Source organism: Bufo gargarizans, chromosome 5, assembly GCF_014858855.1.
Source record: "Bufo gargarizans isolate SCDJY-AF-19 chromosome 5, ASM1485885v1, whole genome shotgun sequence".
In the NCBI taxonomy this organism is placed as follows: Eukaryota; Metazoa; Chordata; class Amphibia; order Anura; family Bufonidae; genus Bufo; species Bufo gargarizans.
Window position 1 is genome coordinate 340123601 of NC_058084.1, and position 144179 is coordinate 340267779.

At 44.3% G+C, this 144179-nt stretch overlaps 1 protein-coding gene across 2 annotated transcripts; it reads left to right on the top strand.

Moving 5' to 3' along the window:
• The first annotated feature begins 263 nt into the window (after positions 1-263).
• CTDP1 (CTD phosphatase subunit 1) lies at positions 264-111131 on the top strand. Of its 2 annotated transcripts, none has more exons than XM_044293363.1 (13): positions 264-386; positions 21793-21876; positions 25008-25101; positions 27468-27596; positions 34580-34730; positions 44853-44943; positions 45335-45501; positions 46698-47753; positions 50899-51040; positions 59362-59586; positions 61997-62165; positions 81052-81221; positions 110054-111131. In XM_044293363.1, the coding sequence occupies exons 1-13, from the start codon at positions 319-321 to the stop codon at positions 110097-110099; spliced, it is 2592 nt and encodes an 863-aa protein (XP_044149298.1). In that variant the 5' UTR covers positions 264-318; the 3' UTR covers positions 110100-111131. The 2 variants fall into 2 exon arrangements, with proteins under 2 accessions (XP_044149298.1, XP_044149297.1); XM_044293362.1 differs by lacking the exon at positions 264-386 and adding an exon at positions 5191-5923.
• Positions 111132-144179: the final 33048 nt, after the last annotated feature.

Below are 144179 nucleotides of genomic sequence, written 5' to 3' on the forward strand. Positions count from 1 at the left end.
GTACAAGCGTCATAGACGCCTGTTCAGGCTGTTTTACTCTCTGAAAAAAGTCTAAGGCGTACCAATACACCTTAGACTTTTCACCTACATTCAGCAGCACAGGGCGCGCAGTGATGCTGCTTGTGCCTCAAATAACTAATAGCAAAGCTCCATACAGTAAGGAGCTTTGCTATTTGTTAGTTTGGGCGGGCGCCAGAGCGATTAAGCGCCCTGCAGCAGGGGAAGCCGACGGGAGCTGAAAGGAGGAGGGGCCAGCTCCTGAGTCCCGAAGTATGAGGAGAGCAGGGGCAGCACTGTGCCAGCAAACCTGGCGTGGTAATGAAGACAAATGGAGTGCTGGACAACTGCAGGGGAGCCCGGACATCCAGTCTGACCGGCACCACAAGGTGACAGTGCAGCAATGTATCCATGTGTGTAATGTATGTAGTGCAGCAATATATCCATGTGTGTAATGTATGTAGTGCAGCAATATATCCATGTGTGTAATGTATGTAGCGCAGGGTGAGATCTACACACATCACGTACATCTCACACTCATGTATGTAGTGGGGGGTGTGATGTATGTGCTGCAGGGTGTAGTAAGTGCACAGCAGGCTATTATAGCCAAGTGATAAAGTACAGGGAAGATCCACCATATTGGACTGGACTTTATCACTTCGCCATAATTGCTTCATGTTATTTAGACCAGTAATGGCTCCCTGCATCATGGCTGGCGCTTTAATATAGGCAAGGGGGGCAATTGCCCCAGGGCCCCATTTCACCTTGAACCGGCCCGGCCCTGCCCTGCATACCCCTCTCAGGCCCGTCCACACCACCACTATTTATTTCTGTTGTTCTGCTCTGTTAGATAAGCAGAACAATGAAAATAATGGAAGGGTTGGATTTTTGTCATAATGTTTAACGTATAAAAAACAAAAACAAAAAAAAAACTGTATGTTAACGGATCCCTCAGACAGATGCCATCCATCACCATGGAGTTCCATTGTAAAAAACATAATGTATACGTATTTTTGCAGAATGGGAAATCGTAGTGTACCACGTTTTTCCATCCTGCAAAGTCTAGAGAAAAAAAAAAAAAATTATACATTTTTTTCTACAATGGAACTCTATGGTGACAGCTGCCACAGTATGGCATCTGTCTAAGGCGTCCGTTATAGTACAAGTTTTTTCATGTACCTTAAACATATGACTGAAACATGATGTGAACCCGGCCGAACTAACAGGAACAGAGCTGAACCGACTCCAAGGACCATGATGGGATCCATTCAGTTTCTGTTTGGGATCCTCTCTTTTTACCAGACAAAAAAAAACTGCTGATAACAGGAGAAAGATATATTTTTTCTGATAAAAATATATTACAAAGTTTCTTAGGGTTGCTTGTACTGTTGATTTATGCAAAGTTATGTGAAAAGTTAATGACCGTTTAAAGGAAATGTGTCAATTTTTTTTTTTCCTGTCAGTTAAAACCAGATAGATAAAAACATATCCTATTTGGTAAGTCTACTTTCACATCAGCGTTTTGGCATTCCTTTTTGAGACCCAGCAAAATCGGGCTAAACTTTTTCGTTTAGGGCCATTGTATTGTGAATGGGGTATGCTCCGTTCGGGATGCATCAGTATGAATTCCGTTCCGGTAGCATTCCGTTTTGTGACTGGACACAAAACAGCTGCGGTTTAGTGTCTAGTCATCGAAATGGAACAAACGGATCCATTACTAAAAACAATGTACTGTAAGTCAATGGTGCTGCATCCCTTTTTTCTGATCTGTCACCCACTGACTTACAGTACATTGTTTTTAGTGACTGATCCGGATTGTTTCATTTCGATTTAGCACAACCGCATCCTAATGGAACGGATGCATCCTGATGTGTTAAATCAAACGGAACAGCTTTGGTCCAATTTTGAGATCCTCTGCCGGATCTCAAAAACGGAAACCAAGGCAGATGTGAAAGTAGCCTAATCCGTTTTTATTTTCTGACTGCAGATTTTTTTTAAATTCTATTTCCTTGATTACAGGGGCGGCCATTTTGCCTAATCTGTTATTAACAGCATTTACAAAGCATTTAAAAAATTGCTTTATGGCCGCCCCATGGGCCATAGACACAATAGTTAGAGGGGACCTCATTGACTTCTATGGGAGAGTTTTCTAGGCATGATCTGTGACCTGCGCAGAGGTCATTGTACAAGGAAGAATACATAAGGCTCGACAATCACCTATTGTGAATGGTGGGTCTCGTCTTATCTATACATAAAGGTGATATATGCCATTATAAAAATAACCACTCAAAATTATTTAAAAATGTTTAAATGGGTTCTCATCTCACCTTTACCAACGCGAGACGAGACACAGTCCCAACCACCAGTCTGTCGGGAAAAAGCGGAGTGCGCCGATGTTTACTGAATAGGTCTTCAGTAGGGTTTCCAGTCTAGCACAAAACGGTCAGCATATTTGCACACAGAGAACCAAATTGCCCTCCAAATCTGTGTTCAAATATGGTGACGGTTTTGTGCTAGAGTGAAGAATTCAAATATTGTGAAAAAAGCAGCGCGGTCCTACACCGAAGACGCATTGACTGTTTGTGTGAACATTGCTTACTTCACATTTAGGACCAGCGACGCTGACAATACAGGCTACGTACCAAAGTGTTTCTTTTATTTATATAGTAGGGTTTCCAGGATTTTTATACTGATGGCCTTCCAGACAGGCCATGAAGATCAATCGGTAGGGTCTGACACAAAACACTAGTCAATCGGTTGCTTTAAGGTAGCTGCAGCGCCAGAACAACACCGTGTAGTGGACGGGTCTGCTTACGTTCACTTCGGGAGCAGTTCTGCAGTAACCAGCTCTAAGCACTACACAGCCGATGGTTCAGTGCACTACAGGCACCAGAGCTACACTGAAACACTCAACAGACGATCACCCCGCCGTAATCACACAGTGATCGCTAACCTCCGACACTCCAGTTGTGGTGAAACTACGACTCCCAGCACGCTCCATTCATTTCTACGGAGTGTACATCTTGGGAGCTGTAGTTTTACCACAGCTGTAGCACCGGAGGTTTGCCATCACAGGCCTATCCTGAAAATTTCATGCCCAAAACTGACATGTCACAGGTTTAAAAAACAAAACCAAACAGCACAGTATTTTATTTTGTGCATGGAACATGTATGCGTCACGTAGACGAGATTGGTTCTCACTCGCTTTGCCGGTGTTCTGCCAGAATGCTATACCCGGAAGTGATGTGGCTGCACCGAAAGTAACGCAGCCTCATCAAAATCGGCTGGAGGAGGGTGTGTGCGGCGCTGCGCATGCACACATCCACTAGTAAAAATTACAGCACCGCAGCGAGAGAAGCGTGCCCACGCAAAACTGGCCGGGACACACTGCGCGCATTCTGCTAAGGTATAGTATTCTGGCAGGCCATATTTCTGAAGGGCTCAGACCCTTCAGAAATGTGGCCTGCCAGAATACTATACCTTAGCAGAATGCGCGCAGTGTGTCCCGGCTGGTTTGGCGCACGCTTCTCCCGCTGTGGTGCTGTAATTTTTATTTACCAGTGGATGTGCGCTTGCGCAGCGCCGCACACACCCTCCTCCAGCCGATTCCGATGCGGCTGCGTTACTTTCGGTGCAGCCACATCACTTCCGGGTATAGCATTCTGGCAGAACACATCCGGACAGAAAATTCACATGACTTCCGATTCACTTTGTGGGCAAGCCCTTAGAGGCGACATGCAGATTTCCGGTCAGGAGGTGTAAAAACTGGCCTGCCGTGCAGATGTAGAGGGAGTCTTTCACCTAAACTGACCATTATAGAACACCAACCCCATGATCTGCATTATAGTCCCCATATTGGAATGCTACTTGCCGTATAGCTGTCCGTCACTTATTTATGCTAAAAACACTTTTACTCAATATGCTAATTAGCTCTGAAGGAGCCCAGGGGCGGCGTTCAAGTGGCCGGTGCCCAGTCTCCTCATCGCTTTTCATATGAAACCCTTCCCCTTTCACCGTTTTGGCCCACCCTAGGTTCTTCAGAAATCCAGTGCCGTTCACGAGATTCGCCGCGCCTATGCGCTTCATTCCCCATTCCGGCACATGAGCATTAAACGCTCTAGTGCATCTGCCCATAACGGGGAATAAAGTGCGCAGGTGCAGCGAATCTTGTGAACTGCGCTGGATTTCTGAAGAACCTAAAGCGGGCCACAGGGGTGAAAGGGGAGGGGTTTCATATGAAAAGCGACAAGGGGCCTGGGCACCGGCCGCTTGAACGCCGCCCCTGGGCACCTTCAGAGCTAATTAACATATTGAGTAAAAGTGTTTTTTGTTTTAAGCAAAAATAAGCGACGGACAGCTATACGGCAAGTAGCATGCCAATATGGGGACTATAATGCAGATCATGGTGTTAGTGTCCTATAATGGTCAGTTTAGGTGAAAGACTCCCTTTCAGATACAGAGCCCGACAACTCCTGCTGGGTATTTTCTATGTGGATTTCACTCTTTGCAACAAATCGTAGGCAAATGGTGAACAGTGGAGGTCAACATTTCTTCGAAGAATCGGTTGGGGTGCCCCCACACTCCATTCAATACAGAGGCTATAATTCAAGTACACCCAAGCCCCCTGTCTCAGCGAATAGCATTGCACTCCAGAGCACTGACAGCCCTGTCTCAGCGAATAGCATTGCACCCCAGTGCAGCCAATGCACAGAATTGCGTACCTGGGCACCGTGATTCCCTGGTGAATGCAGAGCATGGCAGCACCAGACATTGCAGCCCAATGCACCCACAGTCAATGTAGAGAATTGCTGCGCACCGAACGCCCGGTCAGAGCACGGCACTGCCCCCAAGCAAGCCCAAAGTCTGACTGAGGCAGAGCATAGCACCCTACAAATGATAGCACCTTCAAAGCAATACAGCTTAGGGCACCTACAGTCCAGTCAATGCACTGAACCCTAGCATTCCCACAGTCCATAGTCTAAGCATAGCATTGCACCCCAGCTGCGGCCCACTACTAACGACATTCAGCCGCTAATGAGAAACTCTGGCAAACTACTGACTTCCTAATCAAACTCCAAAACTGCTCCTCCCACAAAAAAAGTCGTCACGTGGCCATGACGTCATCAGAGGTCCTTTCTCCCACTAGGAAACAAGCGTCTACTAAACGCCTCTACCAACATGGCGTCCTGAGCGCAGACAAGCATCGTATTTACGTTCTACACGCTGACTGACGTCACGCCGTCATGCGTCCCCTCCTCTAAACGCAATGCTAATTTCAGCAAAGCGGGAAGACGGTGAACTGTGTCCTTAGGAGCGTAGCCCCGCCCACATCACTACAGCGTGCCTGCACCGACCGCGAGCTAGAGGGCGGGGCCTAAGCGCTGCGCCGGACTCCTCCCCTCTCTGGCACGGCCTGGCTGTTTACATGGGTGCCGCTCCCCCTCAGCTCTAGAGTCCGCTCGGCTTGTCCTGTCAAATCCCGAACCGTGGCCGCGCGGGGCGCTTCAGCGGCTCCTCCTCATCCTACGTCATTGCGGCTCCGCGCCTGGGCGCTTCTGTTGCCATAGAGACCGTGGCCTGAGAGCGAAGGGCCCAGCCTGGCTAGGGGCCGGGACATGCTGAGCATGCAGCGGAGAGCGCAGGAGGACGGGGAAGTGTCCAAAGCGAGTCCATGCAACGACGTCCGTTTCCCGGGGCCCCGACCCATGCGACTGGTGGAATGGAAGGTGTCCACTGGGATGTCGGTGCAGATCGGCTCCGTGCTGGCCCTCGGAGTCCCCATCCAGGGGGCTGACCCCAAGGAGCAGCGAGGCTCCCAGGACGAGGCCGGGAGGCCTCACAGACTCCCCGAGAGGAAAATCAAGTCGGACCGGGCCGGAGTGGTGCTGGAGCTGTGTCTGAAGCCGGGCCAGGTGGTCTCTGCAGGGTAAGCGCAGCGTTTCCCTCCACGCGCCTGTCGCTGAGACCTCCGCGTGGTGGAGTTGTTTACATGTGCGGCTTGTCGGGCCCGGGACCGCGCCGAGCCTTAACCCCTTCGCTGCCCGTCTCATCGGAGGAGCACGCCTCCCTACTGTTTGGCTGGTCCGAGGGGACACTTTTGCTTCGTGGTGTGGAGGGTCCGTTTTTCCTGCTGCACTTCAGTAGTTTTCTTTCATGCTATAGCAGAAAAATGATCTGAATATAGAAATTTCTAAAAATCCAAAAGGCATCAAATAATGAAATAACGTACAAGGTGGGGGCTCTAATGTACACACGGGAACCAGGCGAACGCTTTCCGGATCAATATTGTAAATGTAATAATGCAAATCTGTACCGCAGATCAAAAAGGGGGACGTTTAGGGATAACGGTGGGACTTGGGTCAAAAGTAGGGACAGTCCCTCCAAACGAGGGACACTTGGGAGGTCTTCTCTAGTCCGGTGGGCACATGCAGAAAATACATCCCTGGGACTTAGGCTAAATGCACGCGAACGTTGTTTGTCTCCGTGTCCGTTCCATTTGTTAGTTTTTTGGCGGATAGGATGCGGACAGTGCATGTCCTATTATTTTTTTCTAGTTTGCGGGCAAGGATAGGCGGCATTAGAATGGATCCGCAAAAAAACGGATGCCATATGGAACGTCATCCGTTTTCTTTGCGGACCACAAAACATACCGTCGTGTGCATGTAGCCTTGTTTTGGTGCTGTCACACTTGCGTTAAACTTTTCCGGTATTGAGTTCCGTCCTAGTTTAATCCTAATGCATTCTGAATGGAGAGAAATCCGTTCAGGATGCATCAGGATGTCTTCAGTTCAGGCACTGTACGGTTTTTAGACTGAGAAAATGGATCCGGTTTTGCCGTCTGCGCATACCTTCAAAAATGTGAAAAAAGATAAATACCGGATCCGTTTTTTTCGGATGACAACTGGAGAGACGGATCCGGTATTGCAATGCATTTGTGAGCCGGATCCGTCTACAAATGGTATCCGTTTGCACACAGATTGCTGGAATCCAACAACGCAAGTGTTAAAGTACCCTTAGTAGTGATCTGAGAGGGGTGTAATCCCAAAACGCCACGCCCCACTTCCGCAGGTGTATGGCTTGTTAAAGGAAATCTGTCCGTAAATCTGACTATGTGTAACCCAGTCCAGGGCTACACACTGCTGCCTGACACAATGCAAAACATACCTGTCTTAGTATTCTGGGAATTTCCAAAGTGCAGAAAATTAAGGCGTCTTTCACACGGGCGTTGCGGGAACATGCACGATTTTTCCACTCAAGTGCAAAACATTGTATTGCGTTTTGCACGCACGTGAGAAAAACCGGCATGTTTGGTACCCGAACTTCTTCACAGAAGTTCGGGTCTGGGATCGGTGTTCTGTAGATTGTATTATTTTCCATTATAACATGGTTATAAGTGAAAATATTGGCATTCTGAATACAGAATGCATAGTACAATAGTGCTGGAGGGGTTAAAAAAAAGAAATAATTTAACTCGCCTTAATCCACTTGCTAGTGTTGCCCGGCTTCTCTTCTGTCGTCTTATTTGCTGTGTGCAGGAAAAGGACCTGTGGTGATGTCACTCCGGTCATCACATGGTCCGTCACATGATCTTTTACCATGGTGATGGTTCATGTGATGACCGCAGTGACGTCACCACAGGTCCTGTTCCTGCACACAGCTAAGATGAAGACAGAAGAGAAGCCAAGCTACGCGATCAAGTGGATTAAGGTGAGTTAAATTTTTTTCAATTTTTTTTTAACCCCTCCAGCGCTATTGTACTATGCATTCTGTATTCAGAATGCTATTATTTTCCCTTATCACCACGTTATAAGGGAAAATAATAATGATCGGGTCTCCATTCCGATCGTCTCCTAGCAACCGTGCGTGAAAATCGCACCACATCCGCACTTGCTTGTGGATGCTTGCGATTTTCACGCAGCCCCATTCACTTCTATGGGGCCTGCGTTGCGTGAAAAACGCACAAAATAGAGCTTGCTGCGATTTTCATGCAACGCACAAGTGATGCGTGAAAATCACCGCTCATGTGCACAGCCCCATAGAAATGAATGGGTCCTGATTCAGTGCGGGTGCAATGCGTTCAACTCACGCATTGCACCCGCGCGGAAAACTCGCCCGTGTGAAAGGGGCCTAACGTTTATTCATATGCAAATGTGGTCTCAATGTGCCCAGCGGGGCGTGCATAATTGTATAGGCGCCCGTGCCCTCCTCTGCAACGCCACGACCCTCCTTCAGCTCCGGCCGGCATGCGCACTAAATGTGAGGCTGATGCCCACCGCAGGGCATTCAGTGCGCAAGCACCGACCGTTGACAATGCTCACCAGCCGGCCGGAGCTGAAGGAGGATTGTGACGTTGCAGTGGAGGGGGCGGGCTGGATGGAGCAAGGGGAGGTACTGGGAACAAGTGAAGAGGAGGGCTTGGGCTCCTTCAGAAGGCGTGCCTGGGCTCCTATACAGTTATGCACGCCCTGCTGGGCACATTAAGACCACATTTGCATATGAATAAAAGTCAATTTTCTGCACTTTGGAAATCCCCAGAATACTAAGACAGGTATGATTTACATTGTGTCAGGCAGCAGTATGTAGCCCTGGACTGGGTTACATATAGTCAGATTTACTGACAGATTTCTGCTGAAGGGCTTCTCCGAGTGTAGGGCTTGCTGAAGGGCTTCTCCGAGTGTAGGGCTTGCTGAAGGGCTTCTCCGAGTGTAGGGCTTGCTGAAGGGCTTCTCCAGTTTAAAAAAGAATCAGCTTCTTTATCAAAACTGTGGATTGTGTAAAAGCAAACTCACCTTTGTTACCCATAGCAACCAGTCACAGACATAGGTGGCATATCACTAGGCTATCCATCCCTAGAGCGGGGTCCCAGAGTGAAGGAGAGCACACTGTGCAAGCACTGCCACCTCACCATTGACTGACTGCTATGGAAGTTTCGAAAATACTGAGCACTGGCAGCCCACATAGTGGTGAATGGTGATGTGGGTGCGCTTGGACACCTTGCTCCCTGTTCACTGCAATGGGACTTGGACACATGGCTGCTCTCCCTTCATGTCAGGGCCCTCTTTTGGAGATAGGATGGCACCCGCATCTATCTGACATTGATCGCATATCCTAGCGATACACCATTAACGTGCCAGATGGGAATACCTCTCTAAGGATACATCCACACTGATCTGAAACGTGGCAGATTTTGTATGCAGAAAATCCTTAAAGTGTAACCGTCACAAAATCAATTTTGGCATATTTTACCACAGCAGCAGCATTATGCATAAAGCAATGTTTAGTTTCTTCACATACCAGTGTTTTCATTGAGTTTTCCCGTAGTTATGGCTGTTTAAACATTAACAATATGAGGACCTTCTCAAGATGGCTCCTCTGCCAGTTCTCTGAGGCCAAAACTGCTTTTCCTCAGGTCACACATACACACTTGCTGTAGCCAGCAGCTACCTGCCAGCCAATCAGATTGGATTGCTGAGACACGCCTCCTCACTCTGATGAGCCTAATGCAGGCATGCGGTGTGAAGGACCGCCCCTCCGTCTTCTTAGCCAGAGACAGACAAGCCTTAGCAACTGTCTTTTAGGGAAGCAGTGGGAAGGGACAGGGGACATTAATGAAAGCTGTTATTATAAGGTAATTACAGATCTCTTGACAATCATTGACAGACTAACTCAGGTATACATGCCTAGCTCTAATAAACTAGAAATAAAAAAAATATATAACAGTTACACTTTAACGTTTTACAGTAATTTAAAGAAATTTCTCAGCGTAAATTGACCTGCGGTGCGCCTTTTCTATTTACAGCATGGCCATTTATGTTGCAGATTTTCACAGCGGATTTCACTCTTGACAAGCACGGGATGAAATTCGGCAGCAGATCTGTAGGTAACTCATGCAGATTTTGCCACAGACTTTTAATTTTAGTTTTTTTTTGCAGCAAATTGTGTTTGGTGTGGATGTGTCCTAAAGGGGTTATCCTCCTCCTCTGCTACTCCTGTCCAACGTAGCTTGGCTCCCAGGTGCAATCTCCTTCCTGCTTTTGTCTTGACATACTGGAAATGCTTGCTCAGCAAATCCTAAACCTGTGCCCCGCTGTATGTGAGGACAGGATCGGAAGGTGGCGACCCGTGGGGTGCAGCAAGGCATAGGGAGGCGAGTGGCCCCCATACATAGAGTGTTGTCAGCCAATCCTGCAGAGAGCGGAGGGTTCAGCCGACAATCTAATGTGTGTGTGTAAAGCTCTTCCCTGACAGAGGAGAGAAGGATCAGTGATCCAGCACCTCATCCCCTTTATTTTTTTTTATTTTTATTTTTTTTATCCCCCTTCTTCCAGGAGATAAGTTTCCACGACAAGTGTTGGCCAGTGGCTTTCTTCTCTCTTCCCATTGACAATGCATACATGCTGGCCCCAACAGAGAGTGCATGGATATGGGGGAGTCATGAGACAGATGTATGGCCACCTTTTGAAAGGAATTGTCCAGTTTTCATCAACCCCTTTCATTTAAAGAGGACCTTTCATGTGTGTTTTTTTTTTTGGGGTTTTTGTTGTTGTTTTATACCTTTCCTTCCGGGGTACCCCCTGCTGAAGCTGCCACTCTGCCTGTGGCTGTCAAGTATCTCTCCTACGCTCCTCTGTGCCCACCTGCAGTTTTCCCACTCAGTATGTTAAAGAGGAGCTGTCACCGCTCCTGACATTCCTGTTGTAATAGGTAATAGCTTCATGCATTCCCCATGTAATAACAGTTCTGGAACATCTATTCTTATGGCGCCATGTTGTGCTATTTCTTTATTATTTCTACTAGAAGTTATGAATGAATGGTAAGCAGTCTGCAGTAAGGGTACAGAGGGGAGGTAACCAGTTGGGGGTGTGTCCCTGCACAGACTCACTCTATCCAATCAGTGCTGCCATTTTTAGACTGTGCAGGTACACCTCCCAACTGGTTACCTCCCCTCTGTACCCTTACTGCAGACTGCTTATCATGGTGTAGCGTCCTGGCTGCCGTGGTAACCGATCGAAGCCCCAGGATTACACGGCTGGTGCTCCGATCAGAAGCTGCTACTGCCACCAATGAGGAGGAGGGGAGGGGACCCTGTGACCACTGCCGCCAATGATTTGGAGCTGTTTCTGGTTAGCGAGAGGTCTGTGAGGGGCGGGACTTATTGGGAGAGAGGCGGGGCTTCGTGCGTGCCAGAACTGGCAGCTTCTGATACAGCGCTCCTGACTAGAAAAAGACCAGACGCATACGTAAAAATACCCATGAGTCTTTTTCTAGGGAGTAAAATGGCTTGTACAGGCGTTATTGCGACCTCTGCTTGTTACCATACAAAAGGGAGGATTGCTGCATGTAAATGCCTCTGAACAAGTGAGCAATGATCGGGACCGGTTGGTTCATTGCTCTGTATATCGGCCCGTGTGAACGCGTCCTGATGAGCGCTGTGCATAGAGTGCAGGATGTGGTAGTTGTTCTTCCTGTATTTTACAAGACTGATCACACGGGTCCCTGTATCTAGACTGAGATCAGCTCTGACGGTGAGAAGTGTCACATAAACAATCCCTTCCCCGGGATGTTAATAAATAACTAGAGCATGACTCGTAACTAAAAAGGCCCAAAAATCTAGCAAAAGTGTGCAGTATATTAAAGGGTCACTGAGCGTTGATAAATCTTTTGATATGTTATACAGACATATCAAAAGTTTTGCCTGGTGGAGGTCTCAGCGTTCAGACCCCCTTTGCGTATCCTGCTCAGAAGAAAGTGTGTGGAGCTGGTTCCATCTTCTGTAGTAAGGGGGCAGCTGGACGGGCACGCTCTTCTCTCCTCGTTCTAGTGATCGGTGGGGGTCTCAAGTTTCTACATTGGGCTGGACTTGTCTTACTGGTAAAATATAAATACAGTGATCCCCGACATGTGATGGCCTCTCGTACAGCAATAGCTCCATTCACCCACCATCACCGGTGCATCAGTACATTGGCATGTGTAGCCAATCAGCTTGCCTGTTTTCCAAACAGCGTACGTGCTATTATCTGATTAAAGGCAACAATCTGTGCTTTTATATCGCTGTCTCCTTCATCACTGTTTCTGGTGGCAATGCCAAGAGGCTGAATACGGATTAGTGGTGCTGATGGACTGCACCCTATGAAGTAGAGCGGGAGTCATAATGCATCTGCAGCCCTTCAGATCTCTTTATTACTGTGATAATATACAGTGCGAGCTAACGCCCTCCATTACAGTGTCAGTAACAGTGCCCCCATAACAGTGCCAACCAATATCCTCCATTACAATGTGAGTAATGATGCCCCCATAAAAGTGCCAGCCACAACAAAACCTGATTGTAGTGCGAGTCACAGATGCTCCTATCCTTGTAGAAAGGGATTAACCCAGGCATGCTCAACCTGCGGCCCTCCAGCTGTTGAAAAACTACAACTCCCAGCATTCTCGGACAGCCTACAGCTATCAACCTACAGCAGGGCATTGTGGGAGTTGTAGTTTTCCAACAGCTAGAGGGCCTCAGGTTGAGTATCCCTGGATTAACCAGTTTCCAGTTGCCATTTTTTCACATAAAATGGTCGTCCTGAACCAATTAATATTGTAGGTTGGTGGATCACTTAGACTGTATGGGGACCCCCCCCAGTTGTCAAAGGGGTTCCAATCAGTGATGTGTAGGGACACACCGCTTTGACAAGGCAAGAGGTTAAACCCTGTTGTCAATGTATTCATGTATTTCTAGGAGGAATAACATAAGAATAAGACTATGCAATACAAAAAAAAAAATGCTCCAGGTTGTAACTGAATGGACTCCATTGTAGACAGTTATGGCGGCCCAGGTCAGTTACGGTGATGTGAACCCGGCCTTAGCTAAAAGCAACATTTGCAGGGTAGCTACATTCTCCAGGCCGCCCTGAGGGCACCCCGGCTTTAGGCAATATGGACTCCCATAGCTGGCTTCTCCTTATTATCACGGAGCTACCATTCACATTTGTGGAGGAGACGTCTCCTGTGATCCTGATAACCCTAGTGACAGTAGGAAAGGGGTCCAATGACCTCCAGATCAGACCTCGCAGGGTATGTTCACACCATTAAAATATCCCTTGTTTATGGGGATGAACAGTCGTTATTGCGATCATTCCTCCCCATACAGTGTTGGGGGCACATATTTGACTACTCGGGACAATGTGCTGCCGACCAATTAGGTGCCACGTGATAGGTGTGACCACCCGACAAGCGGGACCTTAACATGGGGCATTTATGGGGATCAAGTGTTTGTGGGATTGCCCCAGTCCTTAGAGGTCCTCTCCGAGCCCTGTGACCTGTATAAGAGCGTTGTGGTGTATATACAGGGCAGTGGGGGCACAGCACCCCTGGTTTGGTGCAGGCTGGCACTCATTAGGTGCTGGGTCCCTCCGCCATGCGTCTGTGTGGATGCGGGGCCGGAGCACTGTTTATCCAGCAAGCAGCTTGCTATACTCCATCCAGAGCACATCTGCTGGCGTTCCCATCTGTGTAGCTGCGCTCTCTGGAGAGATGGGGGAAAGGGCCTTTTTTTGTTTTCCATGACTGCCTTTGAGGCTAGCTGGTAAACAATGGTTTCTGTAAGGACGGGGGTGTGCCCACAGCTGAACGTGTGCCATGTGCTGCTCCAGGGAGCAGGTGGAGGGAGGGTGGCAGACACAAACCAGAACCTTCCAGTTTTATCTCTGATTTGCTGAAGAAGTTGCTTTGGTATCTTAGAGCCTGAAGAGTTACCAGTCAAATGAGATGCTAAAAGTTTAAATTAAAGCTTTCTTTTTTTTTTGCACTGGTGTTGAAAATGTTAACCCTTAGGTCCCTTTTGCTCAAGCAAGTTCCACACTTTGGGCTCGCAGCGTGTGTCAGTAATAGCACCTGTCCTGACCTCCCTAGCACTGAGGGGGTGCATAGCATTATGGTGATTTATGATGCTATGTAAGGTAACCCTTACAGTACTGGAATGTATTGTATAACACTGACAGCATTATGCCAGTGTAAAGCCTCATTGACATGTCAGTGTTCCACGGACGCGTGCAGTACGTGTTCTCCACTAACAGCACACGGGCATTCACACATCAGGGTTTTAGCACGGTCCGTGGGTCTGTGTTTTGTCCATGTTCACGGATCTATCACGCCTATTATACTCTGGGTCTGTGAAAAGCCCATCCGTGTTTCACAGATCATCAGGAAGAGATGCTTTAAAAAAAAAAATTTCAGCGGTTTAGTTTCAGTAAAACACTAACACACGGATCCATCACAGACATCTTCATGGATGCATCACTGACCTCCTTCTCACGGATTTGAGCACAGACATGGACGTGTGAATGACGCCTAACTGATGGAAATAACTGACCAAATAACTGAAATGTGAACTTGGCCCAAATAAGGGCTCATGCACATGAATGTGGGACGCCAACACTTGAATGGGTCTGCAACCTGGAAGGCATGGAAGCACTACGGAGCGCTTTTGTGGCATTTCAGTCCGTGCCTCCGCTTTTTTTTGTTTGCAGTGCGGATGGATCTTGTACCCATTCAAGTTAAACGGCTCTGCATCCGTCAGCCCCGGCCATTGGGGACCGACTGTGGTCCCCAGTGCGTGGCACGGGTTCGTGTTAATCAGCCCTAAGACGCACCTACATAAATAGGTCGGAAAGTAGGCGCAAAAGTTAGAAAATTTCTGAAGTCATGCACACGACCGTTGTTTTGGTCTGCATCTGAGTCGCAGTGTTTGCGGCTCAGATGCGGACCTGTTCACTTTAATGGGGCCACAAAAGATGTGGAAATGTAATGGATGTAATTTCTTTATAGTACATAGATGTATAAATCAACTGGGGGGGAAAAAATAGTGCCTTGTATCATCAGACGCCACATAGCGGTGTTTCTAGGGAGTATATCTATAGATAATATGGGAGTGCCAGGGGAACACTGTACACTATGTGTAGATGTGGGAAAGGTTATTTGGAGAGAAATGCTTTGGAATACAGTAAGGCCTTCTTAGGCCTCTTTCAGACGAGCGTATTGAGATCCGTCAGTATTCTGGCTCAGGATCCTGATGATATACCATCAGTATGGTCATCAGGCCTTAGGGTACTTTCACACTTGCGTTTTTCTTTTCCGGCATAGAGTTCCGTCACAGGGGCTCTATACCGGAAAATAACTGATCAGGCATATCCCCATGCATTCTGAATGGAGAGTAATCCGTTCAGTTTGCATCAGGATGTCTTCAGTTCAGTTGTTTTGACTGATCAGGCAAAAGAGAAAACCGTAGCATGCTACGGTTTTATCTCCGGCGAAAAAAACTGAAGACTTGCCTGAATGCCTGATCTGGCATTTTTTTCCATAGGAATGCATTAGTGCCGGATCAGGCATTCAAAATACCGGAATGCCGGATCCGTCATTCTGGTCTGCGCATGCGCAGACCTTTAAAAATGAAAAAAAAAAAAAAAAAAACGGATCCGTTTTGCCTGATGACACCGGAAAAACGGATCCGGTATTGCAATGCATTTTTCTGACTGATCAGGCATTTTTCTGACTGATCAGGATCCTGATCAGTCAGAAAAATGCCTGATCAGTCAGAAAAAATGACATCCGTTTGCATACAGTTTGCCTGATCAGGCAGTCAGTTCAGGCAACGGAACTGCCTGCCGGAATCAAACAACCCAAGTGTGAAAGTACCCTTACATGCGTATTTCTTCCTTGTAATGTGCGTATTTGGAAACAAACTCGGACATGCTGCGGATTTCAAATGCTGACAGAAATTATACGCCCATGTGAATAGCTCCATTCATTAACATTAGCAGCGGATTCCGAAACACAAAATCCGGACCGTATACGCATTGCAAATACGCCCGTCTGAAAGTGGCCTTAGGCTAGGTTTGCACATTGAGGGTCATTTACTAAGAGTACCATGTGATTATTTGGCGTAAAACAAGTCACAAAACCCTGTTTTGCAAGTTTATTAACGCCAGTGTGACAATATTTTGTTGCAGAAGTATTTCTGCGCCATCCTCGCCACGTGGGACTTTGGCACCGACTAATTTACCATCTTTTACCCTAGAGTCCCAGAGGAGCCATAACAGTGTTTTTTTTTTTTTTTTGTTTGGTCCGGTGTAAGTCAGAGGCTGGAGTAGTTTTCTGACCAGAAGCACGGACTGTCAGAGGTTTGCCCTCAATGTTAGACCCCCATCAGACCTTATATCAGCCCTGAATGTCAGACCCCCCCCCAATCAGAGTTTGGGCAGGATCGCACATTAGGCCTCATGCACACACTTAGTTTCTGTCCACATCTGAACTTCAATGGGGCAGCAAAAGATGTGGACAGCACAGCAAAAAAATAGTCCTATTCTTGTCCGTTTTGCTGACGAGAATTGACATTTGAAAAATACTGCGGGGCCTGCAGACGGAAAAATGCACACGACTGGTATCCATGTTTTGAAGACCACAAAACCAAATATGCCCATGTGCTTAAAGGGAACCTGTCACCAGGATTTTGTGTATAGAGCTGAGGACATGGGTTGCTAGATGGCCGCTAGCACATCCGCAATACCCAGTCCCCATAGCTCTGTGTGCTTTATTGTGCAAAAATAACGATTTGATACGTATGCAAATTAACCTGAGATGTGTCCAGTGTGAAGGAGCCCAGCACCGCCCTGCATCCTCCGAATCACCTCCTTGCTCCCCGATGGCAGAAATTTAGAGCGCTGTAATCTCGCAATGCGCAAGTTAGCGCATGCGCAGTGTCTTCATACTGTTCCCTCCCTGTGCTGGCATCAGCCTCAGGGAAGGAACTGCGCATGCGCTAGCTCGCGCGTCGCGAGATTACGGCGCTCTGACTTTCTGACGTCGGAGCAAGGAGGAGATTCGGAGGATGCGGGGCGGTGCTGGGCTCCTTCACAGTGGACTCATCTCGGGGACAGGACTCATCTCAGGTTAATTTGCATTTGTATCAAATCGTTTTTTTTTTACACAATAAAAGCACACAGAGCTATGAGGACTGGGTATTGCGGATGTGCTAGTGGCCATCTAGCAACCCACGTCCTCAGCTCTATACACAAAATCCTGGTGACAGGTTCCCTTTAAGGCCTTATGAGGATGTATAATGCTGTGTGACCCTGAGAGTCCTGGAATCTACTGACATAATGCTGTCGGTGTAATACAATAGATTTCAGGACTTTCAAGGTCACAGCATTATAAATCAGTATAAAGCCTCATGCACACAACCGTTCCGTTTTTTTGCGGTTCGCAAATTGCGGATTCGCAAAACACGGAAACCGCCTGTGTACTACCGCAATTTGAGGAGCGGAACAGGCGGACCATTGTAGAAATGCCTATTGTTTTTCGCAAAACAGACAAGAATAGGACATGTCTTATATTTTGCGGTGCAGAGGCACGGACCCAAAAGCCCACGGAAGCGTATTGTAGTGCATCTTTTTTTTTTTGAGCTTCCGATCCGTTCCTCCGCAGAGTGCCATTGCGGACCCAGTTGCGTATGCAGGTCCGCAATACTGGCACGGGCAGGCCTACGGTTATGTGAATAAGCCCTAAGGCAGCGGATGCTGCACAAGCCTGTTTTATGAATCAATACAAGAAATGCCCATAGATGTCCCCATTGCCAAAACTTAGTGTATCAATAAATATTGTGGCTAATAAAAGGGTCCAACTAATCAGATACCCCGGTACAAGCTCCTAAGTATACAAGACAACAAAAACAAAAAATGGAGCTCACAAAGTACCCATATAAAACATTGTATTTAATCAATTAATAAATATACCATTAAAAAGGTAGAAGTGACAGAACAGACACCATCCCGGCAATACACACACCACAAAAATGGTGTCATAAATGGATAAAAGTCAATATTCCATACGTATAAATGGATATTAGAAACAATAGACATTAGGATGAGTCAGTGATGGCAAAAGTCACAAAAAATACATAGAATGAAGATATTGGCAAGCTGAATGTATAAATGCGGACCGCCAAGAACTCCAAAAGGACAATAGCATAAACAGGACTCGCCCACAAGCAGTGTGTGTATACCAGAATGGCGCTACCTACGCCCGGACGAAAGCCACGCCGAAACGCGCTGTGGGCGAGTCCTCTTTATGCTATTGTCCTTTTAGAGTTCTTGGCGGTCTGCATTTATACATTCAGCTTGCCAATATCTTCATTCTATGTATTTTTTATGACTTTTGCCATCACTGACTCACCCTAATGTCTATTGTTACTAATTTCCATTTATACGTATGGAATATTGACTTTTATCCATTTATGACACCATTTCTGTGGTGTGTGTATTGCCGGGATGGTGTCTGTTCTGTCACTTCTACCTTTTTAATGGTATATTTTATGACTTAATAAAATACAACGTTTTATATGGGTACTATGTGAGCTCCGTTTTTAGTTTTATGGTATATTCAGACACACACAGCCTCTTGATGGACTACATGAAGTTGCCCAATGAAGAGCATTGCAGTTGAATGAAGTCTGATTCTCGTTTTTGAGTCGCTTGCCTTCCTCCCCCTCTGAACAGTGTGAACGATCGGAGAAAGTCAGACGATGCTGTTTGACGTGCTAAAAGACTGGAAGTAGAATCCACGAAGTGACTTAAAAAAGATTAATACTTTAAAAAATCTGTAACAACACTGAATACCACTGCAAAAATGCATGTGTGTTTTTTTTTGTTTGTTTGTTTTTTAATGCATTTTGGTACAGTTTTAATTGCACTTCCACTGCTGTGTGTGGCTGCACCCTAACAGCCAGACACAGGATTGTAAAGGGGTGAGGGGGACATGAAAGATCGGACAAAATAAAGGCGATTACTGCAGAACCGCTGGAATTAAAAAATTTATTTTTTTCAATCCATTTTCGGTGTTTAGTGTGTCTTTAAAACTGAATGTATTAGTGTATTTACATGCTTCCTTGGTGCTTATGGGAAAAGGTATGGAAGGCACCATGGCAGCCTGGAATATCTGTGGAGAGATCTATAGTCGTCGCCCGCTCTCCGGCACTCTCTGTCACTGCTTGGGAACATGTGAAAGCTGAGGCCACTCACTGGCTGCCCATCTGTCCTCGTGGTAGCGGTCCGATGGGGACCCAGAACTGAGCAGGCAGGTCGCATAAAGAGTTCTTTTTATCTGCAAATGAGAATAATTCAGTTACTTATGTAAACACTCGGTGGGACCAGTATGGCCAGTTCTGGTCACCCTGTACATCTTTTTTTCAAGGGAGGTTTGTTTCCTTTTGGTGGCAGCATGGATGGTCATCCCTTACCATTAGTGGACCACAACTCCTCCCTCTCTGGCGCAGTGGGCCATCGCTTCTATGCGTCTGGTCCACTGCTCTCTGGACTTTAGCCACATATTTACAACCTCTCCTGGTATTTTCTTCCACTTCCTGCCTTTGACCTTCCCTTCTTTTTCTTTTCTCATACATTATTCGAGATGTCTTGGTAGTTTTCCTTTTAGCCTATAGTTACGCTCATGTTACGTGCGCTAGCAGCTCGATTTTCAGAGAACTTTTCTTGTGCTGATGTCCATTTCAGAGTACTTTATTATTTTTTAACTTGTTCAAAGTCAATGAAAACTTGAGTAAACCAAACCATTTTAATTTGTAATAGAATTTGGCCCCACCTCTCTGTTCACTTCTATGGGACTGACTGAGATAGCTAAGAACAGTACTCGGTATTCTCATAGACAGTGATTGGAGTGAGGGTCACCATGTGCACTACCAGTCCACGGATGCAGAGGACTCCAGGACCCCTGTTCTTATGATAGGTGGGGATCCTAGCTGTCGATTGGTGATAAGTGTTGTTTGTGGGGTAACGCCTTTAAAAAGGAACCTTTCATGGTAACCAAACTGCTGTCAGCATGTTGTAGTCTACTCAAAAGCATTTTGGTATTTATGAGTGCCAGGTTCGGGGTGTGCCCTGGGTGGCTCCCTCTGGCTTCTCCCTGCTCTGCTGGGCTTGATTGCACAAATAGAAAAGCCCCCAAACCTCTTAAGGGCCGTTTCAAATGAACAGGTGCATTGTGGGAATTGCACTTTGTGTATGACCATGATCCACATCGCATGGCATTATCATGATTTATAATGCTGTGTGTCTCTGCTTGACCTTACTTCTACAGGATCATAGTGACCTAAAGCTGTCAGTATGCTCCTGTAGCAGTAAGGTCAAGCAGAGGCACACAGCATTATAAATCATGATAATGCCGTGCGCTCCTGCAAGTCCAGAAAGGAGAATCACTCTGCGTCCATTGCGTGATTCATGCAATGGACTCGCTCGTGTGAAACGGCCCTAAAGAGGGCCCTTACACACCTGAATATAGTGCTAGTGTTTGTTTTTTTGTTTGTTTTAAAGGAGGGAGACTTTATTTTTTTATTTTATTTTTTTGCACATGATGGTGGAGATTTATCAAAACTGGCGGTGTAAAGGATAGCAGAATCAGATTGATTCTTTCATTTACCACAGGAGCTCTGAAAAATCAAAGTTGGAATCTGATTGTCTTCTAAGGGCAACTAAGCCAGTTTTCCTGTGCGTCAGTTTTGATTAATCTCTCCCATAGGCCTGTATTACATGTGAAGATAGCTAACAAGCGTTCATTGGAATGCTAGTTAGCGATGATTTGCCAATGTAAAAGTGCCGCCGATTACCCAATGAACGAGCAAACATTCGTTCATCAGGCAGTGTCAATTTTTTAGGCACGCTGTTTGCTTGCTGCAAATTTTGCCGTCCAATCGCGGTCTGCTGCCAGCAAGCAATGATTCTGTACGGGGACAAGCGATGGCATTATCAATTACTCCTCACCATACTGTGGAGGAGATCACTGCATGTAAATACAGTGGTCTCCTCCACTGATGAGCAGGTGATTGCCGGGAAGGGACGCTTCCTTCCTGACAATTGTCAGCCTAATCTGCTGTTCCAATACCAGTCTAAGGGTCCATTCAGATGTCTGTAGGTGTTTTGCGTTCTGCAAATCACGGACACCGGCAATGTGCGTTCCGCATTTCACGGACCGCACATTGCCAGCACTATAATAGAAAATGCCTTTTCTTGTCCGCAGTTGCGGACAATTGGACATGTTCTATTTTTTTCAGGAACAGAAATGCGAAACCGGAAATGCGGATAGCACATAGTGTGCTGTCTGCATCTGTTCCAGCCCCGGAAGGACAAAGAACACCATCTAATTATCAAAAACACTGGTAGCAAAATAAAATGTTTTGTGTTCCCCTCGGGCCCAGACCTAAAGCTAACATCTGGAGCTGGTATTTTTACTGCAAAAAATACAGGTATAACAAAGCATGTAAAAGCACCCAAAGGGGTTTTCCTGGGATTTGTTTTGTAAAAACCAGAACAGAGAATGTTAAGTAAAAAAGCATTACTCCCCTCCACAGTTCCGCCGTTAATCAATGCTGTACTCCATGTCCCAGCTCATACAGTGGAAATGCCAAGAAAATCCTGCTCAGTCTGCTATTTCTGGCATGTTTAGTTGGGATAGGAAGTGGAGAGCAGTATGGACCACAACAGTGGCATGGGATTGATGGAGGTGAGTAATGCTTCCCTTTTTTTTTTTTTTTTTTTTTTATATATCTTCTGGACTGTTTTTGAACAAATCTTAAAAACAAACAAACCTAAAATGTTTTTAAATTGTGTTGTCTTGCTCTATGTATAAGATTACTAAAAATTACAGCATATGTTTTTATTTTTTAAGTCTGAAAAAAAGATTTGTGTTTACACCTCCGGTCTGACCGATTCTAAATGTCCATTTTTTTTCTTTTCTGTGCTTTCAATGCAGTGGTGTTTTGGTAAGGCTATCGAGTTGTAACCATCCAGTGGTTATGAAGGGATTGTGTGCAGAATGTGGCCAAGACTTAACGCAGTAAGTAAAATGTTGTTGACTTGGTAAGACTGAACAAACGGCAAAAATACAGAGCAATGATTATTAAAGAGCCGAGGGAATCGTCACCATGAAAATGCAGTGTAATCTGCAGGCAGCAGGAGGAGTTGAGCAAATTGTTATTTTGTTTTATGGGAAAAGATTCAGTAAAACCTGTCTCTTATTCACTTACATCACTGGTGTTTCTATGCTTAAAGGGCTTCTGTCACCCCACTAAAGTCTTTATATATTTTTTTGGGCTAGTTACATTCCTTATAGTGCGAATATGAGAATATAATGGTGTTACTTACTTTCATTCGGCTAATGCTAATTAATCCTGAAGGTTCCCAGAGGGGCGTTATGTTCCACTTTGTCTGCCCAGTAACGCCCCCCTGCAGTGCCCAAAACGCCTTCCTCCTGAATCCCTAACCGCCCACAGTGTCTCATTCCTCTCCTCCCCCTCCCTGACGGCCGAGCGAAGTCTCGCGCAGGTGCAGTACCCACTGAGGGCTGCGCCAGTGCGATTTGCTGGAGACTGAGGGAAGAGCGAGCATCGGACATCGCTGGGATCGGCGCATGCCCAGTGACGACGATGAAGCTCCTGCCCTCAGTCTCTAGCAAATCGCACTGGCGCAGCCCTCAGTGGGTACTGCGTCTGCGCGAGACTCCACTCGGCCGTCAGGGAGGGGGAGGAGAGGGATGAGACGCTGTGGGCCGTTAGGGATTCAGGAGGAAGGCGTTTTGGGCACTGCAGGGGGGGCGTTACTGGGCAGACAAAGTGGAACATAACGCCCCTCTGGGCACCTTCAGGATTAATTAGCATAATTATAAAAGTCGTTTTTCAGCAAAACTACTGGACGGATTACAGTATAGAACAGAAAAGTCGATTCAAGGTAATCTGTGGAGCATGACTGGTTTAAAATCTGAATTTGAGAGGTGACAGAATCCCTTTAAATTAACTCCTTCATACTCCCTCATCTCCTCAGACTAATATATTATCTAAGCTCACTGGTATTGTGCTGTTACTCCACAGAATATTTTACAACTGTGGGTGACAGTAGGGAGGCTCGTCCCCATCGCGGCCCGCTATTGGCTGGCCATCCCCCCTTCTCCGGATGTTTTCATCCGCACGACTGGGAGATGCAGCGGTGGCTGCGTGGGCATGGGGAGCGGGGTACGTATAACCTGTATGAGGTGCCGTGGCATTCCCTTTAATTGTATTTCTAGCTTATGTGCTTACAAATACAAATTTAATTTCCTATTTTCCCACATGTTTCTTCTGATCTCTCTTATTATCCTTCTAGGATACCCGTTTTACCAATTTCTTCCTTATCTTCTCTTTATTTTCCTCAAGAAATTCCAATGAACTAGAAATCCTTGATTTTTGAGTATATGTGGGGCATGATTAGGGCTGAAATGATTAATCGATTTAATCGATGCAAAAAATACTCCATGTACTTTCCCTGCATCGAGGATTTGTTTAAATAACGTGACCACGGAGCATGAGTGAAGTGAAGCTTCTCACTCACCTTTCCGTGGCCTTCCGACTCTGCACCACGCTGCACTGGCCAGGGCCTTGCGTGCACACATCGTCGGTACACTGACTGACGCTGTGTGTGACGTCAGGTCCCTCTGAGTGCATGCTGGGATGAAGACGCGTCTCCTGCGGACTCCATGTGTCAGTGCATGCCGCACCGCCAGGAAAGTTAAGTATATAGTTGGCATCGGGGGGGGGGGGGGGGGGGCACTTGTGATTTGGCATGGAGGGGCTGATCTGATGGGAGTGGGATACATGGTGGATGGCATGGAGGCACTGGGGAAGCGTGACATCATGGCAATCTGGATGGCATGGAGGGGCTGGTGGCAGTGCCTCATGGGGGCACTGGGGGACATGGCATGGAGGGGCTGATCTGATGGTACTGGGGGAGTGGGGGACATGGCAATGGATGGCATTGGGGTCTGGCTCTGATTGCAGCAAGGAGGGTCTGATCATGGTGGCATGGGGGTCTGATTGCGGGCTTGCCGCATGGGGGGACTGATTTGAGGTCAAGGCAGACTGACTTGGGAGGGGTCTTATCAAAATGCCATGTCACTGTACAGCATTTTTTGTCCGGATCCCCATTACAGTCAATGGGCATCCAGCTATGACAGATGCAGCCAGTCAACTCCGGCAGTCTGATCCTCCACCGAAACAAAGTGCCGGAGATCACAACATAACCTTAGATACACATTGTGGCAGAAGAACAGCCTGCTGGAGAATACCGTATCGGTTATAGCCAGATACAACCAGCTGTATGTTATCATTGTCTATAATGTGGTCCAAGGCCATCTGGCCATGTTCCGGCATACATGCTGGGTATCGTCCAAAGCTTATTTTATTTTATTTTTTGTCCGGCCAAAACCCAGCCTGAATGCTGTAACAAGGCCGGACCCCATTACGGTCAATGGCTGCAGCAGCCGGCAGATAATCCAGCTATACCCGATATGGTACATTCCGGCTGTTCTTCTGACAGAATGTATATTGCAGCTGTGAAAGCAGCCTTATGTGTGTGAAATTATGTGCTATACCACTGTAACAAATAAAAATATTGTTTTTATAAAGAAATACGTTAGATTAAGGTTTTTCTTATTAGAGTACTCGATTAATCGTAAAAATAATCGATAGAGTATTCTATTACTAAAATAATCGTTTACTGCAGCCCTAGGCATGATGGAAAAAAAAATCTTCATTTTTCTAGTTATGTTTTTCTATCTGTACTTTTAACAAAAAAAATTGTATTACCATTTCTCCTTATTATTCTAACATCCAAAAAGGACCCCCATTCTTGTTAACAGTGAGGTCACAGCAGGAGGCCCCCAGTGATCAGATATTCATCCATATATCTTGGGGATAGCTGATCAATGCTGTTTCTAAAGAGCTAAAACTTCTAGCACACTTTTATGGCTGACTAGCGCTGATCTCTCCTACCATAATTATCATTTCTGTTCAGCTGTTTCTTACTTATCTTGACTCCTTGTGGGTTTTCTGTACCTGAATGGCAAATCTGCCCAGTGATGCAGGGATAAATCTTCATCTGTGATGATTAGTGGCATTTGCACAATGTTGTTGATGTGACATTGCTATCCTTCTTCAGGCTCCAAAGCAAGAATGGAAAGCAGCAGGTGCCATTATCAACAGCTACTGTTTCCATGGTCCACAGCGTTCCAGAACTTATGGTTAGCTCAGAGGTAAGCTGTTCCCTCCAGTTTTCTATGAAAGTGGTCTTCTCATTGCAGGAAGGATAGCATTTTCTAGGTAATGCGATCATCTGATGATCATTGGTCAACACTTATCTTAAATATAGAGGGGTTACATTTCTTGGGATCAATACACTAAAGGAAACGGGGTCTCTTATTCGAAGTACACTGTATAACAATGGAAATACACGAACGTCAATAAAAAAATAATATGGTAACCACAATCACGAATAGTGTATGTGACATCCTCAATGCTCCTAAACCCGAGCCCCATTTTAATATTATTTTTTTTTAAACTACCTGTCTGAGATTCTGCCATGCCTGCGCTGCTGCCCCATTGTCAACCAGTTCCGGTTCTCACAGGACCAGGAAGTGGCTTGGCCTTTTGACAGTGAATTGAATAGTACATGACAGTGAATTTTTTTTTTTATGGGGCACAATTTAGCAGCATTGGGTTGTTGACTCCTAGGCTGGACAACCCTTTAACGCAATACGCCGTACATGTACGGTGGGGGAAGCTGTGCCAGAACGCATTCCGGCAGGCTGATCAGGAGCTGTGTCTGCCTGATCACTGTAGGGGCCTGGTGCTGTGCAGAGGCTGCCCAATGCCTTGCATGTCATTGGGACCTGCCTTCTATTGGGGCCGAGGAGATTTGAGTAATACACTAACAGGCAATGCATTACAATACAGATGTATTTTAATGCATTGCAGAGGGGATCAGACCCCCAAAAGTTGAAGTCCCAGAGTGGGACAGAAATAAAGTAAAAAAAAATAAAATAAAGGTTCAAGTTTTAAGTAAAAAGAAATATGAAAAAAAACACCCCTTTCCCCAGAAAAAACACACATATTAGGTATTGCCGCATCCATAACGACCAACTCTATAAATATATCACATGATCCTCCCTGTCCGATAAACACCATAAAAAAATTATAAAAACGATGTAAAAAAAAAGCCATTTTTGTCACCTTACTTTACAAAAAGTGCAACACCAAGTGATCAAAAAGGCGTATGTCCCACAAAATGGTACCAATAAAAGTCACCTCATCCCACAAAAAATGAGCCCCTACCTAAGAAAATTGCTCAAAAAATAAAAATAAAATATAGCTCTCAGAACATGGAGACATTAATAGTTTTGAAACAAAAAAATATTTTTATTGTGTTAAAGTGAAATAAATTAAAAACAAGTAGACATATTAGGTATCGCCGTATCTGTAACAACCAGCTCTATAAAAATATTACATCGCCTAACCCCTCAGGTGAACATAGTAAAAACAAGAAAAGATTTAAACGGTGCCAAAAAAATTATTTATTTTGTCACCTAACATCACATAAAGTGCAACACCAAGCGATCAAAAAGGCGTATGCCCCCCAAAATAGTACCAAACAGTCACCTCATCCCGCAAAAAATTAGATCCTAACTAAGACAATCAGTCAAAAAATAAAAAAAAAGCTATGGCTCTGACTATGGAGACACTAAAACATCATTTTTTTTTTTTGGTTTCAAAAATGCTATTATTGTGTAAAACTTAAATAAGAAAAAGTATACATATTAGGTATTGCGAAGTTTAATTTAGAAATTTCATCTCCATTTTCCTTTAATTCTTGTGGAACACCTAAAGGGTTAACAAAGCTTGTAAAATCCATTTTGAGTAACTTAAGGGGTGTAGTTTCAACAATGGGGTCATTTATGGGGGGGGGGGGGGTTCTATTATGTAAGCCCCACAAAGTGACTTCAGAACTGAACCTTAAAAAGTAGGTTTTGGAAATTTTCTTAGAAATTTTAAGAATTGCTTCTAAAATTCTAAGCCTTCTAACTTTTCAAAAAAAAATAAAATGACCTTTACAAAATGATGCCAACATAAAGTAGACATATGGGGAATCTTAAGTAATAAAGTAATTTTATGAAGTACCACTTTGTTTTAAAAGCAGAGAAAAAAAGAATTTTTCAAATTTTTTTTTCTGTAAATTTGGGATTTTTTCATAAATAAAGGTGAAATATATTGACTCAAATTTATGACTATCATGAAGTACAATGTGTCACGAGAAAACAATATCTGAATGCCTTGGATAAGTAAAAGCGTTCCAAAGTTATTACCACATAAAGTGACATATGTCAGATTTGCAAAAATCAGTCTGGTCCTTAAGGTGAAAAATGGCCCAAGGGCCTTAAGGGGTTAAAGGCCCGTCCCTGTCTTCCAAGAGACTTCACTTTTTTATTTTTCTGCTCCCATGGCTGTATGAAATCTTATTTTTTTTTTTTTTTTTTTTGTGGGGCAGCTTTGTGCCACTTGAGGTCTGTTTATTGTGCTTTTGTCTTTTTCTTTTCCTGAAACAAAAGTGTTTTCCTTCTTACAGCAAGCTGAACAACTCGGTCGCGAGGACCAACATAGATTACATCGAAACAAGAAGCTTGTCCTGATGGTTGATTTAGATCAGACGTTAATCCATACTACGGAGCAGCACTTCCAGCATATGTCTAGAAAGGTATTTTCCCGCTGCCTGTTTGCAGTTCAGATTTGGATAAAAGTACTTTACTTTTCAATGGATTTGTATCTCCTGACTGTATTTACTAGTTTGTAGAAAGGAAGAGGGAATTGGCTAAATTATTGGCCGTTCGCTTGAAAAGGGCATGCCACCATCTTATTAAAGGGGTTCTGCAGTTTGTTTAAACTGATGATCTATCCTCTGGATAGATCATCAGCATCTGATCGGCGGGGGTCCGACACCTGGAACCCCCGCCGATCAGCTGTTTTAGAAGGCAGTGGCGCTCCAGGAGCGCCGCAGCCTTCTCACTGTTTACTGCAGGCCCAGTGACGTCACGACTAGTATCAATGGCCTGGCCGCGGCTAAGCTCTGTTCACTTGAATGGCGTTTAGCCGCGCCCAGGCCATTGATACTAGTCATGACGTCACTGTGCCTGCAGTAAACAGTGAGAAGGCCAAAATCGCAGCATGCTCTATTTTGTGCGTTTTCCACGCAACGCAGGCCCCATAGAAATGAATGGGGTTGCCTGAAAATCGCAAACATCCGCAACAAGTGCAGATGCGGTGCGATTTTCACGCACGGTTGCTAGGAGACGATCGGAATGGAGACCCGATCATTATTATTTTCCCTTTTGTCTTCTTTCTTTGCTGTGTGCAGGAACAGGACCTGTGGTGACATCACTCCGGTCATCACATGATCCATCACATGATCTTTTACCATGGGGATGGATCATGTGATGACCGGAGTGACGTCGCCACAGGTCCTGTTCCTGCACACGGCATAGACAGAAGAGATGCCGGCTGCGCAATCAAGTGGATTAAGGTGAGTTAAAAAAAATATTATTTTATTTTTTTTAACCCCTCCAGCGCTACTGTACTATGCATTCTGTATTCAGAATGCTATTATTTTCCCTTATAACCATGTTTTAAGGGAAAATAATACAGTCTACAGAACACCGATCCCAAGCATGAAGAAGTTCGGGTTTGGGTACCAAACATACCGATTTTTGTCACGCGCGTGCAAAACGCATTACAATGTTTTGCACTTGCGCGGAAAAATCGTGCATGTTCCTGCAACGCACCCGCACCTTTTCCCGCAACGCCCGTCTAAAAGAGGCCTAAGGCATACCAATATGCCTCAGACTTTTCCCCCACATTCATCACCACAGTGAGCGCTGTGAACGTTAGGCAGCGCAACGTTGCTGCCTGTGCCTGAAATAACCCATAGCAAAGCTCCATACAGTAAGGAGCTTTGTTATTGGTTGGTATAGGCGTGCCCCAGAGCGATACTGGCGGGAGCTGGAAGGAGGAGGGGCCGGCTCCAGGGGTGGCTGTTGTAAGGAGAGCAGGACGCGCTGCCCGAGTACCTTGGGAAAAATGACAGGGCCGCTGGAGAGGTAAGGAGCCGTGGACTCATGTGACTGGTTCCCGGTGACCCTGCTCCCTCCTCCTCCTGTCACCCCACTAGTGACCCTGCTTCTCCCTCCTCATGTCACCTAACTAGTGACCCTGCTCCCTCCTCCTCCTGTCACCTCACTAGTGACCCTGCTCCCCCTCTCCTCCTGTCACTCCACTAGTGACCCTGCTCCCCTCATCCTTCCGTCACCCCACTAGTGACCCTGCTCCCGTCACCCCACTAGTGACCCTGCTCCCGTCACCCCACTAGTGACCCTGCTCCCGTCACCCCACTAGTGACCCTGCTCCCGTCACCCCACTAGTGACCCTGCTCCCGTCACCCCACTAGTGACCCTGCTCCCGTCACCCCACTAGTGACCCTGCTCCCGTCACCCCACTAGTGACCCTGCTCCCGTCACCCCACTAGTGACCCTGCTCCCGTCACCCCACTAGTGACCCTGCTCCCGTCACCCCACTAGTGACCCTGCTCCCGTCACCCCACAGGGAAGAAGCTGAACAGACTCCACCGACTATGATGGGATCCTGTCTTTTTACTGGACACAAAAGTTCTGCATACAAGGCTTTTTTGTTTGGTCTTTCCACAGAATCTGCAACAGAGGCTCCAAACGCAGATTTGAAGGCCTACGTATTATGTATTTTAGTAATACTCACACGTGCCCCCTCCTCACAGTGATTGCATTTCTTTCTGGCAAAGCTACCTTCTGGCCCGCAAAATTGATACCTTGTCTAGTGCGGCCCTCAGACGAAAAATGGTTGGGCACCACTGATATACACTATAGCTTCACCACACTGAGATCTGCTCAGAAAGCTAATCTGCATATTATTGCTTTATTCACAGGCACAATATATAGCTATATAGACACCAGAAATGCTTTAGCTTGGTAGTTAAGTGGTTGGTTTTATATGTAGAGATCCTTGGTTAGAATTTTGGGAGAGACATCAATTTTTTTTCTTACACATTTATCCCATAATGTCCTTATTATAATGAGGAGAATGTTAATAAATATTACTGTTTTCTTTATAATCCTATATTGTAATAGGTTTTAGTAAAAAAAAAAAAAAACACTTCTCAATATAGTAAGGCCTTATTATTATCTGGTTATATATTATTTATTATAGTTTAGCCTTTTAATATGCTTTTGGAAAAAAAAAGAAAATGTATCTCTCTTCTGGGATTTGAACCTGGGATGTCTACATACAGGGTAAACCACTATACCACTAAGCATTACTTCATAGAGGTACATGGTGTTTCTATGCGTATAGGCTGACAATTATCACTGGTGTCTATATAATTATAAATTTTGCTTGTAAATAAAGCAGAAATATGTAGATTAGCTTTCTGAGCTATAAAGTGTATATGATATGTTGATGTTAGGACACCGCTCAGGGGTGTGGAAATAAAAAATAAAAAAAACTACTTGTCGAAGGACTAAAGTGGGGGCTCAATCTACTTGTCCCTCATGACCATCTACTTGTCCTGAACTTATACTAACGTTATACTATATGGGGCGGGGGCCACAAGGAGACGTTATGCTGTATGGGGCGGGGGCCACAAGGAGACATTATGCTGTATGGGGCGGGGGCCACAAGGAGACATTATGCTGTATGGGGCGGGGCCACAAGGAGACGTTATGCTGTATGGGGGCAGGGCCACAAGGAGATGTTATGCTGTATGGGGGCAGGGCCACAAGGAGACGTTATGCTGTATGGGGGCAGGGCCACAAGGAGACGTTATGCTGTATGGGGGCAGGGCCACAAGGAGACGTTATGCTGTATGGGGGCAGGGCCACAAGGAGACGTTATGCTGTATGGGGGCAGGGCCACAAGGAGACGTTATGCTGTATGGGGGCAGGGCCACAAGGAGACGTTATGCTGTATGGGGGCAGGGCCACAAGGAGACGTTATGCTGTATGGGGGCAGGGCCACAAGGAGACGTTATGCTGTATGGGGGCAGGGCCACAAGGAGACGTTATGCTGTATGGGGGCAGGGCCACAAGGAGACGTTATGCTGTATGGGGGCAGGGCCACAAGGAGACGTTATGCTGTATGGGGGCAGGGCCACAAGGAGACGTTATGCTGTATGGGGGCAGGGCCACAAGGAGACGTTATGCTGTATGGGGGCAGGGCCACAAGGAGACGTTATGCTGTATGGGGGCAGGGCCACAAGGAGACGTTATGCTGTATGGGGGCAGGGCCACAAGGAGACGTTATGCTGTATGGGGGCAGGGCCACAAGGAGACGTTATGCTGTATGGGGCAGGGCCACAAGGAGACGTTATGCTGTATGGGGGCAGGGCCACAAGGAGACGTTATGCTGTATGGGGGCAGGGCCACAAGGAGACGTTATGCTGTATGGGGGCAGGGCCACAAGGAGACGTTGTGCTGTATGGGGGCGGGGGCCACAGGGTGACGTTGTGCTCTATGGGGGCGGGGGCCACAGGGTGACGTTATACTGTATGGGGGTGGGGGCCACAGGGTGACGTTATACTGTATGGGGCACTAGGGCAGCCCCAAGGTGACGTTATACTGTATGGGGGCCACAAGGAGACATTATAGTTTATCAAGTGCCACGTGCAGTGCAGATTGCAGGCAGGGCCAGAGCCTCAGACGACAGACAGCACAACCTTTATTTCTGACACCCCTGCAGATGAGCGTTCCTCCCGGAGCCTGTCCACATCGCAGCTCCCGGCCTGACCTGCAAGCGCTGACTGGGGTCACATAGCATTATACTGATTTATGATGCTATGTAACCCTTACAGTTCTTGAATGTGTTGGATAACACTGACATAATGCTGTCCGTGTTATCCAACACATTCCAGAACTGTAAGGGTTACATAGCATCATAAATCAGTATAATGCTATGTGACCCCAGTCAGCGCTTGCAGGTCAGGCCGGGAGCTGCGATGTGGACAGGCTCCGGGAGGAACGCTCATCTGCAAGGGGCCGTGGGGTCTCTCACTCCTCTTCTCCCATCTTGGCCTGCAATTACTCAGTCTCTTAAGACGGTGTGCTGACTTACTGTGCGCTCCTGTGCTGGCAGGTGGGCGGAGACTTCGATACAGGAGCCGGGAGGAGCGGGGGCCGCCTGCAGGAAGTGATATGTACGGTACTCATATGCACGATGCAGGGGCAGGCTGACATAGATGTAGGAGCGGTCAGCACTGCCCAACCTACATGTCCCTGCTACTTGCCCGCACAGGGCTAAACAACTGTTCAAACTACTTGCCCGGCGCCCGGAACTGCATGTCCCGGGCGTCTGGCGATAGGAATTCCACTCCCCTGCTGCCGCTCTTAGACACAGCTCAGCCTGATGTCTAGCCCTGTCAATCAATGGGAGGGGGGGGTGTGCAGAGCACAGGGGGTGTTACAGAGCGGTGCTCGGAATATTCAGCCCCGCCTAGTGCTCCATGTCTGGTTTAATAGGGTCGAGCCTCTTTAATGCATAGTGCACACACACAGCTATGTCTACAAGGTGCTCCCCAAACCTCTGTCATAAGCAGCTTAGGAGAGATCTTGCAAACAAAGCATTTTGAGGAGCATTCGATAAGGCATTTATGCTACTATTGTGATGTTAATTTTTTTTTTTTAAGGTGCACAGCATATTTGCACCATAATTGGTGACTTTTTAGGCTTCTTGCCACTTTTCAGGACTTAGCGAGAGGGGCCGGGTTTCACACAGCTTGATGGATTTAATATAACATACTCCACAAACTGGATGGATCAAGATGTTTGGGACCACCACTCTTGATAATTGGCCCCCTCTTTGTCTTTCCCCTAGTCCTTTCCCATCTTTGGCTACAGAGCAGTTGGGTGAACAAGCCTGATGTCATCACACACACTGTACAGGAGGATCAGTCCCTGCACTTGGTCCCCACAGCCACTTCCACTCCCGCTCCCCTGAGATCTATCATCTACCACCCTGACTTACTCACTTTTCTTTTTTTAGCCAATTTCATTTCACCCCATTTGCCCACCAAGACAAGTGTGAAGGACCTGAGTGATGTCACAATGTGGGCAGAGCTCCTCTTTCCTATTATGTCCCTCTCCCTGTCCACTGATGCCCCATAATAACAAGCAGGTCATGTTGGGAGTTGTAGTTCTGTCCTCTTTTTTTAAAAAAGACCACACATTCAGACTCCATCTCCAGCAGTGCCTGACAACAGTTAATTTTTCTATCAGCTTAAGTGTATACCACAGTATGACATCTGTCTGAAGCAGCCGTTTAACGTATGCGTTGTGTATAGATTAAACGTAGGACAAAAACATGAGATGAACACAGCCTTGTGTGCTTGAGTAATAATGACTATCACTGGAGAGCAAGATCTCGTAGATTTCTGACCGGTGGGAAGGTGTCCATCAGAATACACATTTTCTCTCAATGTCACTACAAACTATTCTCTTTTACAGATCCGAATGGTTGAAACTCCGCTTTTCCAGGATCCTGAAAAAGCAAATCTGCCTAGCTATGGCACTATTTAGGAATAGAGAATGAAATTTATCTTGGTAGATTTAGTATTCTAGAGTATTACAGCTCCAGATAGTGGTAATCCACCTTTCACAGGAACCTACCATTTTATGGCACTATTTAGGAGTGAGGAGGGTTTTTCTTCTTCTTAGATTTGGTATTCTGTAGTCCACTACAGCTCTACAGTGTAACCAAATCTATACTGTACAATTGGAAACTAGCCGATTCTTTCCAACAAAATGGCCACACTTGCTGTGTAGACAAAATATATCCTAAATTCAGCCCACTCCTCCAATACTTCCTGACTTAAAGGGCATCTGTCAGCTTATTTGTACCTATGAAACTCGCTAATCTGTTACATGTGCGCTTGGCAGCTGAAGGCATCTGTGTTGGTCCTGTGTTCATATGCATTGCTGAGAAAAAAAGAACTTTTAATATATGCAAATGAGCCTCTAGGAGCAACGGGGGCATTGCCATTGCAGAGAGAGCAGAGTTCCTCCTAGAGGCTCATTTGCATATATTAAAACTTCATTTTTTCCAGAAATGCAGACGCATATGAACATGGGACCAACACAGATGCCTTCAGCTGCATCGCAGTGCGCATGCCCCGGCCAAGGAAGTCATCGCGCAGGCACGGGCTCTTGCTGAGGGGGAGAGAAATCAGATGGGCGGGCAGAGGAAGAGGCTGGGTGGGGACAAGAGCCGAAGAGGCAGAGCTGCCTGGGCACCAACGCGGTGGACGCCGTCCTGGGCACTTGCGAGCCCTCATTTACATATGCATCAAAGTTCGTTTTTGGCAGTTTTACAAGTCCACAAAAGCATATAAAGGTACCGTTTTAATCATCTGTGTTGCGGCTACAGCGCTATGGGAACTGTTAAAAAGGGGCAAATGTGCTGACAGACTCCCTTTAAGTACACAAGCATGAGAAGGGGGAGTAAACATGGCTGCAGCCTGAGAGATCAATGCTCTGCTTTTCCAGTTTATTTTCATGGTCTGTTATTGTGATATCTGAGCAAAGAGCAGATAACAAAGACGCATAAGGAGAGTGTTGTGTTTGGATTCTGGATTTTGTTCCCTTTTAACTCTAATTTCTTTTTTTGCAGGGCATATTCCACTTCCAGTTAGGCAGAGGAGAGCCGATGTTACATACTCGTTTGCGCCCGCATTGTAAAGAATTCTTAGAGAAAATTGCCAAACTTTTTGAGCTGCATGTTTTTACCTTTGGAAGCAGACTTTATGCACATACGATTGCTGGTCAGTATCTGATAGGAGTCCTGCTGAATGCTTTTTTTTTTTATATGTAAGGAGAATAACAACTTCAAGTGTTTTTTATAAAAGCTCCTTCAAGGAGTTTTGCCCTCTGGACAAGGCTTCTTACAATAAGGCTGTGCTTGCTGATCAGCTGTAATTGTCAGGAAAAACTCTATAGAGATATTTATATGCTTCAAATGAATGGGGAATCAAAACTGTGCCTTAGGCCGCTTTCAGACGAGCGTATTGAAATCCGTCAGTATTCTGGCTCAGGATCCTGGAGATATACCATCAGTATGGTCATCAGGCCTTACATGGGTATTTCTTCCTTCCTTCACTATTTATGCACTGCACAGACTGTAATGTGCGGATTTGGAAACAAACTCTGACATGCTGCGGATTTCAAATGCTGACAGAAATTATACGCCCACGTGAATAGCTCCATTCATTAACATTAGCAGCGGATTCCGTTACATTAAATGCAGACCATATACACATTGCAAATACGCTCGTCTGAAAGCGGCATAACCAACCCAGCACAAGGTTGCCCCTTTTTCAGTGCCATCAATGTGTCATTTGAACGATATTTTTTTGTACTGACTAAATTCATAATATGTCTTTTATAGTGGTAGGAGCCCTGCACTACGCTATCTCCAGCTGTCCCAAAGAGAGTGAATGGAACGGTAGCATGTAAGCTCCGTCTGCCACTCTAATCATACGGGGACCATGGGACCCCCCCCCTTTCTCATGGTTCGTGGGAGTCCCAGCTAGGGGCTGGTATAGACCTCAGCTATAACTTCCCTTTTTATCACCACTTTAGAAAAGTGGTGTGCGGCTTTTTTTACTCCACAATAGTGACGTAAATGCCCCTGAATAAAGCAGCTCCTGTCCATTGTTTCTATGGCCCATGCAGCTGATGCCAAAATTTAGGAGGGGATATTTATCAAACTGGTGTAAATTAGAATTGGCTTAGTTGCCCATAGCAACCGGATTCCACCTTTTTATTTCTTTACAGCTCCTTTTTGAAAATGAAAGATGGCATCTGATTGGTTGCTATGGGCAACTAAGCCAGTTCTACTTTACACCAGTTTGATAAATCTCCCCCAGGAAGTGTGAAAATGCAGGGTTATATACAGTTTTAATAATATAGATGGTGACAAAGAAAAACTCACCAAAAATTCTAAAAAAGTTTAACATGAAAAAGTGATTTTGAATAATGTCATTTTCTGATGACTCATTGCCTTTTATAATGAACATCCACCCGTGAATAACATATGTACGTAATCTAAAATTGTGTGATTCTGCACAGCAGTCTCTTTACAAGTCAGGTCAGAGCTCTAAATCCCCTGCATAGATATGTTTGAACGATATTGTGCTGGCTGCCTGCAGCGGCCACTAGAGGGAGCCTACTGCCCACTATTGAACTTGAAGGGGTTGTCTCATCATGGACAATGGGGGCATATCGCTAGGATATGCCCCCGTTGTCTTATAAGTGCGGTCCCACCATTGAGACCCGCACCTATATCGAGAACGGAGACCCACAAATGAAGGAGGGCGCATGCACTGCCGCCCTCCATTCATTTTCTATGGGTTCGGCGAAAATAGCCGAGCGCTGGCTCGGCTATTTCCATCAGCCCCATAGAAATGAATGGGAGCAGTGGCCGTGCATGCGCGGTACGCTCCTATTCACTTCTATGGGGAGCTGGCTTGGTGGCGGCTGGACCGGAGTCCTCCAGCCACCACCTTGCAGGGCTCCGTTCTCGATATAGGTGCGGGTCCTAGCGATATGCCCCCATTGTCTATGATGAGACAACTCCTTTAAGAATAACAATATGTAGTAAACCTACTCGCCAGCACGGTCTACAGGGAACAATATGCATCTCAGTATCAGAAAAAACGCGTTTTGGCCAACAATTACCCAACACACCTTAAGTGACCTGAAAATGTATCTCTGTTTGACACCATTTGTAAAGCTTTGAGTTCATTGTTAGTTCCTCTAGACGTGTGCTTCCGGCAGATTATTCTTATGAACAAAGCAAAGCAAATATATAATGTCCAGGTCCAAAGGGTTACTAAAAGTATGGACATTTGTCTATTAACCTTGTTCACACACACCAGTCTATACATTTTTGAGGAGGGCTCTCACCCTTTTCTTGGTCGAGGGGTGGCACCTGCAGTATACTGTTGTTTCTGCAGGGATATGGCCACCTGTACTGGTACATGGTAAGTAGAAATGTCAAACAAGCAGTTTTGCCATAAAGCCTATTGAGATGTTGTCTTATCAGGAAAACAGGGGTTATCTAAGTGGTATCAATGGGAAGGTGGCAGGTCTCGTCATTGAGCTCTTTGGGAGTTACAGAAGAGGCAGAGAGCCGCTTACTCGTCTTTCGGTGGATCCCATTAGGCATGGCGTTTCTCTTCCATTATATCACCCATTTTTGCAAAAGTAGTAAATGGAAATGTAGCCTTGTTGGGTTTTAACCTTTGAATTCTCTTCCAATAAAGTGATGGTTTTACCATCAGTTTTCAAGAATTCAAAAGTGACAATCGTCACTTTATTGAAGAGTAGGGCTGCAACGATTAATCGATTTATTTTACCTTTTTACAATGACGCTCCCGCTCCTGTAACAGCCAGGCAGAGCGGACGGCGGCGTAACGTCACTCACTCACGTGACACGCCTGCTCCGCCTCCTTCATTCATGAAGTGGGCGGAGCGGGCGCGTCACGTGATTGAGTGACGTTACGCCGCCGTCCGCTCTGCCTGGCTGTTACAGGAGCGGGAGCGTCATTGTAAAAAGGTAAAATAAAGATGCAAGCATCGGGGCCGGGGCTGTTAGGGGGTAGGGGGAAGGGGGGATCTGTCTATGGCACTGCTATGGGAAGGGGGGTCTGTGTATAGCACTGCTATGGGGAGGGGGGAGGATCTGTGTATAGCACTGCTATGGGGAGGGGGGAGGATCTGTCTATGGCACTGCTATGGGGAGGGGGGTCTGTGTATAGCACTGCTATGGGGAGGAGGGGAGGTCTGTGTATGGCACTGCTATGGGAAGGGGGATCTGTGCACTGTTATGCCCATAACAGTGCACATATCCCCCTCTCCATAACTACGCCGTCCACAGATCCCCCTCTCCATAACTACGCCGTCCACAGATCCCCCTCTCCATAACTGCGCTACCCACAGATCCCCCTCTCCATAACTGCGCCACCCACAGATCCCCCTCTCCATTACTGCGCCACCCACAGATCCCCCTCTCCATAACTGCGCCACCCACAGATCCCCCTCTCCATAACTGCGCCACCCACAGATCCCCCTCTCCATAACTGCGCCACCCACAGATCCCCCTCTCCATAACTACGCCGTCCACAGATCCCCCATAATAGTGTGGTCCACAGATCCCCCATAATAGTGTGGCCCACAGATCCCCCATAATAGTGTCGCCCACAGATCCCCCATAATAGTGTCGCCCACAGATCCCCCATAATAGTGTCGCCCACAGATCCCCCATAATAGTGTCGCCCACAGATCCCCCATAATAGTGTCGCCCACAGATCCCCCATAAGTGTCGCCCACAGATCCCCCATAAGTGTCGCCCACAGATCCCCCATAAGTGTCGCCCACAGATCCCCCATAAGTGTCGCCCACAGATCCCCCATAAGTGTCGCCCACAGATCCCCCATAAGTGTCGCCCACAGATCCCCCATAAGTGTCGCCCACAGATCCCCCATAAGTGTCGCCCACAGATCCCCCATAAGTGTCGCCCACAGATCCCCCATAAGTGTCGCCCACAGATCCCCCATAAGTGTCGCCCACAGATCCCCCATAAGTGTCGCCCACAGATCCCCCATAAGTGTCGCCCACAGATCCCCCATAATAGTGTCGCCCACAGATCCCCCATAATAGTGTCGCCCACAATTTGTTTTAATATGGCCTTTGAACATAATTTTTCAAGTAAGATCATATAAACCTCTGTTTTGTAATTTTGTCGTTTTTCCCGATTAATCGATTAATCGAAGAAATTAATCGGCAACTAATCGATTATTCAAATAATCGTTAGCTGCAGCCCTATTGAAGAGACAATTCAAGGTTAAAACCAGCATGGCTGCACTTTCTGTATGACACTTGCAAAAATGGCTGCCATCATTGAACAGGAAAACACCAGATCAGTGGAAGTAATTCTTTTACAAACTTGGACTATTGCCTGAACTTGGGTGCTAATATAGATGTAGGATAGGGCATGCATGGTTCAACAAAAAGTACATGAATCTATAAAACAACAAAGGCAGTAGGACCTAGAAACTGTACTTTTTTTTTTTCTTCAGCATCAATAGTTGCAGATCAGTTTGAGGTAGATTTCCAGTAGATTTGGTGGTTTTGAGTGATTTAAACCCTAACGCTGGGTTCACACCTGAGCGTTCACGATGGAGTGCTCTGTATGCGCGATTGTACGGGCATTTGCAATCGCGCATACAGAGACAAGCGAACGCCCATTGTCGCGCATTCCCGGAAGTCTATTTACGGGAACGCGCGACAAGACGCCCCAAAGAAGCTCATGTACTTCTTGGGGTGTCGGGCGTTTTACAGCGCGTAGGAAAGCGCTGTAAAACGCTCAGGTGTGAACCCAGCCTTAAGGACTCAGCCGTATTTCACCTTAAGGACCAGGCCATTTTTTGCAAATCTGACCAGTGTCACTTTAAGTGCTGATAACTTTAAAACGCTTTGACTTATCCTGCCATTCTGAGATGGTTCTTTCGCCACATATTGTATGACACTGGTAAAATGAAGTAAAAAAAAATAAAAAATATCATTTTTATTTATAAAAAAAAAATACCGTGGGAGTTTCAATTTCTCTACTTCTATAATGCAGAGTAATACCTCCAAAAATATTTATTACTTTACATTCCCCATATGTCTACTTCATGTTTGGATCATTTTGGGAATTATATTTTTTTGGGGGGATGTTACAAGGCTTAGAAGTTTAGAAGCAAATCTTGAAATTTTTCTGAAATTTTCAAAAACCCAATTTTTAGGGACCAGTTCAGGTCTGAAGTCACTTTGCAAGGCTTACATAATAGAAACCACCCAAAAATGACCCCATTCTATAAACTACACACCTCAAGGTATTCAAAACTGATTTTGCTAACTTTGTTAACCCTTCAGGTATTCCACAAGAATTAATGGAAAATAGGGATACAATTTCAAAATCTCACTTTTTTGTCAGATTTTCCATTTTAATAATTTTTTCCAGTTACAAAGCAAGGGTTAACAGCCAAACCAAACTCTATATTTATGGCCCTGATTCTGTAGTTTACAGAAACACCCCATATGTGGTCGTAAACCGCTGTACGTCACACGGCAGGGCGCAGAAGGAAAGGAATGCCATATGGTTTTTGGAAGGCAGGTTTTGCTGGACTGTTTTTTTTTTTTTTTTTTTTTTTTATTTGGACACCATGTCCCATTTGAAGCCCCCCTGATGCACCCCTAGAGTAGAAACTCAAAAAAAGTGCCCCCATTTTAGAAACTATGGGATAGGGTGGCAGTATTGTTGGTACTAGTTTAGGGTACATATGATTTTTAGTTGCTCTATATTACACTTTTTGTGAGGCAAGATAACAAGAAATAGCTGTTTTGGCACAGTTTTTATTTTTTGTGATTTACCACATTCATCTGACAGGTTAGATCATGTGATATTTTTTTAGACCAGGTTATCACGGATGTGGCGATACCTAATATGTATACTTTTTTTTATTTTTATTTATGTAAGTTTTACACTGATTTCATTTTTAAAACAAAAACATGCAGTAGTTTTTTCAGTTTTTTGTGATTATCTCAGGTAGGGGCTTATAAGGGAAAATAATAGCATTCTGAATACAGAATGCATAGTAAAACAGCGCTAGAGGGGGTAAAAAATAAATAAATAATAATTTAACTCACCTTAGTCCACTTGATCGCGAAGCCGGCATCTCCTTGTGTCTCCTCTGCACTGAACAGGACCTGTGGTGAGCTGCTGCATTAAATACCGGTTAAGGACCTTTGATGACATCACTCCGGTCATCACATGGTCTTTTACCATGGTGAATCACCATGGTAAAAGATCATGTGACGTACCATGTGATGACCGGAGTGACGTCATCGAAGGTCCTTAACCGGTATTTAATGGAGCAGCTCACCCCAGGTCCTGTTCAGCGCAGAGGAGACACAAGGAGATGCCGGCTTCGCGATCAAGTGGACCAAGGTGAGTTACATTTATTTTTATTTTATTTTTAACCCCTCTAGCGCTGTTTTACTATGCATTCTGTATTCAGAATGCTATTATTTTCCAAATAATACAATCTTCAGAACATCAATCCCAAGCCCGAACTTCTGTGAAGAAGTTCGGGTTTGGGTACCAAACATGCGCGATTTTTATCACGCGAGTGCAACGCATGACAATGTTTTGCACTCGCGCGGGAAAATCGCGCATTTTCCCGCAACGCACCCGGCTCTTATCCGGGCAAAAAAACTGACTCCCGTGTGAAAGAGGCCTTAGATTGGTACTCACTGGACCATCCCACGCATTTAGCCGAGGTGCCTGCTCAATTATTTGAGCAGGCACCTTGTTCCGGGCGATGGTGATCGGAACAACACATGACGTACCGGTACGTCCTTAAGGACTCGGGAAACATGCCGTACCGGTACGTGATGTGTCCGTAAGGGGTTAAAGGGGTTGTACAGCGTTGGTGTATTGATGACCTATCCTCTGGATAGGTCCTCAATGTCAGATCGGCTGAGGTCTGACTTCCTGCACCCCGCCAATCAGCCGATCTGACATTGATGACCTATCCCAAGCACATAGGGTCGTGATCACCTCCTATAAGATATTAGGCTCATTTTTAAACCAGCAGACAAGGGGGGGAGCACTTGTCATTCTTGATAAAATGTATTATGTGGAGGAAATCGGGATACAGTTAGCAGATGCCATTACAGATCGGGTAGGGCAGATTAAGAGGATGTTAGACAGTGGTGGAGGAATATAAGGAGAGTGGAACAGTTGGCACCAAGTTGGGCGACATAAAGTGCATAAACCGATCACAAATCCCCCAGACCGCCCAATTGTGTCAATTGATTTCATCCTCTCTCCTTCAGCACTTCTTTGGGAAAAAGTTCTGACTCATTAACTAAGCAAGCACCATCATTTTCTTGATCAGATCAAACAGATCGACTTAGCCGAAAACTGCATACTAGTCAATTTGATGCAGTTTTTTATGCGTCAATAGATAGAACATGAGAAAGGAATCAGGGCAGGATAATGCCTGTTAAGTCAGAGTACCTACAGCGAAGAGGCAAAACAATTTTTCCTGTCCCTCCTTCCATAGTTCTTGACCAAAATTACTTTTTTTTCCTGGACACATTTTGCCAACCACGCTGTGGGACTGTGATGGGTTCAGATGTTGCACCTCCATGCGCAATCTGCTATGTCATGGTTTGCTAAGGAACCCTTCTAGATTTCTCTCTGGCAGGAACTTCAGCTCACTTTACATTCTGATAATGGCAAGATGAATTTCTTGGAGATGTGGGTAATAAAAGAGAATAGGGGAAACACACGCACTGATTAGGGGTGAGCGAATCGAGCTTTGGATCCAAAATCCAAAGTCAGTTCGTTCCAAAACTTCCTTTAAATACTGTACAGAGAGCTGTGTCTGTGTGCGCTTCAGCGAGGCAGAATTGGTTAAGTCTGAAGTCGTGCCAGATTTTGATGAACTTCAGCCTTCGATTCTGCAATTTTAAAAACAGAAAGAATAAATCAAAAATAAAACTGCAGCACTCGCCGGTCCTCAATTCATGCTGGTTTATTCACTAAAAATTGCGACGTTTCGACCTCTCTCTGTCTTTCTCAAGCAAGGCTTTCTTCAGAAAGACCGAGAGGTCGAAACGTCGCAATTTTTGGTGAATAAACCAGCATGAATTGAAGACCGGCGAGTGCTGCAGTTTTATTTTTGATTTTATTCTGGGTGATTTGGGGATGCTACAGACTGGTATCCAGCACTGCGGGCACCACCTCCATAGAGACTTTTTGTTATAGATTCGTAAGTGCTGCTACTTTTTTTTTTCTTGTTTTAAAAACAGGAATCCGAAGTCTGCTTCGGTACTGAAGTACCAGCCGATACTGAAGCAGACTGCGGATTCCTGTTTTAAAATCGAAGGCCGAAGTTCTTCACCGATAGGTCTCTGCACAGCATTAAAACAAAGTAAGTACTGATCTACAATCTGTAAGTACTGATCTAAAAGCACAGATCGCAGTAGTTTATTGCCATGCAACAGGAACCATCCACTGGCTGTGAAAAAGTCCCTCCCTTATTCCCAATATCAGAGAGTAAGAGGCATCGTCACCGCACCAGAGGAGTGTAAGATCAAACTAAATGAAATGACAGCTAAATTTAGAGAGAGGGGAATAGCCCAACAGATTGCAGAACTGCGTACATTACAACATAATGAAACTAGAAAGAAACTTACCATTTGTAGTTAAATATCACAGTGGATTAACAAAATAAGAGCAATGATAAATAGACACTGGGATGTGGTATCCAAATCTATCCAAATTGTATCCTGAGGCTAGGTCATCAATATTAAAATTCTTTTAATAATAGTCTTTATTGTAAAAAAAATATTGGAATATTAGCTGGCAGACAGTGTGTGCCAGTGTATGTGCATAGCTCTTCTTTTAACACAAGAGGGCAGTATAGGGCTGCAGGAATGTAAAATGTTGTATTCGTAATAAAGTAGATTATTTTTCAGAGCAATTTTAAAAACCAAATTGCTTCTCAAACTGTACGGTAGACTAGTGAGATGCTCCCTAGTTGTCAGGAGAGTTTCCTAAGGTGCTTTCTGTAGCTGTACTCCTCTCGTTAGTTAGGAGTCAGGTCTGGCTGGTGAGCCCCAGGTAGAAATAGCTTGAGACGTTAGTCTTATTTTTGTTTTTTCTTCTTTGTAGTTTAGCAATATGTTTTTGTTTTTGTTTTTTGTGCAATTTTACTTTTTATGTATGTTTCAAAAAGTTACACAGCCTTTTATGTAAAAGGTGAAGTATGTTTGTGTTCAGTCCCACATTTTTGTCATTCAAAAAACCTATTTGAAGAATTTGTTTTTCAACAATTTGAGAAATTCACTTGTTTCTGTCATCAGAAAAATCGTTATGTAGCTGGTTGACATTAGTGATGTGCTAATGGCAGAAGATAACGTTATGCCATTCGCACTAAATAACGACTCGTATAATATGCATATGAGCCTCTAGGTGCTAGTGGGGCGTTGCTGCAGCACCTGGAGGCTCTGTCCTCTCACCATTTGGCACACCTTTGTAAAGGTGATTGACATCCTCTGTCTCCTCCTCCCCCCGCAAATTCCGCGCCTGCGCCGTCCATTTTAGTGTTAGGCGCAGTGAGTGAAGGACGCTCGCCTGCTGCTGTACTAAATAATAATGTTAAAATGGACGGCGCAAGCGAGGGATTTGTGGGGGACGGAGGAGGCCGAGGATGTCAATCACCTTTTACAAGGGTGTGCCAAACGGTGAGAGGACAGAGCCTCTAGGACCGGTGCTGCAGCAACGCCCCACTAGCACCTAGAGGCTCATATGCATATTAGAAGAGTCATTATTTAGTGCAAACTGCGGCAGGCAGGGAGATATAAGTCATACACTTATGTTCTGCTTATATTAGGACATCACTAATGTCAGCCAGCTACATAACGATTTTTCTGATGACAGAAATCCTTTAATAAAAATGAATAGTCTACAACATATACCAGAGACGGAATGGAACAATGATTGGACAAATTGACAGTAGGATATCTTACATAAGAATCACGTTACACTTGAGGGTCTCCATTTTTTGTGTGTGTCTCAATCCTACACTTGTTCCATTAAAGGGGTTTTCTGAGACTTTACCATGTCTTCTTCGGATTGACCATCAGTGTTTGGACTGTAAAGGTTGGAACTCCTTGACCCATATGAAACACTGGTTTTGTGTCTGCTGCTTGATGTGACCAAAGAAACAAGATCACCCAGTTACACTGGCGTGAGAGGGGTAAAGCGAGGAAAATGGGATTTTACAATGTGTCTAATGCACAGAAATGTTTGTCTTTTTCTTTTATAGGGTTTTTAGATCCTGAGAAGAAGCTTTTCTCACATCGAATCCTGTCTAGGGATGAATGTATAGATCCATTTTCCAAGACTGGAAACCTTAGGTTTGTCTTTCGAGCATGTTTTTTTATTCTCGTCCACCGTGCCTCCTGCCTGCTTTCCTAGGTGCAGTTCTGCACAGAAGGTTGTCTGAGGGGACTTGTGTGAGCTGGATAGAGGAACGTGGTTCCCATGGTAGCTGCAGGATGGTGATATGAGAATACAAAGTTTGTGTCATCGGTGCGAATCCTTATATAAGAGACTAATATAAAGTTGTTTGTGTTTAACTGGTTGGAGTGCAGTCAACCATCGTGCTTGGAATAGGAGATAAATAATTTAGTGTGTGGATGTGTACCAGTGAGCTACAAGCCTGCTGTCTATTATGTTATGTATTTTGTGCACAATGTTCTTAAAGTGATTCTTTAAGATTTTTATCGTCTGTTTTCCAATTTTAAGGAATTTGTTTCCATGTGGGGACTCTATGGTCTGCATCATTGATGATCGAGAAGATGTTTGGAAGTTTGCTCCCAATTTGATTACAGTTAAAAAGTATGTCTACTTTCAAGGTACGGGTGATATCAATGCACCTCCTTGTTCCAGAGAAGCACAGATGAGGAGCAGAGGTTAGTGATTAAGAAGCGTTCAATCGTTATTTTTTGGATTTTGCAGACATTAAAGGATATGTCCTCATGTGAACAAGGATCAGGGATGGCCAATCTGCGGCTCTCCAGCTGTTGAAAAACTACAACTCCCAGGCTGCCTACAGCAGGGCATGGTGGGAATTGTAGTTTTACAACACCTGGAAAGCCACAGGTTGGCCATCCCTGATCTATATAATGTTATTTAAAGAGGACCTGTCACCACAAAATTGCAAAGCAGTCTGCGGGCATCATGGTATAGAGGAGCAGGAGGAGATGAGCAGATCGATATTTAGTGGTAAAAGATTTGGTAAAACTTGTCATTTTTAAATTTATATCTTGTCTATTTCCAACTTAATTAAGACTTCCTCTGCGAACAGCTCTCAGTACATGGGGGATGTGTCATCAGTGACTGACAGCGATCTGTGTATACTCACTTATACAGAAAAAGCTACCCATATACTGTCGGCTGTTCACTGGGGAAGTCTTCAGTTAGAAATAGTAGAGATCTAAAGGACAAGTTTTACTGAATCTTTTCGCACAAAACTATATATTAGTCTGCTCCTCCTGCTGTAGGACATGCTGCCTGCAGGTTGTACTGTATTTTGTGGGGATGGGTCCTCTAAGTCAGTGTTTCCCAACCAGTGTGCCTCCAGCTGTTGCAAAACTAAAACTCCCAGCATGCATGGACAGCCTTTGGCTGTGCGGGCATGCTGGGAGTTGTAGTTTTGCAACAGCTGGAGGCTGACTGGTTGGGAAACACTGCTCTAAGTAACCTTGTTAATACATTGCATTGCTTGTTTTGTAAATCACATTACTATGCAATGCCTACAGATATGCAATCTTCACAACCAGCAGGCAGAGCTTGCTGGTGGAATTCAGCTCAGAATCCTGTAGGCTTGTGATTGTATCTTTGTGATTATCTCACAGATTTAGATAGGTAATGAGAGAGAGAGGGATATGCACACACTTTTCTATAATATTCATAAAGGGGTTGTCTCACTTCAGCATATGGCATTTATCATGTACAGAAAGTCTAGCCAGCAAAGGAGGCAATATGGACAATCACAATATATTAGTTGTTATATTTTCATGTCAAGTATGTCAGTAAAAGTAATACACATTATTTTCTGGAATGACTAATATTGTTTTTATTTCTATGATTTTTCCCCCCTTTGCAGTAAGCAGCTCTAAAGTGTCGGGGACAGCTCAACAGTCGGAGACCCTTACACAGGATCCTGATCAGTCAAAGAGCCTTCCTGTAGAGGAGCAGAGTAATGGGCTTGGGAAAAGCACGAAGGAGGTTAATGGCAGCCCATCAGGCACTGAACCATTAGAAAAGGATTCTAGTGCTAATGATGGAGTAGTGGAGCAGGACCCTGCCACAAGTCGCCGTTCTTCTGTCGATGATGGTAAAAATGTGACACTGTCAGAAGCCGAGCCATCTGTAGAACCAGAGGATAGGACTTCGGCGGCCAAATCTCAAGCAAAGACTGGTGCCGCAAAAGATCTAGATTTTGACCTCTCTAGTGATAGTGACAGTGAGACTGATGTGAAGAAATCACCATCCCCTTCTTCTTCCGGGAGTGAAAGTGAATGTAAAAGAAGTTGGAGGAAATCCAAAAAGGCAGAGCAGGTGTCTCAGGAATCTTCTGCGGAGTCTGTACCTGGCAAACAGTGGACTGAAAATCACAGTAGTGACAAAAGACTATTATCTGAAACGAAAGATAAACTATTATTGCAGGAGGAGGTGATGGAGGTTCAGGGAGCAGAACAGGACACTCTTATTGACTTGGGAAATGGTTGCACTGATAAGAAGGAGGTAGAAACGGAGTCCCAGAACAGTGAGCAGTCTGGAATAACAGTAGGAGAATCTCTAGATCAGAGCATGGAAGAAGAAGATGATGACAGTGATGACCTAGATGAAGATGATCACTTGATATACCTAGAGGAAATACTTGTCAGGGTACATACAGATTACTATGCAAAGTATGAGAAATACCTCAAGAAGGAGTTAGATGAAGTTCCAGATATTCGTACAATTGTGCCAGAGCTGAAGAGTAAAGTTTTGGAAAACACTGTTATTGCCTTCAGTGGCCTTCATCCCACAAACTTTCCTGTCGAGAGGACGCGGGAATATTACCATGCAAGATCTTTGGGTGCAATAATCTGCAAAAACCTGGTTTTAAATGATGATGACCCTGGCAAGGTGACTCATCTTATTGCAGCACGGGCAGGTAGGCAAACCTGTATCGCACGAAATTCATCACAATGTGTTGACCCTAATACAGTTATGTATAAGAACAGTAACCAGATATGCCCAAATGATCCTAAGACTAGAGGATTCATGCATGCACCTTATAAATTCTTCACTCTATGCATGTACACTTCTGCATGCTTGAGATTCGTAGAATTTCCATAACATTCAGGGTAGTAGCCTGAACTGAAGACCAATTCGTATACACTATTATGGAATTCTGAGTTAATAGACCATATCCTCATCCCGGAGCTAGGGCGGAGAGCAGTTACAAAAAGCATCTCTTGTTCTGGAAAACTTGTCCTGTCCAGTGTTAAACAGATAAGGCCTGTTTCACACCTGTGTTTTGCAGATCAGGCCGGACGCGGCCCCATTCATTATAATAGGGACTGACGGAGATCCTTCCGCAACCTGTCAAATATGCAGAGAATTGGCTGGAGGAAAACTGCTGTTGCGCAGCTTATTTCATCCAGCCAATTCTCGGCATGTTTGTCAGGTTGCGGCCGAATCTCCGCCGTCATTATAGCGAATGGCAACAGCATGTGTCGGCTAGCATCTGGAACCGGAACAGCCGGTCAGAGGTGCCCAGCGTTTGTCTAAAACTAGCCTAAGCCACTGGTTTGAACATAATGTCTGGCAAAAATGCAGGTGATATGATGAAATGAGTAAAACCTGGAAAATGGTCCACCAGTTCAGCACTACCACTCTGGTGCTCCTGCCAGTCGGATGCTGTCATGCAGTGATCATAGGGTGGCTACCCACATGTGACTGCTGCAGCCAGTCATTTAGGCTCTACAGTTTAATGGCATAACTTTTGGGCAAAAAGATAATTGGTGTCAATGATATTTAAAGCTATTAATATTGTAAATGTTTTGTGTCAACCCTATTAAACTAGTCATACTGTGTGGTAGGGTTGATCCCGCTTATTAAAAGGATACCGGTTTTGTAGGGCTGCGAGATTTTACAAAAAAATAATAATAAAAAAATTCTAGATTATTATCAATTTTAAGGGTTCTGTTTCTGTTCCGCATTTTGCGTAACGGAATTGCGGACCCATTTATTTCTATGGGGCTGCACGATGTGCTGCCCGGGTCCGGAAATTCGGACCCGCACTTCCGGGTCCGCATTTCCATTCCCGAAAAAAAAAATAGAACATGTCCTATTCTTATCCAATTGCGGACAAGGTTAGGCATATTCTATTATAGTGCCGACGATGTGCGGTCCGCAAAATGCGGAACGCGCATTGCCGGTGTCCGTGTTTTGCGGATCCATGGATCTGCAAAACACGGATGTGTGAATGGACCCTAAGGACGATTAGGCTAGTTTCACATGTGCGGCACAGCTGGCTGATCCAGCAGAGAATGCTGGGTATCGGCCAGACAAAAACTGTTGCGTGCTGACATTTTTGTCCGGCCGAATCCCAGCATATTGCCATGCCAGATCTGGAGAACTACGGCAGGCTGTTCTGTCGCAGATGTGAAGCTAGTGCTTTTTTTGTTTTTAATTTTTTTTGTGCGAAAAATTGTAGTTGTTGGTGATATCATTTAGAGAAGATATAATTTTATCAACTTATTTTTTTGACATGTAATGGAAAAAAACAAGCTATTCAGCTATTGTATTTTCTTTTATGGGTCAGTACGATTATGTTGATACCAAATATGTATAGTTTAGTTTTTTTTTTGTTTTTTTTTTACTAATTGCACAATAGCAGCACGTGTCATGAAGAAACAATAGTCTAGATCAGGCATGCTCAACCTGTGGCCCTCCAGCTGTTGCAAAACTAAAACTCCCATCATTCCCGGACAGCTTACAGCTATCAGCCTACAGAAGGGCATGGTGGGAGTTGTAGTTTTACAACCGCTGGATGGCCGCAGGTTGCGCATGCCTGGTCTATATCACTACATTCCAAGAACCAGAACGGTACCATTTTGGGGTACATAGACTTCTTGATCAACATTTATCAGTAATTCTTTTTTGGGGATTTGGATAGGGGGGAAAAAAACTATTCTTTTATTTGGTGCATTTTTGTACATTGGTCATGGGGCAGTATACTATGTTATCTTTATTATACGCTTTGTGGTGAACTTGGCAATACCAAATATGGGGGGGGGGGGGGTTTACCATTTTTACAAAATGAAACCACTTTTTTTATGGAAAAGTATATTTATTTTTTTGCTCTCACTAGGGAAAATCACTTTCAGAATGTATTAGTGTACAGTACCTTGTATACCGATGCATCATAGCCTATTAGGTTGTTTCTGCGGCACAGTCTAAAAGCTCATTCACATGACCGTAAGGGCTCCATGCCCGTGTTGCCGACCACAAACGGTGGGTCCGCAATATACAGGCACTGGCCGCATGCACTCGATCCTCGAGGTACAGCAAACGGTAGGACATGTCCTATCTTTTGCGGTGTGGAGGCAAGGATCGGAAGCCCACGGAAACACTCCGAAGTGTGATTGGTGCCTGTGCATTGTGGACCTCTATCTGAGGTCCGCAGTACGGGCTGGGAGCCCTTACGGTTGTGTGAATGAGCCCTAATAGACATATAGTCATGGCTGGCGTGTGGGCCTTTGTTAGGTCCTGGGCTGCCATGGCAACGTGTCGGCACTCTGCAGTTGTCTTTACGTGAGACTGGTGGTGTTAGGGAGTCTATGTGTAATTGCCTAGTCTTGATTGGAGATGCCTCTGATCCAACTGTTACAGTGGAAGCCAGACTACAGTCAGTGCTGGGCTCCTGTGGTGTCACCACGTCCTATGGTAAGGACGGAAATAGCACTCCAGAAGAAAAAATTAAAAATGATGACTTCTAAAAAAACTAATTGTCACACACGAAAATGGTAAATTAATCAAATCTCTTTCTTATGAAAATCTGACTTATTCTTGATGCAAATGATGATGTCAGAGCACCGAGAGGTGTGGCCAGCCTTAGGCCCTTGCCCCTCCGTGCACTGAAGCCCTAATTTGCATAAAGAATGAAAGTGGTTTTCCTTCACAACTATTTTTTTTACAAGACGGGTATCATTTTAATAAGCAGGATCAACCTTACCAGACAATATAAATAGTTTACTGGGGTTGACCCTGCTGACAGATGTTCTTTAGTTTATCTTGCTTTTCATTTCCAGGTACTGAGAAAGTCAGGCAAGCACAGAACAGCAAACGCCTTCATGTTGTCAACCCTGATTGGCTTTGGAGCTGTCTGGAAAGATGGGAAAGGGTAGAAGAACAACTGTTTCCGCTGAAGGAAGATTATTTGAAATCTCAGAGGTTGGTGCAATCCGTTCCCTTCTTATGATTGATCCGTGTAATGTAAAACATCGACCTATATAGCTGTAGTCTACATAACGGATGAGGTATCTCTGAATACACCGTGTTACATGTCTGGGTCCTGAGGGTAATGCTGGATCATTTTTCTTACAACTCTGTTTTGGGCTATTCCTTTTATTCCTACTAGAAATTTAAAGTATAAAACAGTTGACAACTGAATGTTTTAAGTTGGGCATACGGCTCTGTATATTCTGACACTGTCCAGTAGGGATCGATCAATATTTTTTTTATTTTTTTTTTTATAGAGCAGATACCGATAATCTCTGAATTTTCAGGCTGATAGCCGATAATTTATACCGATATTTTATATCTTATAATATATATTATATTAGTTTATAGTCACTGAGGTGGTGGACATTTGCATTTGGCACTAGTAAATTATAAATGTAAATTATAAATTAATAAAGCCCTTAGTTGGTAGTCAATTTATAATTTACATTTATAATATACTAGTGCCGAATGCCAATTTCCACACCATCCCCTCCTCACTGACTTTATTAACCCCTATTAGACCTCAGATCAAACCATTATTAACCCCTATCAGACCTCAGATGAATAAAATAAAAAACTCCTCACCTCTCCTGCGCCGCAGCTCCTCTTCATCTCCGGGTCCGGCGTCTCTCGCTCCCCTGTGTTCTCCAGCCCACGCTGCACTGTCACCTCACAAAGTGCAGCATCAGGTCATAGTGCGCGCACTACGTCCTGACGCTGTATGGGGTCAGGACAGTGCAGCTCAGGCCCCATCAAAGAAGACCAGGGAGGGTGAGTATCGGAAGCGCTTGCTGCTCTTCTTCCCCGCTCCCGACGCCCGATGCATACTAGTGCACACTAGTATTCGCTTTATACGCATTATCGGTATATCGGCAATGTTAGATGCCGATATCGATAATTTACAAAATCCTGAATATCTGCCGATTTAAATATTGGTACTTCCGATAATCGGTCGATCCCCACTATCCAGTCAGTTGACAGTATCAGGCTGTGCATGGATGCATGCTCTTGGTAACATCTAGTTGTTAATGTATTTTTAAATTTCTAGAGGGATTAATAGAGGAATAGCACAAAGCATAGTTGTGATAAAAGATGATTCTGATTTGTTTAATTGGGAATACAATTTTCTCGCCCATTTTCCTTGGGGGACACAGACCTTGGGTATAGCTCAGCTCCCTAGGAGGCGTGACACTAAGTAAAACTGTTAAGCCCCTCCTCTATCAGTTATACCCTCAGCCTGGAGATAGAGGCTACCAGTTTTAGCTTAGTGTCCAAGGAGGCAAGACACTCCCTGCTACTGCAGGGCTGTTTTCTCCTTGTTATTTTTACTTTTTCTCGCCCGCACGCCAAGCCCCTCTTCCAGCTTCCTGCCACTGCGGTGCCAGTGGCTGAAGGGGCGACCCTGCTGGAAAGGACTGAGGGTGAAGACGTCGGACGGTGAGATGGCTATTCCAGCCCATACCCCGTCCCTATCTGCAGCATCTACCCCGCTGGGTAAGGGGGGCACCCGTGGTCGCTCATTCTGAGCAGGACAATGCAGCACAGCAGCATCCTCAGCCCCCCCACGCTGCTATCTTTCGCCCCCCCCCCCCCCCCCCTCATTCGGGGCTGACTCCATTTTTCTCTTCTCTCTCTCCCCCTTCCCGCCGAGAACGGGGGGCGGGGCTTAGCGGTCCCGGCAGGGGGCGGGGCTTACGCGCGCGTCATTTTGGGGGCGGAGCTACGTTCTCCTTCACAGGAGACATTTCAAGCGCTGGAGGGGGCGGAGCTTGTTCCCCGCGCTTTCTGCTGAGGTTTCCCGCGCTTCCTCACTCCTGACAGGAAGCTGGGACACGGTGGGGGACTCTAACCTCCTGTGTACATCGCTCGGCTTCTGTGGGCGCTCTCTGCTGCTCTCTGCTGCTCACTGCTGTTCACTGCTTCTCTGCTGCTGCTGATCTGGGCCATCTCCTGACGTTCTTCTGAGGCACTGGTAGGACAGTTAACCCTCTCCTAACCCTCCTGGTCATAGCTGCTATAACCCTTTGTGGTCTCTATATTAGAGTACAACCACACTTCAGCATGTCAGATCCCACAGGTGCCCCCAAACCCTGGTACCATGCCTGTACCGCCTGTAAGGAACTTTTTCCGCGTGGGCAATCTGAGCCGCATTGCCTTGCATGTCAGGCCCCGGTGCAGGGCCCGCTTCCCGCTGCGCCCCCCGGTGCCTCTGAACCCCCTGACTGGGCTAGGTCTCTGTCTCAGGCGGTGGAAAGCCTTACACACGTAGTGGGCCGTCTCGTGGATAGACCGCCTCTCCCGCAGGCTGCCACAATCCCTGTCGCACCCGCTGGGACTACCGTTTCTGCCGCCCCCACTGGTTCCCTGCCTCCCAGCGAATCTTCCAGGGCCCGGCATACTCAGAAACGTTCAAGGGTTGAGCGCACATCTTCTCCAGATGCTTCGCTCTCTCCGCCATGCGTGCGAGCTCAGTCAAGTCTATCCTCTCAAAGGGATACGCTTTCTGAGGGAGAACTGGCGGATTCGGACGTGGACATGGACTCAGAGCTTCCGTCCAAATTAGCGTCCGCGGTGGGGCATCTTGTCACTAGCATCCGTGATACCTTTCAGCTACACGATGACCCCCCCAGCTCTGAACAGGCCGGCGTGTCCTTTCTCCGCCCCAAACAGGCCTCCAAGGTTTTTCCCATACACGCTGATTTTTCTTCTGTGGTATCCAAGGCTTGGACTCGGCCTAACGTCCGCTTTATTACACCCAAAAAGCTGGACATTTGTTATCCCTTTCCAGCGGATTCTGTGACCACGTGGACATCCCCGCCTAAGGTTGATCCTCCCGTGGCTCGCCTGTCCAAAAGCACTACTATTCCTGTACAGGACGGATCTTCCCTCCAGTCTGTTGAGGACCGTCGTACGGAATCCCTCTCCAGGGCCATATTTACTGCCTCTGGTTCGGCCCTTAGACCGGTCTTTGCCTCCGCCTGGGTTGGCAAAGCGGTCTCTGAATGGGGTTTGCAACTGGAACGGGAGTTGGGGTCGGACGTCCCTGTTCAGGACCTCCGTTCCTTAGCCCAACTAATTGTTCAGGCCGGAAAATTCGTCTGTGAGGCCTCCCTTGATGCGGGTGCCCTCATTGCCCGTTCCTCTGCCCTGGCAGTTTCTGTCAGGAGGGAACTCTGGCTGAAGGTTTGGGCGGCGGACGCCACTTCCAAACGCTCTTTGGCCGGCCTACCATTCACGGGTTCCCGCCTGTTCGGAACCCGTCTGGACGAACTTATATCAGAGGCCACGGGTGGGAAGAGTACTCACCTCCCCCAGTCCAGGCCAATGGGCGCCCCCCGTGGTCGCGCTGGTTCATCCCGTTTTCGGTCCTTTCGCAAGCCCACCGGGTCTAGACCCGCGGCCAGTTCTTCTTCCTCTGGCCCAGCCCAGGATAGACGCAAGAAGCCGTTTTTTCGGACGCAACCTACCTGGCGCAAGTCCCAGCCTGCACGGGCTCCCACAGGCCAGCAGCCCTCTGCCTGAAGGTGCGCCCCCACCCACCCGGGTGGGGGGCCGCCTTCTCCTATTCAGGAACGTATGGCGGGCCCACATCTCAGACGCATGGGCGCTCGAGATTGTATCTTGCGGATACAAAATCGAATTTGCGTCCATTCCGCCAGACCGTTTCTTCCGATCCCGTCCTCCGCGAGATCCCGTACGAGTGGCCGCCTTCTTCGCGGCCATTCACTCTCTAATGGACAAGGGTGTCGTCGCCCCCGTGCCTCCGACGGAAAGGTTCAGGGGGTTCTACTCGAACCTCTTTGTGGTTCCCAAGAAGGAAGGCTCAGTGCGTCCGATCTTGGACCTAAAACGCCTGAACCGTTTTCTCCGACTGCAGAGATTCCGGATGGAGTCTCTCAGGTCCGCAGTGGCCTCCCTGGAAAGAGGGGATTTCATGGCCTCAATCGACATTCAGGATGCATACCTCCACGTTCCGGTTGCTCCATGTCATCACCGCTTCCTGCGCTTCGCGGTGGGGGACGATCACTTCCAATTCGTCGCCCTTCCCTTTGGTCTGGCGACGGCTCCTCGAGTGTTCACCAAGGTCCTGGCCCCTGTCTTGGCCCTTCTACGTTCAAGAAGTGTTTTTCTTCTCCCATACTTGGACGACATCCTGGTCAAGGCACCCTCCTTCTCTCAGACATCCCGCAGTGTGGAACTCACTCTGGAGACCCTGACGCGGTTCGGTTGGATTATCAACCACCCCAAATCTTCCCTTACCCCCTCCAGACGGCTGATCTTCCTGGGGATGCTCCTGGATACAGAGTTGGCGGAGGTCCGCCTTCCGTCGGACAAGCGTCTGGCCCTTCGCGGGTCGGTTCGCAGTCTCCTCCGTCATCACCGCCCTTCCCTCAGATCCAGCATGCGGTTGTTGGGAAAGATGGTTGCCTGTTTCGAAGCGGTGCCGTTCGCACAATTCCGATCCCGCACCTTTCAGAGGGCAATTCTGTCGGCCTGGGACAAATCACCGAGGAGTCTGGACAGGACCTTTCTTCTGCCTCCCCTGGCTCGGGCTTCCCTCGGCTGGTGGTTGCATATCCCTCTAAGGGGGAAGTCCTTCCTTCCACTGAACTGGCTGGTGATTACCACAGATGCCAGCTTACGGGGGTGGGGGGGGGGGGGGGGGTTTCCCTCCCCGGTCCGTCCAGGGCGTTTGGTCTCTATCGGAGTCCAGACTTCCAATCAATATTCTGGAACTGAGGGCGATTCTTCTGTCCCTCAGACACTGGACCCATCTGCTGAGGGGCCACCCTGTTCGGATCCAATCGGACAATGCCACGGCTGTGGCATACATAAACCATCAGGGAGGCACTCGCAGCGCTGCAGCGATGCAAGAGGTGACCCTCATTCTCCTCTGGGCGGAGACGCACGTGCCGGCCTTATCTGCGATTTACATCCCGGGGGTGGACAACTGGGCGGCGGATTTCCTCAGCCGGTCCACCATCGACCCGGGAGAATGGTCCCTGCACCCAGAGGTGTTCGAAGCCCTTTGTCTTCGCTGGGGTCGCCCCGACGTGGACCTCATGGCCTCCAAATTCAACCACAAGGTCCCCCTATACCTGGCCAGGGCACGGGACCCGAAGGCATACGGCGCCGACGCGCTCGTCCTTCCGTGGCGCGAATTCTCCCTTCTGTACGTCTTTCCTCCTTTTCCCCTCCTGCCACGGGTTCTTCGGAGGATCGCGGCAGAGGGCGTCCCCGCGATTCTAATCGCCCCGGATTGGCCCCGCCGGTCTTGGTACGCCGACCTAATGTTGCTGTTGGCAGACGCACCGTGGCCACTGCCCTCCAGGGAAGACCTTCTCTCTCAGGGACCGATCTTCCACGAGCATTTAGGCTCGCTACGTTTGACGGCGTGGCTATTGAGACCGCCGTCTTAACGCGACGGGGTTTCTCCGCGCACGTAGTCCGCACCATGATCCGGGCTCGTAAGCCCGTATCCTCTAGGATCTGCTATCGGGTTTGGAGGTCCTATCTGGGGTTCTGTGAGTCCCGGAGCATCCCACCTCTCCGGTTTTCTCTTCCCACAATCCTGTCCTTCCTCCAGTCGGGTCTGGACCTGGGGCTGTGCCTCAGTTCTCTGAAGGGTCAGATTTCGGCGCTGTCTATTCTTCTCCAGCGTCCCCTGGCCCCTCTAGGGCCAATTAAGAACTTCTTACAAGGGGTGGCTCACTCTGTTCCGCCGTACCGCCCTCCAGTTCCTTCCTGGGACCTGAATGTGGTGCTCTCGGCGCTCCAATCAGCCCCCTTCGAGCCTTTACGGGAGGTCTCCCTTCGCCTTCTGTCCTGCAAGGTCATCTTTCTTGTGGCCGTCACGTCTCTCCGACGGGTGTCGGAGTTAGCGGCTCTTTCTTGCTCCGCACCTTTCCTGATCTTCCACCAGGATAAGGTTGTGCTTCGGCCTGTCCCGACTTTCCTGCCAAAGGTGGTCTCCGCCTTTCACATCAATGAGGACATCGTCCTTCCGTCGCTCTGTCCCTCTCCTTCCCACCCCAGAGAACGGGAACTGCACCGTCTGGATGTGGTCAGGGCGTTGAGGATTTACTTTGAGGTCACCCGGTCCTTTCGGCGCACGGACTCCCTGTTTGTGGTTCCGGAGGGTTCGCGCAAAGGGTTGGCGGTCTCCAAGGTGGCTATTGCCCGTTTCATTAAACTGGCGGTGTCTGAGGCTTATCGAGCCAAGGGCAGACCTCCGCCTTTCGGCGTCACTGCTCATTCCACCAGAGCAGTCGGAGCTTCCTGGGCGCAGAGGCATCGGGCCTCGGCTGAACAGTTGTGCAAAGCAGCCACTTGGTCCTCTCTGCACACTTTCACAAAGTTCTATAGGGTGCATACGCATGCATCAGCGGATGCTGCTTTGGGCCGCCTGGTTTTGCAGGCAGCGGTTTCCTGATGCTCTGGTGGTGTTCCGCTTTGGGTTTGTGGTCCCTCCCTTCTTGGACTGCTCTTGAACGTCCCAAGGTCTGTGTCCCCCAAGGAAAATGGGCGAGAAAAGGAGATTTTTGTATAACTTACCAGTTAAATCTCTTTCTCGCTTTTCCTTGGGGGACACAGCACCCACCCTTCTGTGTTTGGTTACAGGGTTATGGTCTGGCGCCCCGTTGGGTTGCTGGCTGGTTGTTTCCGTTATTGGTTGTTATCCTTTCACTACTTGGACACGCAACTGGTAGCCTCTATCTCCAGGCTGAGGGTATAGCTGTGGAGGAGGGGCTTAACAGTTTTACTTAGTGTCACGCCTCCTAGGGAGCTGAGCTATACCCAAGGTCTGTGTCCCCCAAGGAAGAGCGAGAAAGAGATTTAACTGGTAAGTTATACAAAAATCTCCTTATTTACTAAAACGGCATGTCAGGAAAGCTGACACATTCTTCTAAACTGCAGTGGTGGAATAGTTATTTTTTTCCTACCTCCGAATACTGTACAGAATTCAAATCGTTAAAGGGGTTAGCCGACATTAACAAATGCTCCCCCACATGGCGGACCCCTCGCGGGGCTGCGGGGTCCAGGAGCGGCGCAGGGAGTGGGGAGCCAGGTAAGTAGAATCAGTGCGAGGGGCCTGGCATATGGTGGAGCATTTGTTAGTGTTGGATAACCCTTTTAAAGCATGCTTTTTTTCCAGCAAAGGGAGATTCAGCCCTAAATCCTGCATAATGGTATATAGCTCTGGCCTACCAAAGTAATATTTTTTTTTTATTTCTAGTACAATGGACTATTCACAGGTTAGTTGGTGTGTTAGGCTAACTGCATCCATTTTTAGCAGTCTGCAAAACACTGATACCGGCCGCGTGCCTCCCGTGTTTTCGGCCTTCCGCAAGTCCAGCACTATGTACTGCGGACAGGAATAGGACATGTTCTATCTCTTTTTTTTTTTTTTTTTGCAAACGGCATATAGCAGGCATGGCCAGCCTGAGGCTCTCCAGCTGTTGCAAACCTACAACTCCTAGCGTGCCCAGACTGACTACAACTATTAGCAGGGCATGATGGGAGTTGTAGTTTTACAACCGCTGGAGAGCCGCAGGTTGGCCATCCCTCTGGCATATAGTGTACTGTCCACATCTTTTGCTACCCTTTGAAATGAATGGTTCTGCATCCAAGGTGTCAAAAATGCAGACTGGATATATGGTTGTGTGCATGAGTCCAGATCACCATGTTTTGTTTCCCTACTAACACCTTGTTCCCCCCAAAGTTGATGAATTATAATGTTGATTGATTCCCAATGGAAAACTGTGCGATGAGGTTCAAAAGTAAAAATATGTGTACATGTGCTACAGAGAAGTGTCATGTATACCTTTTGGGTTCCATGCACACAACAATTTTTTTCTTGCCTGTGTGCATTGTATTTTTAAAACCCTCAAACCAGATGCAAATCGCTCTTAATATTGATGAGGGTGGAAAAAAAACAACTGATATGCAGACAAAAGACTGATACGGCCATGTGCATGAGCCTTGGGCTGTAAAAGCAGAATTGTTTAATAGTCTCCATCAATCTCATCACTTGGTATCAATGAGCCTTCTTTCCAGATTTTTGTCATACACAATAATATAGCCTGCTGTACTATTCAGCCCATGTATATGCCGGTCTGCACTTTGTGATCGTGTGCATGAGGCTTCCGTTCGCCTGTGCATCAGGGAATTGTGTTTACGGCACCATTGCCCAGGTCACTCCTTTTGCTAGAGGATTTGTTTTTTTACATATATCTTTTTAATGTCTGCCTTTTGTTTTTTCCCTACAGAGCCATTAGTCCAGCCACCTTTCCAGATATTCTTAGCGCTTTTCAAACCCCACTCTTTCACCCAACCCCAATCCATCCGAAGACACAACCAGGTCCAGAAGTGCGGCAGTATGACCCAGTAACTGGCAAACTCATCAGGAAAGCTTCACAAAGTTCCAGTCATCCCCCATATATACAGGCACCTTTTTCTTCGCTAAATGTCCATGGAGAGCATTCATCCTTCAGGTATATGAAACCGTAAGGCAGCACCACAGTTAACGCGTAATGGCATCCCATTTATTGGGGGGGTTCTGCTTTCTTCTTTTGTGCACATTTGCAAAACATGTCATTTAATAAACATTGTTAATTAAAAGATGTATTCATTGTGTGCTGTTTATATGGAATTGTTTCATGCAGGCCATGCGTTTGGGTGTTTGATCTGGTTTGTGTTAATAGTAAATCAACTAAACGAGAAAATAATATTTTTGTCCTTTTAAAAAAATCTTTCTTGACATAGTAATTCAAATAATTCACGGGCAGACATAAGAAAATTGCTGGTAAAACCTACCGTTTGTGGAGCTTTTCTCATCAGTCGTAGTGTGAATATGAAGTTTTATTCTGCTTCTGCGAGTGCCCAGGAGGCAAAGCTTCACGGAGTAACGGTCACTTCACAGCCCCTCCCCTCTGTTTTAAGTGACATCTGTAGCATCCAACCAGGAGACCAGTGCATCTGCCACTCAGAGGGCAGGTACTGTGAAGCAGCTAAGTGCAGAGAGATTCACAGTAAAGCTCCACCTCCTGGGCACTTGCAGGAGCAGAATAAATGTGGCAGAATAAAACACCTTCACACTACTCCTGAGTAGTTTTCCTGACCTCTGCTGCTCCTGTCAGCAGTTTAGCATAGTTAAAGCTGCTGGCAGACTCCTTGAAAGGTAGATTAAACAAACTAAGCTTTTAAATAACATTTTTGTGTGTTGTGTGTTTTTTGTTTAATCCTGTTGAAGGCTATTTGGCGAGTCGCCGTCATTATTCCCTATTTGGAGGGGGCCTGTGTAAAGTGTAACCACCAATCAGAATTTGTGCTGTAGTAGCATGGTCACTAAATATTTTGTTCTTTTACCACTATTTAACTGAGTAATCCAGGAATGGCTAATGATGACTTATCCTCAGGATAGGTCATCATTATTACATCAGCGGGGGTCTGAGTCTCGGCACCCCCGCAATCGGCTGTTTCAGGGAGCTGCCGCGCTCTCCAGATCTCTTGTGAGCTCAGCAGTGAATCGAGCTTCGGATCCGAAGTCGATTCCCTCAAAACTTCATTTTAATGCTGTATGGAGATCTGTCTCTATACAGCATTAAAATGTATGGACTCCCGCGAATTGAAATTAGTTATCACCGAAGTCTCGCAAATCACTTCGGCATTCGATTTTTAAACTTGAAATCCATTTTAAAACAGTAATGTGAAGTCGACTTCAGTACCGGCTGGTACCTCGGTACTAAAGCCCACTTCGGATCCAAGTTTTAAAGTGGTTTTCAAGTTCACAAATCAAATCCCGAAGTTATTCACCGAAGTCCCGCGAGACTTCGTTGATAACGAATTTCCTTCGCCTGAGCCCATACGTTTGAATACTGTACAAAGATGGATCTCTACAGGCTTTTGAGCGAATTGACTACTGATCTTGGATCCGAAGATCGATTTGCTCAACACAGCAGCGTACATTGTATAGGGGATGAGCTGCAACTAGGCCATGTGACGATGTACGGTGACATCACATGGCCTAGGAAGATGCAGCAGTGCTCACGTAACGCCAGCCTCGCCTGTCAGCTGATCCAGGGGGTCCAGGATGTCGGACCCCCATCGATCTGATAGGTCATCAAAATTAATTATCGAACAACCCCTTTAAGTCACTGGGTGGGTCAGTTGTCATAAATTAAATATTACCATTTGTTCTTGTGCTTCTACACTGCCAACTAACAATCAGGAGTTTGTGACGCTTCGCTTTTTGGTATTGTATTTGTACCTAACCTGTGGCTTTCTAAAAAAAAATTAAAAAAAAAATGTCTGTCTGCATGGGACACTTAGCATGCAAATTGCCACCTGTGCAGGATTTAAAGTTGTAAAACGGCTGGGAGAGCCTGTGGAGGATCCGCTTTCCTTGATGGTCTTGCCGTGGTGAGGGGGGGGGGTCAGCCACTGCAATGGACAGATTATGAATGTCCATCCGTGTAATCCAGCCACCAGAACAGGAGATCTTTGCGGAACCTAAGAGTGATATTTGATAAGGTAAAGGAAAAGGTTTGTCTTGGGACTTTTCAGTTTGTCAAAGTGAAATGAAGAATTATTTCAGGGTTTTTATAGTTTTTCACCTCCTTTTTCTAAAATATATGTTTAGCAAAACAAGTGCGAAGAAAAAAAATAATCTGCGCAATGAAAAACCATAACTGAAACTACCAAAATAAATCTGACCAGACACGTGATGCAGAGTTGAAGGGTCATGTTTGATTTTTTTTAGCAGTTTGTCAAGTGTCACAGTACGTGTCCTGCGAGCAGAACCATTTGGCACAACCCCCCCTTTTTTTTCCTACAGGTGAAACACATACAGTGTGTTGAGATTATGGCATGCATCTAAATCTGAGAATATGTTTCTGTTGACAGAGTAGTTCAGCCTCATGAAGAGCAAATGTTTGATGATGAAGAGTTGCCTACGGAGAGTACCGAGGAGGAGCAGTCTGGCCCTGCCCGGAGAAAGCGCCAGCCGAGCATGTCTGAAACTATGCCTTTGTATACTCTTTGTAAAGAGGACCTGGAGAGCATGGACCGAGAGGTAAGCCTAATCGTTAATATAACACCTATCTAAAAGTGTGTCTTAGCTCTTGTTCTTGGGCAGCCATAAAAAAAATTGCTAGAGAAGAACTATCGATTTTATACAAATCAAATTCATTTAAAAAAATCTGCCTCGTTGAGCAGCAAGGGACTGGCCGTGCTTTGGTAGAGGCCGGCGCCTCTTCATAACTTCGGTGGATCCACCGCCAGATATAGGGGTTCATTAAGGCTGGCGTTTTAGATAAATAAATGACCCCCTAAATTCTAGATGTCCATGCTGCTTTTTGCTGCAATTTTATTGCCACAAGTGCCCAATATGGTTGGTTAGTGCAGACGCTATATTATTAATAGCGAGGGGATACCGCCTATGCGCTTCTGTCCGATAGTTGGTGCCTAATCTCCCTGCCCCGAAGAATGCTAGCACATCATAGGGAGAACAAAAGCAAAGTAGGGTGTAATGGGTTTTGGTTCTGGCGTATACTTGCCCGCCACCCTACTTTCCGGGATGGATATAATAAAGGAAAATTATGTTTTCTCTATGCCATCATATAGTTAGTAATTAATTTCTGGGTGCAATTTCACCATTTGTGTTGAGACTTCCATGAGAATACAAACTAGATAGCTGACATTTTCATGTATTGTACGCTTACTTTTTCTGGAAGGTAAGTATTGATGTGTGTGTCATGAGACATTGGGAGTTGTGCTTATTAATTTGTGTGAGTAATTCTGCCTGTCTTATATTGATTTGCACCGTTGCACTCAATCTTTACTTAACTACCAGCAATGGAAGGGAACGCGACCTGAACAATCTGTGGTAGGTGAAACTGCCCAGACTAATTACAGTCTCAACCACTCCAAAGTGAGAAGTTATTTCAGATGAAATGTTAATTCAAGTGTACTGTCCAGTGCACCGAACACTAATTCCTAAATCTGTTTCTCCTCCACGGTGCTGAAGAAAAACGCAACTTTTTTTTTGTGATAGAATGTAAATTATTGTGATTTTTCATGTTTTGTATGTATAGTACCATATAAAATATACATATTAATATCCAAATTGTTTTGACAATTTGGTTTCGATCTCTTATGTTTTTGTCACTTGTCAGGAGATAGTGAGAGTTCTCACTTCTTTTCCCCTTACAGTCACATTAAAATTGGAAAACCCTCCCAAAAATGTCACTTTTTTTTAAATTGTGGATTTTGAATTTGTGTGAAGTAAATATAGTTGGCACACAACTCGGCGGACACAAGTTAATTTCTAACCCCTAAGTAAATAACTTACTGGTCCTCAAGGCTAAAATAACTTTTTTTTTTTTTTTTTATGGCATTCACTGTTTGTTATAAATAACATAACTTTCTTCTGTGGGTCATTACGATTATAATGTTGCTAATTTTATATCATTTTTAGAATTTTTTTTTTTTCCTCCCCGCAACCAGTCAGCTCCTCCAGGCTGGCAGAGATCACAGCCAGCTGAAGGGGGAGGCTGATTTTAAATCTGTGTGTGTTGTGCTGGGAATCTTGTTTTTAATCTATCAATTTAAGCCTTAAAACAAAATTAGAATCGCATGATTACTTTCAGCTGCTTTCACTCCAGACACTTTCTAACACCTATATCTCCCAAAGGAGAGAAGTTGTGACCACAATATAGTTACAGGTAGTCTGAGATATTTCATCATTGGTTCAGGTTGCTGTTAATTATCACCTATAGCAAGGATGCTCAACCTGCGGCCCTCCAGCTGTTGTAAAACTACAACTCCCATCATGTCCTGCTGTAGGCTGATGGCCGTAGGCTGTCCGGGCATGCTGGGAGTTGTAGTTTTGCAACAGCTGGAGGGACGCAGATTGAGCATCTCTGCCCTATAGGTACTGATGTGCATATAATTTTGGTGTTCCTAATTGGTGGACCACATTAATGTTAGACCTGTGTTTCGAGGATTCTTTGATTTTACTTTGTCAACTTAAGGCCTCTTGCACACAAACGTTTTTCTCGCCCAGTTTCCTTGGGGGACACAGAAGACCTTGGGTATAGCTCATCTCCCTAGGAGGCGTGACACTAAGTAAGAACTGTTAGCCCCTCCTCCACAGCTATACCCTCAGCCTGGAGAGAGAGACTGTCAGTTTTTAGCTTAGTGTCCAAGGAGGCAAGACACTCCCTGCTCTGCAGGGCTGTTTTCTCCTTGTTTTAATTTTAGATTTTTACTTTTTTCCTTTCTTTTTGTTCCAGAACATCAGGGACAACAGAGACGCACTAGACCTCTCTGTTTCTCCCGGGGTCGAGCTGCGCCAGTGCCGGTCATCCGCACTGCTGCCTCCCCCACAGAAGGCAAGGTGGATCAGGGCAGCCCAGCTCCCCTACATCCCGCCAGCGCAAGGGTCGCCCGCACGCCAAGTCCCTCTTCCAGCGTCCTGCCACTACGGTGCCAGTAGCTGAAGGGGCGACCCTGCTGGAACGGACCGAGGGTGAAGACGGCTGTGGTGAGAGATTGGCTTCTCCAGCCCTACGTCCCCCCCCCCACCCCGGTCTCCTGTGTGCCTGACCCCCATACTGACAGGGCCTCTGGACCCTTTTGTCCCTGCTAGTCCTAGGCTGGCCCCTGGCGGCCACAGGGCGACATTCTGCTCCCTCTCCTCCCCTCCATAGGACATTGGCACCCTTCTCCCTGACAAGAAGAATGCCTGGGGAGCTGCAGAGGTTCGCACCTAGCTGCCCCTGACGTAGGGGTTATGCAGGCCTCCCACCCTCACAGACCCGGTCTCAGGGTCCCCCTCCCTCTTACCGGCCACTGCTTCAGGGCCAGAGGGCCCGCGCCTTGCTGCCCCTGACCCATCACGGGCACCGGTCCAAGGGCAAGGTGGTTGTGGCTGCCGGCCATATGGAGCGCTGTTCTAGGCCAAGGGCCCGCTCCAGGGGTGAAATGGCTGCCGGGTCATCGCTTCCGACAGCGGGTGGGCACCGCGGCCTACAAATGAGCGCTATGCCTCAACAGCCCCCGGCCGACCGTCGGAACATTCCGGTCGGCCGGGCGCCGCAAAATGTTGTTCCCCTCCTGGGCGACACTTCGCGGCAGTGATCCCACTCTATCCGGGTCCCCAGCTCTTCCGGCCCGCGGGGTGGGCACCCGCGGCCGGTATGTGCCGCTCCGTAGGCCCGGCCGGTACTTTAAATACTGTGCGGCCCCGGTCAGCCGGGCGCCGCTAAAAATTTAGACCCCGGCTTCACTGCCTGCTAGGCCGCAAAATTCGGGCCTCTGTTGGAGGGGGCTGGAACTTCTCCGGGCGCGAATCTTCCCGCCTGGAGGTTCCCCCGCCCCCAGAGGATCGCAGTGCCACCCCCAGGCCGGATCCCTGTTAACCCCTTGGGTACAGGCCGGCTTCCGATGGGCCTGTGTGGCTTTCTGCCTCAGTGAGGCTGGGTTATAATAAATAATAAAAAAAAAAAAAAAAAGAAATTAAATTATTTATTAATATGACTTGTGGGCTGCGCAGGACACTGCAGCCTCATCTCAGAGTGCTGCCTGTATACATGCCCCCTTTCCATAGGTGGCATGGTGTCGCGCTCCCCGGCTGCGGCGCTACCAGGGTCATTTCCCCTTCTAGGCGGTTTTTTTGCCCTCTCCGCGCTACGGCGCTGGTCAGTGCATGCGGCCTTTTCTGTAGGGTGCCTGCCATGTGCAGGACCCCCCTCCTGGCGGGATACTGCACTCTCCTTAACTGCGGGTTGGCCTTGTGCATGATCGCCCTTTCATTGGCGGCCTACTGCAGTTTCTCCGGATACGGTGCTGGCCATGTGCACGACCACCTTCCATAGGTGGAACACGGCAATTCGTTGCCGGCCATGTGTGTGACCCCTTCCATAGGCGGAACGCTACACTCTCACTGGATTCGTTGCCGATCATGTGCATGACCCCCTTCTTAGGCGGAATATTGCACTCTCATCGGATTCGGTGCTGGCCATGTGCACGACCCCCTTCCTTAGGCGGAACGCCGCACTGTCTCTGGATTCGCTGCCTGCCATAGGCATGACTCCCTTCTGTGGACGGCATTCGGCACTCTCACTGGATTCACTGCCAGCCATGTGCATGACCACCTTCCATAGGCGGTATGATGCACTCTCATTGGATTCACTGCCGGCCTTGGGCATGCCTCCTTCCCTGGTGGCGGCATACATACACTCCCTCGGTCGGTGGTTGTTCTCTCGCCGGTACGTTGTTGGCCAGGTGCATGAACCCTATGCATGGCGGGGTGCTTGCACTCTCTCTGGATCCGCTGCCGGCCATATGCATGACCCCTCTTCCGTGGGCGGTGTACGCACTCTCACTGGATTCGCTGCCGGCCATGGGCATGCCTCCTTTAGGTGACATACGCACATTTTCACCGGCTGCTCGCACTCTCCCTGAATGCGATGCTGGCCATGTGCATGTCCCCCCCTCACCCTTCGTGTTCTGGGCGGCATACTACACTCTCACCGGATACATTGCTGGCCTTGAGCATGGCCTTCTAACATGGGTGGAACGCTTGTGTTCCCATTGGATGCGGTGCTGGCCTTGTGCGTGACCACCCCTCATTCCATGGGCGGAATTTTGCACGCTCACGGGATTCAAGGCTGTCCTTGTATGTGCTGTGCTGGACTTGCTCATGTTCCCCCTTCATTGGTGGAGTAGTTGCACTCTCACAAAATTTCGGTGTTGGGTGAATTGTTGCACACTCACTTAATGCTAGGATAGCCCTGTGCATGACCCCCCTTTCACTAGGTGGACCTCCTGCGTTCCTGCTGGATACTGTGTGGCCATGTGCATGGCGCCCTTCTGGGCGAAGTAGGGTATGCCCTACTTCTCTGACGTAGTTACGACCTTGGGCATCACCCCCTTTTTGGGGCGGGCCCTTGCACTCTTGCTGACTGCAGTTTGCCAGGTACATGTCCCCCCCTTTCGAGGAGGTCAGTTTGCGTTCTATCGCATACCTTACTAGTCTTGTGCATAACTCCTTTTCAGTTGCACTTCCGTAGATACTGTGGGACTCTGTGGCTGGCCTTCTTCGCTGAGTGATATTTTTGCAGTGAGCGGACGTTCTTGTGCGTTGTTTGGGCCGTGTATGCCTTCTCGTCCCGTAGGTGGGTTAGCCTTCTCACTGCTTACGGGGCTACTCGTACGTATGCCTCCTTTCCCCCTGCGACATACTTTTTCTCTTGGGAGACGGTGTTTGCAGCAAGCCTTGCACTATTCTCTAAGGAGATCATTCTGTCCACCTGTGTGAGCCTAAGGTGTTGTCCAATAAGCAACAGATGAATACCTTATATTTAAGTAGACGGGCTCTGCTGCTCGCTACTGCACCGAGCTGGGTGGTACTCACTCATTTCGTTGGCCCTTCCGCCCGGGGAGTGTTCGTGGTTCCTAGATACGTACCCATTCGTCCTTCCGCAGCATTGTTTCCCTGCGCTAGTGGTCACATGGTCGAGTGTGCTGTCTGCAGCGCCCTTCGCATTTTATGTTGGCTCTGGCAGGACTACGGTCCCCTCGCCTAGTACCTTTTCCTCCTCTTCGGGTGCAGTGTGGTATGATTCTTTCCGGTTGGCGCCCTCGGTGCTTCAGTCTGATCTGCTACCAGGTTCGGGCTGCTCTTCTTGGGAAGGTCACCCAACTTCTCTTGGGTGCTCGCCTACCCAGGTCCGGAGGACCTCCGCCTTGAGTTCTTCAGGGTATTCAAGGCGGTGGACCGGGTGTCTCAGTGTAGCGGTGTGCTGCTTTTGAGCTGTTCTATGGCTTCTCTGTTGCCCACTCCTATGCCGGCCTCTGTCTCGACCGCCTTTTCTTGCCGGTCGGTTTGGCTCCCACTCGGTACAGATCACTCCGATGTGGCTTCTGTTCCGGCCGCGCTTCAGAGGCTGTTCCTTCACTGCCCTTCCCTCGGGGGAGAGCGTGGTTGTTCATGTGGATGGTACTGGTGTTCCCTTTGAGTCCCCCTTGTCCACACTGGTTGTACTAGCTGTGTACCTAGTTACCGGGTCTACGGCGTTCTGTCCTCCCGCTGGGTGCAGATTGCGTTTTTTTTTTTTTTTTTTTTGTTTTCAATTCTAGGCAATGTTTCTGCTATGGACTTACCTTCTCGGTAGCTTGGGAGGACTGCCTTTTGCCAAGATTGTCTTCAGATCTCCCACACCGGGACTGTAGTCCGTCTTCCTGTGGTGACTGCATCGGCTTGGGTTTTAGCCTGTCTTGTCCTGGCATCTGGCGGTTGCTGGACGGACCCTTCGGTTCCTGTCCGTTTGTCCTTCTGCTCCCCCACTCAGGGTGGATCCGGGACAACTTGCTCGGGGGCCGGCGGGACCAGTTCTACCGACCGTTCTACCCGTGTTACTGGTCTGCGCCTGATCATTGGGTTTTCACCCTCTTGCCCAGGCGACTCTAGTGGGCTCGCTAGTGTTCGCTCCTGGCCATGTTTCGTCCAGGATCTGTTGGAGGACTTAGGTTTTTACCTGGGGTTCTGTGGGAAGCTGGGCGTTCCCCCGCTCTTCCTTTCTCTCTCCATGGTTCTGTTTTTCTCCAGTCCGGCCTGGAACTGGGACTGGGACTCTGTCGCTTGAAGTATCAGGTGTCAGCGCTGCCCTTCTTCTTTCAGCGTTCCCCGGCCCTCTGGGCCTGTCTGGACCTTCTTCCGTGGAGCGGCTCTTGGGTTCCTTTGTGCTGCCCTCCGGTACCGCCCTGGGACCTACATACTGGGCTCTTGGCGCTCCAATCTTTCGCTTGGAGCCGTTACAGTGGTTCTCTCTACTCCTTCTGTCCTGTACGGTTGTGTTTCTGTAGCCATCGTGTCTCTGGCGGGTGCCTGAGTGGCGGCCCTTCTTGTTCCGAGCCTTTTGTCTTTCCCCAGGACAGGGCTGTTCTCCATTCCGTCTCTTCCTTCCTTCTGAAGGTGGTGTTTGTCTTTCATTTCGTCGAGGCAGTCGTCCTCCCCTTCCCACCCCCGGGAACGGACACTTCACCGGTTTGGACGTTGTTTGGACCTTGCAGTTTTTTACTTGGAGATCTCCGACTCTTGTCTACGTTCGGCCTCTTGGGTTCCAGGAGGTCCGCGCGAAGGGTTGACGGCATCCAGGGTGGCTTTCCTCCTCTTTCTCAGAGTGGCTATTGCTGTGGTTGCCGCACCAAGGGCAGGGTTCTGCTTTTGGTGTCACCGTTCGTTTCACCAGAGCTGTCGGTTCCTCCTGGGTCAGAGGCATTAGGCTTCGGCCATGCATTTGTGCAAGGCGGTCACTTCTTCCTTGCACACCTTACCAGGTTCTACAGGGTGCGTACTCGGGCTTCAGCGTCTGCTGCCTTGGGCCGCCTGGTCTGCAGGCGGCGGTTTCTTGATGCCTTCGGGTGCTTCGCCTTGGTGCTGTGGTCCCTCCCCTCTTGGACTGCTATTGAACGTCCCAAGGTCTTCTGTGTCCCCCAAGGAAACTGGGCGAGAAAACGAGATTTTTGTATAACTTACCAGTAAAATCTCTTTCTCGCTCTTTCCTTGGGGGACACAGCACCCACCCATTCTTTGTTCTTCTCTGCACGGTTTCCGGGTTTGTTTTACCCGTTGGGTAGTTGGCTTGTTGGTTCCACTTTTGGACTTTGCCTTGTTTTCACTACTTGGACACGCCACTGACAGTCTCTCTCTCCAGGCTGAGGGTATAGCTGTGGAGGAGGGGCTAACAGTTCTTACTTAGTGTCACGCCTCCTAGGGAGATGAGCTATACCCAAGGTCTTCTGTGTCCCCCAAGGAAAGAGCGAGAAAGAGATTTTACTGGTAAGTTATACAAAAATCTCGTTTTTCCGTTTACGTTCCGTTTTTTGCGTTCCGTATGCGGAACCATCCATTTCAATGGATCCGCAAAGAAAACTGTAGGTACTCCGTATGCCTTCCGTTTCCGTATTTCTGTTTTTCCGTTCCGTTCAAAGATAGAACATGTCCTATTATTGTCCGCATAACAGACAAGGATAGTACTGTTCTATCAGGGACCAGCTGTTCCGTTCCGAAAAAAAAAAACGGAATGCACACAGAGGTCATTTTTTTTTTTGCGGACCACAAAATACTGAAAAAGCCATACGGCCGTGTGCAAGAGGCCTAAGGTGCATTTAGACTAGTAATACAGAATTTTGAAATCCTTTTTTTACCTGAAAACATGAGTCATTGCTTTATGAATTATTATATATCTATATTGCCATTGAACAGATCAAATAGCAATGTATTCTGTGTTCTTTGCATATGGTTTTAAGAAGGCAAAATGATGTTATAAATGATTCATGTTGCCTGCTACGAGTATTGTGACCCATGAGATGATAACATTAGCCAAAATTACATTTCAACAAGCTGTGAAAGAAAATCTAGTGAGGGTTGTTCCATGTCTTAAAATGGGACAGATATTTTTAGCATAGACTTTAATCAGATATTGCATTTTGGCTAACACTTTTATTATAAATGTGTGAGTACATATTTATGCGAGTCAGAATCCTTATAGGCAAATTCCGGTGGCTGACGATAAACTGCATTAAATAGTTGGCATCAGGCTGTCAAAATAAAATGCACGTTTTTATTCCAATTTGTTAAATTGAGTTACTGTATTAAGTGTGCCTTCTCTGTCCCCAGTCAGTAAGATTCCAGTCATTTGTGAGTGTTGCTATGGTACTTTTTATGCAAACTAGAACCTTATGTTTCCTGCTGATAAATTGCATTAAAAGCTATGGTCATTTACACTGATTTTATTTTATTCTGTTCATTTGTTTCTAAATAGTCTTTATTAAAATTGTCCTACCATTTTATTGCTGTAGAGTCTGTGCAGTTCCTTCATATAGCTAGCTTTGCTTCTTCTTGCATAGATCTTGTTAGTAATCTGCTGTGTGGGCACTTTGTTCTCTATCCCTTCTTGTCTCATTGTTGAAAGTGGCAGCAACGAGAGGAAGGAGGTTATACAAGGCAGATCAGACTATTCAGAAGAATCATCGCATCAAAGTCTTGAGAAAAGTAAGGTCATACAGGCTGTACTAACCCATTATATAGATAGGGAAAAGAGCATACACAGTATGCGGGTTGGTGGGTGGGTGTGAATCCTACATTCTGTGGCCCTGTTTAGAGAGAGAAGAGAGAACATGCAGGGGAGAGAGCAGGAAATTGGAGTCATCAACTTCCATTTGTCAGTAGAAGGGAGAGGAGACCCTCATGAACAGAAAGGGGAATCGGCCCAGGAATGTGCTGATTAATGAGCTAGTGAACGCAATCGTATCCTTGGCACAAAGACGTCACCTCCTGAAACTAGGAGCAGATTCCAAACTGCATATGATAGGCTCACAATGTCAATGGTATTAGATAAGCATCTAGCCCTTTTTTTCAGATGATATGTATGTTTGCATCTGCTAGTATTTGTAAAGTACCTGGCAGCCTACTTAAAGGGGTATTCCATTTTGCAATTTACAGAAAACAATGCATTATCACTTACAAATAGTGATTGTTTATCTGTAAGGCCTCTTTTCCTGCCCTCCATACGCGCATGCCGTTTTACCACTGTGTCGGTTCTCTATTCTGATGACATCACATCTACATCTGAGGTGTGGCAAGGCTTGTAAGGATCTGCCCTTTAGACATAACATCATCAGGGACCTTGCCTCTCAGGGTGGTGGTCTGCTCGTTCTCCTGGACATTCTATGCTGTTCACCAATCACCATAAATAATGTGTTCACTATATTGTATGGGTTACTATGGTTACAGGGATATCAAATACTGTTTTGAGTTATTTAATTCGAAAACAGCAATGCTATTAGACGCCTAAAAATCCCATCTTTCCAAGGTAGCTGTTTATTGTACAGAAGGTCTGAGGGTCAAACCTCATTGAGACCTGTAAAATGATCTTTATTGTAAAGGTTATGGCCGAAAAATAGAATTTTTAGTTTTACAGCTTTTTTTTATCGTAAAGCCCCATTCACAAGCCCGCGTCACTGCAGTTTCTGTTTTGCGGATCTGCAAAACACAGACACCAGCGTTGTGCACCCCACATTGCGGTGCGGACCTGTTGACTTCATGTGAACAAAGATAAAACATGTCCTAGGTTTTGCGGCAGAGGAGAGGGCCGGGCAGCATGGAGAGTATCCTGACCTTGGGCTTTTTGGCATACTGTCTATGCCCCCTGTATTGCTCTACCGGGGAAACCCGGTCTAACCAGTATCAAACAGATTTCATTTTTAGAGATTCCGAATCCCAGTACATGACCATAATACTAATTGGTCTGTTATTCCCAGTTTTATCCCATTAAATGTAGATACAGTGATACAAGTACTGTGGCCTGGGTACATTTATCAGCACGTTCTTTCCTGTGCTGCCAGCTCATCAAGGTCTTTTTGTAATAGTTTACAATCGAGCAGAGTTTTAAAGTATCCTACAGAGTTTTGTATCAGCAAAAATGGACACTTGAGTCATGAATAAAAGAACACAGATCCTTGCTGACTTTATGCTGCGATTCTGTACCACTCAAGCTTCCTTTTAACAGTTCTTTACCCACGTCCGTACGTGGCTCCCTAGTCCCTGCCTTTGTATCTTCTGTACAAGGTGGTTTTGTGGTACACTAACAAATGCTGTTGCAAAATCCGGATAGATTTTATCAGCAGCATTAGTAACGTAACATACCACATTTGCAATTCCTTTATAGAAACCAAGCTTATTGTTGGGCACAACCTGTTTTTCATGAATCAGTGCTGGTTGTCAGTTTATTCACCACTATGTACTTTTGCAGTTCATCTCTTTGAGTGCCTTCAAATATTTTACATACCGCTGATGTCAAAAGTACCGTTTACTCTTTAACATGTTGGAACAACATCAGGCGTCCTGTGGCGCTGTATGTGTTACACAAGAGTCCATGCAGAAAGCGATGTACCTGTTCCTCGGTTACCACGATCACTTTTCTTGTACTTGTTCTTTTGTCAAAGGGGTTGTCCAGTTTGCTGTATTGAGATCTATCCTCAGTATAGGTCATCAATATCAGATCGGTGGGGGTCCGGGTCCTGACACCCCCGTCGATCAGTTTGAGGAGAATGAAGCACCTGTGCGAGCACTGCCTTCTCTTTACCTGCTTGCCATCAACATTGCAGCAGCAAGAAGGTGTAATTTCAGCTCCATTCACTTCAAGCAGGCGCCACCTTCAAAGACCCTGCCATACATGTACGGCGGATGTTGAGAAGGGGGTAAAGGGATATTCCAGTTGTGACAAGTCAGTATGCCCTATCCTATTAGATTGGTGGGAACCCTACTGCCGGGTTGGATATGTATGCTGCTGCTCCATTCTTCTCTATGGGACTTGCAGAAATAGCTGAACACTGAGACCCCAGCGGTGTTACTCCCAGTGATCTAATAGTTATCCCCTATTTTGTTGATAGATCACTTGCCTCAACCGGAATACCCCTTTAAGTAATTTTGTTTCCTTTTGAGGTCATTAGTGACTAGATCTCTGTGGTCTCGAAGACTGGAGATTTCAGAACTCTTACTTATAATTTAGATTCATTCATACCTAAATGCCCTAAACCTTTCGGTTTCGATGTTAAAAAGCTTGCCACCATTTTAGTCACTCTTCTAATTGGGAATATTGAATCTAGAAGACTATCCATGTCGGAGAGAAACTCTGTTTTAATTTTCATTAGAAGTTCTACTCGTGAATCATTTCCGAAGTTCCTTTCTGTAGTTGTACGGCTGTTCTGTCAAAAGCAGCGGAGGCAAACTGCTGAGTGACAGAATTTCCTGGCCTCTGTAATTCTGCAACTTTCTATAATGTAAGAGCTGCCGTACATGCCAGTTACATTCCTAAGAAAGTAATTGTTCGGGGAATGAAAGGAAAAATTGATGTGTATATGCCTATGATTTTCAGCAATTAGCCTTCACAATTTTAATGTTCCCCTACTTGTGTGGTTTAGAAAGCTGAGCCCTTCGGGCTTAATGTTGTTGTTGTTTTTTTATATATATTTTTTTCCTCATTATGATTTCCGGGTACTTTTATCTGCCGGTCTTGACAGCTCACCTATGTGTTCTGCACAAAGAGTACTCAGCAGGGGCGCCTTCGGCTCTGGGTGTACAGTACAGAACATTTGACCACGCATAGAGTGGGTAATAATGAGAACTACTTATGTGCCCTGTGGTGGCACTTTTGAGTGCCTACATTTGTACTGGACCTAAAAATAGCTGAATAACCGAGGAACAGCATGTTTCATTTTAAAACATAACCTTGTTATTGAAGTTGGTTTACAGTATTTTAATGCTTTCACAAAATAATTAATAGCTTTTATGCCGCTTTCTCCTCTCTGCAGTTTTACACCCACCATCTCATTTGGTAACGTTTATCTTTATATATATGTATGTGTTTCACCCTGCGTGAAAATGTTCATATGTTGAGGTTTTATGATACGTGCTAAAAATAGGTCTCTAAAATGTAAAAAAAAAAAGAGGAAAATCTATGCCCACATTTGAATAGTGAATTGAGTAATTAAACATCAGTTTTACCTAATGAACATTAGAACATGAATGTACGGTACGTCGCTGAGAAATAGGTTGGCGCCATATAAATGAAATAAATAAAAATTAATTTTTTTTTATATTTCATATTTTTTTCTTTCAAAGTAAAGACCACTTTACAATGGCCAATTGTCAATTGACAGCACCTTGATCTCAGAAGCCATGTCTGTAAATCGGGAGAGGATTAAAGGGGTGTCCGACCCCCTTACCTCCCCAATATTAGTGAGCACCAGCAAACTGTGCAAATAAATAAACCTGCCTTTGAAAGCTTCTCCATTCCATCGATGAGGCACCAATCCCCGTTAAGACTCCAGTCACATGCGTCTCTGGGGCACTTCACTGCTGAGGCCAATGAATGGCCACAGCTGTCAACATGATTGTGCATGTGATATCATCAAATCCACTTGACTAGGGACCTGAAACAGCGGGTATGGGAATATAAAATAAAAATAAAGAATTCTCCATTGTTTTAACGTCTTCTGGAAGGAAGGGGACGTCAGAAAACCCCTTTAGCTGTTGATTATCGCTGTTGAAGGCACGATTGGCAAGTGTAGACGCTCATTTTTGTATGACTTGGTGATATCTGGTGCATCACTTTTATGTGAGTGTTCACAAGACAGCAATAACACCCACAACGACACCCCAACAAATGTTGGGAACCATTAATAAAGAACCACAGGGAGCCGATACTGTCAAGTCAACATTTTAAAGCGGGCTCTGTGAGCTTGTAGCAGTGGCTTTTGAGGAAACTGAAAGCACATGACCCATTGGACACTCTACAATATAAGTAACATACCGGTAGTTTATAAGGCTGAAAAAAGATATGTCCATCCAGTTCAGCCTGTTATCCTGCAAGTTGATCCAGAGGAAGACAAAAAAAGACCCTGTGTTGTAGAAGCCAATTTTCCTTCCCAACTCCAATCGGGTAATTGGAAAAACTCCCTGGATCAATGACCCATCTCTAGTAGCTATAGCCTGTAATGTTATTACACTCCACAAATACATCCAGGCCCCTCTTGAACTCTTTTAGTGAATTCACCATCACCACCTCCTCAGGCAGAGAGTTCCATAGTCTCACTGCTCTTATCGTAAAGAATCCTCTGCTATGTTTGTGTACAAACCTTCTTTCCTCTTGTCACAGTCCTGGGGATAAATTGATGATGGAAGAGATCTCTGTACTGACCCCTGATATATTTATACATATTAATTAGATCTCCCCTCAGTCTTTTTTCTAAAGTGAATAACCCTAATGTTGATAATCTTTCAGGGTACTGTAGTTGCCCCATTCCAGTTATTACTTTAGTTGCCCTCCTCTGGACCCTCTCCAGCTCTGCTACCTTGTTCACAGGAGCCCAGAACTGTACACAGTACTCTGTGTGGTCTGACTAGCGATTTTGTAAAGTGGTAGGACTATGTTCTTATCACGGGCATCTATGCCCCTTTGATGCAACCCATTATCTTATTGGCCTTGGCAGCAGCTGCCTGAAACTGGTTTTTGCAGCTTAGTTTGCAGTTTTTTTTTTTTAATCCTCTTCTATGTTTGTGTACAAACCTTCTTCTTTCCTCCAGACACAGATGATGTCCTCTCATAACAGTCCTGGGTATAAATAGATGGTGGGAGAGATCTCTGTACTGTCCCCTGATATATTTATACATAGTTATTAGCTATAACCCTAATTTTGATAATCTTTCTGGGTACTGTAGTCCACCCATTCCAGTTATTACTTTAGTTGCCCTCCTCTGAACCCCCTCCAGCTCTGCTATGTCTGCCTTGTTCACAGGAGACCAAAACTGTACACAGTTCTCCATGTGTGGTGTGACTAGTTATTTGTAAAGTGGCAGGACTATGTTCTCATCACGTGCAGCTTTGCTCCTTTTAGATGCAACCCATTATCTTATTGGCCTTGGCAGCAGCTGCCTGACACTAGTTTCTACAGTTTGGTTTGCTGTTCACCAAAATTCCGAAGTCCTTTTCCATGTCAGTGTAACCCAGTGATTTAACATTTTAGTATGTACTGGTGACATGTATTTTTCCTTCCCATGTGCATAACCTTACATTTGTGGAATATGTTTTGACCCTTTTGGTGAAGACCATATAGGAGATTTATGTTGGCAAAATTTACCAGAATTCTGCATGAATTGCACCAGAATATATCAAGTACACATTGTTAGCCAGATTTGTTATGTGTTTTAGACATCTTTGCACCTTCCAAGACCATTTAGAAAAGTGTCTAATACAAGGGTCATAGCCAAGATTTCTCAAATGTGCCTGATTTATTAATGATGTGCAAAATACTGGTGTAAAGTAAGCCAGCCAAGAGGTAGGGAAGACAGTGTCTAACGTGTCTACTAAGATGCTCCAAATTTCACATTAAGAAGGGTAGGAGAAATATGCCACAGTTTTTCATAACTCATTTTTCTGCCACGTTTGGTTTGATAAATGTGTCCCATATTTCATGTCTTGTCAAAAAGCCTACCTTGGAAAGTAATATATGTGCATATACCTGCATACAAATTTACAAATTGAAGTTTCATTTTCATTGTGCTGCAAATTCTTTATCTGCTGTTATTTTTTTTTATCCCATAATTTACATATTAAAAGGATCTACTCTGCAGCGTGAGCTGAAATCTTTACTTTTGTAATCTGTGTATTTAACAGTAATATATACCAATACCTATCGGCAGGGTATGTTTTATGAGAAGTGATGATGGTGTCATATTATGATGTTAAATAGGTTTTCAATATATTCAGTTTATATTCATAGCACCATCTTATATCAGAATTGTAGCTATAATTACTTTAACATAAGAGAGTAACGTACTGTTTTTTAAAGGTCACCTGCATGTTAAAGAATATAGGAAATTCAGCTTTGCATCTCAATACTAACACATTCGCATTGCCATGTGCATTTACATACCAGAGTTTTGTGGGTTTGCAGATATACAGTGATCCCTCAAGATACAATGGCTTCAGAATACAATATTTTTCAACATACAATGTGGCTTTCCTGGGGCATCGTAATTTGAAACTAGACTGAACATACAATGTCTCCGACTCAGATCCCACCAATCAACATGGCTATTTCTCGAGGAAAACGCCTGTATTGGGTATATAGTAGTTCCTCTTTACAGTAAAGTGGGGTACATCTCCTTTACTGCCCTCTGTCTGTGCCTGGATGAGCTGCTCCTTCGGATGTCAGGTGATAGCTGCTCCATTTTAGTTTTCTGGTAAACTGTGCTATAAAGGACCCTTATCATACAGAGTCATTTACAGCTTTCAGTATCTATTGCTGACTGTTATATGTAAGGACTTGCTTTATCTGTCTTAAGGTACCTTTACACAAGCCGATTATCGTTAAATCATGCGAGCCATCTAAAAGTAATGAACGAGCGAGCAATCAACGACAAACTGTAAATTTCTCGCTGGTTCGATCGTTTTGTAAGCCTAAGAGGAACCAGTTTGTCTGTACCGATAATTTTACTGCAGTTATCTGCGTATCATTGCAGACAGCATTAGAATGACAGATATCACCTATATATAGATAACACAGGATCCACCACCCACAATAGGTGATATCATAGTTTACCTACTCCCTCCGGACCTCTGCTCAGGTCACAGAGGAGGCCTACAAAACGCCCATAAAAGTCAGTGAGGTCCCCTCTCGTCCATTGTGTCTATAACCTATGGTGGCTGTAAACCATATCTGCTGTTAAGAACAGCTCGGGGAAGATGGCTGCCCCCATAATCCTTTTTAGAAAATAAAATAAAAATAGAAAAAATATGCAAGAGGAAAATAAAAACAAATTGGAAACTGGTGACTTAGTCACTATCTGGTTTTAATAGTCAGAAAAATGTTTTAGCCACATATCCCCTTTAAGTGGCTAAATCGATCCACCAATGCTTTATGTGAAAGTAAGAATGGATGTCTTTAGAGCACATTATTCCAACCGCTCATGAGAATGGTGCTCCCATTATCCCGTATGAATGGAGTAGCATTCGTGGATGAGCAGTACTACTTCATTCAAACTCTAGGACTGCCAGAGATTGGATACTGCACTCGGCTTTGAGATCAATGGCGTAGCAATGCTTATGAGTGACCTGGCGCTCCATTCCCACTTGTAGATACATGGCTCACCAGATCTTTATCTGTTATCCAGAACCATTGATGCACACATTTGAATTTAGTCCGTTAAAGAAAGTACAGTGTAAGAATAAAATGTTCCAATCTTCCCAGCTTCACCTCTGCGAATGTGAAAACCCAACTGAGATGATTGTCTTTTCTTACAGCGGGGTGCTGAACAACTTATTACACGCATTCTTGCAAAGGTTTGATTAGTCAGATATATACGGATGGGTGTTCTCATTAAATCGAAAAGACAAATTGCAGTCCTGAGCATAAAATATGCATATTCTGGCTTTATATTTTTCCTGAGTGTATTCTTTAGAAAACCATTGAAAAAGTATTTACCCAGCTTACATTTTGCTGCTACAGTTACGTATGTTTAGAGAGGGTTTATCACCAGGAAATCTACAGCTAAACCAGGTATAGTGTCTTGTATGGATAGCTCTGCTGTATGTAATTTTACCTTGCACTTGCTGATCTGCTGCTTCCTTCTGGAGAAAAAGCAGAGTTGTTGTGTATTAAAAATAGGGAACAATCTGCGGGAGGAGGAGTAATCGGGCAGGGAGGACCAAGGAAGAGTGCAGAGAGAGCAACCTGTAGAAGAGAAGTAAGGAGGGGGAACAACTTGCAGGAGGAGAAAGAGTGGGCAGACAGGAGGGCCCAGGAAGAGGAGTGAGCGACCTGTACATGTAGAGCAGAAATAGGGAGTAAGGAAGTGAGCAGATACGGAGAAACCAGACGGAAGAGTAATCGATCTGTAAAGGAGGTGTAAAGACGGGGAGCAGTCTGCGGGAGGAGGAGTGATCGGGCAGGGAGAACCCAGGAGGAGAAATGAGACAACAACATGTAGAGGAGACATAAGCGATCGGGGGGGGAGGGGGGGGGGGGAGCGACCAATGGAAGAGGAGGAGAAGGGCAAGCTGAGAGAGGTGACTACAGAAAAAGGAGGAGTGAGCAGGGCTGCAGGTCATGGAAAAGAAGGAGATGCAGAGGAGAAATAAGGAGTAAGCAGGGGAGTGGAGGGGAGGGAGTAACCTGTCGAAGACGAGCGGGGACACGGATCAGCAGTTTGAGCTGTTCAGCAGTATTCTCAATGGATTAACAGAGAAAAGTCTGTTTTAATACATATGCAAATCTGCTGTTAAGTGCAAAGTGGACAGGCCCAAGCCACTGTGTTCGCCCCTTCTCCGCCTGCTTCCTCTGTCAGGCCAGGTTCTTGCATATGATCACTTTGGGAGCATTAGGTCCTGCTGCCTCCAGTGCGGAGCAAGTGTTTCCGCATGTGCCTGTGTAACGTTATCTGTTGGGCATTATAGGTACTGGGGCACAAAGGGGGCAATTATAGATACTGGGGTACTGTGGAGGCATTTTATATACCAAGGGCATTTTGGGGGCAGTTATAACTACTGGGGGAACTATATATACTGAGGGCACTGTGGGATTGAATAATATATACTGACGCTTTAAAGAGAAAACCAATTAAATGAATCCAGAAAACGGATGCCCACACAGACCCTTAAATGGACAGTTTTTTACAATTTTTTTTATTTAGTGAGACTCCCTTTAGGCTATTTTCACACTAGCGTTTTTTGCAGACCCGTCACGGATCTGCAAAAACGTTTTTGTTACAATAATACAACCGCATGCATCTGTCATGAACAGATCCGATTGTATTATGTCTTCTATAGCCAAGACGGATCCGTCTTGAACACCATTGAAAGTCAATGGGGGACAGATACTTTTTCTATTGTGCCAGATTGTGTCAGAAAACTGATCCTTCCCCATTAACTTACATTGTGTGCCAGGACGGATCAGTTTGGCTCAGTTTAGTCAAGCGGACACCAAAAAGCTGCAAGCAACGTTTTGGTGTCCGCCTCCAGAACGGAATGGTGACTGTACGGAGGCAAACTGATGTATTCTGAGCGGATCCTTTTCCATTCAGAATGCATTAGGGCAAAACTGACCCGTTTTGGACCGCTTCTGAGAGCCCTGACCGGAATCTCACAAACGGAAAGCAAAAACGCCAGTGTGAAAGTAGCCTTAAATGGTTTGATGACGTGCAAACTAGCAACTAGTCTGTATTTTGTACTGCTGACTGTTCTGTTGGAAAATTGTGTTGTGTGAAATAGGAGTCCAATCCAAGAAAAGGAAGTTTCTCACGCCATGTCACTGTTAGGTCCTTTTTTTTTTTTTTTTTTCTTTGAGATGCGGGCTTGGTTATAATTCTCTTTAAAAACTTTGTTTTTCAGGTTGATGACATTTTGGGGGAAGGCAGTGATGACAGTGATAGTGAGAAAAAGAAGTCTGTAAAGGTCAAAAAAATGCCAAATACAACAGAGAAGAGCTCTGAGAAAATCCCAGAATCCAGAACCGAATCGTCTTCATCTAGTGAACAGAGCCTCTCTGATGGCACAGCACGGTGAGTGTACTAACCTCTGGCGCCAGGCGTTTACAATTTGGATAATGTATGAATAACTCCTTTTGTAGATTCATATGTATATATTCATGATCTGTAGGAAGTGGGAGTGGAGATTTTTCAGCAAAGTTGTGGGATACATGCATTTACAGATCAACAAAAATGGCACAAACTGTCAAATAGTGCACATGGTACACATACATCTCTGTTCACAAGAAACTATATGGGTTTACATGGCAGCAGGCAGAACTTCCAATGTTTTTACAAAAAGTGAAACTAACTTTTATATGAGTTTTTAGGAAATAATGAATAGGTATGTAAAAATCTGTTCTTTTAGTCTACTTTTTGAGTATATTGGCTATATCTTTTAAAATTGATTGCTTCATGTCAATCCCTTTTAAAAGGGAAACTGCCACAATGAGTTGATATATTTTGTCTATTTAGGGGGTTTGCCTGCCAAGCATTTTGGGCACAAGGTTGCATTTTTCCTGCTTTTTTTTTCCGGTGAAAATACTTGTTGCTTCCAAAGTTACATGATGTAAACTTTTATATTTGTTAGTGTGTTCCTGGGGTCTGTTTGCCAGCAAGTAATTAAAAAAAGTGGAACATATTTGCAGTGTTCCAGCTGTACTCTTTGGGGCCTTTCTATAGCAGTCGGAGTTCATCCAAACAGCAGATGAATGTGTTTAATCAATAAACTAATTACAGTAGATGTGAAACGGTATAAAACTATCAAATGAATAAACCATATAATAATAAATACATTAGAAGATCAGTCATACATAAACTGCAACTAACATTCAAATGCCATAAAGTTATTGTAAATGCACATATATGTAAATCCACGCATACAGCGCCTTAAAAAAGTATTCGTACCCCTTGTACTGTTCCACATTTTTTCACTTTACGCTCACAAACTTAAATGAATTTTATTGGAACTTTGTCATAAACCAATACAAAGTAGCAAGTAGGTGTGAAGTGAAAAGAAAATGCTACATAGTTTAGCGTGCATTTGTATTCAGACCCCCTGAGTCAATAATTTGAAGGACAACCTTTTGCTGCAATTACAGCTGCAAGTCTTTTCAGGTACGACGGGTGTTCAACAAATTATCTACCCCAGCATGTTCTGTCAGTGTTAGTTGAGGTTGGCTGTGCAGGTTGAGATGTCTGGACATGCAACACACACAGTAGCAGTTCAGTCTGATGAAAGCACTGGAAGTGACAGGATGGCAAGTGCAGTACAGTGCGGATCTACAAAGAAAGACAGGGATTTGGAGCTTCGTTCTGTGATTCAATTCCTTATAAAGGTAGAAAAGAAGCCGAAAGAAATCCATAAAATGATGATTGCTGTATATGGTGATGATACACCCTCCTACTGCAAAGTAAAATTTTGGGCCAAGCTGTTTAAATTGGGTAGGGAATCAATTTAAGTGTTCAGGACGAATCATCTTTAGAGGAAATAGGCGGTAAAGTGGAGGCCATGATTTTGGAAGATCGTCGGGTCAAAGTCTGTATTATAGCTCAAAAATTAGGCAATTCAGTTGGCACAGTTTCCAGTATAATTCATTATGCTTTAATATCAAAGGTCAGTTCCTGGTGGGTGCCACGAGTGTTGATGCCTGAGCAAAAAAACTTGTCGCCAGCAATTTAGCCAAGAGAATTTAGATATTGTTGGAGAAAATCCAGGCGACTTCTATTCTCAAATTATGATGTGTAAAGAAACATGGCTCCACTATCATGATCCTGAGACCAAACTAGAGTCCATGCAATAGAAGCACAAGAGATCACCAACTCTAAAGAAATTTTGTGTGCAGCAGTCATCGGGAAAGATTATGGCAACAGTTTTTGGGCTACAGAAGGCATTTTATTACTGGCATTCATGCGACCACAAGACAACAATTACTGGCAACACAATGAAGGCATTATGTGAGGCAATCAAAGAGAAATGCCATGAGAAGTTTGCAGGCGTGTTGCTGCTTCACGACCATGCGTCAGTCTCGCAAATCACAAACTGCTATCGGATAATGTGGCTTCATGGAGCTTAACCATCCACCCTACAGACCTGACTCCCAGTGATTACTTTCTCTTTCAGAACCTGAAGAAATTTTAGCATAGGCAACAATTTCCTAATAATGCTGCAGTCAAGAGGCGGTAACAAGGTTCCTGCAGCAGGAAGAAGTCTCCTTCTATTCTGAGGGCATCCGATCAATGGAGACAAAGTGGAATAAGTGTTTTGAAGTCAAGGGGGATTACATTAATAAGTAGCAAGTTCAATTTTCTTAGAAAATGTTTTCATGTTCAGGTAGATAACTTATTGAACACCCCTCGTATGTCTCTACCAGCTTTAAGCATCTAGTTGCCCTTTTATTCTTTGCAAAATAGCTCAAGCTCCATCAGATTAGATGGAGAGCGTCTGAACAGCAATTTTCAAGTCTTGCCACAGATTCTCTATGGGATATAGGTCTGGACATTGACCGGGTCATTCTAACACATGGATATTCTTATCTAAACCACTCCATTGTAACTCTAGCTATATGTTTAGGTTTGTTGTCCTGCTGGAAAGTGAACCTCTGGCCCACTCAAGTAATTTGCAGCCTCTACCAGGTTTTCCTCCAGGATTGCCCTCTATTTAGTTCCATTCATCTTCCCATCAACTTACCTGTCTCTGCTAAAGAAAAGCATCCCCACAGCATGATGCTGCCACCACCATGTTTTACAGTAGGGATGGTGTGTTCATGGTGATGTGCAGTGTTAGTTTTCCACCACACATAGCGCTTTCATTTTAGGCCGAAGAGTTCAACTTTAGTCTCATCTGACTAGAGCACCTTCTTCCACATGTTTGCTGTGTCTCCTACATGGCTTGTGGCAAACTGCAAATTGGACTTCTTATGGCTTGCTTTCAGAACTGCTTTCCTCTTGTCACTGTTCCATAAAAGACAGATTTGTGGAGTACATGACTAATATTTGTCCTGTGGACAGATTATTCCACCTGAGCTGTGGATCTCTGCAGCTCCTCCAGAGTGACCATGGGTCTCTTGGCTGCCTCTTCTATTTAATGATCTCCTTGCCTTGGCTGTCAGTTTAGGCTACTTTCACACTTGTGTTCAGGGCTCCGTTTGAAGGCTCTCACAAGCTGCCCTGAACGGATCCGTACTGCCCTAATGCATTCTGAGTGGATGCGGATCCGCTCAGAATGCATCAGTCTGGCACCGTTTGTCCTCCGCTCCGCTCAGCAGGCGGACACCTGAACGCTGCTTGCAGCGTTCGGGTGTCCGCCTGGCCGTGCGGAGGCAAACGGATCCGTCCAGACTTACAATGTGTCAATTTGACACAATATGGCTCAATTTTCAAACTGATCCGTCCCCCATTGACTTTCAATGTAAAGTCATAACGGATCCGTTTGCACTGTTCATGGTAATGCAAACTGATCCGTTCTAAACGCAGGTGTGAAAGTTAGCCTAAGGTAGATGGACATTTCTTGGTAGGTTTTCAGTTGTGCCATAGTCCTTCCATTTTCGGTTGATGGATTGAGCAGTGCACCATGAGATGTTCAGAGTTTGGGATTTTTTTTTAATAACTTTTATGCCCTTCCTGTCTGGTGTGGTCCTTGGTTTTCATGATGCTGTTTGATCACTAATGTTCTCTAACAAACCTCTGAGGTCTTCACGGAACATCTGTAGATATACTGAGAATAAATTACACAAAGGTGGACGCCATATACTAGTGCCAGTGCCAAGTCCTTGCTTGCATACTGAATACCTAAGGCCATGTTACAACTGACAGTGATGTAAGCAATTTAATGGCAGAAACAGAACTCCTGCCATTTGCTCCATTCTCTCGATCAGCCCCGAATTTAAGCCTATCAGCCAGGCCATCCATCTGATATCGCCACCAACTGGATAAGGAAAAACTGTGGCTGCACATCAAGTGGAGGTGCCATATAGGAGGTGTATGCTCAAGACATTGATGCCGCTAAAAATGACCACATATATTGAAAATGGCAGAGGACCAGATGCCATCCTGCAGTAGAAGTTGCCGCTGCTGCTGTTGTTTCCAACTTGTGGAGATTTTTCTGCCTCTCGAATTAGTGTATGTTCTGGATGTCCACAAGCATTCTTGATTTTCACTTGTAGAGAGAGGATCCTTCTGTTTTCTTTGGATTGCTTTTTGATGAATATGTGTTTTGAGGCCATGAAGTGATAGTTTAATTAGAAGTACCAGTTGTGGCTCATTAAACGAGAGGTAACAGAGTACAGTCTGCAGCATTACTTCTTCTTGGTCTATCGCTGTAATTTCTTCCGAATAGCTTGCGTCTTTGGAACAGATCCAGTTTTCTTTGAGCTGCAAACATATTTTTTTGTAGGGATGGATGTGAAAGAATCATAAGTTAGAAATGCAATGGGTTTCCTTGGACAGTACAGATTTCTACTGCCACCCATGTGTGTGTGACCACATATTGAACTATGAATCATGTGTCGGCTGGGTTGCCATTGGGCATCCATGATTCAGCCGTTGCTTGTGGCAGACACGCCACCCACCCGTGGCCACCTCTGTTAAAGGGCATCTGCCAACAGATTTGGACCTATGGTTGACCAGTTAAGGCTACTTTCACACTTGCTGTTCGGAGCGGATCCGTCTGGTGTCTGCACAGACTGATCCGCTCCTATAATGCAGACAATGGGATCCATTCAGAACGGATCCGTCTGCATTATATTTCAGAAAACATTCTAAGTGTGAAAGTTAGTCAGACTGATCCGTCCAGACTTTACATTGAAAGTCAATGGGGGACGGATCAGTTTGAAATTGAGCCATATTGTGTCAACTTCAAACGGATCCGTCCCCATTGACTTACATTGTAAGTCTGGACGGATCCGTTTGGCTCCACACAGCCAGGCAGACACCGGAACGCTGCAAGCAGAGTTCAGGGTGTCTGCCTGCTGAGCGGAGCGGAGGCCAAATGGTGCCAGACTGAGGCATTCTGAGCGGATCCGCTTCTACTCGGAATGCATTAGGGCCGTACGGATGCGTTTGGGGCCGTTTGTGAGAGCCTTCAAACGGAACTCGCAAGCGGCGCTCCGAACGCGAGTGTGAAAGTAAATCTGTACTTGGCAGCTTAAGGTATCTGTGTTGGTCCCATGTTCATATGTGCCCGTGTTGCTGAGAAAAAAGTTTTAATGTATGCAAATGAGCTCCAGGAGCAACGGGGGCATTGCTGTTACACCTAGAGACTCGCCTTTTTCTGCATCTGTAGCGCCATCTGTACTTTAAATGACAGGACCAGGTGTGATGATGTTTTCACTGCCTCATTCTGTCATAGTGCACATGCGTCCGGTTAGCCTGTTTCATAGGTACAAACCTGCTCACAGATGCCCTTTAACCCATGTATTTGTGCGGGCATTAACCCCCACCGGTGATCAGGGTTCCGCTGTCTCGTGCAAACACAACCTTTACAGCCTTCCATTAAAAACACATGCTCAACTGGCAAAGAGTATTAACCCCTTTGATACCTGAGTTGTTTTTTTTATTTTCGTTTTCGCCTTTTATTTATTTTTTCTTCCTCATCTTCCTTGAGGCATAACCTTTTTATTTTTCCGTTCACATAGCTGTATGACGGCTTACTTTTTGCGAGAGAGGTTGTACTTTCTAATACCACCATTTAATGTGTCATATAATGTAGTGGGAAGCTGGGAAAAAATTCCAAATGGGGTGGAATTGAGGGGGGAAAAAAACCGCAATTCCTCCTCTGTTTCATGGGTTTTGTCCCCACGGCGTTCCCGTAAAAATGACATGTGCCCTTCATTCTCTGGGTCAGTACGATTACAACTATACCACATATGTATAGGTTTTTTATTTCTGACCCCTATAACTTTTTTATAGTTAAATCTACTGAGCTGTGTGGGGGCTCATTTTTTGCAGGACGATCTTAGTTTTTATTGATACCATTTTGGAGTGTATGTGACTTTTTTATCACTTTTTATTACATTTCTTTTTCGTAAGAGAAGCGATGACAAAAATGGCAGAAATAGGTTTTCCAAGATAATATTGATTATTATTAATATTTATATATATATATATATATATATATATATATATATACTGATGACCTATCCTCTGATGACCTATCCTAGGTCATCAGTATCGGATTGGTGGGGTCTGACACTTGGGGCAGCTGCTGATCAGCTGTTTGAGAAGGCGCTGAAAGCGCTTCTCTCTGCTTTTCCTAGGCCTCTCTGCTTTTCATCGATCACATGGCCTAGGAGCAGTTCAGCCCCATTCAAGTGAATGGGGCTAAGCTGCAATTCCAAGCACATCCGCTATACAGTGGATGTCGCTGTGCTTGGTAAGCTGCGAGAAGGCAGCGGTGCTCACAGGACTGCTGCTGCCTTCTCAAACAGCTAATCCGTGGGGGTCCCAGGTGTCAGACCCCCACCAATTAGATACTCGTGATCTATCCAGAAGAGAATAGGTAATCAGTAAAACAAAAAAAAAAATCTTGGAAAACCCTTTTGAGAACTTCACAGTTAAGCAAATTGCACTCGTATTTGTTTGTTAGGCCATACACATACAAGCGAGTTCTTTGTGAGAAACTTGCGGCGAGAGTCAGTGTGAGGTCCCGTTCTCACTTCTGCTCCTCTGACAGTATCGAACAGTATTTTAATGACGTATAATGCTGTGTCACCATGAGAGATCTACGGAATTGGGCCTCATGCACATTAACGTATTTTCTTTCCGTGTCCGTTCTGTTTTTTTTTTTTGCGTATATGGAACGGTATTAGAACGGTAAGTTACTCCCTGTGCATTCAGTTTCCGTATGTCCATATTTATGTTCTGCAAAAAAAAAAAGACATGTCCTATTATTGTCCACTTTATGGATAAGGATAGTACTGTTCCGTTCCGCAACATACGGAATGCACACGGACGTCATCCGTATTTTTTGCGGACTCCAAAATACATACGGTCATGTGCATGAGGCCTCATGCTGTGCGATCCTGTCAGAGGAGCAGAGGTCGGAACAAGACACGCGAGTTTCTCACCTTGAACTCGCTTGTGTGTGTGTCTGGCCCTACATACACCCCACCCTCCTGAATTTGGATCACCATAGGGGTTTATGGTGTTCAGAAGTGCCATGTCATGCTTGGTTGTCGCCTTAAAATTAGGCCTTTGTTGGTCTTAATTGAGCCTTGTGTTAGAAAGCCGGCAAATTACCAACAGGTTACGTTCCCAGCACGTATGAGCTGAATACCATGCATGGTCTATCAGTTCTTGGCACAGAGAGAATGGAGCTGTGCCACAGTCCTTTGAAGGTTTTCACTCTGTGCAGCTTTTGCAACAAGCCATTGTTTTATCGCCACTAATATCTCCTCACTTAACCCTTTCACTGCCATGGGTGAAGTACATTGTGATGTTGAACTCTTGCCGCAGATGGGTTGTTAGCTAGAGGTTAGCTTTGGGTACCCTGTTAAAGCCCTAAGTGATAGCTTTCCGATTCTAACACCGTTCTCGGTGCAATGTTCGGGTTACAGCACCCAGTTTTACTGGCTGGTTCTGTTTATGTAAGAAGTGTCATCAGGGAGAAAGATCAGTCCGTTACCATCATCTCTTCTCCCACCGCACAATCTCCATTACTTGTTTTTATGGTATCCTTTTTACCAAACTGGAAAAATGTGTCACCGTTAAAGGGAAAAGGGCCCTTTTCTGCTACAGAAGTGAGATGATTTGATGACACGGCACACTTATCATAGAGCTTTTTGGTCTGTTAGTTATGAGAACATATGCAAGGTTCATATATGTTAGTTATGCTTATCTTGTGCTTTCGTTTTTACTACATTTTTATGGATTTCTTACAAAACCTTTTTTGTTTAATAATGTTATTTGCGTTTCTCAAACTTGTGAAAATTTTCATGGCGGCAAAAGTGATAAACGGGTTGCCTCATCAGATGGGAGCCTACGATCAAATGCTTGTTTTGCCTGGCCATTGTAATGTACTATATGGCAGCTATGCATATACATGGTCCTCCATGCTCTCTGTTCTGACTCAGAGGTAGTTCTCTCCTCAATGACAGAATCCATGGCCACGTGATAATTTTTTCGAGATCATATTAGCAGAAAATTAAAGGACATCTGTCAGCAGATTTGTACCTATGAAGGCATCTGTGTTGGTTCCCATGTTTATATGTGTCTGCATTGCTGAGAAAAATTATGTTTTACTATCTGCAAATGAGCCTTTTGGAGCAACAGGGGCGTTATCGTTGCACCTAGAGGCTCTGCTCTCTGCGCCCTCTGTACTTTGATTGACAGGGCCAGGCAGGTGTGATCATATTTACACTGCCTGGCCCTTTCAATCAAAGTGCAGAAGGCTCTGCAATTTCAGAGAGAGCAGAGCCTCTAGGTGTAATGGTAACGCCTCCGTTGCTCCTAGAGGATCATTTGCATATATTAAAACTTTATTTTTCTCAACCATGCGGGCACGGATGCCTTCAGCTGCCAAGTGCACATTCAGCAGGTCAGCCAGTTTCATAGGTGCACATTTGCTGACAGATGCCCTTTTATCTGACTGTCCTCTGTATGGCATTTGCTAAAACACCGACATTTTTTTAGATTTATGCCAAAGTAGAAAATTTGCCAAAAGCATTTTTTTTATGGAAATTAGTTTAATTTTCAAAACTTTGTGCACCAAAGGGGCTACCTACTGTAAAAGTCTGACAGCAGGTAAGTAATATCTGAATATTGAAAGCAGAATTGGCAGTGTATTCATGGGTGACACTATACAGAAGCCATCCCTGTTCCCACAAACGTTAGCTGCCCTGGTTCCCTAATGAAGAAAGTAAAGGCTTTAAAACTCTTCTTAACAACATTAATGGAAGATATTATTCCTTGTGGTTCACGACTTGCCTTTATAAATTGATAATCAAAAAGTTATTTCTAAAATTCTTAGCTGTGGTGCTTTTATATGTTTTTGCTTCCTCCGTCTTCTTCCAGTCATGAAGTAGACTTTAAAACTCTTCATTTGCCAGATGTCTGCTTTCAATGCAAGGCAAAAGCGACATAATAAGACCTATCGAAAAAGTGTCATTGTATGAAAATGCCTGTTAATAATCCCTTTTTATTCGTGCAGCTTTAAGAAGTCATTCCATGCAAAGCGTGAATCCTTTGTGGCTGCCTTTTTAAAGTGTATTGAAAGAAAAGCGCTGTCTCTCCGTATGCATGTCCATGGAGAAAATCAGATTACCTTTCAAACCCTGATAGAAGTGCTTGCAGGCGTTTGACAGGCGGATGCCCTGCTGAATATTCTGTGGCTGGAACAAACATGCCAGCTCTCCAATGAGCCACTGCCGCTGGTAGACTTTGCTGCAGTTTACATTCATCATCAGGTTCCCATCCCGTGTCTTCTTCTAGATATGTAACAATATATTTTTTATTGAGTAGGGTTTTAGTCTTCATTGCTCATTTTCAGCTGATTCAAGCAGAAGTACCGTATATGGTTTAAAGGAGTTTGTCAGGCATTACTTATCGATGACCTATTCGTTGGCCTGGTCATCAAGATCAGTTTGTGGGGGGCCAACTCCCAGCCAATCAGCAGTCTAAAAAAGCTCTGCTGTGTTTGCACACGGCCGTTGTTTTGGTCCGCATCCGAGCATCAGTTTTTGCGGCTTAGATGTGGGCCCATTCACTTTAATGGGGCAGCAAGAGATGCGGACAGCACTTCGTGTGCTGTCTGCATCCGTTGCTCCGTTCAGTGGTCCGCAAAAAAAATATAACCTGTCCTATTCTTGTCTGCGTTTTGCAGACAAGAATAGGCACTTATATTAAAGGGGTTGTCCAAGTTATATTTATTGGAGACCTATCCTCAGGATAGGTCATCAATATCAGATCGGCTGGGGTCCGACACCCAGCACCCCCGCCGATCAGCTGTTTGACAAGAAGGCGCGCGCAGCCCCATTCATTTCAATGGTACGGATCGTTCCTATACAAGTGTATAGAAGCGATCCGTCCCCATGAAATGAATGGGACAGCTTGGGTGTAATTACACCTGCTCACCGCTGCAGATGCAACGGCGAGCAGGTAAACGGTGAAGAGGAGGCAGCGCTGGCACGGCGTGCGTCTCCTCTTCAAACAGCTGATCGGCGGGGGTGTCGTCATCAATAAATATGACTCGGACAATCCCTTTAATGGCTGTCCATGATGACCTCTCCTAAGCATAGGTAGGTAAGATCTGGTAAAAAAATAAATAAAAATTTAATTCCACTGTATGAAAAAGCTGTCCTGGTTATTTGATGCCGACACGTGCATGGGCCACATTCACTCATAGCGTATTTGATGTATAATGTTTTTTCACACAGAAATCTAACAGTGTTCTCAACAATGCTAGTGAATGGGATGCTAACAAACCCCATTTGTAAAAACATGTAAAAATGACACGTGGATTCGAGGCCTGGTCTAAGCCGTATTCGTCATACATTATCTGGTCTAACAAGTGTCCGCCTGGCAGTCGTGTAATCTGAAAAAAGCTCGGATGAGTATTTAGTTGTTAGTTTGTTCCAGGTCTTGTGTCGTACTTCATGAGCCATTTAAATGTGGATTGATGATCTGTAAAATAATGCCATTTGTGGGAATGTTTGCTAGAAATCCCATTCAATATTCATAATGCTAAGTGCAGTGATTAATATTTAATTCCAGCTATCATAAATTTTCCATTTGTCAGTGTTAGTTCACATTTAATGTTAATTTAGTGGTTAAAGACTACTGCAATTTAACTTGGTGCAATTACAAAAATATGTATATTTGTGTCAGCTGTTCACAGTCTGCCTTCAGGAAGCACCCTGATGGTACCGTCCAGAAAAGGTCATGGCACTGGTGGGTCTTTGCCACTGAGTCACCCCCTTTTTTTATTGGCGAACTCAGGCTGGGTTAACAAACTGTATTTTATTTTGTCAAGAGATTGACTTTTTTAACCACTTTTTAACTCCCACAAACCTGTTCATACTCTGACTCGTTAGAAAGGTAGATGTAAATTGTAGTGGAGGTAATCTTCTTACCGGTGGCTGTAGTTGTGAGTTATAACCTCCCTTCTGTTCCTCAGCTGGGTCATGTGACAGAGACTCTCCAACTGACACAGCCTCCTATTTGTGGGCAGTAAGGGTGGGCTCACATCACGTTTTATGTCTGTTTGACGTACATGTTAGATCTCGTTCACATCACCGTTTCTCCTTTCCGTTCTCCGGCTCCGTTGAGGAGCAGGAGAGCGGAAAGGACGGATTCTGCAGATAACTGAGCTGAACGGAGCCTAAAGACCCCATAGACTATAATGGGGTCCGTTCGGTGTCCGCTCAGAACATGATTTTTGAGCGGAGACTAAAGGATACAAAAACACAGCACACCATGTTGTTGTTTTTTTTGTTTTTTCCCCCCAATGGAACTGTATGGGGAACGGATGCCACTGTATGGTATCAGTCTGAGGCATCCGTTTAACTAACGTACAAGTTTTTTCTAAACGTTTAACAGGAAAAAACGTGATGTGAACCCACCCTGTCACAGGGCCCCATTTATTAATCGTTTGTAACAGGAAAACTGTCTTAGTTGCTCATAGCAACCAATAAGAGCTCACCTTTAAAAAAAATTTTAGAACACTTTAAAAAATGAAAGGTGATTTCTGGTTGCTATGGGCAACGAAGACCGTTTTGATAAATGAGGCTCGTATACTCTATTCATTTCTATGAGACTGACAATGAGGCTGTCTTACAAATGATTGGAGAAACTGACTTCCTGTCCACTTATAAGATGTTGTCAGAGCGTTGGTCGCCTAAGGCTACTTTCACACTAGCGTTCGATCGGATCCGTTCTGAACGGATCCGATCATATTAATGCAGACGGAGGCTCCGTTCAGAACGGATCCGTCTGCATTAAAATGGCAAAAAAAAGCTAAGTGTGAAAATAGCCTCGGACGGATCCGTCCAGACTTTCAATGTAAAGTCAATGGGGGACGGATCCGCTTGAAGATTGAGCCATATTGTGGCATCTTCAAACTGATCCGTCCCCATTGACTTACATTGTAAGTCTGGACGGATCCGCACGGCCAGGCGGACACCCGAACGCTGCAAGCAGCGTTCAGCTGTCCGCCTGTCCGTGCGGAGGCGAGCAGAGCGGAGGCTGAACGCCACCAGACTGATGCAGTCTGAGCGGATCCGCTCCATTCAGACTGCATCAGGGCTGGACGGAGGCGTTCGGGTCCGCTCGTGAGCCCCTTCAAACGGAGCTCACGAGCGGACAGCCGAACGCTAGTGTGAAAGCAGCCTAATCCAGGTGAGGACCAGAAGGATGAGGTAAGTCACAAATACCTGCACTACAATTTACATCCTTTACCTTTCTAATGACACAAAGAATACAAGTTTGTGTGGAAATGCTTCTTTAATAACCAGGCTTTTTATACCTATTTTCTACTTGTCAGGTCTAACTTTTAGTTTAATTCTATCAGACATTTTTGTGACTTTTCTCATGATAGATGGGGCTACATGTAATTTTTCTATTTTTACACAGTTTGGAGATTTTTTATTACATCTCTTGATATAGAATGTTGCCTAGTTAGCGAATTGCATTGGGGCTTAGTACATGTTGGCAGGTCATGGTTAAAGGGGTTATCCGATATCTAAAATAATATCCCCCTAATGCGTGGGCCCCTTGTATGGATTATACTTACCTGCTACCCGGAACCCGAGTCACCCCTTGAGGCTTGTCCCCTTCGCGGCCTTCTATTTGCTGCTCCCCCTGTTACAAGTTATTTTTATCGGAGTGACGGGGAGATGCAGCGGCGGCACGCAGGAATGTGGAGCGACACGGGTGCTGGGGAGCAGGTAAGTATAATCCATACAAGGGGCCTGGGCATTTGGGGAGATATTTTAGATATTGGATAACCCCTTTTAAGGATTTTAGAATTTTTTATTTTATTTTTTATATTATATATTTCATATATTTATTTTTGTGTTCTTTTTACTGAGGACAGTGAGTGTTGTGTATACAAAGCTAGTGAAGGCAGAAACAACTAAGGGTACTTTCACACTTGCGGCATAGGATTTCGGCAGGCAGTTCTGTAGACGGATCCGGCAATCCGGACGCAAACGGATGGCATTTGTTAGACTGATCCGGAATGCGGATTCATCTGACAAATGCATTGAAATACCAGATAATTCTCTCCGATGTGATCTGGAAAAACGGATCCGGTATTTATTTTTTTCACCGATTTTAAAGGTCTACGCATGCGTGGACCGGAAGAATGGATCCGTCAATGCGGCACTAATACACTTCAATGGAAATGAATAATAATAATAATGGCAAGTGTTCAGGATTTTTGGCCGGAGAGAAAAATACAGCAAGAGGGACGGAACTGAAGACATCCTGATGCTCTCTATTCAGAATGCATGGGGATATGCCTGATCTGGAACTCAATACCAGAAAAGAAAAAGGCTAGTGTGAAAGTACCCTTACAGAGAAAGCCGGGCATCTGACCTCCCATGCGGTCATAATTATTCAGTGCTTACCCCTTGATTCAGGCCATGGTCTCTTCCTTATGACTCCTGCCAGCAGCCCATTTAACAAGGTTAGATCAGGTTTACAAAAAGGGCTTTCCTGCCACCCTTGTTCATGGACTGTCTGACGTTGTCACCCTTGTCCTGTCTATTAGAATTGCATTCATGGTCACTCTCAGTTTGTAATGACATATATCTGGGGTCATCCACCCCTGGCCCTCCAGCTCTTATCAAACTACAATTCCCAGCATGCATACTTGCTGAGCTGTTCTCAAAGTGAATGGGAGCTGTAGTTTAACAACCTGAGATTGCTGACCGCTGCCATGGGTGAGGATGATCTATATTGAAGTTTAATTATTAAAAGTAGTGTAACCCCAAAAACAGACAGTATGGCAAACCTGGCTATCCATGGACAGCACCGTAGTCTCTTGTCCTAGTTTTCATACTCAATACTCTGTATTTCAACTTGTATTTTGCAAGTCTTTTTTTAGTTTTTTCTTTTGTTTTATTTCTTCGTAACCTCATGACTTGTTTTACCATTCACTTCAAATAGTCTTTTACACTAGGCTCACATCTACGGTGCTTCTGCGGAATAGCAGAAAAAGAGAAACTAAAGGATCAGATCTGGCAGATGTCAGACACCAACAGCGCCCAATGGCTTCCATGGACTATAATGGGGTCTTTTTGGTATCTGTTACGATAGCCTTCATTTACAGGACAGAATGCTATCGAATGCAGCTTTTTTGGCGGCGTCTGTGCTTGTAACTGTACCTCCCCCACAGATGTACTTACTGTAATCAGTGTAACCAGCGAATGAGGATCCGTTTATTACAGGAAGACATTAAAAGGCATATTCTGAGCCGTCCGGTCTATGAATGTGGAAGTGAATTAAAATGTATGCAAAATCTTCATGTACTTTTTACAGCTCAAGACGAACTTCTAGCTGACTTCCCTAAAATAGCCCTTTTTTGTGAAGCGTGCTTAACCAAATGTTTCTCCTCCTACCATTTTAATGTTATAAGCTTGGCCTTTGCTAACAAAACACAGAACTGGTGGAAGTAATGATATATTCCCAGATTGGTACTTTTACTGGAGGGAAAAAAAAAAAAAAAGTTTTCATACACAGAGCAGACAGAATTTTCGTGCAATTATATTTAATTACATACTCCCGGTTGAAGTGCTTTGTCTTGTTGACTTCGCTGTGTTGCAATTACCAGTGTGAGAGTCTTAATTTCTTGACTTCATGAAGATGCTAGGACATGCTTTGGACAGGTAGCATTGTGAAAAGCTGTGGTTATGAGTGTTTATTGCCATGGCTGTATTTAAATAATGGCGCAAAGGTCAGCACATCCAACAAGTGAGGCGAGCCACTTTTGCATCATTTTCTAAATTATACTCTGAGCATTAAGCATCTATTTGCATGATCCGCATAATGGATTAGTTAGGAACTTGACATCTGTAAATGTATGTTTGCCGTGGTGACTGGAAGCCCTGACAAGTGCTATGGATGAGATGTCTAGGCAGCTAGCTGTCAATGCCGTCATTCCAGTGTTCAGGGTACAAATCAGAAGTAATTAGTCCATTTGATGACTGGAAATGGAATAACTGTATACGCCATGGAAAGTGTCATTGTTGTGCTTGTTGTTTATTGCTTTTTTTTATGTTGTACTTCAGCCAAGGAAACAGTAAAGGAATATCTTTTCTTTTGATCATTTCTATATAGACTTTATTTTTTTTTTCCCCGCATGAGCGGAAATAAAGCTGGTAAAGGGATTCCCTGATGTTAGCAGATAGCGTTTACTGTAGTGAGCACATGACGTGATTGCGCTCCTAGTATACTCCTATGTAGCACTTCAGTCCCTGAGAGGAAACGCCAAAAGCGCTTTTCTGCTGCTATAGTCAAATGAATCCTGTCTGTTTGTACACGTAGCATCTCACTTGGTAGAGCAGTAGTTTGTGCTCCTGCGCTGCCCTTCAGGCTCCAATTATCTTTGCCACACTTAGGGTCCATTCAGGTGACCGTATTTCTGGGTCCGCCCCCATTTCGCAATTTTGAGGAACTGGTGCGCACCCATTCATTTCAATAGGGCTGCAAAAGATGCGGACAGCACATCGTGTCTTATCTGCATCCGTTCCGCAGCCCCAGAAAAAAATATAGCGCATGTCCAGACAAGAATAGGCATTTTTATATAGGGCTGGCTGTGTGCGTTCTGCAAAATGAAGAACGCACACGGACGGTATTTATGTTTTGCGGATCTGCAATTTACAGTCTTTGCCTTTTTCGAGAATGTGGAGAACTGCTCTCACCCCCTTCAGTCTATTTGTCTACCTATGTGTCTGCTTGGTGTAGCCAGTATAAGTCCTCCTACAGTACCAGCGCTTCAAAGGAAACGGTCAGTCCAATTGCCTCCTTCATTCATTTCACGTATATAAGCTGTCTGACATTGTGTTTCATGCTGCGCCTCCGCATTGGTTATCACATATTTGCTGTTAAAAAAACATCAGAACCGGCCATATAGGTGCATGGGCGGACTGGGAACTTAAAGGGAACCTGTCACCTCCAAAAACCATCCCAAGCTGCCTGCAGTATCTGACAGTAGCCAGCAGCGTGTTTCCGCCGATAATTTTCTTCCTGAAGGCCGATGCAGCTAAAGCTCAGAAAAAGTTATTTTATCCTCTGCTGGCACGCTTCTCTAGACATGCTTGAAGTCAAGGGGGCAGCGGCCTCCTTGCTTCAAGTCAAGATAACCACGCCCCCTTCTCTGTGACAGTCGGTAGTTCGGCTGGCTTTGCTGAACTCTCTGCAGAAGTGCTGTCAGTCACAGCAAAGGGGCAGGGAAGGGGGCGTGGTTATCTTGACTTGAAGCAAGGAGGCCGCTGCCCCCTTGACTTCAAGCCTGACTAGAGAAGCGCGACGGCAGGGGATAAAAAAAATGTTTTCTGAGCTTTAGCATCATCGGCCTTCAGGAAGAGAAAATTTTCGGCGGAAACACACTGCTGGCTACTGTCAGGTTCACTTTAAAGTGGCTCTGAAAAAAAACAACTAAGTGACCTCATGTTGTAGGCAGGTCCAAATTGAAAGAAGGTGGGACAACAGAAGTAGGTGGGGGTCTGCAATACTGTAGTGCAGCACAAAATACTGCCACCTTCACCATAGTATTCAACTGTATCACCTACCGTCCTGAGGATGGCAATGCAGTTGAACTCAGGAGGGCACCTGCTCCCATTAACCAGGTACATAACTACCTGATGCTCCTACATTAATTAATGCTTAGAGCATCAGGTTATGTGCCCGGCTGGCGGCCATGAGGAGGGCTCGGGTGTAATTTCCCTGTAGGGTCTATGGCCAGTCTGCCCCTGTGTAGGTGACATCATTGATGATCGGACATAAACAAGCCAGGAAAGGTCACGTGGATGTACAGCAGATGAGCTACAAGGTGACTGAAAGAGGAGAAGCAGGTTCATGATGAGGTTTAAAATACTGTAATACCCGATTGTAATTCTGGTTCTCATCTCTGTTTTGATGTTTCTGAGATTTGTTTCTATATGTGCAGATTTATTTCTCAAGAAACATGCTGCCAATAGGGGGAGCAAATTAATGTTCTATACAGGCTCATTGACCTGTACTGGATCTGAAAAAATCTGTGTTGTCTGCTCCCCATGTCGCTACCCTGTCCTATGCATACATTAAAATAATGGGGAGATTCGTATTTTTTTTTTTTTTTTTATCAATTGATGTTTATTTAGAAAAACATAACTTTTTAACAACAATAAACAAAGGGGGAGGAGCCTAGAGCAAACAAATTGACGGAGAAACGTTTCCATTAAAAGGGTATTCCGTTGCCATGAATATAACTTATGTTTTACACTAACATAATGTAAATTTCACATATTTACTGTTCAGTAGTTATAAAAGTAGTTTCTTCCTCTGCTACCCACTGTGTTTCCTCATAAATTGCCATGGCATCGACCTGTACTTCTGAGCCTTTGTTAGGGCTCATGCCCACGAACGTAAGGGGCCCGTGCTGTGGAACGCAAATTGTGGTCCGCAATGCAGGGCACCGACCATGGGGCAGCCGCATGTGGATCGCGGACCCATTCACTTGAATGGGGTCCGCGTCTGCACCACAAAAAAGTAGTGCATGCACTACTTTTTTGCGGTGCGGAGGCACGGCCAGAAACCCCACGGAAGCACTTCCGTGGGGTTCCGATACGTGCTTCCTCACCCCATCTCCGGGTTTGCGGACCCATTCAAGTGAATGAGTTCACATCCGTGATGTGGGGTGCACACGGCTGGTGTCCTGTGTATTGCGGACCGCCGGGGCAACGGCCATGAGCATGAGCCTTTAGGTCGAGCATGCTTAGTGTGTTGCTATCAATTCTCTACCTAAATGTCTTGTGAAACAAAGGGCGTGTTAGTGTGCTGGGGATTACGGAGTAGAGGGGGTGTGACTGGGCGGTATATCAGGCAGCCAATCAATAAACATCAACACTCACAGCAGGAAAGATAGGGATTGTGGGGATTGTAGTCTTTGAAGTTTTGTGAGGGAAGATCAGGCACCATGATACTCTGTGTGTTGCAGGCTTACACGAGCTAGACAAATGGATTGCAAGGTAAATTGAAGCTCTGGTTATATGTATAGGTATGGGTTCTGGTTGGGTCACAGCTTGCAACCTTAATGCAGTTTTTCAAAAATTAAAGGGCATCTGTCAAAAGTCTTGCCGCGGGATTTGAATTGCAGACAGGGCCAGTCGGAGGAGGAGAGCGCTCCCTGGCCCTGTCAATCAGCAGGAGGAGGGGGCGTTTTTTTGAAAGGAGGATGTGGCGGCTACCAGCAAGTAGACGACCTACTTGCTGGTAGAGAGGTAATTTACATATTATAAAAGGGCCGTTTTTTAAGAAACTAGCCAACAGAAAAGGGTAAGAGCCCTATATATTAAAAAAATCGCAGTATAAGGATTTTAATTGGCCTAAAAAAAAATATATGACTTTTGGGGGTGACAGAAGCCCTTTAAGTTACTTTATCGGTATCCCTTTAACAAGAGTGAACACTACTCCCGTCGTTTGTCCTTATGCAGATTTGTTGTTTCTGAACAGCTGAGAACCCCATTTACAATGTAGTATGACATGAGTTTAAACTTGGGCTTTAATTTATGTAGTATAAAATCTATTGACAGTACGTTCTTCTGCCTTTACAGTATCAGAGTTTGGTATAAAAGAACGTAAGAAAAAAAAAGTCCTTATATAGAATATAGCCGGGTACAGTAATACCAGGACCTAAAGACATCGGTAATGCAATCTGGTTAAAAACGCAGTCGGCAGTAATCCTCATCCATGGTATTCCGGTCAGCCTAAGGCATCATTCATTACATTGTACAATACATTTATTACAATCATGCTATTTTGTCCCGTGTGCAAAAGGTTTTTCTGGCTGGTGGCCATTGTATGTTCACAGGCACAGACTTGTTTAGTAGATAGATAATTTGATGATAACATGCATGTCACAGGCCGGTGTACACGTACTGCTAATATATAAAGATCAGGTGGCTCTCCTGCACACTGTAGGGAAAAAGGTGCACTAATCTCTGTGACTCACCCGTCACTAAAATGATTCAAATGTTAGAAGAGATTGGCACCCTACCTCCAGGATCACTATGAGATCCAATTTATTTCATACACCATCCGCATACAAATAGTCAACATAAAATAAGAAAAAGAAAAGGGCTTTAATCACCTGATGGGCTCTCCCACAAATTACAGCTTGGTAGAGCCAGCAGCAGGTTCCTTTAAATGGTCCACTCTGAACCCGGACATACCTCCATTTTCACCCAGGCAGCCCCCCCTGACTTGAGTAGCGGGCAGTTCATGCTCCGATGCTCTCCTTTGCCCTGCGCTAAATCGCGCAAGGCAAAGGCATTTTTTTGGAGATCCGGTGACGTATCGTGGCTCTCCATCGGGCTGCCAGGAACCCCGGTGACGGTAAAACGGCTAGGGCAGCACTAAAACACGCCCATCAGAGCCAGTGACGTCACCGAACACACTGCCGGGCGGAGGTTTCCATCCTGCAGTGTGTTTTGACAAACAAGAGCCCGTGCCCTGCTCGATCTAGCGCAGCACAAGGGAGCGCATCGCAGCATGAAATGCTCCGATGCCAGCCTCAGGGATGCTGCCGGGGTGAAAAATAAGGGTATGTCCGGGTTCAGCTCTGAACCCGAACAACCCCTTTAAGTTTGGTATCTGCAATGTCTTTCAATTTACCTTTACACATTTCTTTATTCTGGTCACAAGCATAGACACTTGTACAGTCAATTCTACACTCTAAAAATAGTCTTGTGTATTAATACTCATGAGACTTTCTTTGCTATTAATGAGTGCACCGCCTGCTTTGAATGGTGCAGGTAGCACAGCAATACTGCTGGTGCCTGATGCGTCCAATAACAAAGCTCCATACAGTAAGGAAGCTGCCAATTATATCAGTTTGAGGTGGCTGCCGGACCATTGGGCGCACCACGCTGAGACTGCTGTGGAGGAAGACTCTTGTGCGGCTGCACCACATACTTTACCAGTACTGCCAACAGAGGTACGGCCTGGTGGGGTAAAGAGGTGGGCAGTGGTTCATAAATTCCTGGCTTACACAGGCTAGTAATGATAAACACCCGGGTGAAGGCACAGGGGGCAGACTTTATCGCATATTGGCTATAACTGCTGATGCACAGAAGATTGTTTGATATGACAGTAATAATTTTGTAAAGTCAATTTAGCATAAAACTACATTTTAGAGGTATTCTGATCACACGCATTTACAGTATAATCACATGACGACGTGTCATAAATGTCCCGCAACTGTTTTGAGGATGGAGGTCCCCCAACTCTGTCCAGGTGGACACTGTATCCAGCCTATGAGTGAAAGCAGAGGTTTACAAAAGCAGCTGAACTTGAATGTGCTATGCTGATTGCATAATTCCGGTAATCTTCTATGGGAGTTACAGAAACTGCTTCTGTATCCAGTGGCCATCTCCACTCTCGCAGTAGATGTGGGTCACAGCCATTTTTGACCTAGTTACGTACTACGTTGAAAAACACTCACAGGTCCTTCAAATTGTTAAAATTGTTAGAAATAATTGTAACCCTGAATGCTTTTTACCATTAAATAACCATCTAGGCCATTTTTTTGAATGCTGATAAAGTAGTCAAACTAATGGACTGCCATAGAAATGATAGATACTATAGCGGTAAAGAACCCGGTAAATGATGTCTAAATCTCCTTTCCTTTATACCTAAATGAATGTCACCTGGTACTTTGTGAAGCCTTTGAAATGAAGAAACTGTGCCAGGTCATTAACTACACATATATTTATACATGGAAATAAAATAAAATCACCAAATTATGAGAGCCATCCCATGTAATAGTCTATTCACCCGCCTTTGAACCTTCTACAGCTCTCCTTTATTTTAAGAAAGTGGATCCAAAAGCTAAATCTTTTGGCCTAACAATGGATTTTTAGAGAGGTAATATTACACTGAGATCATGGGTTTTTACTGCGCTTCTTTTTTCATACACCCTCTTATTTAATTTTGCAGCTACTGTCTGACATTGAGTACTGCTGTGTACCTTACTTGTAACTGATACCCAAGTCCTTCTATTGTTCTCTTTTCCCTGATTTTATTCTATTTACTGTGCATTCAGCCATATGATTACTGTGGCATAGGCACATTACATTTATCAATATTTAAAATTCCTCTGTCTTGTTCATTGCCCATACTACTGGCTCATCTAGGTTTTATCTGTAATATTTTACAATCAATCTGGACCTGTTAGAACAGTACATGATATAAACTGTTGTGAAGGTAATCTTCTTACTGGTGACTGTATTTGTGAGTTATAGCCTTTCTTCTGATCCTCAGCTGTGTCATGTGACCAACACTCTGATCTCCACAGGACTAGAAGTCAGCTACTTCTCTATTCATTCCTATGAGACTGGCATTGAGGATTCAATAGGAATACATAGAGAAACTGTCCACATATAAGATGCTGTGTTATTTGGAAAGAGCGTTGGTCACATGGCACAGCAGAGGATCAGAAGGGAGGGGCTAATACAGTCACTGGTAGGACCATTGGGCCAGATTTATCATTAGCTCAAGTCAGAATAATGGAGTGAAAAAGTCACAAATTTTTGTGCAATCACTAAAACTGTGCAAAAATTTGCGACTTTTTTCTGCTCTGCACTACGCTCGCCAGTTTTCTGAAAGTGGGCGTGTTTTCTTATGTAAATTAATCTCTAGACAGGTTTACTATTGAGACTATTTAAAAAGTCGCAAAAAAATGCGCAATTTTACTCCAGTGAGGACCATGCTTATCTTTTGAGACTTTTTAATAGAACGTGCGACTTTTTCGTAAGGATGTGTGACTTTTGTAAAGCTGCTTACTGACGGATAAACTGCTACCGTCAAACCACATTTATTACAGTCTTAAAGGGCCGATCATAAATCTGACTTGGCTAAAACTGACTTTAGCCATATGTGAAAGTAGAATGAGCTGTCAGAGTAATGATAAATCTGGCCCTATGTCTTCACTACAGTCTACATAAGGTACCTTTCTAACAGGTCAGAGAATGCACATTTTTTGGGAGTGCTTCTTTAAGTATCCTACGCTGTTTAGTGTCACCACAAAAGTGACAATTTACTCAGTCCTGTCCACAGGAATTTTTATAAAAAGATGAGATAATTGGGCATAACACAGATCCTTGGAACCCACTGCTTCCCAGCATGGCTGTTGCGTGGCACAGCAAATGCTTTGCGAAAGCTAGATATATCACATCTGCTGCGTTAACATCCATCTCTGAACCTGCTTCCTCATAAAAACTCAGCATGTTGGTTAGAGACAACCTGTTTTTCAATAAACTAACTTCATGGGTGTGGAATTTTTATTTTTTTTTAAACTACTTGTCGAAGGACTAAAGCGGGGGCTCGATCTACTTGTCCCTCATGACAATCTACTTGTCCTAATACAAAAAATAATTTTAAATCAAAACCATATTTCAATGCACCGCCACGCTTCCTTATGCAGGGAGGTGGCTGGCTTGCGTTCCAGTCTTTGTGGTGTGAAATGACTAAGTTCTTGTTCACACCAGATGATTCTGTCCAGAATGCACTACATCGCGGCCGGCTCACTATGTTGTGGGGCAGGAGGGGGCATAACGATCCATTGACGTGAATGGCACGGTAGCCACAGCCGCAGGCGAGCGGATGCATGGGATCGCAAAGGCACAATTATGCCTGAGGTCCGGTCAAAATGCTGCTTGGACTGGACCGCTGGCATAATGTGCCTTGCGATCCTGTGCAGCCGTTTGCATTGCACCCGTTGGGCATGGTTATGGTGCCAATCACTTTAACAGACCACTACGCCCCCTCCTGCCCCACAATATAGTTAGCCGGCCGCAATGCGGTGCAGTGCATTCTGGACAGAATCGGGCCGGAACGCACTGCCTGGTGTGAACAAGGCCTTAATGTGATCACAGCAATTCGTTTAGTGCACACTCTTGCTCTTGGCACATTACTACCTGTACCTATAGGTGGTTTAGGCAAATTAGCTGCTGATGTGGCATGGAAAAGACCCCCCCTCACCTTCCCAGTTTGACAACACCTGCAGAAAGAGGGTCCTCTGAGGGATGCTGGCAGAGTTGAGAGTTCTATCAATGCCCCTGGCTCTGGAACGGCTCCGTCACTGCTCCTCCCCCCGAGACGGAGACCTGACAGAACCTTTCATTGCTCCAGCTCTGTCATTTCTTCTTCCCCCTGCTGTCACTGCACCACGCCCCCCTCACTCTGTCACCCCGGCTGCGTCACTGCTCTATGCCCACTGCTCGGTCACCGCCTCTCCACGCCCCCATCTCGTCGCCGATCCACTGCGTCCACTTATTCGGTAAACAAAGCCATCTCAGCCCTGCTACTTGCGCGCAGCAGGGCTAAGCTACTGAACAAATAACCTGCCCGGCGCCCGTAACTGCATGTCCCGGACTTGGGCGATATGATTTCCACACCCCTGTAACCTGGTTTGTCAGTCATTAGATTATTTACAGCTATATGCTTTTTCAATTAATCTTTTAGAGTACCTTTAAATATTTTACATACCGCTGTTTGTACACCCATTGACATCACTGTCCACAATGGATCCATAGTTGCAGCGAACTATAGGACATAGAATATCTTTTCTTACACTTGGGAGCACATTTTGCTCTAAAATGATGCGATAATCCTCTGATTTCATTGTTCCTGTAACACTTTCAAGGCCTACAATTTAAAAGGCAGCAAAGCAACCCCACACAGTTATATATCTTCCACCATGTTTCACTGTAGGTAACGTGGTTTTGTCATATATAACCAACACTGGTATGCCTTGTCAAAGAGCTGTACTTTGGTTTCATCTTTTCATAGAATATTTTCCCAGAAGGATTGTGCTTTGGCTATGTAGCTTCAGCCTTTCTTTAAGCAGGGGGTTCTCCTTTACTTTCACTCACAGAGCCCTGTTTTGTTTAGTATGTGGCATATGCTATGGGTTGAAACCATGGTTGTGGAGTCTAGTCAAAGCTCGTGAGTCTGTAGACATGTACCAACTCCAAAAAGTCATGTTATTAATATTGTATAATTAATTTAACTTTCATAAAAAAATAGAAGAGTTATTTTATTATAATTTGTTATATAAATCTAAGACCCTAATTTATGAAAAAGTGACAAGCAGGGTGTTCTAGTGGTGATAGACAATCGGTTCTCTTCTATGTTCTGTCCTGTCCCTTATACTAGGTAATAGGTATCTTCATGTTGCTCCAAGGCCCTTAGTTACAGTGCATGAAACTGTGCTGCTTATGCTCAGGAGTAAGTTCCTCCTCCTAAAGACCAGGAGAGGAAGTCCAGTACGGGTTATGCCTGCATCATCTCACAATGCATTAAAGGGGTTGTTCAGGAATAAGTAACTTTTCATAGGTGCCCACAGCCTGCCTCTGCTATGGAAAGAGTCAAACCTACTCCCCACAGCTTTGGTCCTGCATGCCAGCTACCTTGTGTCCACCTTCTGGTCAGTGGCTTGTTTAAATCATCCCCGGCATGGTCATGATAATCTGCTCCACTGCAGCCCCAATAACTGCCTTCAGAAGTAATGTGTCTCTTGTGGACATGTCACCGCTGAATCCAGTCATTGGCTACAGCAGTGCAGATGATCTTGCCTATGGCAAAGAGGAAGTAAACAAGCCACTGACCAGAAGATAGACACACGGGAACCAGTGACCATGACCGGAGCAGCAGATAAAGTTGCTTATTTCCAGACAACCATTTTATGGCAAGCACTGAATATAGCAGATAGACTTGTCTCTTCTATTCCCATTTAGACTTGCACACAATTCAAAGATTTCATGAACATTAATGGGGTAATTTAGCAAACTAGAGTAAAGTAGAGCCCATAGCAACCAATCAGAGTCCACCTTTCAATTTCCAAAGGAGCTGTCAAAAAAGGTGTAAGGTAGAATCTGTTTGCTAGGGGGCGTTTGATAAATGACGCCATGAGTGTCTTCCAGTTAGGGCCCATTGAGACGGCCGTAGTGCTTTGCGGATCCGCAAAACACGGATACCCGCCATGTGCGGTCCGCAATTTGCGGACCGCACATTGCCACAAATTAATAGAAAATGCCTATTCTTGTCTGCGATTGCAGACAAGAATAGGACATGTTCTATCTTTTCTGTAGAGCCGCAGTACGGAATAACGGACAGCACACTGCATGCTGTCCTAATGTTTTGAGGGCCCATAGAAATGAATGGATCCGCAGACCTCCCGCAAAATTGAGGAATGGTGCGGATCTGTTCATACGGCCGTGTGAATGAGCCCTTATTAAATGCATAGTGCATTGCTTATTTACTTGCAGGAATTGAGAAAATGTCAGGAATTTCAGAAATTGTATTCCAATAAATGTTTTATGTTCTATCTTAGTACCCTTATTACTTACGTAATAGTAAGAAAAAGCCCAATGTTACCATTACACTACAGGAAATGTGTTATTACTAAATTATTGGCCATTTATGAAGGAGTCAAAGTGTGCTAAAATGCAGGAGTTGGAAAAGCTTTGGCTCTGGTTGAAGCCATCTTTCCAGATCAGTTCTCTCATTAATATTCCACTTTCTTTCACATCTTGGAAGTTTCTTAACTGTTTCATGAGTAGCAAACTTCCTGATAACACAATGATCTGTTAAAGCCAGGATGGCAAGATTTTTCGAGTTTAGAGAACAAGGAACATGGGATAAAACTGGCCTTTATGAGCATTAAACATGCCATTCATAGACTGATTAAAGAGGATGGTCACCTCTCCTGACATGTCTGTTTTAGCAACTACTTACAATACCCCTTGTAATCACAATTCTGGAGTATCTATTCTTATGATCTTCTGTGCCATTTCTATATTATTCCAGCTAGAAGTTCTGAATGAATTGCTAGCAGTTGGCAATGAAGGTCCAGATGGGTGTTACCAGTTGGAAGTTTCTCCCTGCACACTGTGAGCACTGATTGCATTGTGCAAGCACACACTTCAAACTGGTAACACACATCTGGACCTTCAATGCAAACTGCTTGCAATTCATAACTTATGCACAAATAATAAATGAATGGCTTAACATTGTCATAAGATTAGATGCTCCACAGTTGTTACTGCAAAGGCGATGCAATGTAGAGACAGGTTAGTATACTTTCTAATTAATCACTGGTTAGGGCTCATGCACAACATATGTGTACAGGCACTGTCTGTGTGGCTGCCGCAGACACATTCAACTTGAATGGGTCTGCCATCGGTCCGCACTGCAAAAAAATAGACCATGTTTTATTTCTTTGAGGTGCAGAGGCACGGACCGAAATACCACTCCGTAGTGCTTCCTTGGCCTTCCACTCGTGCCTACACTCCGTATCTTGCAGATTGTGGGCCCATTCAATTGAATGCAGTTGAATACACAACACGGCCCTTTATCATCAAAGCATAGCTCAGCCGCTCCCCAATGTTAACCAGACCTCAGCTCAGACCCCAAAAAAGACCTCAGATCACACCCCCAAAAAAGACCTCAGATCACACCCCCAATGTTAATTAGACAAAAATAAATACTGTAAACAAATAAACTCACTACTTATGTTCTTGATGCTGCCGCTCCTGAGATCTAGCGCTCTTTCTGCTCCACTTTGCTGTGATCTGACATCACACAACATGTGAGCAGTTCATAGCTCAGCGCGCGCTGCCGGCAGACAAAGACTAGGGAGTGATGAGTACAGAGCCAGCACAGGGAGCGCTGCATTCACCGGTCCTCCTGTATTATGAGCGGGGGACTGCATCCACTGTGCAGTTAAAATGAGATGTTACCTTTAGGCTACATGCACACAAACGTATTTTGTTTCCGTGTCCGTTCCGTTTTTTATGCGGATAGGATGCGGACCCATTCATTTCAATGGGTCAGCAAAAAGTGTGGACAGCACACCATGTGCTTTCCGCATCAGTATGTCCGTTCCATAGCCCCGCAAAAAAAAATAGAACATGTCCTATTCTTGTCCGTTTTAGGCATTGTTACAATGGATCCACAAAAAAATAAACGGATGGCATATGGATGTCATCCTTTTTTTTTGCGGACCGCGAAACACATAGTCGTGTGCATGTAGCCTTATTCTGTGGGTCACTAAGATTATAGCTATACCAAATGCAGATTTATTTTCGGGGGCTGGCAAAGCAAAATGCCATCTCGAAAATGGAGATTTGAGCATTTATATGTTACTAGCTTGAGCATTTTCAGATACCTATGATGTTTGTTTATTTGTAAGGTGGTTTGTTAGATTTAAAAATATATTTTTTTTGTACTTTATTTTTAGCCTGCCCCCAGGGGGTTTGAACGTATTGATTGCTTATGACTGCAATAAAAAATAGGATGGTAAAAAAAAGTGTGCGGGGAGATGGCTTTATTTTGTGACAGAATATTGTGCCTATGCCATTTTTATTTAGTGTCAAATTTATGAATATTATGTATTTGGATTGTCACTAGGAATAGAACCAATATGGACAAATCAGTTTATCTGTTCTAATATTTTTTAGAACATGTCCTATTCATGTCTATTCTCTGATCCGAGCCACCCATTAAAGTCTATTGGATCGGTGAAAAACTGAATCAGATGCAACTCGGCCACAAGAAAAAGGGATACAGAACAGATCAAAACTGAAATTGAAACCATATCTGTTGTGTGCAAGGGGCCTAAGGCAGCAACAAAATAAGGTGCAAAGTAGAATTACAGAAAAAGTTGGTTAAAAAAAGGTGACTTGCAGTCAATCCTGTCTAGCATGTTGCATTTTCAGGTGCATGCTTTTAATATATTTGGCACAGTGAGCAAGTGCCACAAATTCTGGCACAAATAAAATAAAGATTCTAGGCCAGGGGTAGGCAACCTCCGGCACTCCAGCTGTTGTGAAACTACAACTCCCAGCATGCATACTTGTTCTGCTCTTCTAAGAACTCTCAAAGAAATGAATGGAGCATGCTGGGAATTGTAGTTTCACAACAGCTGGAGTGCCGAAGGTTGCTGATCCCTGTTCTAGGCTCACAGACTAATCTAATTAACTTCACTTATGTTCCTATTAAGCCCTGCCAAAGCAGCTCCTATGCGCGCCACAGCCTTCTCTTAGTTTACTGAGCACAGGGCCATACGGTACGCTGTATAGCGGCTGTGCTTGGTATTGCGCTCATCCCTATTCACTTCTATAGGGCTGAGCTGTGCCTAGGCCACGTGACCGATGAGCGTGTTGTCACTGGCCTAGAAAAAGCTGAGAGAAGGCTGCGGCGCTACTGCCACCAATCGGATACTGATGACCTATTCAGAGTATAGGTCATTGCTATTAAAATCTCAGAAAACCCCTTTAAATGATTGTGGTGGGAGATACTACCTACAGATGCCTGCTGTCTAAGGCTAGTTTGACACTAGCAGCAATGAACTCCGGCAGGCTGTTCTGGTGGTGAACAGCCTGTCGCGTCCGTGCTGCCGCTAATGCACGCGCGACTATAATTTACAGAAATTCTTATATTTACCCAAATAGATCACATGCAATAGATTACCCAAATAGATCACCTTCATATTTTAATGTGAGTTTGTAAAATAATCTAATGAATGTTTGTCAGATTAGAAATTTAAATGTTAGTTTGTGTTTTTTTTTTTTTTTGTTTTTTTTTAACAGTAGCACTAATGTGCCAGGTTATCTATCCACATTGCTGGCTAAACAGCATTTGGTCACCTTTTTATTTGTTTCCTATAGAGGTCAGAAGAGAAAACTGGATGCAGGTGATGAGGATGAAGAATGATGACGCTGATGAAGAGGAGTCCAGTAATGAGGAGGGAAGCAGTTCCGAAGCAGATGAAATGGCAGCAGCAATTGAAGCAGAGCTCAATGACTTCATATGACACGTCTGCCAATAGGAACTTTGTGTAATTGCACACATAACTGAAATGATTTGTTGTGTTGCGATTTCAGTTTTGGTGTATGTAATGTTTTTTTTCCTTTTTGTTTTTTTTTCAGTTTCTTTCTGAAAGACCATTTCTATCTTTTTGACAGTAGCATATTTGTATATTTTGCTGGGGAATCAACTTGTTTTACACATTTCGAGGTAGTTATTTTAAGGGTGTTTTACATAAGGAACTATTTCATTCTCTCCAAGGCAAAGGAAACAAGTATTAAGACGGAAATTTGTGCTATGCCAAAGACGTGAAATGCTTTTGTCAAAGCTTTACAGGTTTTGAGAGTTTGGGGGTATTTGTTTTCATGTTTTTATTTTATTTTTTGTTCCCTTTTTTTGTTTTACTTATTTTTTTATGCCTGTAACTCTTCCTTTTCTGACCGTGGTCTGAGTAGTAAGGCAAGAGCAGTCCACTGGTTGCAAAAGATCTATCACATGGAAAGAAAACATTGCTTTCCTTATATAACAAATTAAATCATTTTTTTAAATATATACAATATATATATATATTTGTATAGATGTAGAAAATGTGATATGAGAGAATTGTAAACTTGACTTGTCACTTGCCTCTAACCAATGTCACTGAACCTCCTGTTTTTACACGTTCCTCTGTGCTTTAGTTTGGATTTGCTAGAAAAGCAGTGTTTAGATTTTTAACTTTGGCTCTCTGTTCTGGTGCCCCAGCTCAGTGTGGCTCTGAACCACCACAGAGATATTCATTGGACGTTGTTCAGGCAAAGGACGTCATTGCTATAGCTTAACATGCAATAGGGTTTTATTCAATTGAGAGGACTAATGTAAAGTTTTTGTATATTCTATTTCATATTTGACCCTCAAACAGATTTTCTTTCATTTAATAAAACAGATCAGTTTTGTAGATGGTGGTGTCTGTCACATTTTGTTTTGCGTCAAACCACTGTGTCCTGTGCCTTTGCAGGTTTGTGGTTGTCCCAGGAATGAATATCCGTTTATTCTGTTTAGTTCTCACAGACTTTTTTAATTGGAATAATTTTAAATAGGATATGTCACCAAATTTCTAAACTAACTATATATACGTTATTAAAAAGTTTTCTAAGATCTGATGAAACTGTTGTGCTTACTATCCAAATTCATGTCAGAATGGCTGTATAGAGGCAGATTTAGTCTGTAAATGGCTTAAACTTTGTCTACACAAGCACCAGATTTATGTTGTACATGAGTGAACACTTTTCTCTAACTCTTTAGTTTTGCACCAGAATTGTAGAGCAATTTAGGTGCAAAACGATGAATCTTGGGGCATGCCCCCTTTTCTCTAAACTTATAGATACTCCAAATTGCACCACTTTATGGCACAATTTATGACACAATCCAGATGCACTCACATTAATAAATGTGGACTGTAATCTTTCTGAAAATAAGTAAAATGTGCATTTTATGAATTCAGCTCCAGAAACCTTAAAATTGCTGAAAAAATGTGAAATGAGGTGAAATATCCTATGTGTGCGCGCTTTTCCTTCCCTCATGGTGTACTCGGGGTTAAGGTGTTTGCTTGGGTGGTCTCTTGTTTATATATAGTTGCTGTGAGACTGAGATCAAGGGGATGCCTGCCTTTATTGGAGTAGGAGCTTCCTCCAAGCTCTTTGTCATCTTAGGGCCATCCTAGTTGTCATCAATGTCCTTCTCTTCCTATCCATATTTGTCTGGATTATGTTCTGGGTGTTTGTATGTCTAGTTTGGTGTTACATGCCTGGTGGCGTTTGGTGTCCAGCATGTTTGCTAGACATTCCTCTGTCTAACGTATCCTCCGGAAGGGGGTCTCTGGTTCCCCGGAGGGGGGACCAATTGTCCATACGCAGCTATATGTGTCCTGGATACCTGTGTGGTTGTTGTATGTGTTGTGTCCTTAATGTGTGTGAACATCAGCACTTGTGCACGGTTTCCAGTCGGTGTGCCTTTGGCAGGTAAGTGTGTTGTATTCGTCGCTTACCTGCCAATTCCATATGCTGTATTTAGTTCCCTTTTTTTGCAGCTTGGCCGATGGAGACTCCTGTTCGTCCGTGTTTTGGAGGATTATCTCGTCTTTACCCTGCTCCTAGTCCAGGGATTTCCTTGTTGCTTCCCTGTTGCCTCCTCATTGTACGGTGGGAAGTTTTCCCCACTCTCCACCGTGACAGCCCCCTGCAAAGTATGTAATAGCAATATCTACACACAAACATTTTTAAAAAATGATTGAAAATTGGTTATGCTTTGTCTGGTCAATATTAATGGCACAACCTCTTTAACCCTTAGGATACCGGAGGATTTTTAGTTTTTGCTTCCTTGGGCTGTAACTTTTTTATATTTCCATTCACATAGCTTTATGAGGGCTTATTTTTTGCTGGACAAATTGTACTTTTTAATGCCACCATTAATTATGGCACAAAATGTAGTGGGAAGCGGTAAACAAAATTCCAAATGGGGTGGAATTGGGAAAAAAAAGGTTTCCTCCACCGTTTTACGGGTTTTATTCACACGGCGTTTTGTTTGCTGCAAAACTGACCCATGCCCTTCATTCTCTGGGTCAGTACGATTACAACGATACCCCATATGTATAGTTTTTTTTATATCTAAATAGTGTAAAAATAAATTTAAACTTTGATAAAAAAAAATAATTTTTACATCACCATATTCTGACCCCCCCACCCCATAACTTTTTTATACTTATGTCTACTAAGCTGTTTAGGGGCTAATTTTTGTGGGACAATCCGTAGTTTTTATTGATACCATTTTGCAGTGTGCCTGACTTTATTACATTTTATTACATTTTTGAGGATAAGAGAAGCAATGAAAAAATGGCAAATCAGCCATTTTAACCCTTTTTTCCGTTACGCCATTCGCCATTTTGAATTATTATTTTTTTATATTTTAATAGTATGGGCGCAGTAATACCCATGATGTTTATATTTTTTGTTATTTAGGTATTTTTTTTTTAACTTTAAATTTTTTTTAAATGATTTTGAAGCTCATATATGAGCCTATAAATTATGTTTTATAATTTTTCATTTTGTACTATCAGGGATTTTTAAAATGGGTTTTGAACTGAAAAATGCTAATGCTTATCCTGGCCATTTCTTATCCTCATCAGCGAGGCTAATAGTGTTCAGCGCAACTACCAATGGCCGCAGGGGTGTCAGTAGGAAGCTCAGAAGCGCAAGCTCTGAAGCCTTTAATTACCACGATCAACGTTATTGCCGGTTACGGTAATTAGCCGCAGGTCTCTGCTGTTTGAAACAGCAGAGACCTGCTGGCCATGACGCCCTCTGCACGTGCGAGCAGACGCCATGTTTGCCTATCGCTCCAGCGCCATACATGTACGGCTCTGGTATCAAACGGGTTAATGTCATATGTAATTGGGTTTCCCAAACTTCCTAGGAAAAGCTGTATCACTTAGTGCTTCAGTTATACTATTAAAAATGCAATCACAAGGGCATTGCTGTGTTTTAGTACAGGCACCACTTCCTTATGGCACACAATGTCCTCACAGTTGTGGTCAGCAAGATCAGAGCCTTATACTTCAGTAAACCTTAGCATGCAGGTTTCCCCCTCAACATTAAAATTACATCTAACCACTTGACATTACAAAATGTCAAAAACTTATATTAAAGATCATCTGTCAGTAGATTTGTACCTACGAAACTGTCTGACCTCTTCCATGTGTGCTTGGCAGCTGAAGGCATCTGTGTTGGTCCCATGTTGATATGTGCCCACAATTTATATATTTTTTTTATATATGCAAATTATGCTCCAGGAGCAATGGGGGTGTTGCCATTACACCTAGAGGTTCTGTTCACTCTGCAGCTGCTGTGCCTTCTGCACTTTGATTGACAGGACCAGGCAGTGAAAACATGATCAAGCCTGCCTTGCCCTGCCAATCACAGTGCAGAGGGTGCAGCAGTTGCAGAGAAAGCTGAGTCTTTAGGTGTAATGGCAACGCCCCTGTGGCTCCTCATTTTCATACATTTAAAAACATAATTTTTCTCAGCGATGTGGGAACAATCATCATGGGACCAACACAGATGCCTTCAACTGCCAAGTGCACATGGAAGAGGTCAGCCAGTTTCATAGGTACAAATCTACTGACAGATGTCCTGTAATATAATAGCAGATACAAAACCAAGATATATGAATAAACAAGATATATTACAAAATAAAAAAACAATTTAGGCTACTTTCACACTCGCGTTTTGTGCGTATCCGTCTTGTATCTGCACAGACGGATCCGCACCAATAATGCAAACGCTTGTATCCGTTAATAACTGATCCATTTGCATTATTCATTCCGTCTTGACTTACATTGAAAGTCAAGGGGGACAGGTCCGTTTTCAATTGTCCCCATTGACTTACATTGTAAGTCTAGACGGATCAGTTTGGCTCTGCATAGTCAGACGGTCACCAAAACGCTGCAAGCTGTGTTTTAGTGACCATCTAAAAAACGCAACGGAGACCAAACGCAGCCAAACTGATGCATTCTGAACGAATCCTTATCCATTCAGAATGCATTGGGGCTTAACTGATCCGTTTTTGGGCCGCTTGTGAAAGCCTTGAAACGGATCTCACAAGCAGGACCCAGAAATGGCAGTGTGAAAGTTGCCTTAAATTGTTGGCCAGCCAACACCATTATTTGTTTGGCATACTTTTTATTTATTTTTTTTATTTTTTTTCGTAAGGTATTTTTTTTATAGCTCTAGATCTGCCTGATAACTTCTGATATATTAACATAATTTACAGAAGGGAATACAGCATTCTATATGAATAATTCTTGTCTTCTTATATTTTGTGCAATGTAGACCGAGTGGTTAAAGTTGAAAGTATTAGATAACACAAATATATACAGAAATCCCCTCAGCTTATCCTGCTCTAGAACATGGTGCTTTCAGATTGCATTGCATTTTTTGGTGACAGGTCCTCTTTAAAGCCTTTGATGCAACTTCGTTAGCAGAGGTTCAGTGACCTCCAGTAGGGTTCACTGAACTGTTGTTTCTGACACACGTCTGGTAGCCCTCTGCTTTATTTTACAGCTTATATACCCACCAAGCCAACACATGACTTCCTTCATGAGCTATGGATCGCCCATGTTGAAAGTACACACACACGTTGGTCAGGTCAGAGTATTATGGCAACTTCCTACTTTTGACATCGTCACTATGAAGCTCATGAGGGAAGTCATGTGCTGGCTTGGTGGTTTCCAATGTTAGTCAATGGTTTCAACATGGTCACCCTGGAACCAATTAATATTTTAACTTTGATCTAGAGGAGGAAAATGAGAAAAAAAAATATTTTTCATCAGACATAAAAAATAAATAAACTTGCCTCACTTGCTACTGGTCTTCTCTCGGCGCTCGCTGCATTGTGACCTGACATTGCATAGTGTCAGGTCATACTACGCACCTACGTGCACTGCATCCTGATGCTGTATTTGGACTATAAGACACACTGCAATTTTTTCCCCAACTCATCTTATAGTACGAAAAATACGGTTAATTGGTTCCAGGATGACCAAGTTGAATCCATAACTCATTGGAAAACTAGTAATTGGTTCCAAAGCCCTAAAATGTTATCCCAGAATAAGAGAAAATGAAGATTTAAGAAAAATAAGCAGATAACCAAAATGAATAAAGCAAGTCCTTACCTATAACAGTCAGGAATAGATACCAAAGGCTGTAAATTACTCTATGATGAGGACAGGAGCTTCAGGGTCCTGTATAGCACACTGTGTACCAGAAAACTAAAATGAAGCTGCCCTTACCTGCCATCCAAATGAGGAACTCATCCTGGCACAGACAGAGGGCAGTACAGAACATGTAGTGCCGCACTGTACTGTAAAGAGAAGCTACTACATACTCAATACAGGTGTTTTACCAGTGAAATAGCCATGTTGATTGGTTAGATCCGAGTCACAGGCATTGTATGTTCAGTCTAGTTTCAACTTAAAATGACCAAGGAAAGACCATTGTAGGTTGAAAATATTGTAACCTGTGGCCATTGTATCTTGAGGGATAACAAATCAATTGATAGAATAACCTGGTCATTTAGTATGTTTAGGTAGTCAGCTGACCTCATTCTTGGAGCACATACTGTTGCTGAACCTAGACCTGAACAACTGCAGCAACCCCATATCATAGCATTGCCCCCACAGGCTTGTACAGTAGGCACTAGGCATGATGGGGGCATCACTTCATCTGCCTCTCTTCTTACCCTGATGTGCCCATCACTCTGGAACAGGGTAAATCTGGACTCATCAGACCACACAACCTTCTTCCATTGCTCCCTAGCAAATTGAAGCCTTTTTTTTCTGGTTTGTCTCACTGATTAGTGGTTTTCTTATGGCTACACAGCTGTTCAGTCCCAATCCCTTGAGTTCCCTTCGCATTGTGCATGTGGAAATGCTCTTACTTTCACTATTAAACATAGCCCTGAGTTCTACTGTTGTTTTTCTTCGATTTTATTTCACCAAACGTTTAAGTGATCGCCGATCACTATCATTGAAGATTTTTTTCCAGCCACATTTCTTCCTCTAATACGATGGGCCCCCACTATCCTTCCAGTTTTTAATAATGTGTTAGACAGTTCTTAACCCAATTTTAGTAGTTTCTGCAGTCTCCCTAGATGTTTTCTCTGCTTGATGCATGTCAATGATTTGACCCTTCTCAAACAGACTAACATCTTTTCCACGACCACGAGATGTGTCTTTTGACATGGTTGTTTAAGAAATGAGAAGCAACTCGTTGCACCAGTTGGGGTTAAATAACTTGTTAATTATCCAATAGGAGGCTTATAACTATTTGCTTAGTTAAATCCAGGTGGCGACTTTTTTTTTGGACAGGCAGTGTGTGTGTGTGTATGTATGTATGTATGTATGTATGTATATATATATATATATATATATAGATATAGATATATAGAGAGAGAGAGAGACAGCTACTCAAACACCGCCACCTGTTTGGCTTCAATCCCCTGCGTCGGTGCCGGCACTTGAATATGGGATGTGCGGGTTTGGAATCCAGGAACGTGAATAAGAACTGTGACTTGTGCTTGATTAATTCTGGTATAAAAATTCTATGCTCAAGATATTCTTTAGTCTGCAATGACGCTTTTTTGGAAACCCTTGTATACACGTGTTTGTGTGTATGTATGTATGTATATATATATATATATATATATATATATATATATATATATAATTTTATGTACACTATATGTGAACTTTTTTTCCATCTTCATGACCGCACACCTGAGATTGCCCTCCTCTGATAGGACAGGAAAAAACACAGCAAACTTAAATTTCCACCCCTCCCATCTCCAATGTTTTTTCGTTTCAGGTGGCCGGGAAACCAAAGGGGTACTGGGAGTCCCCTGGGCTCCTGACTTAGTAGTCTACTCACCTTTGTGAGCTTGAGGTCGGAGACAGCAGGAGCTGTTCCCCTCAGAGACGGCCTAGGCGACTCTAATTCTGGAGGAAACATGGGGCTGGAACAACACTGAGACGTGCTCCTGCAGTGAGGACATCAGATGTCGAAGCCACGTGATGACGTCGGACGTTGCTTCCTAACATCACTTCAGGTGGGGAGCTCATGGATGGTGCTGGCTGAATACTGCATACTGCAGAGCAGCTTCCTTCTCCTCCACAGCGCCCACGGTGGTCTCTTCATTCTGCAGCATGAACACTCCAGCCAAAACAGGCTCTGAGCCTGCTGAGAATTGTAGGGTCCGATGAGTATACTTTGGGATTCTTCTTGTGTATTGTGGTTGAGCCTTCTTTCCCTTACAGCTTTAAGGAAGACATGGATTCAAGCTCCTCTGCTAAATCCAAACCAAAGAAATGTAGGATTTGTGATATGCATTTACTTCCTTTCTATTTGAAACTTGTAGAAAGTTGTAAGGCAGGAGACCGCTGAATTACCAGAAGATGTCAGATTGTTAGGCCTCATGCACACAACCGTTGTTTTGGTCCGCATCCGATCCGCAGTTTTTGTGGCTCGGATGCGGGCCCATTCACTTCAATGGGGCTGCAAAAGATGCGGACAGCACTCCGTGTGCTGTCCGCATCTGTTGCTCCGTTCCGTGGCCCCACAAAAAAAATATAATCTGTCCTATTCTTGTCTGTTTTGCAGACAAGAATAGGCAGTTATATCAATGGCTGTCCGTGCCAACAGCAAAACACACCACGGTTGTGCCTTACAGAGGAAGTTCAGTCTGCTCCACTAGCTCCACCAAGCAGGCCCTCGTGTCTCCACTAAAAAGTACCCTTCTCCAGTTTCTTATTCTCTAATGGTGCTGATCTAACGAATATTGAAGAGGAGAAAAAAAGTTACCTCCTGTGATGACGACAATGACTTAAAAATTTCCTGTTCACATAACTCCAAACCATCCTAGATTCCGGCAGCCGTCCCGGGATTGCTGAGGTATGTCCCAATTTTAACTATCTGTTTCCGGAGGATGCAGATACAGTTTAATACAACGGTGAAGCAGGGACACATCAGCTCCCTGCTCCACCATTCTCTCCCCAGCAGCAGCACAATGCAGTGACATATCACCGGGAGAGATATAATATATTATTAACCCCTTGAGTCCCGCAGGATTTTTAATTTTTGCATTTAAATGTTTTCTTCCCGGAGCCATAACTGTTTTTATTTTTTCATTCACATAGCTGAATGAGGGCTTTTTTCTTGTGGGACAAGTTGTACTTTCTAATGGCACCATTTAATATTGCATACAATGTAGTAGGAAGCAGGGGGGGAAAAGCAATGCCGCCAGTTTTACAGTTTATTTTTTTTCTCTACGGCGTTCCCTAAGCAGTAAAACTGACCTGTGCCCCTCATTCTCTCGGTCAGTATGATTACATTGATACCACATATATATATTCTTTTTCTGAAAAAAAATCTTTTTATCACCATATTCTGACCCCCATAACTTGTTATAGATATGTCTACAGAGCTGCGTAGAGGCTCATGTGTGTGACTTTTTGATCTCCTTTTATTTAATTTTTGGGGTGATCAGGTCATCGATGTAACGGCCATACCATCTTATGCTATCTGAAAATGGGTTGGTGTCGATGAGGAGAAAGCCCCTCTCCCACCATGCCATGAAAATATTAGCTATGGAGGGAGAGAAGTTGGCCCCCATCGACACCCTTGATGTCTGCAGGAAAAACTTTCCATCAAACAAAGTAATTTCGTCTCAGAAGGAAGTCCACCACAGCCACCACATATTCTGTAAGCACTGCCAAAATTCTCCAAAAACCACCCTAGAGAAATGTTAACCAGGTTATGGGGGATACTAGGGTAAAGTGCAACCACATCCGCTGTCACCCATAAGTATTCTTGCTTGGGACCACTCTAAATTTTGTACTGCTTGTAAGACGGATTTCGTATCTTAAAAAAACCAGGGATATAGGTAGTGTTACAGTTTAAAAAGGATTTTATTTTAAATATATGAAAATTTGTCAAAGTTTTGAACCCAGTACTAATGGCCAGGTTTTTAAAATAAAATCCTTTTTAAACTGTAACACTACCTATGCGATTTATTGCATAACTTGCACAAGTTGCATGCTGCAGTATGTAGAATGTACAACAAACGCAATAAAAACACGTATCAGAGAACATATATCAGACATACCGCACCATGAGAACCGCAACATATCGGCGGCAAGTCTCCATTTTGCTATGGTACATGGTGGTGATGTCTCCTATATGTCAGTACAAGGTATTGAAAAGGTTAAAAAACCAATAAGAGGTGGTGACAGAAAAAGGAAACTCTTAAACAGAGAATCATATTGGATTTTCTGTTTAGAAAGTCGCCAACCACAAGGCCTAAACAAAAAACTGGATTTACCCGTATTTTTCGCCGTATAAGACGCACCTAGGTTTTTGGGGAGGAAAATAAGAAAAAAATATTTTTAACCAAAAGGTGTGCTGTGTGTTTGGTGGGTTTGGAACTAATGGTGGTCTGTGGATGGCACTATTACTGGGGATCTGTGGATGACGGACACTGTTATGGGGGGGATCAGTGGATGACGGACACTGTAATGGGGGGTTCTGTGGATGACGGACACTGTTATGGGGGGTTCTGTGGATGACTGACACTGTTATGGGGGGTTCTGTGGATGACGGACACTGTAATGGGGGGTTCTGTGGATGACGGACACTGTTATGGGGGGTTCTGTGGATGACTGACACTGTTATGGGGGGTTCTGTGGATGACGGACACTGTTATGGGGGGATCTGTGGATGATGGACACTGTTATGGGGGGATCTGTGGAAGACTGACACTGTTATGGGGGGATCTGTGGATGACGGACACTGTTATGGGGGATCTGTGGATGACGGACACTGTTATGGGGGGATCTGTGGCTGGCACTGTTACAGGGGGATCTGTGGCTGGCACTGTTACAGGGGGATCTGTGGCTGGCACTGTTACAGGGGGATCTGTGGCTGGCACTGTTACAGGGGGATCTGTGGCTGGCACTGTTACAGGGGGATCTGTGGCTGGCACTGTTACAGGGGGATCTGTGGCTGGCACTGTTACAGGGGGATCTGTGGCTGGCACTGTTACAGGGGGATCTGTGGCTGGCACTGTTACAGGGGGATCTGTGGCTGGCACTGTTACAGGGGGATCTGTGGCTGGCACTGTTACAGGGGGATCTGTGGCTGGCACTGTTACAGTGGGGGGATCTGTGGATGGCGCTGTTACAGGGGGGGGATCTGTGGATGGCGCTGTTACAGGGGGGGGATCTGTGGATGGCGCTGTTACAGGGGGGGGATCTGTGGATGGCGCTGTTATATATGTGTCATCCACAGACCCTCCCAGCCCATAACTGTGCCATCCACAGATACCCTGCCGCTCCAGTATACAAATATAATATGTCTTATTCAATTAATAGTTATTAAATATGCCCCTTTATTCCTAATAGTACCTTAAATCCTAAGCGCATGAGTACAATGCAGGCCGGGCGGCCGGTGCGTCACTCACTGATGTCACTTGCCTGCGCCACCTGCTTCATTCATAAAGTAGGCGGCGCAGGCACGTGACATCAGGGAGTTGCGCTGCTGCCGCCCAGCCTGCATTGTACTGAAGCTCTTAGGATTTAAGGTACTATTAGGAATAAAGGGGCATATTTAATAACTATTAGTTGAATAAGACATTATATTAGTATACCGGAGCAGCGGGGCTATAGTACAGTGACTGCACCGCCCCGCCGCTATTGCCGGCCCCCAGCTCCTCCTCCCAGTCCCTCCCCGAGTCACCGCTCGCTCTTGCGATGTAAAACTGACTGCATTCGCCGTATAAGACCCATTTTGGGTGGAGAAAAAGTGCGTCTTATACGGCGAAAAATACGGTAATCCTGCAATATTAATTGTCAATTTATCTCTTTTTCCTATTTCTTCAATTTGTTTTTTATATGGACTATTCTTTTGGTATGTTTTTATCTATGTACACCTTTGTGGAGGGGAGTGGTTAATCTTCAGCCTGATTGCCTCAGGTGAGGGAGCTCCCCCTACTCTCTATAAAGGTAAACTCAACAGTGTTATTGAAACAGTCATGAGTAAGGGCTGAGATTGAATTGTGCCCGAAACATGTAGACTCTGCATTTTTGTACCTGGATTTTATATTATATATCGAATAAAGCCTTTTTGGATTACCACAACTACAAGCTGGACAAAACCTCTTTTTCCATATTTTCGTCATTGCTCCTGGTTCGGTTGAAGGAGTTGTTCCGTGCTATAACAGTGGAATCCTTGGCAGGTGAGAGCTGCTCAAATCTTTGATTTTTTCACAATACTTTGCAGTACATACAACTTTTTTATTATGTTTTAAAAGGTAGCAATTCCAGCATGGCTTTTTGAATTTTGTTTTTATGGTGTACACCTTGTTAGAAAATTATTTTACCTCTTTTACACAATAGAAGCATTTTTTTTTTTTGTGTTGGCATTTTCTGAGAGCCATAAGTGTTTTACTGGTAATGGTCTTGTGTAAGAGCTTATTTTTTGTGGGATGAGCTGATGTTTTCATTCATATTGGGGTTCATAAGACTTTTTAAATTGCTTGATTTTACGCTTTTTGTGAGACGAGTTGACAAAAAATGGGTGATCTGGCACTTTTTTTTTTTTACAGTGTTCACCTGACGGGATAGATCATGTGACATTTTTTTATAGACCCAGTCATTATGGACGTGGCGATACATTAGACATCTTTTTATTTTATTTTTTTCATATCTGGATAAGGGGGGGACACTTTTTTAACTTTTTTATTTTTATTTAATTTCCTTACACTAGGGGACATCAACTCTTAAGAGTCTGATCGCTGGTCTGATCAATGCAGTACAATACATGCTGGTACGCGATCGTATTGCGATGGAGTCCCCCAGAGGGAGCACTAAAGTCCTTAGATGCCGTGGTCAGGATCTGAGGGTTTCATCTGCCAGCATCTGAGTTTTCTACAATGCCAGAAGATACAGCATGGGATTATTATCGAATAAGCACAGCTTACCTCAGAACGCTGTACATGTGATATACATGTACGGTGCATGTTCTCAAGGGGTTAAAAAGCTTGGCAGGTGGTTTCAGCTTTCATAAAAACCAGGGGTGGCAGTTACCCTTGTAGCATAACTATCTGGCTTAGTCAATTAAAATTCTATTTTCAGAATAAGACTCCTAAACTCCTTTAGAATCTCTGCCCTGTCTGAAAATGACTACAAGCTATCTATCTGATGCATCTGCGGAGTCTAGGAAACGTTCTGCAGACTTTCTGTTATCTACCACCATTAGGAAGGTTCTGTGGCTTAAATCATGGTCAAAGAATATTATCTAAAAAAATAGATAAATTGTGTTCTTTCCCCTTTTACAGTCAATATACAGCCAGGTCCATAAATATTGGGACATCGGCACAATTCTAACATTTTTGGCTCTATACACCACCACAATAGATTTGAAATGAAACGAACAAGATGTGCTTTAACTGCAGACTGTAAGCTTTAATTTGAGGGTATTTACATTCAAATCAGGTGAACGGTGTAGGAATTACAACAGTTTGCATATGTGCCTACAACTTGTTAAGGGACCAAAAGTAATGGGATAATTGGCTTCTCAGCTGTTCCATGACCAGGTGTGTGTTATTCCCTCATTATCCCAATTACAATGAGAAGATAAAAGGTCCAGAGTTAATTTCAAGTGTGCTATTTGCATTTGGAATCTGTTGCTGCCGACTCTTAAGGTGAGATCCAAAGAGCTGTCACTATCAGTGAAGCAAGCCATCATTAGGCTGAAAAACCAAAACAAACCCATCAGAGAGATAGCAAAAACATTAGGCGTGGCCAAAACAACTGTTTGGAACATTCTTAAAAAGAAGGAACGCATCGGTGAGCTCAGCAACACCAAAAGACCCGGAAGACCGCGGAAAACAACTGTGGTGAATGACCGAATAATTATTTCTCTGGTGAAAAAAACACCCTTCACAACAGTTGGCCAGATCAAGAACACTCTCCAGGAGGTAGGTGTATGTGTGTCTAAGTCAACAATCAAGAGAAGACTTCACCAGAGTGAATACAGAGGGTTCACCATAAGATGTAAACCATTGGTGAGCCTCAAAAACAGGAGGCCAGATTAGAGTTTGCCAAACGACATCTAAAAAAGCCTTCACTGGAACAAAATCCTATGGACAGATGAGACCAAGATAAACTTGTACCAGAGTAATGAGAAAAAGAAGAGTATGGATGATGATGATGTATAGTCTTGTGTACACGCAGTCTTACCCTTTGGGCCTCAATGCGCTTAGCTGGCTGGAGGAAAAAGAAGGCATTACACTTTACCATGGGCCGCAAAGGCCTAGAGGATAAGGCACCTATTCCAGAGACCAATTTCCTAGCACTTATGGAGAAGGAAAGGAACTGCTCATGATCCTAAGCATACCACCTCATCAGTGAATCATGGTGGTGGTAGTGTCATGCATGGGCATGTATGGCTGCCAAAAGAACTGCTTCTCTTGTATTTATTGATGATGGAACTGCTGACAAAAGCAGCAGGATGAATTCTGAAGTGTTTCGGGCAATAGTATCTGCTCATATTCAGCCATATGCTTCAGAACTCATTGGGTGCAGATGGACAATGACCCAAAGCATACTGCAAAAGCAACCAAATAGTTTTTTAAGGGAAAGTGGAATGTTATGCAATGGCCAAGTCAATGGCCTGACCTGAATCTGATTGAGCATACCTTTCACTTGCTGAAGACAAAACTGAAGGGAAAATACCCCAAGAACAAGCAGGAACTGAAGACAGTTGCAGTAAAGGCCTGGCAGAGCATCACCAGTGATGAAACCCAGCGTCTGGTGATGTATATGCGTTCCAGACTTCAGGCTGTAATTGACTGCAAAGGATTTGCAACCAAGTATTAAAAAGTGAAAGTTTGATTTTTTATTATTATTATTATGTCCCATTACTTTTGGTCCCTTAACAAATGGGAGGCACATATGCAAACTGTTGTAATTCCTACACCGTTCACCTGATTTGGATGCAAATAACCTCAAATTAAAGCTGACAGTCTGCAGTTAAAGCACATCTTGTTTGTTTCATTTCAAATCCATTGTGGTGGTGTATAGAGCCAAAAATGTTAGAATTATGCCGATGTCCCAATATCTATGGACCTGACTGTATCTTTGGAACAGATCTAGGCAAATTTTAGGAAACGTACCTGATTGGGGAAAAAAGTGCTTTCCTAAAGGCAGAAGCCCCATAGGACGAAGCCGAAAAGTGAAACTGGAAGATGGATTTATGTTAAGGCGGGAAAGGAAAAAATATACCTTTTAACCCCAACTAAAATGAATTTTCCTCCTCCAAGCAATGACGCCAACTGTGTGGGGCAAGACTCAACTTTTTCAACCCTAAATGACAGCTAATGACTCCAAATATCTTGGTCACAAATCAGGAAAGGGTATCGTGCAGAACTAAATGTTCTTCTCCTCCACAACTTTTTTACTGGAAGGGATACAGGACTTAATTTGCTTGGGAGCAATTCAATCGATACCCTTAAGCATACAAGGCATTGGGCACTATTCCAGGGTATTCGTAATTAAGAAAAACAAATGGAAAGTACAGGACAATCATAAATGTAAGGCCCCTCAACAAGTATGTGACATACAAAAAAATTCAAAATGGAATCAATGAAATTTGTGATGAAATTGATAACGATTAATGCAGTAATGGACTTAAGGGATGCCTATTATCACGTTCCTATCCAGCAATCTTTACACAGATTTCTGGGAATTGAGATACAGGGGTGGATTGGCCGTAGACCTTACAGGGAAAATGTATTGGTGGGCCAATGCTGAAAGAGCTGCCCAAGCACTCCTCTTTGCCAAAACCCACATGCCCTCCTGAATTCAACTGCTCTGGTCGACATCTCACCACTTAAGCCCCCTGCTCCACATCTTAATCAGAGAACTGGAGATGGAAGACAGAAAATGGCATCTATTGATCGCTACCACAAAGGGACAGCTTTTGGCAATACAGTATATTACGCTACTCTATGGTATATGGTTCTGGTGGGACAGTATTTTGCGCTATGGTATTGGTGACCCTGCCTATTTTTGTTGCCCTGCCTTCTGTCAATTTTGACCATCCTACAACATGTGGACACTTTTAGGATTTTTTTCCTGGGCCACTTTAAGTTCCGGGTCCCCCAGTTGAAATACCAACAAACATAAGGACTCAGCATCTACAGTGTGTTTGTCCTTAGCTCCTTGCATTTTTACAATATCATGGCGGAGGTAATAGCAGGGATCAGACAAAAATCCATTGTCATCCTGCATCTAGTTAGCAGATCACCTCCAGTCCACCGTACTCCTCCTTCAGTCTCTGTGTTGGATAATCTATTGGGAGGAGTCAGATCTTGTGGCAAGCTTTTAGAAGACCTTGGTAATCCTCCTGGACTCAGTAAATCAGCAGTTTTATCTGTTAGAGAACATAAAATCTCTTCAGCAGCAGCTCAGGGGGTTTCTGAAGCTTCCCTCTTGCCCCATAAGCAATACTAGGGCACCAAATGTCTTGTATACCAGCTGTTATGTAGGCCATATTTCATACGAGATTCCTAAAAAAGTTGATTCTCTCCATGTGGGACAAGAAGCCTAGGCTTTAGCATAAAAAAATATTTTCCTATGGAGAGAGGTCAATGTAACACCAGCCCTTTTAGACTCTAGATCCCAGAAAATAGTCTCGTCTGGAGTCCTTTCTATTTATCACTAACAAGTGGAGGCTCCCTTGGGTAGATCTTGTCGCATCACTGAAAAATCACAAGGTGGAACAATATTTCTAGAGATCTGCCCATGGGAGTAGCTGATTTCTCCCAGACATAAAAATACAGGTGGAACGCGAAAAATTTGAATATTGTGCAAAGTTCATTTATTTCAGTAATGCAACTTAAAAGGTGAAACTAACATATGAGAGAGACTCATTACATGCAAAGTGAGATATTTCAAGCCATTATTTGTTATCATTTGAATGATTATGGCTTACAGCTTATGAAACCCTAGATTCTCAATTTTGAGGTACCCTTAGCTCATGGGGTATGGATTAATTAGCTGACTAGAGTGTGACACTTTGAGCCTAGAATATTGAACCTTTTCACAATATTCTAATTTTAAGCTGCATTACTGCAATTCCTTTTAATTTGCATTACTGAAATAAATGGACTTTTGCACGATATTCAAATTTTTCGAGTTTCACCTGTAAAGGCTAGCCTATGCCTTTCCCCCCAATTACATAAATCTCCAGACTTCTGTGCAATTCAAGGAGTATTGTAACCTAATACTGTAATCTAATAAGTAAGCTCAGTCTAAAGGAAACAATAATTATTCTGAGGTTCCCAGACCTTCTAACACAAGGTCCCATATCAAAATCAGGAAAATATTAACTTTTCAGCTTGGATACTGAAAAATCCATACTCCTAAAAAATGAATTGTCCTCAGAGCCCACTTAACTAGGTCAGTTTTGGTCTCCTGGGCTTAAAGGGCCTCCATTTTAATAGAGCAGATTTGTTGGCACCACATGGAAAAGGATTCATGTATTTACTAAGCACTACAAATGTGTTGTGCTAACCAATGAAAGCATGGCTCTTGGTCCTTAGCACCATTAACACAAAAAAAACCTTTTGGTGGTTCTTAGGTGTGCTGTCATGGATACGACTGGGGAAATCGGGTATTAGACTCATCAGTAATCCGGTCTCCTGGAGGTCACCATGACAGCACCCATTTCTGTCAATTTTTTTGTTTGTTATTTTTTTCCTCGTATATACAGAGAAAATTAGAGCTTTGGTGGCTTTGTTTCAATACATTGGAAATGGGAGGAAGAGGCGGAGATTTAACCTCTTAGTATTTTTTCCTGCACGATCAGAGGAAGGCAGTCTCAGGTATGCTGTAATGGAAACTTCCAGGAAACCTCATTTGGCCAGTTTTACACTTGAGCTGAACTGTTCTGGCAGAGGAACAACGTGTTAGAGATCATAATATCTGGCATAGCTGCCCTGACGCAGCCCATTGACTATAATGGGACCGGGGGGGGGATCCGGTCTGTTTCCGGGACTAGAGCCAGGATTCAACCAGACAAAAAAAAAAAATGCTGCTTGCAGTGGTATCGCCTGGCCAAATCTCGACACTAATGTCGGAAACAGTCTGGATCCCTGCCGGATCCCATTATAGTCAATGGGGCCTGGCGTTGCTCTGGCAGTTTCCGACTGTGCGGGATGAGATAAACTCTGGCAGGCTGTTCCTCTACTGAACAGTTTAGCGCTAATGTGAAACTAGCCTTACTTGTGAGTCTAATACTTCGTTTTATTTCTTAAGGTCTTGGTACTGTATCCTACTTAAGTGTTCACGACATGAAGTGCGTAGCAAAAGTATCTTACAGAGTCACAACTAAAGTTTATTTCAGTCCACAGGATCTACAGTGTTCACTTGTATATTTCTACATATGCTTATCTTTAGGTTGTATTGACCCAATTTCTTATCTTATAGCACCCACAGAGAAAAAAAAAATTTTTTTATCAGAAAGAAGTTTAAGATACTGTATACGATAAATATATGTCAAAGTCCCTTCACACGGGCAGGCAATTCTGGGATCAAAAAATTTGTTTCCCGATAATTGTCTGATTGTAAACAGAGGTGAGAGCTGCATTCACATGCATCAATCACCTACACTGCATGAGGATGAGTGATCACTACTGTGATCGCTCGTCCCCACAGAGACTGATTGTTCCTGGGCAGCAGATCGCTGTTTACATAGAACAATCTCCTGCCCAGAAATGAAGATTTTATTCCTACACAATAAACTTTTGGTCAGAGGTTCTTACAGCCCCCTGCTGTATCAGATGATGTAGAACCACTGGATATAACTATTTAATATGTGCAGAAAATCTCTTACAAAAGCTATTGATAGCCCAGAGGTAGCAGATATAGTAGATTTAATAGTTTCCAGCTTTCAGTACTGCAATTACTGCTGTTTCAATAGTTTCAGTAAATGTGATCATCCTATGATTGTATAGTTTAGGATTCTTAGAACTCAAATCTTCTATTATAAGAACAATTATATTATTACCTTTAAATTGCAGTGTTTAGATAAACATTAATTAGGCAATCTGCAAACTGTGCTCCATTTTTCTGCTATTGTCAATGGCAAGTTAATCTTGCTTTTTCATAGTCAAGTTGAATGCTATATAGTCAATTCCATATGCTAAAACATATTGTATGTAAAAGAAAGTAATTCTTTATTCATGGAATATAAAGAAGCCCCCAAGCTCGTCAGTCCACGTGGCTCCAAACATTACCATTTTAACATGTACATAAGCAATTTCTATACCATCAGAAGAAGCCAAAACACCTAATTGAGCTACCAGTTTATTACAATTATATTGAACAATAGCTCTTTGTAGAGAGATGGGATAATCTGTTGAGTGCAAACCACTTAGATTTTAAAAATCTTAGACAACCCTGTGGAGATGTAAATGATTTCACTTGGCAACTTCTAAAGCATGCTTGTTCTCAAAGTCATAATGGTATAGTCTGGTTTTCTTATCAGAGAGCTTTTTATAATGAATTTTATTTTTTTCTCCATGGGCATACTCTCTCCCACGCCAACCATTTCTTGAGAAAGTTAAAGTAGTTAAACTTCCCTTGTCTCCCTCTCAGAGTCAAATGAAGTTTCCTACCTTCAAATGCTGGCATGCCACTTAAAATGCTACCTATCAGTTTGTGAAAATTTTGAAACTTTTATTCATGACTCAGCAGTATCAAGAAAGAATATGCCTAATCTACAAGAGGCAAACGCTTAAGGCGGCCATAAACAAACATTCAGTAGCTATCGTTTGAACAATTGTTCAGCTCACAGCTATCTCTCTCAACTCCTCCATACATATCCACATTTGGTTCAGCAGAACAAGTATGTGTTTTCAATGGGGAGAGGGCAGAAAGTCACTGCCAAACACTTCTGGTGGAGGTTTATTTCGCCAATTCTCTTCTCTTCCCTGACATCATCTGTTGAGGCAGACTCTGGAGCTCACCATACACATTAGACTGTTCTTGGTGGGTTCAGCTGACAATACACTAATGTGTATAAGTGCCTAGAGTACCAGAAAGGATATAGTCCTATTCCTAAAGGGGTTGTCCGCTTTTTTTTATATTGATGACCTACCCTGAGGATAGAGCTGCCTTCTCATCATTGTTTACCTGCTCGCCGTTCCAACTGCAACGATGAGCAGGTTTAATTACAACTTCTCAACTTGTAATGAATGGGACTGAAATTACTGATATTACGAACATCAAATTATATTTTTAACAATTATAGTTTTCCATACATGATACGATAGTCAGGATTATCTCTCACCAATGTATGCAGTCATTTGAAAATATGATGGCGTGCAGCCATCATTGCGTTGCATAAAAATGGCTTCACAGGCAAGGATATTGTGGCTACTAAGATTGCACCTCAATCAACAATTTATAGGATCATCAAGAACTTCAAGGAAAGAGGTTCAATTCTTGTTAAGAAGGCTTCAGGGTGTCTTAAAGTCCAGCAAGCGCCAGGATTGTCTCCTAAAGAGGATTCAGCTGCGGGATTGGAGTGCCACTAGTGCAGAGCTTGCTCAGGAATGGCAGCAGGCAGGTGTGAGCGCATCTGCACGCACAGTGAGGCGAAGACTTTTGGAAGATGGCCTGCTGTTAAGAAGGGCAGCAAAGAAGCCACTTCTCTCCAAAAAAAACATCAGGGAGAGATTGATCTTCTGCAGAAAATATGGTGAATTGACTGCTGAGCACTGGGGCAAAGTCATATTCTCCGATGAAGCCTCTTTCCGATTGTTTGGGGCATCAGGAAAAAGGCTTGTCCAGAGAAGAAAAGGTGAGCGCTACCATCAGTCCTGTGTATCCTGAGACCATTCATGTGTTGGTTTGCTTCTCATCCAAGGGAGTGGGCTCACTCACAATTTTGCCCCAAAACACAGCCATGAATAAAGAATGGTACCAAAACACCCTCCAACAGCAACTTCTTCCAACAATCTAACAACAGTTTGGTGAAGAACAATGCATTTTCCAGCACCATGCAGCACCGTGCCATAAGGCAAAAGTGATAACTAAGTGGCTCGGGGACCAAAACGTTGACATTTTGGGTCCATAACCTGGAAACTCCCCAGATCTTAATCCCATTGAGAACTTGCAATCAATCCTCAAGAGGCGGGTGGACAAACAAAAACCCACTAATTCTGACAAACTCCAAGAAGTGATTATGAAAGAATGGGTCGCTATCAGTCAGGAATTGGCCCAGAAGTTGATTGAGAGCACGCTCAGTCGAATTGCAGAGGTCCTGAAAAAGAAGGGCCAACACTGCAAATACTGACTCTTAGCATAAATGTCATGTAATTGTCGATAAAAGCCTTTGAAACGTATGAAGCGCGTGTAATTATATTTCACTACATCACAGAAATAACTGAAACAAAGATCTAAAAGCAGTTTAGCAGCAAACTTTGTGAAAACTAATATTTGTGTCATTCTCAAAACTTTTGGCCACGACTGTATATTTGGCAAATTAGCAAATTAATAAAATGACAGGCATCTGATTGGGAAAAACTTTAGGGGCAATAAGTGGATTTATCAAATGGCAGTCTTTATTTTTAAAAATTCTGTGCTGGCTTAAGATGCACCAAAATTATTAAGAGGCGCATGTCTACCCATAACTTTGACACAACTTGGTAGGTATATTTTCCAGAAAATGAAATTCACACCAGCCAAGAGCTGTTGTAGATTTCTGATGTGCAAGTATTGTTAAATTTGACAAACTGCAAGTACCCCTCCTGCACTCATGGCCCACCCACATTTTAGAAGAAAGCCAATCAAAAAAGAGGTCACAAATTTTTATTTTAAATTAGACTTACTTTTTACTTTGACCAACTTGCTGACCTACAAATGTGATACATATTTTACTAACATTATAAGTATAATGCAGCTTCATATAAATGGCAACCTTTTTTTGCCATTCATCACTAGTAACTATTAGCAGTTACCTGCAGGTGGCTTATTTCCAATCTTTTTTTTGTTAGTGACAATAAAAAAAAAATCTAATACTCCACACATTACTGCTTTTTTATTATGACAGTTATATTTCTGCAAATTAGCCATTTGCAAAACAAGACAGACAATCAAAAAAAGAAAAGAAAAAATACATGGGATGTAACATACCCGACTGGGCTCCATTGATGCGAGTCTCAGCTCTGTCTTTCGTTTGGTACTGTGTAGGACGTTGGGTTCTGGTCCATTTACATACAACTCTGGTATTGTGTTTGTCTGTCTTTGTTTGCTAGTCCGTCCCTGCACTTAGATAGCGTAGGGACCGTCGACCAGTTGCAGTCTAGCTATCTAGGGCTTTTACTGCAAGTAGATAGGAAAAGCAGGCTGGGTCCTAGCCTTAGGGTTCCCTGTCCTTGTCTGTCCCTACCTATAGTTGTTACATGGGGCTGATTTTCTAATGAAAAGGTGGCAATTTGTGGTTGCAATTTGTGTCAGAAAACTGGCATACATGCTCTGTATCACATTTTCTGTATTTTTTTCTGACTTTTATAAGCTTTTATACACATTTTCTGCTTTGTCTGACAAGGGGGAGTGGCTTCACTAGAAAGGGGTCATGGCCTGAATGCAGTCTCTGTGCACCAAAAATGCAAATGTGGTGTAAACTTAGACTAGACAGTTTTTTAAATGTAGGACTGTGCAGTTATCAGCTGCACTGTAACACAGTATTTGTAGGGGTAGCAGCGCACAGTACCCCTGCTGACATGCAAGACATCCTTGGCTCTGGGATATATCCCCCATTAGCACAGCCCCACAACCCTACACACATCAGCAGATCAAAAATATTAACTCTCCCTGTGGATGTAATCCACAGGGCAAGTAGGCAGAAACCCCATCAACTGCTAATTAAAGTCACCCCTCCTTGAAGCAGTACATCAATGTAAAATGGGTGTATATGGACCATGGGGGAATTTATCATTTGCAGTGGTTTTGGTATTAGTTTTAAGCCTGTATATGCCTTGTAATCTTATGCCACATTTATGAAATGGTGCACAACAATAATATATTTGGTGAAAGTGCAATGTGGTTCATGTCTATGTCTGCAGAAGTACACTGGAGGTTGCCTGACATGGAGATGCGAATTTTTTGCAATTTTTTTAAATGTCACACATCGTAAATGAGTACTTTTCACTCCACTTTTAAAACTGGGGAGGCTCATCAAATTTCACCATTAATATGCACCGTTTGTCGCACGTGGGCATCACTTGTGACATATTCACGCCACAAAACCAACTTAGCAAATGTGATAAATGTCCCCTCATGTGTTTGTTCCCTCTTAAGGTGCATTTAGATGCACCAGTAATCGTCCAGATTATCAGAAATGACCGCTCCTGCGAACGGTCGTTCTTGATCATCTGGCTGTCTAAATGTGCTGCTGATCACCCGATAAACGAGCCGAAACACATGTGGCCGCAGGATGTTCTGCACATATTGATGAGCTGTTAATGGCCCTCATAAAACTATTAGTGGTGACTGTTGTAGGCGATAGCTCCCCAAATCATTACATCAGCAGTTGAGGTAAAGCATCTCTCCATAGCAAAGGCAGGATTGAAGCGCTTACCATGAGGCCTACATACTTGAATCTGACCATCGTGTGATCTCAACAAGAACCTGGTTTAATCATCAAAGACAGTATAGCTCCAGTCCTCAGCGATCCAGGTGTCTTTTTAATGACACCACTGCCAACAATGGCGACAATTGCTGGCTGTCAATGACAGGACATGTAATGGGTACCGTGACACCAAATTTCTTCTGCTAAGTACCTGGAAATGGTCCAGGCAGAGACAGGGGTGTGTAATAAAGAAGCCACCAGTGTCTGAATGGTGAACTATGAAACTGTGGGAGCTGCTCATGCTTGTTGGTGGATCAATTGATTCTCTCTACTAGTTGTATGTCTAAGGAGCCTGGTCGCGGTGTGTGCTTGTCCTCACTTAACCACTGTTCTTAACACCTCATAACAGTCAGAATAGCCTAGATAGCAAGCATTTGTCAAAATGACCATCCTGATTCTCTCAGTCCAATGATGCACATCCCTCTCAAGGTCTGCCAACTGGACAAAATGTCTTTGCATGCAACATAGAGGTATGTCAGCTGTCAGAGATCTCTCACCAGGAGGCATACTGCCCCAAAGTAGTCTCTGAGAGCCTTTTTATAGGGCAGTGGGGGAAACACTTCTACACCCTCTTGTGGCAAGGCACATGTGTGTCACGGCCATGGCTATGACCGTGACTCCTTAACCGCATGCGGTTTAGTTTGGGTGTTCAACCACAGGTGAGGGCCGCTGGTGTGTGGCCTCACTTGTGGTTGCCGCGGGCAACTAGTTGTGTATGTGTCAGCAGAGCAGCCTGAGCGGTGCTAGGCAGCTTGCTGCAGTGGCATGCGGTTACACCTGACTACCTCTATGTTAGGTGTGTGTGTATGGTGTGCACTGTGTTTTATGTTATTGTGTGCACTTCCCCTTTTAGTGGTGTTTTCTCTTCCCTGGTGGTGGAAGGGTTAACTCCCTTTCTGTGTGTGTGTGAGACACTGGGTGTGTCTGTGTGGGTGTGGCCACTTAGGCCTATAAAGCCTCCGTGTTTGGCATGGCTCAGTGGGTTGCTTCAGCCATGCTTAGCTGGAGCAGCCTCCTGTGAACTCCATCTGCCAGTGGGGGCCACCCTTGTGGTCATAAAACAAACTAACTGTGACTCTTAAGTTTATGTTGATGTCCATTTGATGTTTTCCTTTGTTATGTTATGCACCTATGGATCTGGGTTCCTGTGTGTTTGTGTGTGTGCTGTGTCCATCTGTGTTTGGGTGTGGACACTTGCTGTCTTGCACGGGATCCAGTCTGAGTGTCTGTGGCAGGTAGGTGTGGAAGTGCTTTTCAGCCTCCTGCCATATCCATAGGCTGTTTATGTTCCTTTCCCTGCAGCTTGGCCAGTGAGACTCCTGTTCATTTGTGTCCAGAAAGAACAGGTCGTCTTACCCTGCTCCTTGTTCCAGGGCAATCCTGAGGGCTAGTAGGGACTCCTAGGCATCCGGTGTATGAGTCCTCCCACCTTCAGGGTTGACTCATATGGATAGGAGTCAGGGTCAGTTTAGGGACGCGATAGGAGGTGACCTGCTCCCTAATACTGTCGTCCTGGCCAAGCAGCGCATAACATCTTCTGGCATTGCACGGCTGAGGGTTTTCCCCATCCTCAGCCGTGACAATGTGGGAATGGGCCCTGGCTGGGAACAGAAGCCCACCCCTTAATTATACTAAATGAAAATGGCTGCTTCTGTCTTCGTCTCAAGTCACTTCCTGGGGCTAGGGACTTGCTTTGGTTTCTTGCTACCCCAGTGCTCTGGTGGGAAGTGGGGCGGGCTCCCCTCCCCCTTACACAGTCCATGTCCATCCCACAGTCAACATCAACGGCCTCTCTCAGACTAGAATGCTCTGTCTGCTGGGTGCTGGTCAACTTGCTAATGACTATTTAGCAGTGCTTTGCTATCAGCAGAGCATGCTGCTAATTGCCTAGACTGGTGGCACGCCCAGCAAGGAAACATTAGTGGGCCGTGCCGTAGGAATTCTGGTTCTGCTTTCCCCCTGCTGTGACCGGACCTTACTGTGAATGGGAAAGCACCAGGCCAACCTCACCCTCTGGACACCAGTCATCTGCCCTGTAGAGAGAGTGACATGACCTCCAGGCTCCATGTGAAGATCTTCCCTGCCCTACCCGCTGCTCTGCCACACAGGCAGCAACAGCAATCCACGGTGGAGTGCACAGTAAGGGCACTATTACACAGACAGATAGAGCAGACGATTGATGGGAGGAAAGCGTTCCTTCCTGGCAATCATCTGCTCGCTAGAGGAGACCGCTGTTATTACATGCAGCAATCTCCTCCTCATTATAGGGATGAGCAATCGCTAATGTTGTTTGTTGGCAGCAGAGTGCCTATTATACAGCGCGATCTGCCACCAGCAACCCAGGATTTTTTTACATTTTCAAAAATCCCAATTACGTGATGAACAGGTAATCGGCTACAGTATTACACTGCCATACAAATGCTCATTAGCGATCTTAATAATCTGCCCATGTAGTAGGGCTTAAAGTTAGCACAGCAGCAGTGCAGTACAACTTTCAAATAAAAAGTTAGCGGGTCGGGGGGCTATTTATTACCCAGACTATGCAGGCCTATTGGAATGTACTGTACATGCAGAGAGGTTGAGCTTATGCTCTGTTAATGCTATACATTTTCTAGTCATCAAAAGCAGATGGATTATATGCACTTGTTGTTAAGCCTGAAAAATAAGGCACACTACCTCTGAACTGTGAATGCCAGCTGCTTATAGTGGATAGTGCCCTCATGAAATTGCTTATTATCAGGCTTAACCACTTCCTTACCAGGTTTTTTAATTTTTCACTCCTGCCCTATCTGGAGCCATCATTTTATTAATTTTTTTTTGTTCTCTGGGTCAATATGATTACAGCAATACCCCATTTGCATAGTTGTTCTTGTGTATAAATGCTGAAAAACAAACTTTGAAAAAAAAAATGTTTTTATCATTATATTTTGCCCCAATACGTTTTTTATAGTTATATCTACAGAGCCTTTTTTTTGCGGTACGATCTGTAGTTTTTATTGATACTATTTTGACGTGTGTGTGACTTTTTGATCAGGCGTACTAAAGGGGGTGGAGGCACAGGAGGAGCCAAGGCAGGTAGTGAGAGGGACCAGGTATGAGTAGCAGGAGGGGCTAGGAACAGGGCATGAAGGCCCATTTCAGATTCTTGCTATGGGGCCCAATGAATTCTATGTACGCCCCTGCTTTCCAGGATAATTTGAACGATGGTTTAGAAAGAAGTGAAATGAGGACAGGAGTTATCCGTTGTCAGAATAAGAAATGCATGTACAAATTGTTAATTTGCTTATTCCTGATTGCAGTTTGTTCTTATGTACTGCAATTGGCTGTCAAGCAAATTGGATTCTTTCAATTATGGATTTCTTCAATATTTTTCCTTTAATACAGATCCAGCACCGTCACTAAATGTCTGAAATAATTTACTTTTTCTGATCCTGTTAAAATGTTTCCCAGCCTCCATAATGCTTCAAGAGCTGGTAAACTTAGAAAACAAGTTGATGTAATGTGAAAAGACATCTTGTGAAATTTAGAAATGTTGAAGATCTGAGTCTTTCAAATATACAGTAGCTGGTCACTTAAATAGATTATGTAAGATTGTGGGAAGAAGTCTCCAGAACTATAGCTTTCATAACAAAATCAATATCCACTTAATTCTGAGAACCATTAATGTTTAGTGAAAAGTTGAAGTGTTAATAGAGAACACTTCTATTACCTTTAAAAATGAAATCACAAACCGCTAAAAGGGATACTGGAAATATATTATGATGGTTACAGTTCAAAATAGTTGAATATTCCTCTGTGTCTAGATAAGTGCTGGTAAACCTTTACAGACTGAGTGCCGAAACTGAAACCCTACAACCCACTTATTTATTGCAAAGTGCCAACACGGTAAGTTAACCTGAATACTACAGTCCAGTATAGTATATCTTCTATGTACTTTATCATTTAGCTATAATAATCTGCCTACATTCAATGTGCTGCGTGTGTTGTCCATAGTGCGTCCTGCGCTGATGAATGGCAGGAAAAGTCTAAGGCATATTGGTACTCCATAGACTTTTTCCAAGGCGTGGGTGCCAGTAGAGAGGGCTCTGAGTGCCGCTTCTGGCACCCGTGCATTAGGTTCACCACCACTGACCTACATAAATCACCAAATCTATTTAAAAATGCTTCCTCAATTTTCATGACCAGACTGCTGCTCTCTAAAGGCTAGGTCTAAATGTTGGCTAATATTTCAACTGCAGCACAGTGTGTGTGTATATATATATATATATATATATATATATATATATATATATATAGTTGCAAGAAAAAGTAGGTGAACCCTTTGGATTGATATGGATTTCTGCACAAATTGGTCATAAAATTTGATCTGATCTTCATCTAAGTCACAATAGACAATCACAGTCTGCTTAAACTACCGGTAATAACACGTTGGTGGAAAAAGTATGTGAACCCTTGGATTTAATAACTGGTTGAACCTCCTTTGGCAGCAATAACTTCAACTAAACATTTCCTGTAGTTGCAGATCAGACGTGCACAACGGTCAGGAGTTATTTTTGACCATTCCTCTTTACAGAACTGTTTCAGTTCAGCAATATTCTTGGGATGTCTGGTGTGAATCGCTTTCTTGAGGTCATGCCACAGCATCTCAATTGGGTTGAAGTCAGGACTCTGACTGGGCCACCCCAGAAGGCGTATTTTCTTCTGTTTAAGCCATTCTGTTGTTGATTTACTTCTATGCTTTGGGTTGTTGTCCTGTTGCAACACCCATCTTCTGTTGAGCTTCAGCTGGTGGACAGATGGCTTCCTTAAGTTCTCCTGCAAAATGTCTTGATAAACTTGGGAATTAATTTTTCCTTCGATGATAGCAATCCGTCCAGGCCCTGACGTAGCAAAGCAGCCCCAAACCATGATGCCCCCACCACCATACTTCACAGTTGGGATGAGGTTTTGATGTTGGTGTGCTGTGCCTCTTTTTCTCCACACATAGTGGTGTGTGTTTCTTCCAAACAAATCAACTTTGGTTTCACCTGTCTACAGAATATTTTGCCAGTACTGCTGTGGAACATCCAGGTGCTCTTGTGCAAACGTGCAGCAATGATTTTTTTGGACAGCAGTAGCTTCCTCTGTGGTATACTCCCATGAAACTCATTCTTGTTTAGTGTTTTACGTATCGTAGATTCGCTAACAGGGATGTTAGCATATGCCAGAGACTTTTGTAAGTGTTTAGCTGACACTCTAGGATTCCTTTTCACCTTATTGAGCAGTCTGCGCTGTGCTCTTGCAGTCATCTTTACAGGATGGCCACTCCTAGGGAGAGTAACAGCAGTGCTGAACTTTCTCCATTTATAGACTATTTGTATTTGTCTTACCGTGGACTGATGAACAGCAAGGCTTTTGGAGATACTTTTATAACCCTTTCCAGCTTTATGCAAGTCAACAATTCTTAATCGTAGGTCTTCTGAGAGCTCTTTTGTGCGAGGCATCATTCACATCAGACAATGCTTCTTGTGAAAAGCAAACCCAGAACTGGTGTGTGTTTTTTATAGGGCAGGGAAGCTGTAACCAACACCTCCAATCTCATCTCATTGATTGGACTCCAGTTGGCTGACACATCACTCCAATTAGCTCTTGGAGATGTCATTAGTCTATGGGTTCACATACTTCTTCCACCTGCACTGTGATTGTTTACATGGTATGTTCAATAAAAACATGGTAACATTTAATTCTTTGTGTGTTATTAGTTTAAGCAGACTGTGATTGTCTATTGTTGTGACTTAGACGAAGATCAGATCACATTTTATGACCAATTTGTGCAGAAATCCATATCATTCCAAAGGGTTCACATACTTTTTCTTGCAACTGTATATATACAGTACAGACCAAAAGTTTGGACACACCTTCTCATTCAAAGAGTTTTCTTCATTTTCCTGACTATGGAAATTGTAGATTCACACTGAAGGCATCAAAACTATGAATTAACACATGTGGAATTATATACATAACAAAAAAGTGTGAAACAACTGAAAATATGTCATTTTAGGTTCTTCAAAGTAGCCACCTTTTGCTTTGATTACTGCTTTGCACACTCTTGTCATTTTCTTGATGAGCTTCAAGAGGTACTCACCTGAAATGGTTTTCACTTCACAGGTGTGCCCTGTCAGGTTTAATAAGTGGGATTTCTTGCCTTATAAATGGGGTTGGGACCATCAGTTGCGTTGTGGAGAAGTCAGGTGGATACACAGCTGATAGTCCTACTGAATAGACTGTTAGAATTTGTATTATGGCAAGAAAAAAGCAGCTAAGTAAAGAAAAATGAGTGGCCATCATTACTTTAAGAAATGAAGGTCAGTCAGTCATAAAAATTGGGAAAACTTTGAATATGTCCCCAAGTGCAGTCACAAAAACCATCAAGCGCTACAAAGAAACATGCGAACCGCCCCAGGAAAGGAAGACCAAGAGTCTCTGCTGCGGAGGATAATTTCATCCGAGTCATCAGCCTCAGAAATCGCAGGTTAACAGCAGCTCAGATTAGAGACCAGGTCAATGCCACACAGAGTTCTAGCAGCAGACACATCTCTAGAACAACTGTTAAGAGGAGACTGTGTGAATCAGGCCTTCATGGTAGAATATCTGCTAGGAAACCACTGCTAAGGACAGGCAACAAGCAGAAGAGACTTGTTTGGGCTAAAGAACACAAGGAATGCACATTAGACCAGTGGAAATCTGTGCTTTGGTCTGATGAGTCCAAATTTGAGATCTTTGGTTCCAACCACCGTGTCTTTGTGTGACGCAGAAAAGGTGAACGGATGGACTCTACATGCCTGATTCCCACCGTGAAGCATGGAGGAGGAGGTGTGATGGTGAGGGGGTGCTTTGCTGGTGACACTGTTGGGAATTTATTCAACATTGAAGACATACTGAACCAGCATGGCTACCACAGCATCTTGCAGCGGCATGCTATTCCATCCGGTTTGCGTTTAGTTGGACCATCATTTATTTTTCAACAGGACAATGACCCCAAACACACCTCCAGGCTGTGTAAGGGCTATTTGACCATGAAGGAGAGTGATGGGGTGCTGCGCCAGATGACCTGGCCTCCACAGTCACCGGACCTGAACCCAATCGAGATGGTTTGGGGTGAGCTGGACCGCAGAGTGAAGGCAAAAGGGCCAACAAGTGCTAAGCATCTCTGGGAACTCCTTCAAGACTGTTGGAAGACCATTTCAGGTGACTACCTCTTGAAGCTCATCAAGAGAATGCCAAGAGTGTGTAAAGCAGTAATCAAAGCAAAAGGTGGCTATTTTGAAGAACCTAGAATATGACATATTTTCAGTTGTTTCACACTTTTTTGTTATGTATATAATTCCACATGTGTTAATTCATAGTTTTGATGCCTTCAGTGTGAATCTACAATTATCATAGTCATGAAAATAAAGAAAACTCTTTGAATGAGAAGGTGTGTCCAAACATTCGGTCTGTACTGTATATAGATAGATATTTATAAAGTATAATTATTCAACAATGTTCTATATATTTTTTTCCTATATACCTTATCTTATTGAATAGAATATAAAGGGAGCCTCTCAAAAATCCAGCCTGTGCGATCCAAACCTCCGAACAGCTTTGAAGCCGGCTGTAGGAGGTTGGATGGATATACACTCACCTAAAGAATTATTAGGAACACCTGTTCTATTTCTCATTAATGCGATTATCTAGTCAACCAATCACATGGCAGTTGCTTCAATGCATGTAGGGTTGTGGTCCTGGTCAAGACAATCTCCTGAACTCCAAACTGAATGTCAGAATGGGAAAGAAAGGTGATTTAAGTAATTTTGAGTGTGGCATGGTTGTTGGTGCCAGACGGGCCGGTCTGAGTATTTCACAATCTGCTCAGTTACTGGGATTTTCACGCACAATCATTTCTAGGGTTTACAAAGAATGGTGTGAAAAGGGAAAAACATCCAGTATGCGGCAGTCCTGTGAGCGAAAATGCCTTGTTGATGCTAGAGGTCAGAGTAGAATGGGCCGACTGATTCAAGCTGATAGAAGAGCAACGTTAACTGAAATAACCACTCGTTACAACCGAGGTATGCAGCAAAGCATTTGTGAAGCCACAACACGCAAAACCTTGAGGCGGATGGGCTACAACAGCAGAAGACCCCACCGGGTACCACTCATCTCCACTACAAATAGGAAAAAGAGGCTACAATTTGCACGAGCTCACCAAAATTGGACTGTTGAAGACTGGAAAAATGTTGCCTGGTCTGATGAGTCTCGATTTCTGTTGAGACATTCAAATTTGGCGTAAACAGAATGAGAACATGTATCCATTATGCCTTGTTACCACTGTGCAGGCTGATGGTGGTGGTGTAATGGTGTGGGGGATGTTTTCTGGGCACACTTTAAGCCCCTTAGTGCCAATTGGCCATCATTTAAATGCCACGGGCTACCTAAACATTGTTTCTGACCATGTCCATCCCTTCATGACCACCATGTACCCATCCTCTGATGGCTACTTCCAGCAGGATAATGCACCATGTCACAAAGCTCGAATCATTTCAAATTGGTTTCTTGAACATGACAATGAGTTCACTGTACTAAAATGGCCCCCACAGTCACCAGATCTCAACCCAATAGATCATCTTTGGGATGTGATGGAACGGGAGCTTCGTGCCATGGATGTGCATCCCTCAAATCTCCATCAACTGCAAGATGCTATCCTATCAATATGGGCCAACATTTCTAAAGAATGCTGTCAGCACCTTGTTGAATCAATGCCACGTAGAATTAAGTCAGTTCTGAAGGCAAAAGGGGGTCCAACACCGTATAAGTATGGTGTTCCTAATAATTCTTTAGGTGAGTGTATATACAGTGGTTCCTCAAGATACAATATTTATTGTTTCCGGGATGACCATTGTATGTTGAAACCATTGTAACTTGAGTAATCGGTTCCCCAAAATGTCATCCAAGATAAGAGAAAATAAAGATTCAAGAAAAATAATCAGATAACTAAGACAGATTAAATATATCCTGACATATAACAGTTAGGAATAGCTGCTAACTAACAACTAATTCCGCTATTTTACCAGAGAAGTGGCCTGGATTGGTTGGATCTGAATCTGAGGCATTGTATGTTGAGTCTAGTTTCAATCTATAATGGGTCAGAAAAGACCATTGTATGTTGAAAATATTATATTCTGAGGCCATTGTATCTTGAGGGATTACTGAATATATAGATATAAAGTATTTATAATATATATCTAAATATACATGCACAGTGAAGTCACATTATTATGACCACTACTACTACTTTTGAAGTCGGCAGTGCGTAGCTCATGAAGGGAGTCATGTGTCATGAGTTGGCTTGGTATATAAGGTGTACAATAGGCTCTCTGCACACATATCCCTCGTTGCTGTAATAGGTAAAAGGGGCGATTTAGCAAAGTTGCAAAAAGGGATGTTAATAGTTTGTGTGCTGCTGTGGTGTAAATAAGTGACGTCTGCCAATTATATCCATTTAACCCATCAGATGTCGTGGTCAAATGTGTGGTGAAAATGCAGGAGCGAGACACTCTCATGCCGGTAACAGCTTCTCCTTACTGAGATCAGGGATGCTGTTGCCTGGTAATAATAGGCCAGAGCCTGCTGGAGGCTCTAATGCCAATCACAGGTATATCCCAATGCAGGCCTGTAGGTGGCAGCACTGCATTGGAATATACTGAATTTTATACTGAGTAATGAATAATACTCCATTACTGAATAGAAATGGCAATCTAATGATTACTTGTTATAGTCATTTAGGGTGACTTAAAAAAAATTATTATTTTTTTAAAATACCCAAAAAATTAAAAATGCAAAAATTCTAATCACTCCTTCAATATAAACACAGAAATATCACAGGCATTGTTGCCTCCAAAAACTACTGTACTATTAAAATATAAAAATATTCATCCCATACAGCAAACAGTGTAATGGGAAAAAAAAATCTAAATGGTCGCTTCACCTCCCCAAACAATTGAATAAAAATTTATCAAAAAGTCTTATGCATGCCAAAATGGTATCATTAAAAACTAGAGATCACCCTTCCCAAAAAGAGCTCTTGTAAAGCTCTGTAAACCAAATAATAAAAACGTTATGGGGTCAGAATATGGCCATGAAAAGAAAAAAAATGATTTTCAACGTTTTTTTTTTTTTTCAGTATTAAAACATAAGAAAAACTATATAAATGTAAAAACTGTTGTGGAATAGTTTTTTTTTTCCAGTTACACCCCATTTGAGAATTTTCTTCCAGCTTCCCACTGCTTCGTATGCAATACTAAATGGTGCCATTAGAAAGCACAACTTGTTCTGCAAAAAACAAGCCCTCATACGGCTATGTGAACAGAAAAATAAAAAAGTTATGGCTTCGGAAAGGCAGGGAATGAAAATTAAAAATGAAAAATCCTCAGGGGCTCAAGGGATTAAAGGGATGCTACAATATCCATCAGTGCAAGAATTTGTACACATATATAAAGAAACTTACGATTGGTTACCTGTTCAATCACTTCAGAATTGCCCTCTATAGACTTCACTGGGCTTTAGTTACTGAATCTCTCTTTCAAAGTCTCTAAATCTTTCCTGTGATATGCTGGGATGGTAATTACTTACCAATCTCATAAACTCCGCAGTATACACCATTCTAACTGCATCCCCAGTGGATTAA

Bases quoted from the DNA above. Each gene is read 5' to 3' on its own strand.
- CTDP1 (XM_044293362.1), top strand. From the start codon at position 5,613: ATGCTGAGCATGCAGCGGAGAGCGCAGGAGGACGGGGAAGTGTCCAAA. The intron at 21,877-25,007 runs GTAAGTAAAATG...ATCCTTCTTCAG, and splicing joins TGTGGCCAAGACTTAACGCA to GCTCCAAAGCAAGAATGGAA. The intron at 62,166-81,051 runs GTAAGCCTAATC...TTTGTTTTTCAG, and splicing joins TGGAGAGCATGGACCGAGAG to GTTGATGACATTTTGGGGGA.